General features: G+C 41.6%; 3 protein-coding genes, 2 long non-coding RNA genes and 16 other non-coding genes across 24 annotated transcripts; 11 read left to right on the forward strand and 10 right to left on the reverse strand.

Annotated features, from left to right (window-relative positions):
* Positions 1 to 7,151: 7,151 nt before the first annotated feature.
* On the reverse strand, positions 7,152 to 8,911 carry LOC131703191 (uncharacterized). Its single transcript, XR_009309713.1, has 3 exons — positions 8,370 to 8,911; positions 7,987 to 8,219; positions 7,152 to 7,886 (listed from the first exon to the last, which is right to left on the reverse strand). It is a non-coding gene; the product is annotated as an uncharacterized LOC131703191 (long non-coding RNA).
* A 2,763-nt stretch (positions 8,912 to 11,674) lies between these two features.
* On the reverse strand, positions 11,675 to 11,747 carry trnak-cuu (transfer RNA lysine (anticodon CUU)). Its single transcript has one exon. It is a non-coding gene; the product is annotated as a tRNA-Lys (tRNA).
* Positions 11,748 to 12,161: 414 nt separating this feature from the next.
* On the forward strand, positions 12,162 to 12,235 carry trnan-guu (transfer RNA asparagine (anticodon GUU)). Its single transcript has one exon. It is a non-coding gene; the product is annotated as a tRNA-Asn (tRNA).
* Positions 12,236 to 12,370: 135 nt separating this feature from the next.
* Positions 12,371 to 12,443, reverse strand: trnaf-gaa (transfer RNA phenylalanine (anticodon GAA)). The gene has a single exon. It is a non-coding gene; the product is annotated as a tRNA-Phe (tRNA).
* A 906-nt stretch (positions 12,444 to 13,349) lies between these two features.
* Positions 13,350 to 13,421, reverse strand: trnaw-cca (transfer RNA tryptophan (anticodon CCA)). The gene has a single exon. It is a non-coding gene; the product is annotated as a tRNA-Trp (tRNA).
* A 3,571-nt stretch (positions 13,422 to 16,992) lies between these two features.
* trnan-guu (transfer RNA asparagine (anticodon GUU)) lies at positions 16,993 to 17,066 on the forward strand. The gene has a single exon. It is a non-coding gene; the product is annotated as a tRNA-Asn (tRNA).
* Positions 17,067 to 17,201: 135 nt separating this feature from the next.
* Positions 17,202 to 17,274, reverse strand: trnaf-gaa (transfer RNA phenylalanine (anticodon GAA)). Its single transcript has one exon. It is a non-coding gene; the product is annotated as a tRNA-Phe (tRNA).
* A 9,275-nt stretch (positions 17,275 to 26,549) lies between these two features.
* LOC131703187 (uncharacterized) lies at positions 26,550 to 27,874 on the forward strand. The gene is made up of 4 exons (XR_009309709.1): positions 26,550 to 26,719; positions 26,966 to 27,059; positions 27,151 to 27,255; positions 27,353 to 27,874. It is a non-coding gene; the product is annotated as an uncharacterized LOC131703187 (long non-coding RNA).
* Positions 27,875 to 42,013: 14,139 nt separating this feature from the next.
* On the reverse strand, positions 42,014 to 42,086 carry trnak-cuu (transfer RNA lysine (anticodon CUU)). The gene has a single exon. It is a non-coding gene; the product is annotated as a tRNA-Lys (tRNA).
* Positions 42,087 to 42,488: 402 nt separating this feature from the next.
* trnan-guu (transfer RNA asparagine (anticodon GUU)) lies at positions 42,489 to 42,562 on the forward strand. The gene has a single exon. It is a non-coding gene; the product is annotated as a tRNA-Asn (tRNA).
* A 135-nt stretch (positions 42,563 to 42,697) lies between these two features.
* Positions 42,698 to 42,770, reverse strand: trnaf-gaa (transfer RNA phenylalanine (anticodon GAA)). The gene has a single exon. It is a non-coding gene; the product is annotated as a tRNA-Phe (tRNA).
* A 611-nt stretch (positions 42,771 to 43,381) lies between these two features.
* Positions 43,382 to 43,453, reverse strand: trnaw-cca (transfer RNA tryptophan (anticodon CCA)). Its single transcript has one exon. It is a non-coding gene; the product is annotated as a tRNA-Trp (tRNA).
* Positions 43,454 to 47,976: 4,523 nt separating this feature from the next.
* trnae-uuc (transfer RNA glutamic acid (anticodon UUC)) lies at positions 47,977 to 48,048 on the forward strand. Its single transcript has one exon. It is a non-coding gene; the product is annotated as a tRNA-Glu (tRNA).
* A 3,440-nt stretch (positions 48,049 to 51,488) lies between these two features.
* LOC131703167 (zinc finger protein 23-like) lies at positions 51,489 to 63,138 on the forward strand. 3 transcript variants are annotated; one of them, XM_059006132.1, is made up of 9 exons: positions 51,489 to 52,257; positions 53,148 to 53,722; positions 53,934 to 55,524; positions 56,744 to 56,815; positions 57,457 to 57,522; positions 57,943 to 58,011; positions 58,231 to 58,260; positions 59,032 to 60,723; positions 61,714 to 63,138. In XM_059006132.1, the coding sequence occupies exons 3-8, from the start codon at positions 55,434 to 55,436 to the stop codon at positions 59,175 to 59,177; spliced, it is 474 nt and encodes a 157-aa protein (XP_058862115.1). In that variant the 5' UTR covers positions 51,489 to 52,257; positions 53,148 to 53,722; positions 53,934 to 55,433; the 3' UTR covers positions 59,178 to 60,723; positions 61,714 to 63,138. The 3 variants fall into 3 exon arrangements, with proteins under 3 accessions (XP_058862115.1, XP_058862114.1, XP_058862113.1); XM_059006131.1 differs by lacking the exons at positions 56,744 to 56,815; positions 57,457 to 57,522; positions 57,943 to 58,011; ... (1 more) ...; positions 59,032 to 60,723; positions 61,714 to 63,138 and having other exon boundaries at positions 53,934 to 55,422; XM_059006130.1 differs by lacking the exons at positions 56,744 to 56,815; positions 57,457 to 57,522; positions 57,943 to 58,011; ... (1 more) ...; positions 59,032 to 60,723; positions 61,714 to 63,138 and having other exon boundaries at positions 53,148 to 53,468; positions 53,934 to 55,422.
* Positions 63,139 to 66,783: 3,645 nt separating this feature from the next.
* LOC117969932 (uncharacterized) lies at positions 66,784 to 71,967 on the reverse strand. The gene is made up of 17 exons (XM_059005937.1): positions 71,891 to 71,967; positions 71,052 to 71,222; positions 70,849 to 70,945; positions 70,533 to 70,753; positions 70,307 to 70,457; positions 70,004 to 70,212; positions 69,771 to 69,888; positions 69,487 to 69,686; positions 69,295 to 69,409; positions 69,001 to 69,170; positions 68,225 to 68,277; positions 68,029 to 68,150; positions 67,755 to 67,935; positions 67,525 to 67,666; positions 67,187 to 67,280; positions 67,003 to 67,107; positions 66,784 to 66,910 (listed from the first exon to the last, which is right to left on the reverse strand). The coding sequence occupies exons 2-17, from the start codon at positions 71,154 to 71,156 to the stop codon at positions 66,801 to 66,803; spliced, it is 2,193 nt and encodes a 730-aa protein (XP_058861920.1). The 5' UTR covers positions 71,157 to 71,222; positions 71,891 to 71,967; the 3' UTR covers positions 66,784 to 66,800.
* Positions 71,968 to 80,006: 8,039 nt separating this feature from the next.
* On the forward strand, positions 80,007 to 80,219 carry LOC131703616 (small nucleolar RNA U3). The gene has a single exon (XR_009310050.1). It is a non-coding gene; the product is annotated as a small nucleolar RNA U3 (small nucleolar RNA).
* A 2,851-nt stretch (positions 80,220 to 83,070) lies between these two features.
* On the forward strand, positions 83,071 to 83,143 carry trnaf-gaa (transfer RNA phenylalanine (anticodon GAA)). Its single transcript has one exon. It is a non-coding gene; the product is annotated as a tRNA-Phe (tRNA).
* Positions 83,144 to 83,765: 622 nt separating this feature from the next.
* On the forward strand, positions 83,766 to 83,838 carry trnak-cuu (transfer RNA lysine (anticodon CUU)). The gene has a single exon. It is a non-coding gene; the product is annotated as a tRNA-Lys (tRNA).
* Positions 83,839 to 86,465: 2,627 nt separating this feature from the next.
* Positions 86,466 to 86,537, forward strand: trnaw-cca (transfer RNA tryptophan (anticodon CCA)). Its single transcript has one exon. It is a non-coding gene; the product is annotated as a tRNA-Trp (tRNA).
* Positions 86,538 to 89,127: 2,590 nt separating this feature from the next.
* trnak-cuu (transfer RNA lysine (anticodon CUU)) lies at positions 89,128 to 89,200 on the forward strand. Its single transcript has one exon. It is a non-coding gene; the product is annotated as a tRNA-Lys (tRNA).
* Positions 89,201 to 90,237: 1,037 nt separating this feature from the next.
* LOC131703172 (CMRF35-like molecule 5) lies at positions 90,238 to 113,463 on the reverse strand. Of its 2 annotated transcripts, XR_009309703.1 has the most exons (5): positions 113,397 to 113,463; positions 110,439 to 110,768; positions 106,358 to 106,481; positions 97,630 to 97,704; positions 90,238 to 91,138 (listed from the first exon to the last, which is right to left on the reverse strand). XR_009309703.1 is itself a non-coding variant. In XM_059006152.1 (4 exons), exons 1-4 carry the CDS (start codon positions 113,434 to 113,436, stop codon positions 91,066 to 91,068), a joined length of 567 nt encoding a protein of 188 aa, XP_058862135.1. In that variant the 5' UTR covers positions 113,437 to 113,463; the 3' UTR covers positions 90,238 to 91,065. The 2 variants fall into 2 exon arrangements, 1 of the variants encoding a protein (XP_058862135.1); XM_059006152.1 differs by lacking the exon at positions 97,630 to 97,704.
* Between the last annotated feature and the right edge of the window lie 7,322 nt (positions 113,464 to 120,785).

Below are 120,785 nucleotides of genomic sequence, written 5' to 3' on the forward strand. Positions count from 1 at the left end.
TTCTTGAAGCTCACCGCCTCTTCAAGAATGAATATCCTGATGTAAAAATCAGAACATCAAAAAAAGTCTGCAGCATTGCACCCTGTGCACGTTCAACCTGTCTGTCTGTCATTACCATGACAACACAGAGATGCTACTAGATGGTTTGAAAAAGGTTTGCCAAAATATCCCCAATGGAAATCTCCTGGTCATTGGGTCACTTTGCAACGGGCAGATGAAATGCTGCCTTGGCCAGTGTGACACATGCCAAGACCTTGCTAGTTCTATCAATCAGGTAATACAAGGCAATGATAATGAGGATACAATTGTACACTACTACCAATAGATGGCTAACAATAAAAAGGAACTGCTTGAGTCAACATTACACGATGCCAAGGAGGAGCTCAAACCCAGCACACCATTCTGCGTGAAGCTATACTTCAGGAAAATTTCTCAGAACACTTCCCTATAAGCAGCAAGCTGAAATAATGTGAGCTCCCTGTCTGTGCTGTTAGGCTGTGAAATTACTCTCTCTCCCTCCCTCTTGTGGTCACAGAGTGTAGTGCAGTCTGTGCTGCTGGGCTGTGGAATTGCAACAGAAATCCCTTCCCATGCTTGTGGAATGACATGCTGTAACCTCTATGCTGACACACACTGATGTGAGTCTGCAGGAATAACTGGGGTGTGGGACAGACAGCTTACAGCAACTCTCAGAGAGGAGAGCACGGGGAGAATCATTGTGTTTAAAATACTGGCCTGCTAAAGGGACATTTTAACATTCTTTAATATTCACTGGCAGGGGTGGAAGTTGCAGATGTTGAGATATTAGAGTCAGTGTTTCCCAGCATGCATCACTGTTAGCAGCTGCTTCCTCCAGACACAGACCACACTGTAGTGTTTAGATGACTGGGTGTGAGGAGCCTTGTGTGAACAATGGGAGCACTGGGCTGACTGGGGAGGTAACTGCTGCCTATTTCAATTGTATTATTACTGTACTGGTATTATATTATGGACAGCAGTGGTGCTCTGGCTCCCTCTTGTGGTCAGTGTGAATGATGGCAGTGTATGCAGCTTGGCATGGCACTGATGCCTGTTTCAAGGCTATACAAACACAGAGAGGGATTCAATCAAACACTAAGTTCACAGTTTAATAGAAGAGTGGATTAGTTCTATTTGTATCTGTGTTCTAAGCGCTGCACTTCTCTTTCAATAAGTGTCACAGACAGTTCTATGAGATCTGAACTGTGAACACAGGTGGGACTTGATAGGGTTGGGTGACTCACAGTACAGTTAGATTATCCTTCCTGTAGTTTTATGTTTAGCCTCTCAGTGCTTTCCTGCTCTCTAGGAGGGGCATTAGAAATCTGCCTGTTCAGAATGAACTGGCCCATAAGTGTTGAGACATGTGTGCCAGGGAGCTGCTGCACACATAAGGAATGAAGGAGACCAGGTGGGTAACAAGGATGACACAGGAGACAAGACAATGAAGAATAAACTGCCTTCAGTAACGCTGATGTGCTGCTCCTTAATAAAAAATAAGAATTCACTCAGAAATGTACGAATTCGTCATGTATTTATTTTTATTTAAATTTAGATACATTATTTTTTTATTATAATAAGTTATAATCTGAGGTATATCAATCTAGTATTAACATTTATTTCAGTAATTAAGAATAAAGTGTAAAATTCTATTTCAAAAGAAGACATGGTTTGTTCATTGTAATTAACAGTAATTTGTGTCTTGATTTTCATCTTAACAATATGTTAAAGTTCGATGTTATTCATTTATGTATTAATATTAATTTTCAAAATACATTAAAACACATCAGACTGACACAATGAAAAATATCCAGCTGGACTCCACAGAGTCAGACAGTGTAACTACACATCACTGCAATACTGGGCTTTGCTGTTTGCTGGACTTCTTTTTTAATATGTTGTCCAGTGGATCATAAATAAATCAATCTCAATATGCATACAGTTCAATTGTTTTAAAAAATAAGCATCATTCTGTTTGTATATAGAATGTGTTGCTGATGAAGTGGAATCATTAAAAGAGTAAAATGAAAACAGTAATTAATACAATTTGAAGTTAAATATGCAATTTATATATATATATATATATATATATATATATATATATATATATATATATATATATATATACATTTACTGAAAGAGAAGCAAAATGTTTGGTTTACTTTATTTTCAGCTTGTATTTAAGTATCAGAAAATAAACAATGTTCACCTGCAGTCCTGCTGAGGGAGGTTTTTGTACGGGTGTGTAGCACTGTGTGAACACATATCTACTGCTGGGGTAGTGGAAACTCTGACAGTAGTAATCTCCTCCATCTTCAGCCTGGACTCCACTGATGGTCAAAGTGAAGTCACTCCCAGATCCACTGCCACTGAAACGAGTTGGGATCCCAGACTGAAGGCTACTTGCAGCATAGATCAGTTGTTTGGGAGCTTCTCCAGGTTTCTGTTGGTACCAGGCTAGGTACTTGTTATAGTACACTGCGCTGCTGACTTTACAGCTCAGAGCGACTGTGTCTCCTGGGAGAACAGATTTCACTGCTGGAGTCTGAGTCACAGTATACTGTCCACTGGATTCTGAAAATAATAAATAATAATATAGAAAATTAGAATAAATTAGTGAATTAAATAATGAAAACGCATTACATTTCAGCACATTTTCATTTCATCTTTTTAATTTCCCTGTTTTACTTTGTATGAAGAATTGTCCCAGAAACAGATATTTCTTTAAACATGTTTTTCTAAATGATTCTTACCCTGAGTGCAGATGACAAGTGCCCAGATGAAGATGCTGATAAAAGTCATTGTTGTTGTGGATTCTGTTGCCATGAAGGGCAGCTCTCAATCATGAAGTGTTAAACTCACAGGGATATAAACACTCCCAGAGCACTGAAGCATGTGCTGTCAATGCAAAGTGTCTTTTCTATGCAAATTGTCTTCCTTGGCACAGCAGCCACTTCTAGCCAAGCAGTGCTCTTAAGTTTAAACTCATTTTCAGCTGATGCAGTTTCTTTGCCGTTTAGAAGAAACACTGAAAAAAAAGTTTATCTAGCAAACAAAACGAAAAAAAATAGCTTATAGTTTTCTTTGTGTTGAGTTTGTACAAACACAGCTATTTCTCTCTCTTCTCCCTTCTCTCAAACAATTCATCTTAGCCACAGCTGATAATATGTAGCTTTGTTACACAGTATAAATAATTATTAATTGTAAAATATTAAAATCAGACCTGCAGGTTAACAGATCTATCAAACTTTGTGAAATGAAATTCATTCAGGAAGCAAACATTTTGATTTTGCACATTGCTAATGCTGAGTGAAAAGTTTCCAGTTTTTTCCTGTGGACCCCTGGACTGTCTCTGAGGACCCCAGGTTAAGAACCACTGCTCTGGATTAAAGAGCATCATTTTATTACTCTCTCTCTCCCTCTTGTGGTCACAGAGTGTAGTGCAGTAGAGGCTGAGCTGTCTCAACTTCCTGTGAATATTTAAAAAAGTAAAGGATATGAAAAATTCCTCTAAAAGATGTATTGAATTCAGTGTTTTAATTGGCTGAAACAGCCCTCCTTTTTTCTTTTATCTAGATTAAAGTTGGAAAATGCTTCCAGTACCTGCAGCAGAAAGAATGCGTGCATATCATGCAAGGATGCGAGAAGAGAAAAGAGTAGGGATGAAACAGAGGAACAGAGAGCAGCAGAAAGCATGCAAGTGGAGTATAGGGAGGAAGAAAAGGGAAGCAGAAAAGAGCAAAGAAACAATGAGAAAGTATAGGAGAAATCTTTCAAAATGACATGAACCAGAACCACAACTTAATGAGAATCATTTGACACTCACCGTCAAAAGTTCTCTTTTCAGCTCAGTCACTAGGGAAGGCAGTAAGTGGAGTAAACCGGGCACTTCCAAAGAGCCCCAGGAAGAAAAGTGTCGTGGGAAAGAAACTGGCAACTCAATTTGGTTTGGCTCTGGTAGATAAGCACGCTTCCACACAAAGAGCTGAAGTTAGTGAAACAGAATGCCAGGTTTGTGCATTCTATGAGATTGATTGTGTGTCCCGTCAGCTGCCTGGATGAAAAGACTGCATCACTATCAGAAGAGGGGATGCACAAAAAAAAGAATGCACAAAAAAGTGCTCCTGATGACGGTTCATGAAGCTCACCACCTCTTCAAGAATGAATATCCTGATGCAAAAATCAGAACATCAAAAAAAGTCTGCAGCATTGCGCCCTGTGCACGTTCAACCTGTCTGTCTGTCATTACCATGAGAACACAGAGATGCTACTAGATGGTTTGAAAAAGGTTTGCCAAAATATCCCCAAAGGAAATCTCCTGGTCATTGGGTCACTTTGCAACTGGCAGATGAAATGCTGCCTTGGCCAGTGTGACACATGCCAAAGCCTTGCTAGTTTTATCAATCAGGTAATACAAGGCAATGATAATGAAGATACAATTGTACACTACTACCAATAGATGGCTAACAATAAAAAGGAACTGCTTGAGTCAACATTACATGATGCCAAGGAGGAGCTCAAACCCAGCGGACCATTCTGCGGAGCCACAATTTTATTGCCAAGCTGCAACTTCACCAAATCAAGACACTGAAGATGAACTGAAATCAATGTGAAGCTATACTTCAGGAAGATTTCTCAGAACACTTCCCTATAAAGCAGCAAGCTGAAATAATGTGAGCTCCCTGGATAACAGAAGGCACTTTACAGAGCATTTAAAAGGGACCAAAAACAAAGTACACAGAAAGAGTACTTGGAACTGCAAACACAAGTCAAAAAGGAAGTTAGAAAAGCCAAGAGAGATAGAAATTAATATTGCTAAGGGGGCTAAAACCAATTCCAAAATATTTTTCCAATATTATAACAGCAAGAGAACATTCAAAGAGGAGGTTAACTGTCTAAGAGACATAAATGGCAAAATCATAGATGAAGAAAAAAAAAATAGCAAATATATGAAATGATTACTTTTCACAGGTTTTTACAAAGGAGGACACAAACAACATGCTCCACATGTCAACCTGTTCCTATCCAATTTTAAATAACTTTAGCATAACAGAGGCAGAAGTGTTAAAGGGACTAGGAGCTCTTAAAATAAACAAATCCACTGGGCCAGATGAGATCCTCCCAATAGTACTCAAAGAAATGAAAGAAGTTATTTACAAACCACTAACCAAGATCATGCAACAGTCTCTGGACACAGGGGTTGTACTGGCAGACTGGAGAATTACACATGTAATACCGATCCACAAAAAGGGAGTTAAAACCGAACCAGGTAACTACAGACCAGTAAGCCTGACTTCTATTATATGGAAACTATAATAAGATTCAAAATGGAAAATTACCTATATGGTAACAGTATCCTGGGAGACAGCCAGCATGGTTTTAGGAAAGGGAGACCATGTCTAACTAACCTACTTGACTTTTTTGAGGATGCAACATTGAAAATGGATAACTGCAAAGCATACGACATGGTCTATTTAGATTTCCAGAAAGCTTTTGACAAAGTCCCGCATAAAAGATTAATTCTCAAACTGAACGCAGTAGGGATTCAAGGAACTGCATGCACATGGATTAGGGAGTGGTTAACAGGTAGAAAACAGAAAGTACTGATTAGAGGACAAACCTCAAAATGGAGTGAGGTAACCAGTGGTGTACCACAGGGATCAGTATTAGGTCCTCTGCTATTCCTAATCTACATTAATGGATTTAGATTCTGGTATAGTAAGCAAACTCGTTAAATTTGCAGATGACACAAAAATAGGAGGAGTGGCAAACACTGTTGAAGCAGCAAAGGTCATTCAAAATGATCTAGACAGCATTCAGAACTGGGCAGACACATGGCAAATGACATTTAATAGAGAAGTGTAAAGTATTGCATGCGGGCAATAAAAATGTGCATTATAAATATCATATGGAAGATAGTGAAATTGGAAAAGGGAACTATGAAAGACCTAGGAGTTTATGTTGACTCAGAAATGTCTTAATCTAGACAATGTGGGGAAGCTATAAAAAAGGCTAACAAGATGCTTGGATATATTGTGAGAAGTTTTGAATTTAAATCAAGGGAAGTAATGTTAAAACTCTACAATGCATTAGTAAGACCTCACCTAGAATATGGTGTTCAGTTCTGGTCACCTCGTTACAAAAAGGATATTGCTGCTCTAGAAAGAGTGCAAAGAAGAGCAACCAGAATTATCCCAGGTTTAAAAGGCATGTCGTATGCAGACAGGCTAAAAAGTGAATCTATTCAGTCTTTAACAAAGAAGACTACGCGGCGATCTGATTCAAACATTCAAAATCCTAAGGTATAGACAGTGTTTGACTTGGGGGGGGGGGGAGGGACCAGGGGTCATAAATGGAGATTAGATAAAGGGGCATTCAGAACAGAAAATAGGAGGCATTTTTTTACACAGAGAATTGTGAGGGTCTGGAACCAACTCCCCAGTAATGTTGTTGAAGCTGACACCCTGGAATCCTTCAAGAAGCTGCTTGATGAGATTCTGGGATCAATAAGCTACTAACAACCAAACGAGCAAGATGGGCTGAATGGCCTCCTCTCGTTTGTAAACTTTCTTATGTTCTTATAAGTCAATATAATTATGCTTGAATGACAATAAGAGGACATCTTGTTTGAAGCCGAGTCAATGGGTGCCCCCCCACTCCCAAACATTTTGATTAATGTTATTTAGTATAATTACCTCATATACAGTGATGACCGAAACTGACTTTTTCCTTTATCAAATTTAGTTTTTTCTTCAGTGAGCTGAATTACAGGTAGCATTCTGAGATCTCCCTGAAAAGAAAAATGGGGCGGGGGTAATGACCTTTGTATAAGTAATTGCTTTGTACAGTGGCGGGGTGTGAAGGGGGAGAGGGAGGAGGTTTGTTGTTCTTTTTGTTTGTTACCTTCGTGCGTTTCCAGCTGGCAAAGCCACAAGTCATTCACAAGAATACAATGTGTTTTGTGATCGTTTATTTCCTCACCTCTTTCTTGGATCCAATCAGTAACTCAGAGACCGTCCTAACCTGTTCAGCCCTTTTGCACAATGTTTCAAATCATGTACTTCCAAGGACCATTGCAAATTCACCCATTACCTAATAGAAAAACACATGCACAAGTATGAAGTTGAAAAAAAAAAAAAAAAAAAAAAAATACCTCCAACGCAGGAATGTTGAACTAGAATTTATAAACCCAGGACCTATGCTGTCAGATAACAGTTTTAGAAAATGGTTGACATTACATTAAAAATAAATATTTACTTAAAATGAATAAAAAATAAAGTAAAATAAATGTCACAAAATGAGTTTCTGTATATCATCATCATAATAACTGTACTTGGATTGGATTAAAGCAAATCGCAACCTTTAAACCAACATTCACAACCACAATTTGAATTTTATTTTAGTGATCAGTAATATTGACTGTTTGATGAAACTGTAGAAGGAAAATAATAATGCAGTTAACTGTAAGCAGGTGAATTGTAGTATGCCCTCTATAACTTTACAATAACATGAGTAAATAAACAGATACTTACAAATTTTCCCCATTCAAAACAAGGGTAAACTTCAACAATTGGTTTAATTCTTCCAGCTGGAAGAGTGGTCAGCCACAATCGACGATTGCCAAACGTTTCTTTAAGAAGAATGTCTATGTGATTGTCATCTGGCTTATTTTTGTCAAATTCTTTTCTTAATTCTTCGACATGGCGGTCGTATTCTTCATCGGGCCGTTCTTCACGCCTCTGTATGGTAGGTACCTGGGCTTTCTTTGCCATAATTGGTGCCGAACTGGAGTCAATGGGCAGGTTTTACCTTTTTAAAGACCACCTCATGTGCCTCATCTTCTGACTGAGGCACTTAGAAAATAAGGACTACAAAAGAACAAGAGGTGAAAACAATAATTGTGAATAAATACATCAAGTTTCAGAAAGAAATGGCAAGCTTCAATTCCCAATGTATTGTTTTGCATACTTGAATTCCATCTTGCCCACGGTTCATTCCCTTCATGCTTAATGCATGGGTATTTGCTATACAGCTTTTTTCCAATGGCCTGTCACTTAGGCTGCGATAATTAGCCAGGTAATAATTAGATGCTTCATCAACCATTTTATGCCATATCCCTCTTGAATTGCCAGCCAGAAGACTTCTATGCACCAGGTCAGAAAATGGAGGCAGAGGGGTTCTATCATCCACTGTTGAACATCCTGTTGAGTATAATAACAAATAATAATACAAAACAAAAAATAATTAAGTCTGAGGCTGACATTCATTGATAAAGAGTGCAATCTTAATAATGTGCAACAAAATTAAACTGATGAGCAACAAGAAAAAAATAAACATAAACAGGTACTTACTCCGATTTGCAAAAGATTCCATGTATGCTGCGGAGTCAAGGGATATGATTTCATTTATTTTTTCAGAATCAGACTTCTGCTCAATTGATGTTATGTTCACTTGTTCTTCTATGGGTATCTGTGGGATCCAGCTCTCACCTTCCATCAGTATTATTAAAGATTCTGATTGCATCTCCAATAAGATTTCGTCATCATCAATCTCAGTTCCGTCAGTTTCCAGGACCAGTATATGCCCCTTTTTTGGAAGGCCAAGTTTTTGTGAACCTGAAAAGGTTATCAATAATTGATCATTTAGATTTATACATAACAAAATAAGAAATGGCAAGAACAACAGACAGCCATTCAACCTATTTGACTTTTTCATTCTATTTTGAATCTTTTCAGCTGTTGTTAGATCCGTGCTCCATTTTGTGCCACCAGCCAATTCAACTACAGAATAATGAATCATCCCAACACTGCCTTAAAATTTCTAGAACAGACTGTAAAATATAAGTGGAATGTAGTTAATTACACCACCCGTCCACCCATTGCAACCATACAGAAAGATTATAAAAGATTATTTGGAATTATAGAAAGTTATATCAGTAACATTTTATCTACTTACCTTTTTCAAGAACTTCTTTGAAGGATGTTCCGCTGACCATTTTTTTTTGTTGTTTAGGCTGCCGATCCCACACTTTGAAGACACCCACGGTGGGCTTTGAGGTATAAAAAGAGTGAGGAACTAAGAGACTGGGAGCATGGAACTAGGAGATACCGGAATAGGAAAGAGGGAGAAGCCGAGGGAAGTAAACGAAAATAAAGAGGACGAGATTAGACAGCGAGTGGTTGGGTTTTTTTTTTGTGCACGGACAGTGTCAGTTTCGTTTTGTTATTTTTTTTCGTGGACTCACTCTGGGAGGACTGCGGAACTTGGTGATTGAAGACATTTGAAAAGAGGTACTGACAAGAACCTTTGCGTTCGTGGTTTATGTCAGGATATCAGGATCTCTCCTGAGGCCTTCAGCTGAAGCGCAGCACCCTATGGAGAGGGCTGCCCAAACAGGCATCTAGACAGGAGCCCTAGGAGGAGGTCTGGACCAGAGAGTGGATGACGTATGGTTAAGTGAACAAATACACATTAAAATGCATCTAACGCTCAAAAATAAAACAATAATTCAAATAAACAAACTGTGCAAAAAAAGGAAAACCAATCCAATTAAAATTCAAAAATCATAAGTGATAATACTGAATAAAATAATAATCAACACATTCGTCACCCGTGACATTACCACCACTGCGATCTTGAAAATGTTTGTATGCCACAGAATTTAAGATCTGAAACGGAATTTTTGGCATCTACAAAATGTCTAGCTAGTGGTGGATGAATATGTTTTCTCCTAATTGAACTTTTATGCTCGCTCATTAATGCGCAATTGTAACTGTCTAGTAGTTTTGCCATCATATTGCAAATGGCTAGGACAAGAAATCACATAAATGACATGTGTTGAAGCACAATCACTTGTAAGATACTGTACTCTTTTTTTTCGTTGTATGGCTTGTGCATTTTCTTAGTTTTAAATGTATTATCACAGGCGGTACACTTACGATTTGGAAAAAAATCCAGTAGATTTGTCCAGTACACCTAGATCTCTCGAACATCTAAACGAGTCAGCCCTTAATAAAGACGGTCCGTGTTCATTTCGGCGTTTATGACATTGTCTATACACAACAGCTCTTATGTAATCCTATTGGTATCGAATCGATCGCAATTAATGTGTTCCATGTTTCCAGTCAGTTTGATAGTTTTAATACTGTATTACATTCTGAATATGAATAGAGCTGAATTATTAATTGTTGATAATACTTAGAATACCAGATACATATTTAGCATTAAAAAGCAATACATGTGATTTATTTAACAGTTGTTCATTATTTTGTGTATCAGCCTCCACACAAAGCTGAGCGCAGTGCGGTATACTGTAATGATGTTCCAGTCAGTCTGCCCGGACTGCACCTGAACCATCTTAAAAACACGAGGCCCCTAATAAGCTAATTTGTAAAAGTTAGTAAAGAATTGCGCTAATATAACGAAGCTAAATTTGAACTCCTAGCTGGAGCAACGAGAGAGGACGAGAGGGCGGGGCAGAGAAGGAGGGGGAGACGCTGCTAGGCAACCGGCTCGTGAACATTCCACTCAGCTGAGCAGAGACCGTTAGGATTTAAAAATGCGAACGTTCCGAGGGGCGTTAGGCGCTTCGTTAAATTAACACACCGTTGCTGGCATTTGAATATAACCATATTTTAAATACTCAAATAGGACTGTATTAAAAAATATATGTTTTTCAAAGTAATATGTTATGTGGAATATTAAAACAATCAAATTAAATAACACATGTTTGGACACAAAATATTTTTCTTCCTCATAACGTATTAGAAAATGTAAACAGCAGTTGGAGAATGCCGAAGTCGATCATCCTAGCATGTTAAACGAGGGCATTTCTCCTGTAAGCTGCGTCTAGTAATAGATCGTTTATACTGTTCCCAATGGTCTGCATCCCAGCCTGAGACCACGATCCAGTGGTAGACGGAGATGTTTTTCAAGTAATATGTTATTTGGAATATTAAAACAATCAAGTTAAATAACATGTTTGGACACAAAATATTTTTCAGTGACGTTAACAAGTAGTCTGTTTACAACAAAAATGCAATCTGTGTTAGGAACACTATTTTAGTCTGATTTAAAATGGAAATTAAAATGGTATTGAGTGCTGACAACAGTTTGGTATCAGCTGTTGATTTCCTTAAAACAATCTTTTTCTAGTAAAATAAAGAAATGTATTCTTTTTAAAAATACGTAAAATTGAACTGTCAAAAGTGGGATTTGAACCCACGCCTCCATTCAGAGACCAGAACACAAATTTTTCTGGAAAGACAGAGTTCTTGAGTCTGTCGCTGTAGACCACTCGGCCATTCTGACAAGCTCCATTTGTTATTGTAGAAAACCGCATTATTTATTTCAGCACACACTAGGGTTCTCGTATCAAGGCCCGATTGGGTTTATTACGCACATACCAACTGTTGCTCCATGAATGATGTTATGACAAGTGTAAAAAAAAGAAACGGATTGAAGTCAACCCAAAAAAAGTAAGATTATTTCTTTCAATATCGTTATAGCTATAAACGATGCATGCTTTTTACAATAGCAATTGCTATTTGACAATGACCAATAAGTAATTTTGTTGCAATACTGTATACAATGTGAACATAATCAGACTTTGCTCCGTTGTCTCGAAGAAACATCTTCAATTTGTATTTAAAAAGGACGCCCAACGTGGGGCTCGAACCCACGACCCTGAGATTAAGAGTCTCATGCTCTACCGACTGAACTAGCCGGGCTGACTGGTGCTCGTTTCTTTCACTGTAACCAACTGAGCTATTAATTTGTCATCTTTTTTGAGAATATACTGAATGATAGAACCAAAGATTCTAAATATAATCCACTGAACTGTAGCTTTATTATCATAATGAAAACAGATTACACATGACCACAGTTCTGTATCAAAATTAAGTCGTAAGTATATGGTTTCCATTGTAGCTATTTACACACACTGCTCTGTTGTCTCCCAGGGTGTTATCTAACAAAACGACATATGCTGTGCTGCCATAATTGATTACATAGACTTTCCTGCCCCGTGTTGCTTTCTTCTTAGATGTGATCTCAGGTTCTGATGAGTTCTGCTCCCTCGATCACGTTCTGCAGCATCTCGCCTTGCTCATCACTCCCGTATGCTTTGGCGGCTTAATAGGTTGGTCTCTGTGGCGCAATCGGTTAGCGCGTTCGGCTGTTAACCGAAAGGTTGGTGGTTCAAGCCCACCCAGGGACGATGCTTTTTGCATTTCTTAATCACATTAGAAAATGGCACTCTGATACGCTGTTATTTCATCCAATTACGCTGAAGAATAAATATGCTCTGTTTTTTTAGTTCAAAATAATACAAAACAAATATGGTCTTGTTGTTTGCCGAAACCCGGGATCGAACCAGGGACCTTTAGATCTTCAGTCTAACGCTCTCCCAACTGAGCTATTTCGGCTTGACAAGACTGGTGTTTCGAGATAGCATTCTTTTTGGCAATCCAGTAAACCTGTAATGAGAAACGTTCAACAGCTCGGCAACACCATAATAGAATCCGATGCCTTTACAAATGCGTTTCGAAACTGTTAAGTTTTCTCCCAAATGCGGTTCTCAACAAATGTTTTTTTTTTTTTTGTATTCCTTCCAGAGTAAGTCCAAAAGGCAAACACTGGAACTGGCCGCCTGAAAGTGCAGCGCTTGAACTGCCTCAACAAACGCTGAGCTCTAAAACGTGTACACTGAAAGTCTATTAACATCTTTAACACAATCATCTGTATTCCAATAGCGGTTAATCCACAGGGTGATCAATAAAGTGACTGCTGGCTTTGTTTAAATATTAACAAGATGTTTTCATGATTCACGCGTATTCTGAACAAGCACAATAGAATATGGTAGTGAAAGGACAAGCAAATAACAGGTTTATTGGCTCTGGTCTTGTATCATCACCCTGACTACTGTCCGTAAGAAAGTGGCATTAATAAAAATGTCATTATGCAAAGTTCCCAATGCGCAAATACGCAGCATATTTAAACTTCTTCACAATCTTAAACCTTCCCAAATGAATTTAAAATACTTACTGAAAGGTTACGCACATTTTCACTATCTCATGCAAGGAAGTGTTAATATGACTTTATTACCCAACTGTGTCAATGAAGACTGGTCAACAGTAATTTCGGATTCACTTTAGTTTATTGTGCTGTATCAAATGAAACATAAAAATGAATCGCAATATAATAAATCTCTGTTTGATCGCTATACAATCAATATGTTGTATAGGCTAAATTGTATAAATAAATGTCCGGAAACATTCAAATTCAAACACGTTAAAAAATGAAATAGAGTGGAATAGAAATAAAGGCGGCTTTGACCTCGACGTGATTTGAACACGTAACCTTCTGATCTGGAGTCAGACGCGCTACCGTTGTGCCACGAAGTCCAGGTGTAATGCCACCTTGTTATGCAATGCTAGAGTGCACAGCAAGCATGCCAAACATGGTAATGCCGACGCTGATACTAGGAAAACACTCGGTATCACCAGGGTCATGGGAAACAGCCGACTCAATACTTGTTCGTAGCCAGCAGGGCTATGAAGTTGTCGGAAATGTGTTTGATTCTCAGCTTTAAAAGTAAAGAAAACATAAAACAATGCGATTTGCTTTTAGAAATGTCATTATTTGAAACGTGGGCATAAACACAGTTGTATTGGCTCAGAATCGTCTCTGGTCAATTACTTGGAAAGCAGCTATGCTGACAAATATATCACCAATAGGAGAAAGCTGGCAGTACTGAGTGACACAGAAGACGGATTCTCTCAGCGCGTCTCCTCTGAATGCGCACTGGCACAAAGGGGCTTTGATCATCTAATGACGTGGCAGAATGCAATAATGTATTGGGTTAATTTGCCACCAAAAGAAACATAAATACATGTGTATGTATTTGACACAAATGACCATATGCCTGTGTTTATTTATTTTCTTTCTGCACGTATTAATTAGTATTGTGTGAATATTTTATTTAGATCGTTTTTTTTTTCTTTTTCATAATTTTCTGTTTGCTTTGCACTGTGTTTTTTGCTGTGTTGATTATTATTTGTCTATTTTGTTTGGTGCACGGGTGAAACGGAGTTCGTAATTAAAGTATTTTGTGTTTTGTTTATCACAAGCACTGTGCACACGGACCTCAGGTCCCGCACCAAACAATTGCAGGTACCTGTACACACCTGGAATTAGAAGGGCTTTGAGGAATAAAAAGGGTGAGGAACTAAGAGACTGGGAGCATGGAACGAGGAGATACCGGAATAGGAAAGAGAGAGAAGCCGAGGGAAGTAAACGAAAATAAAGAGGACGAGATTAGACAGCGAGTGGTTGGGGGTTTTTTTGTGCACGGACAGTGTCAGTTTCGTTTTGTTATTTTTTTCGGGGACTCACTCTGGGAGGACTGCGGAACTTGGTGATTGAAGACATTTGAAAAGAGGTACTGACAAGAACCTTTGCGTTCGTGGTTTATGTCAGGATATCAGGATCTCTCCTGAGGACTTCAGCTGAAGCGCACCACCCTATGGAGAGGGCTGCCCAAACAGGCGTCTGGACAGGAGCCCTAAGAGGAGGTCTGGACCAGAGAGTGGATGACGTATGGTTAAGTGAACAAATACACATTAAAATGCATCTAATGCTCAAAAATAAAACAATAATTCAAATAAACAAACTGTGCAAAAAAAGGAAAACCAATCCAATTAAAATTCAAAAATCATACGTGATAATACTGAATAAAACAATATTCAACACATTCGACACCCGTGACATTACCACCACTGCGATCTTGAAAATGTTTGTATGCCACAGAACTTAAGATCTGAAACGGAATGTTTGGCATCTACAAAATGTCTAGCTAGTGGTGGATGAATATATTTTCTCCTAATTGAACTTTTATGCTCGTTCATTAATGCGCAATTGTAACTGTCTAGTAGTTTTACCACCATTTTGCAAATGGCTAGGACAAGAAATCACATAAATGACATGAGTTGAAGCACAATCACTTGTAAGATACTGTACTCTTTTTTTTCGTTGTATGGCTTGTGCATTTTCTTAGTTTTAAATGTATTATCACAGGAGGTACACTTACGATTTGGAAAAAAATCCAGTAGATTTGTCCAGTACACCTAGATCTCTCGAACATCTAAACGAGTCAGCCCTTAATAAAGACCGTCCGTGTTCATTTAGGCGTTTATGACATTGTCTATACACAACAGCTCTTATGTAATCCTATTGGTATCGAATCGATCGCAATTAATGTGTTCCATGTTTCCAGTCAGTTTGATAGTTTTAATACTGTATTACATTCTGAATATGAATAGAGCTGAATTATTAATTGTAGATAATACTTAGAATACCAGATACATATTTAGCATTAAAAAGCAATAGATGTGATTTATTTAATAGTCGTTCATTATTTTGTGTATCAGCCGCCACACAAAGCTGAGCGCAGTGCGGTATACTGTAATGATGCTCCAGTCAGTCTGCCGGACTGCACCTGAACCATCTTAAAAACACGAAGCCTCTAATAAGCTAATTTGTAAAAGTTAGTAAAGAATTGCGCTAATATAACGAAGCTAAATTTGAACTCCTAGCTGGAGCAACGAGAGAGGGCGAGAGGGCGGGGCAGAGAAGGAGGGGGAGACGCTGCTAGGCAACCGGCTCGTGAACATTCCACTCAGCTGAGCAGAGACCGTTAGGATTTAAAAATGCGAACGTTCCGAGCGGCGTCAGGCGCTTCGTTAAATTAACACACCGTTGCTGGCATTTGAATATAACCATATTTTAAATACTCAAATAGGACTGTATTAAAAAAAAATATATTATGTTTTTCAAAGTAATATGTTATGTGGAATATTAAAACAATCAAATTAAATAACACATGTTTGGACACAAAATATTTTTCTTCCTCATAACGTGTTAGAAAATGTAAACAGCAGTTGGAGAATGCCGAAGTCGATCATCCTAGCATGTTAAACGAGGGCATTTCTCCTGTAAGCTGCGTCTAGTAATAGATCGTTTATACTGTTCTCAATGGTCCGCATCCCAGCCTGAGACCACGATCCAGTGGCCGACGGAGATGTTTTTCAAAGTAATATGTTATTTGGAATATTAAAACAATCAAATTAAATAACATGTTTGGACACAAAATATTTTTCAGTGACGTTAACAAGTAGTCTGTTTACAACAAAAATGCAATTTGTGTTAGGAACACTATTTTAGTCGGATTTAAAATGGAAATTAAAATGGTATTGAGTGCTGACAAGAGTTTGGTATCAGCTGTTGATTTTCTTAAAACAATCTTTAATAGTAAATTAAAGAAATTTATTCTTTTTAAAAATAAGTAAAATTGAACTGTTAGAAGTGGGATTTGAACCCACGCCTCTATTCAATAAGTAATTTTGTTGCAATACTGTATACAATGTGAACAGAATCAGACATTGCTCCGTTGTCTCGAAGAAACATCTTCAATTTGTATGTAAAAAGGACGCCCAACGTGGGGGTCGAACCCACGCCCCTGAGATTAAGAGTCTCATCCTCTACCGACTGAGCTAGCCAGGCTGACTGGTGCTCATTTCTTTCACTGTAACCAACTGAGCTATTAATTTGTCATCTTATTTGAGAAAATAGTGAATGACAGAACCAAAGATTCCAAATATAATCCACTGAACTGTAGCTTTATTATCATAATGAAAACAGATTACACATGACCACAGTTCTGTATCAAAATTAAGTCGTAAGTATATGGTTTCCATTGTAGCTATTTACACACACTGCTCTGTTGTCTCCCAGGGTGTTATCTAACAAAACGACATATGCTGTGCTGCCATAATTGATTACATAGACTTTCCTGCCCCGTGTTGCTTTCTTCTTAGATGTGATCTCAGGTTCTGCTGAGTTCTGCTCCCTCGATCTCGTTCTGCAGCAGCTCGCCTTGCTCATCACTCCCGTATGCTTTGGCGGCTTAACAGGTTGGTCTCTGTGGCGCAATCGGTTAGCGCGTTCGGCTGTTAACCGGAAGGTTGGTGGTTCAAGCCCACCCAGGGACGATGCGTTTTGCATTTCTTAAACACATTAGAAAATGGCACTCTGATACGCTGTTATTTCATCCAATTACGCTGAAGAATAAATATGCTCTGTTTTTTTATTTCTAAATAATACAAAACAAATATGGTCTTGTTGTTTGCCGAAACACGGGATCGAACCAGGGACCTTTAGATCTTCAATCTAACGCTCTCCCAACTGAGCTATTTCGGCTTGACAAGACTGATGTTTCGAGATAGCATACTTTTGGCAATCCAGTAAACCTGTAATGAGAAACGTTCAACAGCTCGGCAACACCATAATAGAATCCGATGATTTTACAAATGCGTTTTGAAACTGTTAAATTTTCTCCCAAATGCGGTTCTCAACAAATGTTTTTTTTTTTTTTTTGTATTCCTTCCAGAGTAAGTCCAAAAGACAAACACTGGAACTGGCTGCCTGAAAGTGCAGCGCTTGAACTGCCTCAACAAACGCTGAGCTCTAAAACGTGTACATTGAAAGTCTATTGACATCTTTAATACAATCATCTGTGTTCCAATAGCGGTTAATCCACAGGGTGATCAATAAAGTGACTGCTGTCTTAAGGCGCAGCAGCAGGAGCCAGAAGATTGCAGTAGTGAGGCACAGGCTCGCATTGCCTGTTAAAGCTGCCTGGTCGCCATGGCAACGTACTACTCCCAGGAGTCACTCGATGAGGCGTTGCCGTGGTAACCATGGTCTGTGAGGCGCCGGTGTGAAAGAGTTGCAGTGCAGCGGTGACGTCGGAACAGTCTTTCTGATGAAAACGCAGAGCAAGCTGAGAATGACGCTGCGCTTTGAACGGCGCAGACTGAGCAGGAAGGAAAACAGCAGATACCATCTTGCGAGCGCTGAGCAGAGAAACGACCTCCAGTGAAAGAAACGAACAAAAAACAAACAGACAAGGGAGCGGAAATAGTGCTGGGTTAAAGTAGAAAGAGAGAGAGAGAGCGAGATAGACAGGAGGGGCAGCCAATAACATACGTGGAGCAGCGCTGGCCATGCCCTAATAATTGACGAGGCGAGCGCTGCATTGTGTGATTGGCTGGAAATACTAAATGATGGCTGGAAATACTAAATGAGGCTGAACTGGGATCAGCTTCCACCCAGAAGAGATCGCGGACGCTACCGGGCAGGACGCCACGGAGGGAAGGAAAGACAGGCTAAAGAAAAGGATAAAGGATAAGAAAAAAAGCAGCGCAAAGAGCGAGAGAGTCCTCTACGCCATCCCCCGAATTACACCTAAACGCTAACATTAAAAAGGACCGGCCCTTAGTAGCAGTGTGATAACACGGCAAAACAAAAATCAATATCAAAAGAGGTGCTGAACACAATCCAAACAAACATTCAAGTGAAAAAATAAAGAAAGAAACAAAACGAGTCTCAAATACAACGTGTCCCAACAGGGAAAAAACACAAAACAAAATACATGACGTGCACTTCCAGTAAAGTAATTAACTGCTATCAAGCTCCGATACTTTAAACTATTGACTATCACGACTACCCGTGATCTGTTAATCAAATGCACAATCAAACAATCACCTTCGAATTAGTAGTTTAAAACACACACGTCATTGTGGTTACAACAACCATAACAATAGTTGATAGATAAACAAAAGCACAAACACAATACACCTTCCCTAATACGGAGCGTGGAGGCTAGAGTTGTTAGTATTAATTTGAATTTGGTACTTATCTCTACAGAATGCTATAACTGTAGATCTCAAGATCACCAATAACACAACCGGCAAATACAGAGAGAACGTCTCAATGCAATCACACGTTAGCGAATTTTCAAACACTCACGACAAAACCACCCAATAATCCTAGCGTCTCCTGTTGCCTCCACACTCCGTTCACACAAAAACAACTCCTCTCTAGCATAATGATTGATTTGGTTTAAATATGTTTGGTACAAAGGGGAGACAATTAACACTTAACAAGCTGCCGGTATGTTCTCAATTGGCACTTGTGTTCTTAAAGGCATAGCGTGCATTTACATTAAATAGGTTCTACAATGCAAAAGCAAGTTTTGGCATTTTTGCATTGCCTGCCTCGTCAAACAAGCTCGAGCCACAGCACAGTGTTGATGCACATATATAGACAATCTGAATTGCTCATATCAAGCTGCGATGTAGCCTATGAGAATCAGTGTTCTAATTCAAGGGGAATTAGCTCAAATGGTAGAGTGCTCGCTTAGCATGCGAGAAGTAGCGGGATCGATGCCCGCATTCTCCAAATAGTTTTAACGTATCTGCGTATTTAGTCCCAACGCATTATGGAAATACAAAGTGTGACAATTCTTTGTAACAGAGACGCCCGCCCTACATGTGTATTTTAAAGCACAGTCTCCTAATTTGTAATATTCCCCACACTGAAAAACTGCAGTGCGCCCTCCAGCGTATGTCTTCTGAGAAGCACAACTTAACAGTTGAGTCTAGATGTAACGTATCAGATTACATAAACACACCTTGTGTTCAGATTTTTTTTTTTTTTTAAATGTATGGGTCCGCTATGGGTAGAGGCAGATAAGCTGCGTACCTGCCGTTTCTACACTTTAACATTTACGAAATACACACACTAAACTGAAATGTAATAACACAATGTCTTGCCTTCAGTTAATATTTTAGAAAATCTACTTTGCAAACAGAAGAAAAACAAACTAGCAGAGAATGGTTTCGATGCATCGACCTCTGGGTTATGGGCCCAGCACGCTTCCGCTGCGCCACTCTGCTACAGCAGCCTCATGACTGAATTACCAAACAGAAAAAAAAACTGAAATCGTTTTAGCCACACGGCAGCGGCCGGGCCAAACCATGGAAACGATGCAAATCAGAGATACGGTATGCAAAGTATGCAACTCTCTCCCTCTCTCTCTCTCTCTCTATCTCTCTCTCTCTCTCTATTTCTATAATATAAATGTAATGTTTTGCACTGTAAGTCGCTCTGGATAAGATCGTCTGCTAAATGACTCAAATGTAAATGTAATAAACGGGGTGACGTTATCTAACTTTAACGAACAAGCCTGGATAAAAAGGAACAGCAACACTGATGCTACTAATCATGCTCGTTATTTGGGATATTATTCAATGTAACGTTAGCTAACGTTACCCAGTTGACTACATTAGCTAGGTACCGGTGGTGCTTGCTAGCTGGCTAACACTAGCTAGCTGCTAACATAAGTTAGCTAACGTTACTACTTCAACTTATCTGGGGGGCGGCTAGCGTAGCAAGATATGTACAAGCATTGTTAGGTCAAGTCGTTGTTTTTTTATTTTTTTATCGATACTACTGCTAACTTACCTGTCCTCTCATTCGCAACTCGACTTGCTCTCAAAAGCGCGCTCTCGTTTGGCAATGCGTTGGCTGATGACGTTTCCAACTCATTTTCTATTGGCCAACTGACCACGTCAATCAAACATCGAATTTTCAGGCAATGCGATCCAATCTGATCTCGTGTCCGCGGCTCCGGGCAACTTCATCCTACAGCAGTTGCCATGGAAACGTTTAAAACTCCGCAACAAACTTTAATCAAATGTACAGCTGTACAGAACACACCCCCCTCAGACATGTGCTGTCTATTCAACCAGTTAGTTCAGATGATCGCTGATGATCCTTGTCGGTGACAGTCCAGTTTGATCCGCACGTACTTCTGCCAAACTTAAATTCAAAGTACAATCTTCTAAATGGGTTATTATTATTATTATTATTATTATTATTATTATTATTATTATTATTATTATTATTATTATTATTATTTATTTTAATTAACGTACTGACTGACAATTAGAGGACTAATATGAAAGAGGTGCGTGCATCAATTGCAGCTAATTAGCTCCCATTAGCACCTGAACCTCTTTATAAACCCATTGCGCTCTAAGGAACACCAAACTCAACTACTAGCGGTTTTGTTTTTATTATTGTTTCTTTATAACGGTGAAAGAAGTTCACGGTCGGGGCTGCCTTGGATTTAATGATGCCGTGTTGTCTTAGATTTGGGTAATTGTTGATCTTTTCTCTACTTTAGAAACGTTCATTTTATTGTGTGTTTCTCACTTGCGTCTTTTTTTTTTTCCAATGCAGAATAACATTGCTGTTAGCAGTGTTAGTCACTGAAGTTTGGACGCAGAACCCCCCTCTAGGTACGATAACGGTCGCTTCAGCAGAGCTGTCCTTTCAGCTTCCTGTTTATTTGCTGGTTGTGTGTTTTCAAGTATCGTTGTCTTCTGCAGGCTCGGTGAGGACAGAATGTCAAGGGAGTGTTATGATGATGATGTTGGATAAGTCTTTTGTTGGAAAGTATTTTCGCATCAATGTGATTGGTGAGTGATCATTTTTCTTGAATGGAAAGCTTTTGATGTGCAAAGCCTGTTGACTCATAATGTAATAATTTGAATTAAGTACAGAGCACTCCTGCGCTGTATGGCATCAACCAGGCTTTGTTTTTTTTTTTTCAAATGCAGTATGTGAAACTCTTGCGTTAGTTTCAAAAGCATGTTGCTGATCACACTAAATAGACCTGTGCTGCTACAACCTTACTCTCATTTGTTGACTGCAAGTGCACAGAAATAGAAATCATTTACTCTAAACCTACTGTTCTGAACGAGCGTATAATTCTACTAATATAGTTTTAAAAATTTCAATAAGTAGATGGGACAGGGCGGTGGGGGTGTTCACTTTGTTATATCTCTACCTTGCTTGATCACGTGTACGGTTTCCTAAAAGGCCATCTGAATTTCTTTCTACAGACAATAAGGGGACGCTTGTGTCCCTCTCTCCAAGACTGGCTGCACAGTGTGGATATAGCTTAACCGTTGACTTCTTGGGAAATGCCAAGTTCCTTGCTTCTGTGCTGAGCTGCTTTGCTCAGAACACAGTGAGTCATCATTTTATTTCTTGTAAACTTTTCTAATGGTGACATGCTGTGACTAACTTTAGCCTTTGTTTCCAGAATGATGAGACCTACAAGCTGACAGTACAAATCAGTGTCTTCTCAAACAGTGCTATGACTTCAGCTTCCTCCTATGTTCAGAGCATGACATGCCGCTATTCTCCATGGGCAGAGAGGGAGATTCTGTGTGAAAGAAACTACATGGAGGTAAGGGCTGTCAGGATGTGATAATGCTGTTCAGTATAACTTGTTGGGTTGTGTGGGTATTTAATTGTCACTACAGAAGTGCTTCACTCATGACTAATGTGAATTCTCTTTAGGTTTCTGTGAGAAGAGGTGTGCCACTTATTGAGCCAAACTTTGTTCAAGATGATCCTGATTGGTCCCTTGTGTACCCAGAGGTAGAATCATGTGACTTTGCATTTGCTTCATTCATGTCCCCTTGGTCTTGCTTATTGAAGTCTACTCTACTGTCTCGTCTAGAGGAAGCAAAATCTAACGGCCCCCTTAACTTTAACCTGTCTCCCAATTGGGTGGCCATATATGAATTGTGTGACATTTAAGGCATTGGCTTTGCATACATGTATTCTGTGATTTGCTTTGATAGAAATTGATTGTGGAGAAATTAACCCTTTCTTGTTGGTGTAAGCCTTATTTCAACCACTGAGGTAGTGGCTTCATATGTGCAGGGCTATAAATCCTTCATGATAAATGTATCCTGATTTACTTTTTTGAGGACTGCTGCATAGGAGCAATTTAGGTGTCCTAAAGTTTGGTACACTGATGTATTAAGGTCCAGTACAAATGAATGGCTGTAAACTCTGCCTGTATCGGATCAAGACAACATGCATTCACAGGCTTTCGTACGAAGTTGTATTTGAGGATTTTCTGTTCCCTTAGATGCCTGCTGACCCTAGAACGGTTTCAGTGATGTGTCATTAAACTTTCAACTTTCAGTTTTAGTTCCTGTTTATTAAACATGACATCTGTTATGACAAATTATTTTAGACTGGAGATGCTTTGTGTTCAAACTCCCTAATCTAATGAGATTTTCTTCTGCTAGGCAACTGCTGCTGACAACAGCATCTGGAAAATTGTGTTCCATCTCCCAGCAAATAGAAAGACAACCATGACTGTTGCTCAGGGCATGACAAATGGCTATGGCATAAACACTACACCAACTCGAATTCTGGTTAGAGCTGCATACAACTCCACAGAAAGCCAGCCTCGGGTGGTAAGTAGTCTAGGCTTCATTGTTATCTAGTACAGTATATCCAGACTATGAAGGGAGATTTAGTCTTGCTTTTATTTTAGTAAAAGTTCCCCCTCCCCTCCAACAGATCCAAACTGTACCAATGGCTGTGCTAAGATCAACCACCTTTTATAAGCAAAGATGGATGGTCATGATGGTGGACACTGCAGTTACATGTCCTACTGGTGAGTAAGCTTATGGAGGGCAACGGTGCTCAAGAACTGTTCTAGGTTTAAGTGAGTTTTCTATACCAAGTCTATGGTGTTCCTTTCTGTCAGATGGAACAGCCTTCACAGAACAGATGATTACATGGAATGTTCCCCGTGTTCTACCTCCTCTTGTTCCGACACCACAAATTACTACCCTTGATGTTCAAATGGGAGTTGATGGCCGCAAGCTTGACCCTGCAACGATTCATAATAGAGATTATAAACTGGATGTCGGTCCCCAGCTAATCACTGTAAGAATTCCTGTGGGAGCTGATGGTGGATTTTACAAGGTATGTAGAAGTTCAACATCTTCTAAATCCTTCTCATTTTAAAGCTTTCCTCCTAAGATGCTTCTGTGCTTTCAGAGCCATGTATTGGACAACACCTATGTGATCTCTTACTCTATTGAACCAATGCTGGAGCATACCTGGCAAGATGGGCCTGAGAAGACCAAGTACACAGTACTTCATCCAATAACCACTCCTTTCATGCCTCGGCCACCAGTTGTCACAAACAGTATGTAGAACTTGTCCACATGCAGTAAATCAAAGGGATTTGTTGCAGTGCTCCACTTCATGTCCTTCATTTTAACTGTATGCTTTAATTTCAGACACTGTTCCTAAAGCCAGAGTGTTCAATGTGACCCTGGGGACATTCCTGCCTGATGTGGAGCTGGTCAAAATTATAGTTGGACCAGAGACGTTAACTGTGCCAGAAGCCAACCTAAAAGGTTATAATGTCCAGGAGCATGTCTTTCCCAATGGATCCAAGACCTACACTCTCCAGGTGCCATTTGAGGACCCCAATGTGAAGCAAAAGGTAACATCCCACCTGTTCAACCATCCAATTGCCCTTTGAAAATGCTTGCTTCCTGTGGACGTGTTGCTTGCTGTCTGACTTTTGGTTTAATCCTACAAACCCTTGCTCTTCTTTCAGGTAACTCCTCCAGACACCAGAACCTACATTCTGCCCCTGACCTACTTGCTGAATATAGTGCCAGAGAATACACCCTTTACTCATCCTGCTGTAGTCGAAGCTGTTCTCAAAGACATCAGTAAGTGCCTGACTATTTTTTGGTCTACAACTACCTTTTTCTAACCAATCCAGTCCATTGCCCTGACAACTGCTCTTCTTGCAGTTCCACCTACAGTAACTGGCTACTGTGATGGTGCTGCATTCTATACCATGGTAACATATGGCAACATGGGTCGCAACTGGATTCCTTTTGTGGGCTCAAGAGAACTTGGTGGAAGTCTGCTTGCCCTGTACAAGTATAATGCCAACTCTACCAATTTCTGGATGACTGTGCCATACAATTCAGTTGATGCTACATATGAAGTAAGTGATGGAACTTTAAAATGTGTTTAGCTGTTTTGGGTTCAACACATTTTGACCTGATGTATTGTCTCTGTAGGTGATCAGTTCTTCAGGCATCAGAAGCAGACTTGACTTGACCTTGAAGGATATTGGGACCATGGTTGTGGTGGCTGACTTCTCCCTGTCCTGCAGTTTCCCTACAAAGATGATTGGTAACTCTCCTGCAAACAAAGCATTCTTTAGAATAGCTGCTTTTGAGATTGGCACAAGGCTGCATGAAGTGGTATTGAAGCTATAATCTGTTTCCTTAACCTGGCTCCAAATGCTGTGTTTCAGATTGCTTCACCAATGGAACTATGGCAGCTCTTGCTGTGAAAGTGGAATCTGTCCCCAGCTTGTCTCCAAGTCAACTAACTCTAAGGGATCCAAGTTGCCGGCCTCTTCAGTCTGATGCTATCAATGCAGTTTTCTACTTCAACGTCAACTCCTGTGGCACAACTAGAAGGGTTAGTATTGACCACATTTTAAAACCATATTTTGAGGAGTTTCAACATATTGACAAGGTGGCCCCAACACCCCTGGATCAATCTACGGAGCCATGGTGACCTGTGTTTCTCTCCGCTGAATTACTTGCATGACTTGTGGACATCTGAAGGATGCCACTTTTGTATTGAACTGCTTGTCCTGTTGACAAAGGTGTTGTGACACATGACATGACTCTTGGTTATGGCATTGCATGTGCTGCCAAGAGACCTTTTGGGTCAATTGCAGTGAACTGGAAGGAGCGTACTTGCTGGGGATGATCCCGTGGTGAGGCCGGGACTAAACTAATACATGAGTTGATACCAATTGCAGCTCAAGAGTCACCAGCTGTGTATTCAAACGTATTTGCAACAAATCCAAAATAACTGCTGTTGCCCTCCTAGAGGTTACTAAAACAATACCATATTAGTCTAGCAGTTTCTGTAGACAGGCTTGTGGTATCATATATTAACTGTAACAATCATGAGGTCCCAAAAAAGTTCATTACCAATGTGTTTTTTTTTTTTTTTTTTTTTTTTTTTTTTTTTTTATTTAAATTGTGAAATTTGGTACTACGTTAGTACACAGCTGGGGATGATCCTGAGTACCATATTAGCTAGTCTGCAACTTGGTATGCAGCTCCATACTAAATCTACAAGTTCATTGCAACCTGGGTCTTTGATTTCTCTTCCAGTTTGACAACAACCTCCTGACTTATGAGAATGAAGTGCTGTTCACATCTTACAGGTAAGGATTGCAATCAAATTGAGTATCCTTGTGGTTGAGGCTGAAACTCTGCTAACCCCATCTCCTCTTTCCAGGTTGAGAGTTGCCTGTCACTATCTGGTCAATGACACCAAGGTAGTGCAGTTCTTGTACCAGAATAATCCTGCACCTGTAGTCCAGCCTGGCTTGGGGGACCTTGTGGTCATCATGCGGCTTGCATTTGGTAGGACTTGGCAATTGAAATAATATAGATGCTCTAGTAGCATGTTTCCACCTATAAAATTCTCCCTTGAATCTCTGCAGATTCAACCTACAATGACTTCTATGGAGTTCAGGATTACCCTGTTGTGAAGTACTTGCGAAGACCCTTGTATTTTGAGGTAGAACTCCTGTACAGCAGGGATCCACAGGCTGAATTGTTTTTGGAGAACTGCTGGGCAACCTATTCTGCTGACAGGAATAGCTCTCCAAAGTGGGATGTTGTTGTGGACAGGTAAGATGCTGGAATATGATATTGCTGCTACAAAACCTAGGAATTGGAGTTGTGGCTGATGTGCTCCTGACCTACTTTCTCTTTCTAGCTGTGAGAACTCTGCAGATGAGTACTTGACCATCTTTCACCCAGTCTCCAGCAATGCAAGAGTGCTGTTCCCTTCCCATCTGAAAAGGTTTGAAGTGAAAATGTTTTCCTTCACAAGCGGCCAGGATGCACTGAAAGGACAGGTAAAGTGGAGTGTTGGTTTGGGGCATCTTGTACCACAATGTGTGGTTTGGATTGCTTTGCAAGCAGCAAATGGTCACTGTGCTCAAATCTTTAGTGAGTTGGAATGAAAACATATAACTGCACATTTGCAAGAAACACTTACTATGATGCAATATATTTTTTTCAATTCAGTAATTCTCATTGGATGATGGTCCTGCCTGATCTATTGATGCTTGTTTTTCTTGACAAGGTGTACTGTCTTTCAGATTTACTTCCACTGCAGTGTTGTGATATGTGATTCAAACCGGCCATCAGACAGCCTCTGTAGCAGACGGTGCATTCCAGGAAAACAGAGGCTTGGTAAGAGCTCTGTCTGTTGGGGGGAGGGGGGACATTTTGCATGCTTTTTTGTCCCTTTGTTTTGATGGACTCCTCCTAATTCCTCCTGTAGGTCGCAGTGCTGAAGGGATGGATGGTGGTGCAGTAAAGGCGTTTGTGTCTTCTGGCCCAATTGAGCTGAAGAGAGATGGATCCCTTCACTTTATGCCTAGAAGTGGTAATATGCATGATGTGAACACAATTACAGTTCAAGTAAAATATATAACTATCTCTTTATATTCCATTCCACTAACTATTTCTTTCTTCTCTTGCAGCCCAATTCAATGCGTGGTCCGTTCTGGGAGCTGCAATGGGTGTGTGTTCAGTGGTTGTCATTGTAGCTGGAGTTGTATATATTTGGAAAATGCCCAAAAGTGTGTATTGATAAATAAAAATCTTGCTTGTAAAGGCTGTTTGGATTGTGTGGGGTGTGTGGGTTTTTTTTTTTTTTTGTTTGTTTGGGTGCTTGACTAATTCTACACAGGTTATATATTGGTGTGTGTCAGAATGGCCATGTTAATGGGATTCTCTCCTCTTACTGCTTTGCTTGTTTCCTGATCAGGCCATTCTCAATATGGTGTGTTATTCAAGGACCCTTCATTAATTCATTGTGAACCCGGGCCAAAGACTTTCCTCCTCCATTGAGCTGTAACCCTATTTTTATATTCCTTCTTGCTTTGACATGCTACTTTCAGTATGCAAAGTTTAGGGTGAAATTATCAACACTCTATAATATATAATACCATGTTATAGCATCACAAAGTGTGTAGATTTATATGGGCTGTCTTTTTTTCTGTTATGAATGCAAGTTTTTATTTTGTTCACTGCGGTTTATACGTCTTTTACTGGAAGTGGTCCCTCGTGAGAGCTCCAAGTAAAGTATTAGTTTAGCTTTTCAGTTTTTAATACTGTGTGTACACAAGAGTCTTACTTTACTGAGGAACTAGTTAAACAAACCACTGCTTGGCAACATGTTCTCTTTTGTTTTGACTGGTTTATATAGTCTGTTACTGGATAAACTAGTTTTACAAAACACGTTCCGTAACAAACTGGTACACCCGATGCGGGGAATCTTTAGATCTGCGCACCAGACCGAACCAGAAGTTCCATTCTTTGAGCTGTTTGGTAAAACAGAAGGACTAGATATATATCTATAGAAAGAGAAAGAGAAAGAAAGCATGGTGTTATTGGAACTGAATTCATTACAGCCGCTGGCAACCCCTTGTGTAATGTGTTTATATTATATAAAGGACACTGAGTTTGATGCAAGACTCTCGTGCAGGCACATTCATATTATTAAACCTGCTCGCCGACTCTCCGGCACTGTCACTCTGAGTGCTCTTTGAAACACACTGGGTTTGTATTTCTATACATGTTGGGTTAATCAGTGATGACTATCGGCGGCCCGTCTGTAGTAGTACTACCGGAGATTTTAATTGAAGATTTTAAGTGAACTGCATTCTGCTAAACAAAACATCACAACAGCAGCAGCAGCTCCATCTACTGGACAAAACTCAGACATGCATAAAACCTAAACAAGAAACTATTAGTGAGTCCTGAAAAAGAAAATATTATACAAAACATCTTAAAATCAAATGTTTATTTCTTAATCTAACCATTAGCTACTGTGGAACTACTTCTCTCAGTGGAAGGTGACACAAATACAAAACATTAAAATAAGGTTTAAAGTCTTCTTTATCTACCAACAACACACTCCTAGACCCGTTTAATAATAGCAATAATACACTCCAGGGTCTGTGTGTTATCATGAGATATATCACCACTTCCTGGGCGGTTGAAGAACTCTACTTCGTCTAGTGCCTCCCAACGCACCCAAGGCGTGGTGATATTACCTCATGATAACACACACACCCTGTCGTGTATTACTGCTTCATTAATGTAGTCATTAGGTTTATATGTCACATTCCTTTGTTGTCACTGTATTGATTTAGATATTCGGGTTGGAGCCCTCGGCAGCCAGCGGAAATCCAGCGTTTCTCCGACAACCACTGATAACCCCTCCCGTGATGATCGGCGCTGCCATGACAACCCATGACATCACCCGCACAAGTTACAACACGGCGAGTCATTTTTTGTAGCACAATATTAACGTGTTATTGTTTTCACAAAATAACATCAATAAGATTATCAGATCACCTGCTAGTGTGTACTAAACAAAACCTCAAATATCAGTGAATTGATACAGAGACAAGCCGTGGCACCAGCAAGGGGTTACAATGAAATTAATAAATAAATTACGACATGAAACAAAAATACATGTGGGTGTATTTTAATCAAAAATCCATGCATCCATAATTCTGATTATTTATCTAAATAATCTCACAGCTAATTCTTTACAAATGATCAATTTCTATATTTCTCGGGGTGCTAATGTGGTGTTATAGTTTAACATATTAATTGATTTTAGAAATCATCTATGCTAGTCTGCCCCTCAAACAGTTTTAAATATAATTTAGATTTAAATGGCAGGTAGTATATAAATCAATTTCTAAAACAGGTCGCATTTTGTAATTTAAATAGGCCTACGTATGAGCTACCAAAACGTATTTTTGTTTCATGTCGTTATTAATGTATTTACTTATTTATTTGGTTAAACTTGAATCCAGCCTTACATTTTAACTTCTTGAAGTTACCACAGCGTGTCTATGTATGAATTACTGACGAGTAATATTTGTGATTTGATTACTCTAGCAGATGAACTGATAATGTATGGATGTTATTTTGTGAAAACAATACAATATTAAAAAAGAAATACTACAACATTTAATAAATAAATAAATTATACAACAAACTGTAGCACATTTGTTTAGTCTTAATATCATAACAAATAGACTTCTTATAAATACGCACTTCCTTTTATTTGTTGGAAAACGGTCTGTAACTGAAGTAAAGTATTTTTTTAATACAGTGCTATTTGAGTATTTAAAATATGGTCATCTTCAAAATTAAAATGCCAGCAACGGTGTGTTAATTTAACGAAGCGCCTAACGCCGCTCGGAACGTTCGCATTTTTAAATCCTAACGGTCTCTGCTCAGCTGAGTGGAATGTTCACGAGCCGGTTGCCTAGCAGCGTCTCCCCCCTCCTTCTCTGCCCCGCCCTCTCGCCCTCTCTCGTTGCTCCAGCTAGGAGTTCAAATTTAGCTTCGTTATATTAGCGCAATTCTTTACTAACTTTTACAAATTAGCTTATTAGAAGCTTCGTGTTTTTAAGCTGGTTCAGGTGCAGTCCGGGCAGACTGACTGGAGCATCATTACAGTATACAGCACTGCGCTCAGCTTTGTGTGGCGGCTGATACACAAAATAATGAACGACTTTTTAATGCTAAATATGTATTTGGTATTCTAAGTATTATCTACAATTAATAATCCAGCTATATTCATATTCAGAATATAATACAGTATTAAGACAGGGTCCAGTATTAGAAATAAATAAACACGCTTTAAGAGAAACAGCAGTGATGTTTATTGTCCATTCCCATACATTCTCTATATGTTTCTACATTGTGGTTGCACAGGGACAAGGGACTCAGTGATGTTAAAAAAAAGAAAATAGAGCCCACAATTAACCAATATAGAAAGGAAAGGGGGAGAAATGTATTGCCTGTGTGCAGTACCTTACACTTTTCTTTTATAAATGCCATTTGCCATGTGTCTGCCCAGTTCCCTTTCAAGTCGAAAATAACCATCAACATGAGATATTGCCGTCAGGCAGCACCGGTAGGCTGAGCTTTTATAGCAAAGCTGCCGATAGGCCCCCGCGCCAGCTGCAGTGTAAGCCCGCCCCCCTGGGAGCTTACTTAACTGCGCGCGCGGGGATGCACTTCCTCTTTTGTCTTCAGCCTTGGTACGGTAGGTAATAGATAATAGAGCTTGTTAACTGATTGTACTCGATAAGCTTACGCTTGAGAAGCTGGTTAATTACCCCATCTCTGAGTTTATTTCAGTTATTGTGTTATTTAGGATTATATATATTTTCTTGTTAATATATATATTTTTCCTTTCGCTTTGCTTCGGCATCGCGTCTTTGTGGTCTCCCGTCTTCCTTTTCTTATTGTTATTATTATAATATATAATTTATATTATATTTATTATTTGGGTTTTTGTGTATATATATATTGTTATATATATTTTTTATTGTATATTGTTTGGGACGCGTGTTGCGTTGGCCTTAGGCCACGCGCATTATTGCAGCCTCGGTCTTGCTTAGGCTAGACCGCGTGTGTGTGTGTGTGTGTGCGTGCAGCCTGCATTGCAGTCTTCCCCCCCACCGCGGCGCGTTCTACCGCCACGTGGCTGCTATTGAGTATAGCCCCACTGTCTTACACTATACGTAGTGTCTGCTGCAGCGTCCAAACAAAAAAAAAAAAAAAAAAAAAAAAAAAAGTTTTTTTCCCATACAGTATAAGGAAGACGACCACCAAGTACATTAACTGTTGCCCTTATAAGCAGCACAACACCTTGTCTTTCGAGACTCAGACACAGTACTAGAGCACATAGCGTCTCCGCTTTGCGGGTCAGCTGACGTGGATCGTCTGGTGCAGTACACGCGCTCCGGCGCTTTCGGTGTCAGCGCTTAGGCGCCTGGTGTAGCGCTTCGGCGCCTAGTGCTTGGGCTCAGTGCACGCAACGCACCTGTGCACGCACCTCGACGCTCGGTGCTCGGTGCCTCGCTGCACGCACCTCGACGCTCGGTGCTCGGTGCCTCGGTGCACGCACCTCGACGCTCGGTGCTCGGTGCCTCGGTGCACGCACCTCGACGCTCGGTGCTCGGTGCCTCGGTGCACGCACCTCGACGCTCGGTGCTCGGTGCACGCACCTCGAAGCTCGGCGCTCGGTGCCTCGGTGCACGCGCCTCGACGCTCGGCGCTCGGTGCCTCGGTGCACGCGCCTCGACGCTCGGCGCTCGGTGCCTCGGTGCACGCGCCTCGACGCTCGGTGCTCGGTGCCTCGGTGCAGGTGCAGTCCGGGCAGACTGACTGCAGCATCATTACAGTATACCGCACTGCGCTCAGCTTTGTGTGGCGGCTGATACACAAAATAATGAACGACTTTTTAATGCTAAATATGTATTTGGTATTCTAAGTATTATCTACAATTAATAATCCAGCTATATTCATATTCAGAATATAATACAGTATTAAGACAGGGTCCAGTATTAGAAATAAATAAACACGCTTTAAGAGAAACAGCAGTGATGTTTATTGTCCATTCCCATACATTCTCTATATGTTTCTACATTGTGGTTGCACAGGGACAAGGGACTCAGTGATGTTAAAAAAAAGAAAATAGAGCCCACAATTAACCAATATAGAAAGGAAAGGGGGAGAAATGTATTGCCTGTGTGCAGTACCTTACACTTTTCTTTTATAAATGCCATTTGCCATGTGTCTGCCCAGTTCCCTTTCAAGTCGAAAATAACCATCAACATGAGATATTGCCGTCAGGCAGCACCGGTAGGCTGAGCTTTTATAGCAAAGCTGCCGATAGGCCCCCGCGCCAGCTGCAGTGTAAGCCCGCCCCCCTGGGAGCTTACTTAACTGCGCGCGCGGGGATGCACTTCCTCTTTTGTCTTCAGCCTTGGTACGGTAGGTAATAGATAATAGAGCTTGTTAACTGATTGTACTCGATAAGCTTACGCTTGAGAAGCTGGTTAATTACCCCATCTCTGAGTTTATTTCAGTTATTGTGTTATTTAGGATTATATATATTTTCTTGTTAATATATATATTTTTCCTTTCGCTTTGCTTCGGCATCACGTCTTTGTGGTCTCCCGTCTTCCTTTTCTTATTGTTATTATTATAATATATAATTTATATTATATTTATTATTTGGGTTTTTGTGTATATATATATTGTTATATATATTTTTTATTGTATATTGTTTGGGACGCGTGTTGCGTTGGCCTTAGGCCACGCGCATTATTGCAGCCTCGGTCTTGCTTAGGCTAGACCGCGTGTGTGTGTGTGTGTGTGCGTGCAGCCTGCATTGCAGTCTCCCCCCCCACCGCGGCGCGTTCTACCGCCACGTGGCTGCTATTGAGTATAGCCCCACTGTCTTACACTATACGTAGTGTCTGCTGCAGCGTCCAAACAAAATAAAAAAAAAAAAAAAAAAAAAAAAAAAGTTTTTTTCCCATACAGTATAAGGAAGACGACCACCAAGTGCATTAACTGTTGCCCTTATAAGCAGCACAACACCTTGTCTTTCGAGACTCAGACACAGTACTAGAGCACATAGCGTCTCCGCTTTGCGGGTCAGCTGACGTGGATCGTCTGGTGCAGTACACGCGCTCCGGCGCTTTCGGTGTCAGCGCTTAGGCGCCTGGTGTAGCGCTTCGGCGCCTAGTGCTTGGGCTCAGTGCACGCAACGCACCTGTGCACGCACCTCGACGCTCGGTGCTCAGTGCCTCGCTGCACGCACCTCGACGCTCGGTGCTCGGTGCCTCGGTGCACGCACCTCGACGCTCGGTGCTCGGTGCCTCGGTGCACGCACCTCGACGCTCGGTGCCTCGGTGCACGCACCTCGACGCTCGGTGCTCGGTGCCTCGGTGCACGCACCTCGACGCTCGGTGCTCGGTGCCTCAGTGCACGCACCTCGACGCTCGGTGCTCGGTGCACGCACCTCGACGCTCGGTGCTCGGTGCCTCGGTGCACGCACCTCGACGCTTGGTGCTCGGTGCACGCACCTCGAAGCTCGGCGCTCGGTGCCTCGGTGCACGCGCCTCGACGCTCGGCGCTCGGTGCCTCGGTGCACGCGCCTCGACGCTCGGCGCTCGGTGCCTCGGTGCACGCGCCTCGACGCTCGGTGCTTGGTGCCTCGGTGCACGCACCTCGACGCTCGGTGCACGCACCTTGACGCTCGGTGCTCGGTGCCTCGGTGCACGCACCTCGACGCTCGGTGCTCGGTGCTCGGTGCACGCACCTCGAAGCTCGGCGCTCGGTGCACGCGCCTCGACGCTCGGTGCTCGGTGCCTTGGTGCACGCAACTCGACGCTCGGTGCCTCGGTGCACGTACCTTGACGCTCGGTGCTCGGTGCCTCGGTGCACGCACCTCGACGCTCGGTGCTCGGTGCACGCACCTTTGGTGCACGCACCTCGACGCTTCAGTGCACGCACTTGACGTTTGTCTTTCAGTGCTTGGTGCACGCGCCTCAACGCACCTTAAAGCTGTTCGCTTGGTGCTCAGTGCTTAACGCTCGGCGCTCCTATTACTGGCACGGTACGCTTCGGCATACAACGTGCTGCACCATGTCATTTCACCGCTGTGTCACCTGTGGGACGAAGTTACCGGCTAATGACCCACATGAGGACTGCGTGTCCTGTCTGGGGCCGGAGCATGCGGCATCTGCTTTGGCAGATAAAGCCTTTTGCACGTTATGTGCAAGCTTTCAGACGCGCACTCTGCGTCGTAGGGCGAGGAGAGCAGTCGGGGATCGCTCCCCTTCATCTGGGTCGTCACACACCCTTTCCGCCCCGCAGCCTTCTTTGGCTTCCCCGCCAGCGAAGCTGCCTTTTTCCAGGAGTTCGCCTTCCCAGGTTACCCCTGGTCAACGATCTCCTGACGTTAGGCGTAAGAGAGACCGCTCCCACAGCCGTTCTGTAATGCGAGGCCCTTCTCCTCGTGGCGAACGCCCCCGTCAGATCTCGAGATCCCGCTCTAGATCGCCCCGAAGGAGAGGACGTTCCCGTTCTCCTCGTCGCGACAGGCGAGGTGGTGTAACTGAGCTCACCAATAAGATGTCTCAGTTTATGGACCTTATGATGGGGCAGCAATCGCTGCTCATGTCCCTTGCCACAGCTCGGGCCGCAGAGGAGCCAGTCAGACCGGCTGTCAACCAGCCGATCATCCTACCACAACCCCTGTCCATTCCAGTTGCGCAACAGGACGCATGGGACGTGGATGCTATCTCTCGAGATGCATCAGAGGGTCAGCCTCTCCACGGAGAGGATAGTGTGGAGGCAGAGCTCACGTCCCACCACTCAGAGTCTGAGATGGAGGTAGGCGTAGATGACTCTTTATGGTCCCTAGTAGAGCGGGCGACTCGCCACCTGGGCTTAGAATGGCCTGCCACTGAAGAACCTAGGCGCTCTCTTTTTGAGTCGCCTTTGGCACAGGGCCAGCAGTCTAGGACGCTTCCGGCCTTCCCAGACTTTGTTAAGGAGGTGCAGTCCACTTGGGGGACTCCAGCCTCCGCCCCGGCAACCTCGCGTAAGGCGGCTGCCTTTACCATGCAAGGTGCGAGTGAAGCGGGTCTGGCGTCATTTCCGCCAGTTGGCGCTGCGTTCGCAGCGTTGGTGAAGTCACCAACACTCTCTGGGTTGGTGAAAGACCCCACCTGCCCTAACAAGCAGTGCAGGATCACTGAGGTGCACCTCAAGAGGGGCTATTCGGCGGCTACAGAGGCAGTTAGGCTGTCCAATTTGGCCAGCCTCCTCTCAGTTTATCAGGCTGCGCTAATAAAGGATCTCCCAGACTACCCTTCGGTGTCTCTGAGAGCGGAGTTGGGGCTAGTTGCCCAGCTGCTGGTCAAGCTAGCCCAGCTTAACGCGCGGGCCCAGGGCAGGAGCATCGCGTCTCTGGTGGTGGCCAGACGACAGCTCTGGCTCTCGCAGGTGAGAGTCCAGGAGCATGACAAAGCTCCCTTGTTGGATGCCCCAATTACACCGGGGCACACATTTGGCCCAGCGGTGGAAGAGATGCTGCAAAGCTCAGCTAAGGCTAGAGAGGCATCACAGCAGTTGGCTACGATATGGCCGCGTAGGCCTTTCCAGGTCAAGCGCCCACAAGAACATCAGTGGCGTAGAACACCACCGCAACACCAGCCGCGTCCAGGGGGTACTAAGACCTCCCCGGCGGATACAGCAGCGCGTGGCCAAATCCCAAGGGGACGACCGCAGCGCACAGGGTGGCGACCTAGAGGAGGCGGCAGACCACGCCCTCATGGCTCTGGCCAGGCCCCTCGTGAGCGAGCGAAGCCTAAGCAGCCCTGAGAAAACCAGGCAGCCATTAACCCAACCCTATACTGTTCCACAGCTTCTGTTTTGGCAACAATGCACCAGCGATATCTGGGTGCGCAAAACTATACTCACCGGGTACACCCTTCAGTTCCGGTTAAAACTCCCCCCCCTTCAGGGGGGTGGTAGTAACTGTGGTGAAGGACGTGGTTCAGTCCTCAGCTCTGAATATGGAAATACAGGCATTGCTCAGGAAGCGTGCCATTCAACTAGTAGACCCTGCTCTGACCGACCAGGGGTTCTACTCCAAATACTTCCTTGTGCCAAAGAAGGACGGCGGGCTCCGCCCTATTCTAGACCTGCGTGTACTGAACAAATACCTATGGGTGTTGTCGTTCAGGATGCTCACGCACAGGCACATTGTCCAGTCTGTCCGGCAGGGCGACTGGTTTACCACCATAGATCTGACAGATGCGTACTTTCACGTTCCCATCTGTCCGGGTCACAGGAAGTATCTACGATTCGCATTCCAGAGCAGGGTCTACGAGTTTTGCGTCCTGCCATTCGGCCTGTCTCTAGCTCCTCGAACCTTTTCGAAGTGTATGGACGCCATTTTAGCTCCTTTGCGGGCTCAAGGCGTCCGACTGCTGAACTATCTGGACGACTGGCTCGTCTGCGCGCAGTCAAAGGAGCAGCTGGCACAGCACACAGTGATGGTTACAGACCATCTTCAGCGGCTAGGTCTGAAGGTCAATCCAGACAAGAGCCGCCTCGTGCCCAGCCAACAGACCGAGTTTTTGGGTCTGCATCTGGACTCAGTGTCCATGGAAGCGACCCTATCGACACAAAGAGTTGCCTCATTAGAGCGGTGTCTCTCCCTATTCAGGTTGAGAGAAACAGTCAGCATGGAGCTCTGTCAGCGCATGCTGGGTTTGATGGCTGCCGCCTCGCAAGCCCTTCCTTTGGGCTTACTACACCAGAGACCTCTGCAGGCCTGGTTCAATGCCTTCGCGTTGCACCCGCGGAGAGACAAGCACCGCAGGTTGAGGGTATCCCGAACCTGCTGGGAAACATTACGCTGGTGGAAAGTTCAGTCGAACATCCGCCAGGGCGTGCGCTTGGGTCCCATCTTCCGAAGGGAAGTTATCACAACCGACGCTTCCAACCAAGGTTGGGGAGCAGTCTGGAACGGGACAGGGACCCGTGGAGTGTGGTCAGGACCTTGGAGGTCAGCCCACATCAACGCTCTGGAGCTCAGAGCAGTGGACCTCGCCCTTCGGCACTTCTTGCCAGTGCTTCTAGACAAGCACGTGTTAGTGCGGTCAGACAACACCACAGTAGTGGCGTATATCAATCGCCAGGGCGGATTGCGGTCCCCCGGTCTTCACCGGATGGTAACGCGGCTGTTGCTCTGGGCTCAACCGCGTTTAGCCTCTCTGCGTGCAGTTCATCTGCCGGGCAGAGTCAATTACGCAGCGGATCTCCTGTCCAGAGGAGGTCCTCTTGCGGGCGAATGGCGTCTTCACCCTCGGGTGGTAGAGCGCATCTGGGAATGGTTCGGCACAGCGCAAGTCGATCTCTTCGCTTCGCGAGAGACCACGCACTGTCCCCTATGGTTCTCGGTGAAGGACCTCGACAGCCCCCTGGGGGTGGATGCACTGGCTCACGAATGGCCGCCAGGGCTCCTGTATGCCTTTCCACCGATTCCGATGCTCCCCGCCTTCTTGGAGAAGGTCAGGGTAGAGCGAGCGACAGTGATTCTGATCGCTCCTCGGTGGCCTCGGAGAATATGGTTCCCGAGTCTAGTGCAATTACTGCACGGTCGCCCGAGGGAGCTCCCTCTGCGAGCGGACCTGTTGTCCCAAGCTCAAGGAGAGCTTTGGCATCCGAACCCCAAACTCATGCAGTTATGGGTTTGGCCCCTGAGCGGGAGCGCCTGTCAGCCTTAGGGCTTTCGACTGCAGTTATATCGACCATCCAGAGTGCGAGAGCGCCCTCTACTAGGTCGCAGTATGCGTATAAGTGGCAGTTGTTTCAGAGTTGGTGTCTGGCTGAGAGCCACGACCCAGTCTCCTGTCCCATGGCAGTAATATTGCAGTTTCTACAGAAACTGCTGGATGAAGGGAAATCTCCTTCTACACTTAAAGTGTATTTAGCCGCCATTTCGGCTTGTCATGTACGCATTGACGGTTTATCACCTGGTTGCCATTTTTTGGCATCTCAGTTTCTGAAAGGCGCAAGACGCTTGCGGCCTCCAAGAACGACCAGTTTACCGTCGTGGAGCCTTGATGTGGTGCTAGAAGCCCTTACCAAGGCACCGTTTGAGCCTCTCCACAGCGTGGATATGAAGCTCATATCTATTAAGACTGCATTTTTGCTGGCTGTGGTATCAGCAAAACGCGTGAGCGAGTTACATGCACTTTCAGTGCATCCTTCTTGTACTCGTTTTGCAGGAGACGGTTCTAAGGTCTCCATGCGCCCTAATCCGGCCTTTTTACCAAAGGTTATATCCCCGTTCCACATGAACCAGTCAGTCGAGTTGATGGCGTTCCATCCTCCTCCTTTTTCTTCCCCAGAGGAAGAGCGGTTACACATGCTCTGCCCCGTGAGGGCATTGAGGTGTTATATTGACCGTACAAAGACTGTGAGGCAGACAGAACAGTTGTTCATATGCCATGGTTCTAGATCTTTGGGTCAGCCGCTGTCTAAACAGCGCCTTTCCCACTGGATAGTGGATGCTATTAAATTAGCCTATGAATCTGCAGGCCTTCCACCACCAGGGCAGTTGAAGGCGCATTCTACCAGGGGTATGGCGACATCCTGGGCCCTCTTTCGAGGGGTGCCGGTGTCTGATATTTGCGCGGCAGCCAGTTGGGCTACGCCGCATACTTTCATGAGGTTTTACAGGTTAAATGTACTGGATTCCTCTGCTCCACTGTTTGGAGCATCTGTTTTACACTCTACGACGCCTCAGGATGCGGACGTATAGAGTGGTTGATAGCATGGTGTTGACTGTTCCACCTTTAAGACAGGTGTCATTACGAGCATAGACGCTGAGACGCAGCTCCGCATATGCCTAGATGTACTGCCTACGCAGTTGCGTTATGACGTAAGTCTGTCCTACTGCCGAGAATCCTCCCTCGCGACAGCTAGGGTACACTGTATCCCATGTTGATGGTTATTTTCGACTTGAAAGGGAACGATAGGTTGCGGATGCAACCCCGGTTCCCTGAAAGAGAAAATAACCATCAAGCTGCAAGGTCGCTCCGGTAGCCTTCACGGCCTGAAGAGCAAAAGAGGAAGTGCATCCCCGCGCGCGCAGTTAAGTAAGCTCCCAGGGGGGCGGGCTTACACTGCAGCTGGCGTGGGGGCCTATCGGCAGCTTTGCTATAAAAGCTCAGCCTACCGGTGCTGCCTGACGGCAATATCTCATGTTGATGGTTATTTTCTCTTTCAGGGAACCGGGGTTGCATCCGCAACCTATCGTTTGCTTTGCACTGTGTTTTTTGCTGTGTTGATTATTATTTGTCTATTTTGTTTGGTGCACGGGTGAAACGGAGTTCGTAATTAAAGTATTTTTTGTTTTGTTTATCACAAGCACTGTCCACACGGAACTCGGGTCCCGCCGCAAACAATTGCAGGTACCTGTACACACCTGGAATTAGAAGGGCTTTGAGGAATAAAAAGGGTGAGGAACTAAGAGACTGGGAGCATGGAACTAGGAGATACCGGAATAGGAAAGAGAGAGAAGCCGAGGGAAGTAAACGAAAATAAAGAGGACGAGATTAGACAGTGAGCGGCTGGGGTTTTTTTGTGCACGGACAGTGTCAGTTTCGTTTTGTTATTTTTTTTTCGTGGACTCACTCTGGGAGGACTGCGGAACTTGGTGATTGAAGACATTTGAAAAGAGGTACTGACAAGAACCTTTGCGTTCGTGGTTTATGTCAGGATATCAGGATCTCTCCTGAGGCCTTCAGCTGAAGCGCAGCACCCTATGGAGAGGGCTGCACAAACAGGCGTCTGGACAGGAGCCCTAAGAGGAGGTCTGGACCAGAGAGTGGATGACGTATGGTTAAGTGAACAAATACACTTTAAAATGCATCTCATGGTCAGAAATAAAACAATAATTCAAATAAACAAACTGTGCAAAAAAAGGAAAACCAATCCAATTAAAATTCAAAAATCATAAGTGATAATACTGAATAAAATAATAATCAACACATTCGTCACCCGTGACATTACCACCACTGCGATCTTGAAAATGTTTGTATGCCACAGAATTTAAGATCTGAAACGGAATGTTTGGCATCTACAAAATCTCTAGCGAGTGGTCGATGAATATATTTTCTCCTAATTGAACTTTTATGCTCGCTCATTAATGTGCAATTGTAACTGTCTAATAGTTTTACCACCATATTGCAAATGGCTAGGACAAGAAATCACATAAATGACATGAGTTGAAGCACAATCACTTGTAAGATACTGTACTCTTTTTTTTCGTTGTATGGCTTGTGCATTTTCTTAGTTTTAAATGTATTATCACAGGCGGTACACTTACGATTTGGAAAAAAATCCAGTAAATTTGTCCAGTACACCTAGATCTCTCGAACATCTAAACGAGTCAGCCCTTAATAAAGACCGTCCGTGTTCATTTTGGCGTTTACGACATTGTCTATACACAACAGCTCTTATGTAATCCTATTGGTATCGAATCGATCGCAATTAATGTGTTCCATGTTTCCAGTCAGTTTGATAGTTTTAATACTGTATTACATTCTGAATATGAATAGAGCTGAATTATTAATTGTTGATAATACTTAGAATACCAGATACATATTTAGCATTAAAAAGCAATACATGTGATTTATTTAATAGTCGTTCATTATTTTGTGTATCAGCCGTCACACGAAGCTGAGCGCAGTGCGGTATACTGTAATGATGCTCCAGTCAGTCTGCCCGGAATGCACCTGAACCATCTTAAAAACACGAAGCCCCTAATAAGCTAATTTGTAAAAGTTAGTAAAGAATTGCGCTAATATAACGAAGCTAAATTTGAACTCCTAGCTGGAGCAACGAGAGAGGGCGAGAGGGCGGGGCAGAGAAGGAGGGGGAGACGCTGCTAGGCAACCGGCTCGTGAACATTCCACTCAGCTGAGCAGAGACCGTTAGGATTTAAAAATGCGAACGTTCCGAGCGGCGTTAGGCGCTTCGTTAAATTAACACACCGTTGCTGGCATATGAATATAACCATATTTTAAATACTCCAATAGGACTGCATTAAAAACGATGTGTTTTCAAAGTAATATGTTATTTGGAATTTTAAAACAATCACGTTAAATAACATGTTTGGACACAAAATATTTTTCAGTGAGGTTAACAAGTAGTCTGTTTATAAAAAAAAATGCAATCTGTGTTAGGAACACTATTTTAGTCCGATTTAAAATGGAAATTAAAATGGTATTAAGAGCTGAAATTTATTATTTTAAAAAATAAGTTAAATTGAACTGTCAGTAGTGGGATTTGAACCCACGCCTCCATTCAGAGACCAGAACACACAATTCTTTAGAAAGACAGAGTCCTTGAGTCTGGCGCCGTAGACCACTAGACCATTCTGACAAGCTCCATTTGTTATTGTAGAAAACCGCATTATTTATTTCAGCACACACTAGGGTTCTCGTATCAAGGCCCGATTGGGTTTATTACGCACATACCAACTGTTGCTCCATGAATGATGTTATGACAAGTGTAAAAAAAGAAATGGATTGAAGTCAACCCAAAAAAGTAAGATTATTTATTTCAATATCGTTATAGCTATAAACGATGCATGCTTTTTACAATAGCAATTGCTATTTGACAATGACCAATAAGTAATTTTGTTGCAATACTGTATACACTGTGAACATAATCAGACTTTGCTCCGTTGTCTCGAAGAAACATCTTCAATTTGTATTTAAAAAGGACGCCCAACATGGGGCTCGAACCCACAACCCTGAGATTAAGAGTCTCATGCTCTACCGACTGAGCTAGCCGGGCTGACTGGTGCTCGTTTCTATCACTGTAACCAACTGAGCTATTAATTTGTCATCTTATTTGAGAAAATAGTGAATGACAGAACCAAAGATTCAAAATATAATCCACTGAAATGTAGCTTTATTATCATAATGAAAACAGATTACACATGACCACAGTTCTGTATCAAAATTAAGACGTAAGTATATGGTTTCCATTGTAGCTATTTACACACACTCCCAGGGTGTTATCTAACAAAACGACATATGCTGTGCTGCCATTATTGATTACATAGACTTTCCTGCCCCGTGTTGCTTTCTTCTTAGATGAGATCTCAGGTTCTGCTGAGTTCTGCTCCCTCGATCACGTTCTGCAGCAGCTCGCCTTGCTCATCACTCCCGTATGCTTTGGCGGCATAACAGGTTGGTCTCTGTGGCGCAATCGGTTAGCGCGTTCGGCTGTTACCCGAAAGGTTGGTGGTTCAAGCCCACCCAGGGACGATGTTTTTTGCATTTCTTAATCACATTAGAAAATGGCATTCTGATACTCTGTTATTTCATCCAATTACGCTGAAGAATAAATGTGCTCTGTTTTTTTAGTTCAAAATAATACAAAACAAATACCGTCTTGTTGTTTGCCGAAACCCGGGATCGAACCAGGGACCTTTAGATCTTCAGTCTAACGCTCTCCCAACTGAGCTATTTCGGCTTGACAAGACTGATGTTTCGAGATAGCATTCTTTTTGGCAATCCAGTAAACCTGTAATGAGAAACGTTCAACAGCTCGGCAACAGCATAATAGAATCCGATGCCTTTACAAATGCGTTTCGAAACTCTTAAGTTTTCTCCCAAATGCGGTTCTCAACAAATGGGTTTTTTTGGCTCTGGTCTTGTATCATCACCCTGACTACTGTCCGTCAGAAAGTGGCATTAATAAAAACGTCATTATGCAAAGTTCCCAATGTGCAAATACGCAGCATATTTAAACTTCTTCACAATCTTAAACCATCCCAAATTAATTTAAAATACTGACTGACAGGTTACACACATTTTCACTATCTCATGCAAGGAAGTGTTAATATGACTTTATTACCCAACTGTGTCAATGGAGACTGGTCAACAGTAATTTCGGATTCACTTTAGCTTATTGTGCTGTATCAAATGAAACATAAAAATGAATCGCAATACAATAAATATCTGTTTGATCGCTATATAATCAATATGCTGTATAGGCTAAATTGTATAAATAAATGTCCGGAAAGATTCAAATTCAAACACGTTAACAAATGAAATAGTGTGTAATAAAAACAAAGGCGGCTTTGACCTCGACGTGATTTGAACACGCAACCTTCTGATCTGGAGTCAGACGCGCTACCGTTGCGCCACAAAGTCCAGGTGTTCTGCCAGCTTGTTATGCAATGCTAGAGTGTACAGCAAGCATGCCAAACACATGGCGGTGCCGACGCTGATACTAGGAAAACACTCGGCATCACCAGGGTCATGGGAAACAGCCGACTCAATACGTGTTCGTAGCCAGCAGGGCTATGAAGTTGTCGGAAGTGTGTTTGATTCTCAGCTTTAAAAGTAAAGAAAACATAAAACAATGCGATTTGCTTTTATAAATTTCATTATTTGAAACGTGGGCATAAACACAGTTGTATTGGCTGGGAATCGTCTCTGGTCAATTACTTGGAAAGCAGCTATGCTGACCAATATATCACCAACGGGGGAAAGCTGGCAGTACTGAGTGACACAGAAGACGGATTCTCTCAGCGCATCTCTGAATGCGCACTGGCACAAAGGGGCTTTTCTCATCTAATGACGTGGCAGAATGCAATAATGTATTGGGTTAATTTGCCTCCAAAAGAAACATAAATACATGTGTATGTATTTGACACAAGTGACCCTATGCCTGTGTTTATTTATTTATTTTCTGCACGTATTAATTAGTATTGTGTGAATATTTTATTTAGATCGTTTTTTTTTCTTTCTTTTTCATAATTTTCTGTTTGCTTTGCACTGTGTTTTTTGCTGTGTTGATTATTATTTGTCTATTTTGTTTGGTGCACGGGTGAAACGGAGTTCGTAATTAAAGTATTTTTTTGTTTTGTTTATCACAAGCACTGTCCACACGGACCTCAGGTCCCGCCACAAACAATTGCAGGTACCTGTACACACCTGGAATTAGAAGGGCTTTGAGGTATAAAAAGGGTGATGAACTAAGAGACTGGGTGCATAGAACTAGGAGATACCGGAATAGGAAAGAGAGAGAAGCCGAGGGAAGTAAACGAAAATAAAGAGGACGAGATTAGACAGTGAGCAGCTGGGGGTTTTTTTGTGCACGGACAGTGTCAGTTTTGTTTTGTTATTTTTTTTCGTGGACTCACTCTGGGAGGACTGCGGAACTTGGTGATTGAAGACATTTGAAAAGAGGTACTGACAAGAACCTTTGCGTTCGTGGTTTATGTCAGGATATCAGGATCTCTCCTGAGGCCTTCAGCTGAAGCGCAGCACCCTATGGAGAGGGCTGCCCAAACAGGCGTCTGGACAGGAGCCCTAAGAGGAGGTCTGGACCAGAGAGTGGATGACGTATGGTTAAGTGAACAAATACACTTTAAAATGCATCTAATGGTCAGAAATAAAACAATAATTCAAATAAACAAACTGTGCAAAAAAAGGAAAACCAATCCAATTAAAATTCAAAAATCATAAGTGATAATACTGAATAAAATAATAATCAACACATTCGTCACCCGTGACATTACCACCACTGCGATCTTGAAAATGTTTGTATGCCACAGAATTTAAGATCTGAAACGGAATGTTTGGCATCTACAAAATGTCTAGCGAGTGGTCGATGAATATATTTTCTCCTAATTGAACTTTTATGCTCGCTCATTAATGTGCAATTGTAACTGTCTAATAGTTTTACCACCATATTGCAAATGGCTAGGACAAGAAATCACATAAATGACATGAGTTGAAGCACAATCACTTGTAAGATACTGTACTCTTTTTTTTCGTTGTAGGGCTTGTGCATTTTCTTAGTTTTAAATGTATTATCACAGGCGGTACACTTACGATTTGGAAAAAATCCAGTAGATTTGTCCAGTACACCTAGATCTCTCGAACATCTAAACGAGTCAGCCCTTAATAAAGACCGTCCGTGTTCATTTCGGCGTTTATGACATTGTCTATACACAACAGCTCTTATGTAATCCTATTGGTATCGAATCGATTGCAATTAATGTGTTCCATGTTTCCAGTAAGTTTGATAGTTTTAATACTGTATTACATTCTGAATATGAATAGAGCAGAATTATTAATTGTTGATAATACTTAGAATACCAGATACATATTTAGCATTAAAAAGCAATACATGTGATTTATTTAAACAGTCGTTCATTATTTTGTGTATCAGCCCCCACACAAAGCTGAGCACAGTGCTGTATACTGTAATGATGCTGCAGTTAGTCTGCCCGGACTGCACCTGAACCATCTTAAAAACACGAAGCCTCTAATAAGCTAATTTGTAAATTAGTAAAGAATTGCGCTAATATAACGAAGCTAAATTTGAACTCCTAGCTGGAGCAACGAGAGAGGGCGAGAGGGCGGGGCAGAGAAGGAGGGGGAGACGCTGCTAGGCAACCGGCTCGTGAACATTCCACTCAGCTGAGCAGAGACCGTTAGGATTTAAAAATGCGAACGTTCCGAGCGGCGTTAGGCGCTTCGTTAAATTAACACACCGTTGCTAGCATTTGAATATAACCATATTTTAAATACTCAAATAGAACTTTATTAAAAAAATATATGTTTTTCAAAGTAATATGTTATTTCGAATATTAAAACAATGAAATTAAATAACACGTTTGGACACCAAAATATTTTTCTTCCTCATAACGTGTTAGAAAATGTAAACAGCAGTTGGAGAATGCCGAAGTCGATCATCCTTGCATGTTACACGAGGGCATTTCTCATGTAAGCTACTTCCACTAATATATCGTTTATACTGTTCTCAATGGTCCGCATCCCAGCCTGAGACCACGATCCAGTGGTAGACGGAGATGTTTTTCAAAGTAATATGTTATTTGGAATATTAAAACAATCGAGTTAAATAACATGTTTGGACACAAAATATTTTTCAGTGACGTTAACAAGTACTCTGTTTACAACAAAATGCAATCTGTGTTAGGAACACTATTTTAGTCGGATTTAAAATGGAAATTAAAATGGTATTGAGTGCTGAGAAGAGTGTGGTATCAGCTGTTGATTTCCTTGAAACAATCTTTTATAGTAAAATGAACACATTTATTCCTTTTAAAAATAAGTAAAATTAAACTGTCAGAAGTGGGATTTGAACGCACATCTCCACTCGGAGACCAGAACACACATTTCTTTGGAAAGACAGAGTTCTTGTAGCTGCCTGTAGATGCCAGGCATTCCGGTTCAGATCTCAAATTCTGTGTCATACAAAAAATCATTTCAAGATCGCGGTGGTGGTGATCTCGATCAAAAACTATTACAATGTGAATTAAAAAGGATCTTCTATCTCCATAAATAACTTATAGCGCTTTGAGATTATATATGTTACTAGCGGATTGTTTAGAAATGTACTTAATTATATTAAAGCTGTTTTAAAAAAGAATGTTATCTCGAAAATGGAGTCTTGTCAAGCCGAAATAGCGTTAGACTGAAAATCTAAAGGTCACTGGTTTGATCCCAGGTTTCGGCAAACAGCAAGAATTTTTTTGTTTTGTATTATTTTGAACTAAAAAACAGAGCACATTTTTTTCTTCAGTGTAATTGGAAGAAATAACAACGTATCAGAGTGCCATTTTCTAATGTGATTAAGAAATGCAAAAATCACCGTCCCTGGGTGAACTTGAACCACCAACCTTTCGGTTAACAGCCGAATGCGCTAACCGATTGCGCCACAGAGACCAACCTGTCAAACTCCAAAAACTAACTTGCTGCAGCACTCTAGCACAAGCAAGGACTGTAAAGAATTTTGTGTTTTGGTTTCCAAATGGAGGCGTGGGTTCAAATCCCACTTCTGACAATTGACGTTTACTTATTTTTAAAATGAATAAATGTGTTCATTTTATTATAAAATATTTTCAAGGAAATCAACAGCTGATACCAAATTCTTGTCAGCACTCAATACCATTTTAATTTCTGCCTCGTCAAACGAGCTCGAGCCACAGCACACAGCGCTGCTGCATCGGGACACAGAGGTGGATTTTAAAGCGACTGAATCAACGAGCTAAGACTACTTTTTGAAGAAATTGAAAACATACCTCTAGTCGAAATATTTGCTATTTAGTTAATCCATTTATTTTTTGAATTTGCAAATGGCAGACTACATTGCCAAAAATCTGACAATCTGAATTGCTCATATCAAGCTGCGATGTAGCCTATGAGAATCGCTGGCACAATTCAAGGGGAATTAGCTCAAATGGTAGAGCGCTCGCTTAGCATGCGAGAAGTAGCGGGATCGATGCCCGCATTCTACAAATAGTTTTAATGTATCTGCGTATTTAGTCCCAACGGATTATGGAGATAAATACAAAGTGTGACAATTCTTTGTAACAGAGACGCCCGCCCTACATGTATATTTTAAAGCACAGTCTCCTAATTTGTAATATTCCCCAGACTGAAAAACTGCAGTGCGCCCTCCATCGTATGTCTTCCGAGAAGCACAAAGGGAGATTATTTATTTATTTATTTATTTATTTATTTATTTATTTATTTATTTATTTATTAGCAATTAAAGAGTTTGTGTTAATTGAGAATAAAAATAAATGGCTTGAAGTTTGCTTTAATTTGTAACGTGTTTGTAATGAATTAGTGGTTTTTTACCATCATTGTACTGTATACTAGCTACTGTTGCATGTCCAGGAGTTTGTTAATCAGCTTCCCATATGGTCTAGCGGTTAGGATTCCTGGTTTTCACCCAGGCGGCCCGGGTTCGACTCCCGGTATGGGAACGTCTTTGTTATTGTCATTTTGTTACAGAACTGTGGTCATGTGTAATGTGTTTTCATTATGATGATAAACCTACAGTTACTTGAAATTATATATATATATATATATATATATATATACACAGAATGATGCAATGTATTTGACTCTATTCACATCACCTCACATTTCACTGATTGCCTACGAGGGCTTGAGAGGGGTGACGTAAAAGTGAGAGAGAAAGAGCAAAGTTTAAACACATAACATACAACAATCTGACACTCGCTCCCGACGGGTCAGGCAGCATCCTCTGGCTGCTGGGCATTTAGTGGAACAAGAGACAGGAAGGGGAACAACAGGACAAAAGGACAGATCCTTCGCAACTCAGTGCAGCATCCTCAGGCAGCTAAGCTGTCAGCTGGGCAGCGTGGAGAGCTTAGGAAAAGTGTCTCGGGGCCGTTTAGGAGAGACAAAAACAGAGAACCCCCTCCGTTTAGGACAGACGGAAACAGAGAAACTATGGAATGCTGTCAGTAGTGTGCAGTGGCCTGCTGTAGAGAGCAGAGAGCTGCTGAATGCAGTGGAAATTGGTATTTGAGAGTTAAGGCGTTTAAGATGATGTCGGAGATGGGGCTGCGTTTGGGCAGAGATGAAGAATGCATAGATCTGAGGCCGCTGCAGAACCTGAGAGGATGGGAATGCGTTGCTCGGAGGCTGCTGCAAAACCTATTGATTTGATCAGGAGCAGTCTAAGAGTGTATTGTCTATTGCGGTGTAAATGTTGATAATCGTAGGACATCGTTTCCGTATGTGCCTGGAAGCTCAAATTGAATGAAATGGACTTTGAAAGTTGTATTAAGTGCCTTGATGAAGTTGGGGGCAAATGAGGAAGTGCAAATCCGGGAGCAAGAAGGTTGCAGGAATGGCCTGATGCAAGGAAGCTGGAAAATTAATGTGACGGTGGATTCTTAACATCTCAGAAAGCTGATAAGCATGGCTTCATGACCAGATCCTCGAAGGGAGGGGTTTTGATTTGAAATAATCAAGTTAATATATGAAGCAAAAGAGGTTGAGGCAGGACGGGACTGAGAATCCCTCGGAAAGACAACGAACTGCAGGAATTGTGATACAAAAGCAAGTTTTGGCATTTTTGCATTGCCTGCCTCGTCAAACAAGCTCGAGCCACAGCACACAGCGCTGCTGCATCGGGACACAGAGGTGGATTTTAAAGCGACTGAATCAACGAGCTGAGACTACTTTTTGAAGAAATTGAAAACATACCTGTAGTCGAAATATTTGCTATTTAGTTAATTAATTTATTTTTTTAATTTGCAAATGGCAGACTACATTGCCAATAAAAAATCTATAGGACAATCTGAATTGCTCGTATCAAGCTGCGATGTAGCCTATGAGAATCACTGGCACAATTCAAGGGGAATTAGCTCAAATGGTAGAGCGCTCGCTTAGCATGCGAGAAGTAGCGGGATCGATGCCCGCATTCTCCAAATAGTTTTAACGTATCTGCGTATTTAGTCCCAGCGCATTATGAAGATAAATACAAAGTGTGACAATTCTTTTTAACAGAGTCGCCTGCCCTACATGTGTATTTTAAAGCACAGTCTCCTAATTTGTAATATTCCCCAGACTGAAAACTGCAGTGCGCCCTCCATCGTATGCCTTCCGAGAAGCACAAAGGGAGATTTTTTTATATATTTTTTTAGCAATGGAAGAGTTTATGTTATTTGGGACTAAATATAAATGGTTGAAGTTTGCTTGCATTGGTTTGCATACATGTAATTGTGATTACACCCAGAGACGGTGTTTTTTTCATTTTCTTAATCCCATTAGAAGATGGCACTGTAATATTATTATTTCCTCCAATTACACTGAAGAAAAAATGTGTTCTGTTTTTTAGTTCAAAATAATACAAAACAAAAATATTCTTGCTGTTTGCCGAAACCCAGGATTGAACCAGAGACCTTTAAATCTTCAGTCTAACGCTCTCCCAGCTGAGCTATTTCGGCTTGACAAGCATCCATTTTCGAGATAACATTCTTTTTAAGAACAGTTGTACTATAATTAAGTAGATTTCTAAATCCACTAGTAACATATAATCTCAAAGCGCTATAATTTATTTCAGCTCTTATGAAAGACAAGTATCCTTGCGCATTATATCATCCTTGATTGCGAAATGTAATATTAATTAATTGCCTTCAGTTAATATTTTAAAAAATCTACTTTGCTAACAGAAGAAAAACAAGCTAGCAGAGGATGGTTTCGATGCATCGACCTCTGGGTTATGGGCCCAGCACGCTTCCGCTGCGCCACTCTGCTACAGCTGCCTCATGACTGAATTACCAAACAGCAGAAAAAAAAACTGAACTCATCGTTTTAACCAGACACGGCAGTGGCCGGGCCGAACCATGGAAACGTTACAAATCAGGGATGATCCGTTTTCTTTTCTCCCAAATACGGTATGCAAAGTATGCAACTTTTCTGCCCACTTTGATCACAGGCAGTTTTATCCCCCAGTTTCGGCTGCCAATTCCAATATTCTGTCTCTCTAAAGCATCTTAAATCGTGGAAAGCGCTCTTTGTTTAAAATTACACTGAAGACTTATTTTGTTCGACCAGCCTTACAATTAGATATTTTGTTGTTTTTAAGTAGATTTTGTGAAGCGCATATCGGGCGCTATAGAAAATATATATGATTAACTGATTGATTGATTGAATGTTAGCCTGCGTTCGGTCTGGCAGGTTTAATTCTTCAAAAGACAACGCCGAAGGGTCTGATAAATGACACTGTAATTATTTGAGATGATGCATGTAGACAATAATGTAAAAATGGTTGTTTTCGAATTTGTATCATTTAATTTCATTTTTCTTTTTAAATGTAGAGCTGTTTTATAGTTATTAATGTATTATTATTAGGCTTGTAGTATTAATATTATTCATAATGTTCATTATTAACGTCGGTATTGTCGGTATTAAACACAGACAGATATGAGGTTCAGTCCAAACAGAGCGCCGAACTCAGCGAGGTCCAGCAGGGGACAGTAACTTCACACGGGGCCATTTCATCAACCATCACCTCAGAAACACTAACAAGCAAATCATTATTATTCTCCATTTTTAAAAGTGGCTCAGCGCTCTCCTGTAGCAGAGCGTTAAGTCATTTAAATTCAGCTCCGTGTGCTTTCTGAGCGGCTCACTTACTTAACGCGCCTGAATGCATCGCATTGAACACAGCGCTGAAAGAGCCAACATGGCGAACTCTGGCATCCAGTTTCATAACCGCCTCGACAGGGAGGCCAGCCAATCAGGCTCACATGCTGGGGATAGAGTGTTTCTACAGCCAATCAGGCTCACATGCTGGGGATAGAGTGTTTCTATAGCCAATAATACGCGATGAATCCAACTAGACCCGCCTTCTGCTGGTGACGCTTTCATTTCAGTGCAGGAAATAGAGAGGTTTGTTTTGTTCATGTGTGGAGAGGTGGTTGCAGTCAGTGATGATTTTACAACACGCTGTCTCCTGCTGTTTAAAGGATTTAGGCTGGGATGAAATGTTTTCTAATAATTAGTGATTTTTGTGTTTGTTTATTACCTGCACGGAGTTCCGTGAAAAGGAAAGCATCCATTTTCTGTGTTGAATTTCACACACAGAGCGGAGCGCGTCAGTCGCAGCTACAGACAAGTCGAGCTTTTCAATGAGATGATTTACTGAGAAACAAACGCGTTGAAGCTCCAGCAGAGCTCTGCGCGATTCTGAAAGACCAAAGTAAAGTTACTCCTTGCAAAGCATGTTGTTTGTGTTCTTTCTTTCACACCAGAAGAAGTGATGAATATATTTGAATGGGAAGGCTACAGTAAAAAATAAATATTACTAAATACAAACCGCAGGCGGTGTTTCTGAATGAAAAGAGGATTCCGCTAGACCAGTGTGAAACTCAAACCAGTGAAGATGGACGGCAGTGTCTCCGTGTCGTTGTTTCAAGACGATCTCGCCTCTACCATCGAGCACGCAGTGAAAGCGGCTCTACACACCGTCTTGTGTGCGATTACTAAAGCTGTCGGCAGCAAATTCACTGAATTCAGAGTGGAAATGGAAAAAAAGGAGAAAGAGAATGAAAGTCTGAAGCTGAGATTGGAAATATCAGAGAGCGAGCTGAAAGCTGTGCGAGGGTGTATAAACGCTGCAGATGCAGACATTAAACAACCTTTAATATTTCAAGGTAAGATTGATTTTATTGTGTGGTATTGCTTGGTCAATCCAGCACCTTAAACTACCTACTGTTGGAAAAATCTTGGTTAGAATTTCTCTTCGGACACGTTTTAAAGTGTTTGATTATAATAAGCGCTTTTAATAACACAGCTCTGTCCTGTTATTGGTTATAAAGAGTCAAATCGAGGCATTATATTATTTTATATATTTAAATAGGTATTCTAGAAAGTACTAGATTGGTAAATCTTAACCAGTCTAATTTAAGAGGCTTCAATGGCATCCTTCTGGTAAAGTGATGTCTTGTATAGAGTCCCACTGAGACAGTCACAGACCATATTGCAGAGGGTTAGAATAATGATGTGTGATCTAATATCAACAGACAGGCAGCAGCACATCGGGTTTCAGTGTTTGATTGCGAATCTATTTTTAGATAAATGGTTTCATTGTATTCCGCTCCAGTGCTGTTGAGTTTGTCTTTGGTACAGTCGCGGCTCATTCGCTGCTCGTTCTTTTGCTTTAGTGCTGTTTCCTTCTTGTTCCACACACACACATTTACACGATCTTTCCAGACCTCACTGTGTGAATAAAGGGGCGGCAGCAGCACCCTGCCTGCACCAATCCGCTGTAAGATTTTGGACCGAGTGGTTCCACAAGTTCAATTAAGGGTTGAAGTTGGAGGAAGTAAATACAACACAGTAAGGTGTCAACTGAATTGTATCATTTTATTGAATCTCTAGATTGAGTCTCTAAATAAAGTACTTTGTTCAGCTGATGGTAAGCAGAATTAGAATTATATACGAAATAACTGAGGAACAGTAACTTTAAATCCCTGATCAAAGCAACTAACAAACCTAGCTAGTAAGTAAGAGATCTAATTGTATACAATTTTGTTTCCCACAGATCCCATAGAGAGCCACACTATCCCTGAATCTGAAGCACAGGAGGGGCCAAAGATAGAAGCAGTTTACACACAAGAGGAGTCCTTTGAGCAGGAGTGGTGTGCAAGTCTAATGCAGGTTACAGAGCTGGCATGTGTTAAAGATGAAGAGGTCCCTCAACAGGAATGTGTTCCTATTAAAGAGGAGTTCATAGAGCAGGAATGTGTCCCCATCGCAGAGGAACTTCCCCATGAAAATCATGTCTGTACACTTGAGGAGAACAACAAGCTGGGATCCAACCTGTGTGATGACTCTCCATCTGAATGTGAACTGGGATTTAGAGGTAATCCTACAAAACAAGCAGCATTGAGCTGCCTATTCATCCTGCAGAACCTGGTACTGAACACCAGCAGTGTGCTTGAGATTCATATTTTAACCAAGGGGAGCTGCCCAACCACTATGTCAACAAGGACATCACTGTGCTTGCTCCTGAGGCACCTGCTAGATGTGCAGCCGCTGCCACGCCTCTTTAGAATGCTGTGAGATCAGCGGTGTCCAATCACGCTCCTGGAGGCCATTCCGCTCCACATTGAACAGGTTCAGTTATATAAAGTGATACTCCTGTATCTGGATGGACACCCCTGTGTTAGATCTTTGCCTTTCCCCATTCCTGGTAGACCGTTTGCAGTTGAATCCACCTCATCTCAAGCAACCAATCACTGAACTGCTCATTCACTTGTGTTCAGAACAGTGCATGTGGAAGAATGCTGTACAATAACCTTCGTCTCTCTTCTCTTTCTTTCTTTAGCTTCTAAAGTAGATGAAGGAGAACACGACTCCACTCTATCACCTCAGTGCAAAAACTCTCCTAGAGGCAAACCACAGTGCAAGAAACACAGAGAAACAACACCCCAAGAAGAGTATGTGAAGACATTGAGAACTCACTCAGTTACAATCCCTTCTTTACAAGACAGACACCCACTTACTGTGGAGAGTACAGAGACGGCACATTCTGTATGTTTTAACAATTCTGAAACCCAGGGCAACTTGAAGACCTTGCCTCATTCTATTAAAGGTGGGAAGAGTTCCTGTCAATTAGACGCTCCTGAAACTCACAAGGGAAATCCCACAGGAGGGACTCCGTGTTCCTGGGCTGATTGTGGGAAGAGTTTCAATCATATATCACTGCTTAAAAGACACCAGCACGTTCACACAGGAGAGAAACCTTCCCACATACAGACCAGTGATAAGAGTTTCACACAGTTAGGAAATCTTCATTCACACCAGCACATTCACATAAGAGAGAAACCTTATCACTGTACTGAGTGTGGGAAGAGATTAAGTAATTTAGGAAACCTTAAAATCCACCAGCGCATTCACACAGGAGAGAAACCTTATCACTGTTCTATTTGTGGGAGGAGATTCAATGACTTAGGATCCCTTAAAAGGCATCAGCGCATTCACACAGGAGAGAAACCTTATCACTGTGCTGTTTGTGGGAAGAGATTCAACCAGTTAGGACACCTTAAAAGACACCATAACATTCACATAGGTGTGTAATCCTATCCCTGCACTTAGTGTGAAGAAGCGAAGTCAGTTGCAGACTCTTACAGGACTAGAGAACATTCTCAGAAATGCAGACACTTGGGGACAACTAAACAACAGGAGTGCATTTGACTAAATACAGAAATATTAACTGAAAACAGAAGTCGCTTGATAAATCTGGTCACCCCTAATCACAATTTGTTCAGATCAAAAACTCACCAAAATCTGTGTTCATCATGTTGTTGAGCATTCTGATTGCTTTACATCACATTAGTAATATATTAAATAGATTGTTATTAGGAGTGCAAGTTTCTCTTTTTTCTCCTGCATTGCTCAGCCTCTTGCAGTGTGTTGTGTGGAATCTTCCCTGATACCATGGTGAATCTGCGGTACCTCAAGACGCAGCACAGTATACCACAGTTATCATGCGGGCAGCTTGAAGTGGAAAATCAATACTGTTTCCAGCAGGGTGCGCCAGAGAGCTGTTAGCACTTTAATGGGCTGCATACCATTGCTTCTTAACAAGGTGATTTCTGCTCCCGATGTGCTGAATACTCCCCTCTCTCTCTAGTCATGGTCTCTCTGCTGTGCTTGAAAGAGTGACTACAGTTAACTTCAACTTTTTAAAACCTTTAGTCTCCTCTAGTCTTTTTTTTTGTTCCAGACTGAATAGATTTAGTTCCCTCAACTGTTCTCTCAGCATATTTAGGGTTGGTTGAGTGTACAAGGAAAACAACTGACTCTGGAGAGGAGTTACCAATCAATGCCAGCACACTGGAGATCCAGAATTCAGAACACAGAACCAGGGAGGACATTCGGCCCATCAGTGCAGCAGCTGATTGATCTCAAACCTGGTAAGTCGGGTCTTAAAGGATCCCAGCCCTAGCAACATGACTTGGTAACTCATTCCATCCCCTCACCACACTCTGTGAGAAGGTGTCTCCTACCCTCTGTCCTATGGCTATCCACACTTAATATCCAGCAGTGTCCTCTGGCCCTGGTGTCAGTGCTATGCTTGAGGTATTAGTTTGGGTTAACTTTAAGCCCTGGGATTAGTCTTCACCTTTATGATTGCTTCCCCGTTGCTGGTAGAAATGAGTCTATCACAACACCAAGGTCTTTCTCTCACACCCACTGGGTATTTCAATCCTACTTTTTTCCTTCTAAAAAGAGACTTAGTAATACAATTGTGAAATGTTTCAATAAGAAACATGCACTCCACACCGTACAGCAGCTGACTGATTTGCTAATGAAAGAAGCAGCTCAACCACAACACCTGGTATAATGAACATGTTTGTGAGCTGAGTGTTTGCAGTGCTGTACTGTAGATATGAAATTCCAGAGAATGCTTCATTTTGCATGACTGATAACTAATCATTCTATTGCCTTTAATACTGTATATGGGGCCACCTGTCTGCACCTGCTGATCCCAGCACTGATCCTGCACTGTGTTAAGAGAACAATGGAGATCACTGACACTGTGTCAATAGATTTGGATCATAGGGTATAGAGGAAATCGTTTTCAAGTGAAGTATGGAAATTTGGAAGAGGAGGGCATCACACAATATCACAGTGTAGAGAAAGAAAGGGTCCTTGATGAGGGTTTAGTGGTGAAGGAGTGCATTTGCCTGGGAGAGGGTATAAAACAGAGCAGGGTGGAGGGACCAGAGCAGCTGAAGAGTGGAAAAGCAGCATCAGCACCTTGTCAAGATGAAACCCTGGACTACAAGAGCCATTCTCCTCTCGGTCCTGACAGCATTGCTTCTGTCAGGGGCTGGTAAGACTGCCTTTCTCCTGAGTAACATGGGGAGGGAGGGAGGGATTGCATTGATTGCCTTCAACCTAAAATAAATGGGGGAAGAGATGGCATTGACTGACTTTCATCAGAATAACAGAAGGGTAGGGAGATAGCAGACAGTCTTCCATGAGATAACATAGTGGAGAAGGCAGGCTTTTCCTCAATGCTGCATCATTGAATAATCAACTTACCATAAGAATATCCTTCTTTGTTCTTAATTTGTACATTGCCATTTAAAAGAATGATTTCACCCCCTCCATTTCCTCTGTGTGCAGATGCAAGGAGCCTCCTTGAGGACTCTGAAGAGCTGGGAGATAATGATTACCAGGCCAGCAAGAGAGAACAGGGTAAGATCCATTCTTCCAGAACTCAATCCTATATTCTCAACACAGAGGTTTGCCTACTTGTCTTGGGGTTTGATTTGATGAGCCTGAACTCCACTAGAATAAGACACAGCATTTAGAGAACTTGAAAACTCCCATGTGTTGCATCAACCACCTCCCACCATGGGGACCCCTTATTTACCCCTAAGAAATAAGAGGCTGCTTCAGACCAGAAGGATTCCCTGGTACTGTAAAATGCAGCTGTGGCTTATCCATGTGAATAGCCAAATCAACTCGTCGTTTCTTATCATTTATAAGAACTTATTAGAAATGAAACAGTCATCAACTGTAAATATTTAAATATATTGGGGGGAAAACACAAATCAAGGTTTGCATTTGAAATTTCCCTTCGAGTCGCTCTTGCCTCCTGCTCATCTCTTCAATTAACCATTGCAGGGTGTGTATAAAATACACTGAGATTTTAAAATGTTCATTCAGTTTGATTTACCTTTTTCACAAAATATACATATCCTTGAAACATATAGACCTAAAAATCTTAATCAGTCCGTTTGCATTCTCCATTCCATGCTGTCATTCCTTTCATAGCACTGGATACAACACAGGACTGCTCTCATTAAAAATGTAACCACAGCCTGTGTTTACAGATCTCAGCAACACTTTGGAAGACTCAGAGGAGCAGGAAGGAGCACTGGAGAACAAAAGAGCGCTGGGTAAGGAAAGAAAGAGAGAAAGAAAGAAAGAAAGAGAGAAAGAAAGAAGGAAAGAAAGAAAGAGAATGAAAGAAAGAAAGAAAGAAAGAAAGAAAGAAAGAAAGAAAGAAAGAGAAAGAAAGAAAGAAAGAAAGAAAGAAAGAAAGTAAGTTTCTTATTTGCAGGATTTAAGTTAAGCAATGACAAAAAAGCACAGACCACACAATTTGTTTAGAAACCCAACCTGACTAATCATCACTAATCATGCATAACATCAAGGGCTACTGTATATCCAGAAATCTCCTGGTTAAACCTCACAGCTCTGCACTGCAATGTAATGGGGAATTCTCTGCCTCCCTGTGTTGAGTGTCCTATGAAGCTGTGCACTGCAGTCGAGGGAATCCTTCATTGCTTCATGAAGCTCTCTTCTCCCTGTTCCAGAGGCAGTGGATTCAGGTGACAGTGATGCTGAGCTGGACAGTGATGGACTCAAAGGAGAGCGGGAGTTGGGTGAGTCCTTTGAAAAGCACGTCTGGGTAGTGTGTGGGTACAACGTTAAACCTTCAAGAGGAACACATTGTGAATTACAGATGATAGACTTAAGGCCAAACCCCAGTGAATCTGAGCACATTTAGCTGCTGTTTCTCTACTGGCACTAACACAAAGTGCCCAGATCTGTTTCCTAATGTACTTCTAACTGTATAAACCTATTTCTGTTTTACCTGATAGGAGACAATATGATGGAGAAAAGAGCTGACAGTGAGTACAAACGGCCTATAGCTTCTTCTGTTGAGTGTGTTTCTGTCTGTCTGTCTGTCTGTCTGTCTGTCTGTCTGTCTGTCTGTCACACTGATGCGGAAGAGGAAAACACAAAGCTTGAGGGATATACACTTTGAAAATATTTCACCTGTTTGCATTTAACATGTGCATTTAAATGTGTTGATGCAGCACCTTTAATAAGACTTATTGTATTAATTGATCTCCTTACATGTCAGTAAGAAGGATTGCCCAACTGAGATATAATAACTTGACTAAAAGGTTGTCCTGTTCTCTTACCTTTTTATCAATCAATGTTTATTTTATATAGCGCCTTTCATAGTTGACCACAGTTGTTTTGTGCGATTGTTCTGTGTGATTCTTTTCATATGTAATGCAGACTGAAATATCTTTCTGTTAGTAAGTGCCATCACCATCTAGTGCATAGCAGTGAATTGAAAGCAGAAGGAAGCGTGATCCAGTCACCTGCTCTTCTATAAAGACACTTTGACTGATCCAGTCTACATTATGTACATATATCTAAGACAAGGCAACTAGAACTGAAGAGCAGCTCCTGAACTCAGGTGAAAACATTGTAACACACACTCTAACAAAATGAAATCTGAAGCTCCTTACTGTTCAGCAATCTTCTTTAATGTACATTGAAATCCTAATCCAGATTTGGAGAGTTCCTCAACATGGTCTGTGTTTAAATAGAAGGGATGCAACCTACTGTTTGTTTAATGATCTTCACATGCTTTCTGTCTCCTGAAGTGGATTCTGAAGTGGTCCTGACACAGTCCATGGTAGTGAAGAAGGATGGCCTGTCCAAAAGATACTACAGAAGTAAGTGTGTGTCTCTCTGGAGCTGGCTCCTGGTTTGGTTGAACTGCATGGATTGTAGACTGCAGGTCAATTGATTGAAGACATTGAGAAACACTTCAGTATTACAGCATATTCTACCGTGGAGTGGTTTCATAGTTGTGGACAGACTGGTGGAAACACTTTGAAATGAGCCCCTTGGTATCTTCATTAAGCCTGTAACAGCTATCAGAATCAACTGATATTCTCAGAGGAACAGAAAACATTCCAGTAAATGGAACTCAAACATGAATATAAAGTGAACTATTAAATCCAATAACCACTGTTTCTGTTTTTCTTTTTCTTTCGAACAGCTTACTGTTGTAAGTATTTTATTTAATTATGGAACATTAATATATAGAAATGAATTGTATATATATTTTTAAATTGTATTTAATGGTGTGTGTTTATTTCATTTCCAGATTATAGCATCTGTGCTCGTGGTAAGTGTGAATCTGATATTTTAATAAAAATGTGACTGTACACTACAATACAATACACATGTACTGTGCGCTTCACAAGAAATGAATACATGTTAACAATGGGGCCTCCTGCAGCTGATGTTGAGAATATGGAATGGGGTATTATTGTATAATAGTATGAATTAGCTGCTCTTAATAAGAAATGCCATCTTCATTTAATACATACTCACATAGTGAGGTGTTCTGTATCCTGTGGGAGGGGATATAAAGAAGGAGCCCTGGCTTTGGATTTTGCCAATAATAGAAATGTACAAATAGAGAGACACTCCTTTGAAATATATAGCTCTCTAATACACTACTGAGGCCCCATTCTTGTATGAAGCAGCCACTGCAGTGACTTCAAATGGACTGAACTCAATATATCACTTGTATCTTTCACAGTAAGGTACAGATGCTACTATGGTAAGTAAATGGATTCTACTTTATTTGATGCAGCAATCAGTGGGATTTATTTATTATTTTCAATCAGGGCACGAATTGTTTATCAGTGTAGCTTTGCTGAGAGGCTTCAGTGACACAGTGGCTAGAGTGCAGAGGTGCAGTGTGGAAGGTAGTGGGTTTGAGCAGTTCAATGACTAGAGTGCAGAGCTGCAGTGTGGAAGGTAGTGGGTTTGAGCAGTTCAGTGGTTAGTGCTGGGCTGTAGTATAGGAGTTAATGGGTTTGATAGCTCAGTGGTTTGAGAAAGTGGTGCCCTGCAGAGTGGAAGGCAATGTGCATGCTTGTGGATCTGAGTATTACTTTTTTATTCATTAGTCTTTTAGCAGTCGCTTTTCTCCAAAGTGATTTCGAGACTAGGGGGTGTGCTATGCATCAACAACTGCTGCTGCAGTCACTTGCAATAGGACCCCAGTTTTACGTTTTGACTTGCTCAGGGTCACACACAGTGAGTGAGTGGCTGAGCCGGGATGTGAACCTCCTGGTATCAAGCCCTTTTCTTTAACCACTGGGCCACTGTCCCTGAGTAGCTCAGGGGGTTGAGTTCTGGGCTACAGTGTGGAAGGCAGTGGGTTTAAGCAGCTCTGTGTTAAAAATAGACTGTTCCTAACTATCTTTTCTTTTTTTGTGTAGCTCATCACTATCACTACTATTTCTACTACCGTCATGGGTACCGCTGCACTCGCCGTGAGTATGCCTTATTATTTCTGTATACATTGGTTGAGGGATATATTAGAAAAATTTTGAAATAGAAAAACAAGTGTCAGTCCATATCAGTTTAGAACATGAGGTCGACCAGGTCAAATATGAATGGAACTCCAAGAGAGACACAGAATTGTTGGAATAAGTTTTATAACAGATGCCATCCATCATAATCCTTCAACTGGAAATATCAAGATGAGTTTATGATTCATCTTTCAACTGCATTGTCTCAAACTATTGATCGATTGAGGTCATTCGTAACTTATTGGAAAGAGGAAAGTCTAACCTGTCTCCTGCAATCCTAAAATGTATACTTAAACTTATTACATGTGTATGATCTCATGCCGGAGTAACCAACTCCACAAATAATCCCAGGAGATCTGATGAATGGGATTGCTGCTGTTTTATGGTGTGTGTACAGTAGTTCTCTGTGGGAGGTCATTATGTCAGGGTTGGCTTTGAGTTGAGAAGAAGGGTCCACTGACCTCAATCTCCTGTGGAACTTTTGTCATTTCAGTGAAACAAAATATAAAAGCAGGGGTCAAAACAGATGAGCTTTGATCTAGGATTGCTGTGAATAAAACCTCAGAAACATGTTTGGCATTTGAACTAGTATAGAGGGTTTCCGTGTCTTTTATTGATAGGATTGCATTGTGAGGTTGTGGTGGCTCCACAGTTTAGCAGTTGATTCCATACCCTTTGGGATTGTGAAATTGCATGCTGAATTACACAAAGCTTTACTCAAATTTGTAATTCAAAGGAGTGCAATACAAAGAGTGTGGAGGACGCTATCTACACATGGGAGGGAGTTCAATTCTGCAGCTCAGTGTGACACTGATTATCTATATTATTAGACAATGCTGACCATTACCACCCCACAGTCTCATTACCTAGCTGTGCAATGCTCTGTAGGGTATGGATCAGAACAATAGCTTTTCTGCCCAGGTTGCTGATAATGTCTTCAATTGGTTTCAGACTGGCGTACCTACCGCTGCAGGCGATGCCAGCACTACTGAGAAGCAGCAGCGCCCAGGGATCACAGTGCTGGAGTTTACCTGACAGCAGACCTGCAAGCAAAGCTTAAACACACCAGCAACCTTCTTTTGTAGCATGGCTGTAACCTTTCTGTTGTGGTCCCTCTCCCCACACACAGCTACAGCACCCATACTTATTTCTATCAGGCCATTCCCAGTTTGTTTAAAACAGCTGCTCCCTGTTGTGCATTTGGTCAATCTCTTCAAGGATATATAATAGAGAAAACATTGTTTTTCTATTGGGCGATTCCCTGCCTCTCATGAAGCAGGTCTTTACATTGTATGGAAAGGTGTCCTTATTTAACATGTCGTCTCAGATTCTCAGTGAGATCACATGCTCACACATGTTTGAATAGAAACACAGCTGCACATGGGCACATATACAAAGCATTACTTGGAGAGCGTGCTTGATTGATTTGCCCCAGCTCATAATCACTGCACCGAGTCAGGTTTGACCAGTAGACTCCTTTCTTCTCCCAGCTCCTCACAGCCACCCTGTGATGTCACAAGTGTCCCGTGACAGGCCTTGTTCACAGACTGACAAAAACATTGTGTTTATATAGAGATTTTCTTCATCTTTCACTTATTTTAAAATCTCTTTATTTGCATTCATGACAACAAATGCTCAAACTGTTGACCAGTATAAATGCTGTCCTGCCAAAACAACACAATCTGCTGTTACATGAAACTGGGTAAAAGCCTCTCTCTTTCTGTAAAGCTTTTTCAGCAATAAAACTATTAGCATCAATGTCTCATTTTGGACTGGTTTATTTCACATTAATATAGATTAGGAATAGCAGAGGACCTAATACTGATCCCTGTGGTACACCACTGGTTACCTCGCTCCATTTTGAGGTTTCTCCTCTAATAAGTACTTTCTGTTTTCTACATGTTAACCACTCCCTAATCCATGTGCATGCATTTCCTTGAATCCCTACTGTGTTCAGTTTGAGAATAAATCAACCAGGTTAGTTAGACACAATCTCCCTTTCCTAAAACCATGCTGACTGTCTCCCAGGATATTGTTACCATATAGGTCATTTTCCATTTTGGATCTTATTATAGTTTCCATAAGTTTACATATAATAGAAGTCAGGCTTATTGGTCTGTAGTTACCTGGTTCGGTTTTGTCTCCCTTTTTGTGGATCAGTATTACATTTGCAATTCTCCAGTCTGTCGCTACAACCCCTGTGTCACGAGATTGTTACATGATCTTGGTTAGCGGTTTGTAAATAACTTGTTTCATTTCTTTGAGTACTATTGGGAGGATCTTATCTGGCCCAGGGGATTTGTTTATTTTAAGAGCTCCTAGTCCCTTTAACACTTCTGCCTCTGTTATGCTAAAGTTATTTAAAACTGGATAGGAACAGGTGTGGGGCATGTTGTCCGTATCCTCCTTTGTAAAAACTTGTGAAAAGTGATCATTTCATATATTTGCTATTTTTGTTTTCTTTGTCTATGATTTTGCCATTTGCATCTCTTAGACATTTAACCTCCTCTTTGAATGTTCCCTTGCTGTTATAATATTGGAAAAACATTTTGGAATTGGTTTTAGCCCCCTAAGCAATGTTCATTTGTATCTATCTCTCTTGGCCTTTCTAACTTCCTTTTTGACTTGTGTTTGCAGTTCCAATTAGGAGGAGTGGAAAACACTGTTGCAGCAGCAAATGTCATTCAAAATGATCTAGACAGCATTCAGAACTGGGCAGACACATGGCAAATGACATTTAATAGAGAAAAGTGTAAGGTACTGCACACAGGCAATACATTTCTCCCCCCTTCCTTTCTATATTAGTTAATTGTGGGCTCTATTTTTTTTTTTTTTTTAACATCACTGAGTCCCTTGTCCCTGTGCAACCACAATGTAGAAACATATAGAGAATATATGGGAATGGTCAATAAACATCACTGCTGTTTCTCTTAAAGCATGTTTATTTATTTATAATACTGGACCCTGTCTTAATACTGTTTTACATTCTGAATATGAATGTAACTGAATTATTAATTGTAGATAATACTTAGAATACCAGATACATATTTAGCATTAAAAAGCAATACATGTGATTTATTTAACAGTCGTTCATTATTTTGTGTATCAGCCACCACACAAAGCCGAGCGCAGTGCGGTATACTGTAATGATGCTCCAGTCAGTCTGCCCGGACTGCACTTGAACCATCTTAAAAACACGAAGCCCCTAATAAGCTAATTTGTAAAAGTTAGTAAAGAATTGCGCTAATATAACGAAGCTAAATTTGAACTCCTAGCTGGAGCAACGAGAGAGGGCGAGAGGGCGGGGCAGAGAAGGAGGGGGAGACGCTGCTAGGCAACCGGCTCGCGAACATTCCACTCAGCTGAGCAGAGACCGTTAGGATTTAAAAATGCGAACGTTCCGAGCGGCGTTACGCGCTTCGTTAAATTAACACACCGTTGCTGGCATTTGAATATAACCATATTTTAAATACTCAAATAGGACTGTATTAAAAAAAATACTTCAGTTCCAGACCGTTTTCCAACAAATAAAAGGAAGTGCGTATTTATAAGAAGTATATTTGTTATGATATTAAAACTAAACAAATGTGCTACAGTTTGGTGTATAATTTATTTATTTATTAAATGTTGTAGTATTTCTTTTTTTAACATTGTATTGTTTTCACAAAATAACATCCATACATTATCAGTTCATCTGCTAGAGTAATCAAATCACAAATATTACTAGTCAGTAATTCATACATAGACACGCTGTGGTAACTTCAAGAAGTTAAAATGTAAGGCTGGATTCAAGTTTAACCAAATAAATAAGTAAATACATTAATAACGACATGAAACAAAAATACGTTTTGATAGCTCATACGTAGGCCTATTTAAATTACAAAATGCGACCTGTTTTAGAAATTGATTTATATATTACCTGCCATTTAAATCTAAATTTGAGGGGCAGACTAGCATAGATGATTTCTAAAACCCATTAATATGTTAAACTATAACACCACAGTAGCACTCCGAGAAATATAGAAATTATTCATTTGTAAAGAATTAGCTGTGAGATTATTTAAATAATCAGAATTATGGAAGCATGGATTTTTGATTAAAATACACCCACATGTATTTCTTTCATGTCGTATATAATTTATTTATTAATTTCATTTTAACCCCTTGCTGGTGTCACGGCTTGTCTCTGTATCAATTCACTGATATTTGAGGTTTTGTTTAGTACACACTAGCAGGTGATCTGATAATCTTATTGATGTTATTTTGTGAAAACAATAACACGTTAATACTGTGCTACAAAAAATGACTCGCCGTGTTGTAACTTGTGCGGGTGATGTCATGGGTTGTCATGGCAGCGCCGATCATCACGGGAGGGGTTAACAGTGGTTGTCGGAGAAACGCTGGAGTTCCGCTGGCTTCCGAGGTATCCAACCCGAATATCTAAATCAATACAGTGACAACAAAGGAATGTGACATATAAACCTAATGACTACATTAATGAAGCAGTAATACACGACAGGGTGTGTGTGTTATCATGAGGTAATATCACCACGCCTTGGGTGCGTTGGGAGGCACTAGACGAAGTCGAGTTCTTCAACCGCCCAGGAAGTGGTGATATATCTCATGATAACACACAGACCCTGGAGTGTATTATTGCTATTATTAAATGGGTCTAGGAGTGTGTTGTTGTTGACAAATAAAGACTTTAAACCTTATTTTAATAATTTTTATTTGTGTCACCATCCACTGAGAGAAGTAGTTCCACAGTAACTAAAAATGGTTAGATTAACAATTAAATATTTGATTTTAAACCGTTTTGTAGAATTTTTTCTTTTTGGGGGCTTCGCTAATAGTTTCTTGTTTAAGCTTTGTAGATATTGAAGTGGATCATTGTTTCAACGTGCATGTCTGGGTTTTGTCCAGTAGATGGAGCTGCTGCTGTTGTGATGTTTTGTTTAGCAGAATGCAGTTCACGTACCGTGTTACAAACGGGACGGCGCTGCACAGAGCGGTACAAACTGTGCAATTAAAATCTCCGGTAGTACTACAGACGGGCAGCCGATAGTCATCTCTGATTAACCCAACATGAATATAAATACAAACTCAGTCCGTTTCAAAGAACACTCAGAGTGACGGCGCCGGAGAGTCTGCTAGCAGGTTTAATAATATGAATGTGTCTGATCGAGTCTCGCATCAAACTCAGTGTCCTCTATATAATATAAACACATTACACAAGGGGTTGCCAGCAGCTGTAGTGAATTCAGTTCCAATAACACCACGCTCTCTTTCTCTCTATATAGATATATATCTAATCCTCCTGTTTTACGAAACAGCTCAAAGAATGGAAGTTCTGGTTCAGACTGGTGCACGGATCTAAAGATTCCCCGCATCGGGTGTACCGGTTTGTTATGAAACGTGTTTCCTAAAATGAGTTTATCCAGTAACAGACTATATAAACCACAGTGAAAACAAACATGAAGAGAACATGTTGCCAAGCAGTGGTTTGCTTAACTAGTTCCTCAGTAAAATAAGACTCATGTGTACACACAGTATTAAAAACTGAAAAGCTAAACTAATACCTTACTTGGAGCTCTCACCAGGGACCACTTCCAGTGAAAGACGTATAAACCGCAGTGAACAATAAAAACTTGCATTCATAACAGAAAAAAAACAGCCCATATAAATCTACACACTTTTTGTGATGCTATAACATGGTATTATATATAAGGAGTGTTGATAATTTCACCCTAAACTTTGCATACTGAAAGTAGCATGTCAAAAGCAAAAAGGAACAAAAAAAATAGAGTTGCAGCTCACTGGAATTAATGAAGGGTCCTTGAGTAACACCATATTGAGAATGGCCTGATCAGGAAACAAGCAAAGCATTCAATGCAGTAAGAGGAGAGAAACCCATTAACATGGCCATTCTGACACACACCAATATATAATCTATGTAGAATTAGTCAAGCACCCACCCAAAAAAAAAAAAAAAAAACCTGCACAATCCAAACAGTCTTTACAAGCAAGATTTTTATTTATCAATACACACTTTTGTGCATTTTCCAAAAATATACAACTCCAGCTACAAAGACAACCATTGAACACACACCCATTGCAGCTCCCAGAAGGGACCACACATTGAATTGGCCTGCAAGAGAAGAAAGAAATAGTTAGTGGAATATAAAGAGATAGTTATATATTTTACGTGAACTGCAATTGTGTTCACATCATGCATACTACCGCTTCTAGGCATAAGGTGAAGGGATCCATCTCTCTTCAGCTCAATTGGGCCAGAAGACACAAACGCCTTTACTGCACCACCATCCATCCCTTCAGCACTGCGACCTACAGGAGGAATCCATCAAAACAAATGGACAAATTCATGCAAAAATACCCCCCTCCCCCCAACAGACAGAGCTCTTACCAAGCCTCTGTTTTCCTGGAATGCACCGTCTGCTACAGAGGCTGTCTGACGGCCGGTTTGAATCACATATCACAACACTGCAGTGGAAGTAAATCTGAGAGACAGCACACCTTGTCAAGTGAAAACAAGCATCAATAGATCAGGCAGGATCATCCAATGAGGATTACTGAATTGAAAAACAATATTGCATCATAGTAACTGCTTCTTGCAAAAGTGCAGTTATATATGTTTTGATTCCAACTCACTAAAGATTTGAGCACAGTGACCATTTGCTGCTTGCAAAGCAATCCAAACCATGCATTGTGGTACATGACCCCCATCCCAACACTCCACTTTACCTGTCCTTTCAGTGCATCCCGGCCGCTTGTGAAGGAAAACATTTTCACTTCAAACCTCTTCAGATGGGAAGGGAACAGCACTCTTGCATTGCTGGAGACTGGGTGAAAGATGGTCAAGTACTCATCTGCAGAGTTCTCACAGCTAGAAAGAGAAAGTAGGTCAGGAGGACATCAGCCACAACTCCAATTCCTAGGTTTTGTAGCAGCAATACCATATTCCAGCATCTTACCTGTCCACAACAACATCCCACTTTGGAGAGCTATTCCTGTCAGCAGAATAGGTTGCCCAGCAGTTCTCCAAAAACAATTCAGCCTGCGGATCCCTGCTGTACAGGAGCTCTACCTCAAAATACAAGGGTCTTCGCAAGTACTTCACAACAGGGTAATCCCGAGCTCCATAGAAGTCGTTGTAGGTTGAATCTGCAGAGATGCAAGGGAGAATTTTATAGGTGGAAACACGCTACTAGAGCATCTATTATTTCAATTGCCAAGTCCTACCCAATGCAAGCCGCATGATGACTGCAAGGTCCCCCAAGCCAGGCTGGACTACAGGTGCAGGATTATTCTGGTACAAGAACTGTACTACCTTGGTGTCATTGACCAAATAGTGACAGGCAACTCTCAACCTGGAAAGAGGAGATGGGGTTAGCAGAGTTTCAGCCTCAACGACAAGGATACTCAATTTGATTGCAATCCTTACCGGTAAGATGTGAACAGCACTTCATTCTCATAAGTCAGGAGGTTGTTGTCAAACTGGAAGAGAAATCAAAGACCCAGGTTGCAATGAGCTTGTAGATTTAGTATGGAGCTGCATAGCAAGTTGCAGACTAGCTAATATGGTACTCTGGATCATCCCCAGCTGTGTACTAACTAACTAACCAATTTCACAATTTTAAAAAAAATAGTAAAAAAAATAAACCCCAACCATTGGTAATGAATATTGCAATTTCATAATTGAACACTTTCTTGGGACCTCATGAATGTTACAGTTAGTATGATACCACAAGTCTGTCTACAGAAACTGCTAGACTAATATGGTATTGTTTTAGTAACCTCTAGGAGGGCAACAGCAGTTATTTTGGATTTGTTGCAAATACACATTTGAATACACAGCTGGTGACTCTTGAGCTGCAATTGGTATTAACTCATGTATTAGTTTAGTCCCGGCCTCACCACGGGATTATCCCCAGTAAGTACGCTCCTTCCAGTTCACTGCAATTGACCCAAAAGGTCTCTAGGCAGCACATGCAATGCCATAACCAAGAGTCATGTCAAGTGTCACAACACCTTTGTCAACTGGACAAGCAGTTCAATACAAAGGTGGCATTCTTCAGATGTCCACAATTCATGCAAGTAATTCAGCAGATAGAATCACAGGTCACCATGGCTCCCCAGACTGATTCAGGGGTGTTGTGGCCACCTAGTCAATATGTTGAACCTCCTCTAAACATGGTTTTAAATGTGGTCAATACTAACCCTTCTAGTTGTGCCACAGGAATTGACATTGAAGTAGAAAACAGCATTGATAGCATCAGACTGAAGAGGCCGGCAACTTGGATCCCTTAGAGTTAGTTGACTTGGAGACAAGCTGGGGACAGATTCCACTTTCACAGCAAGAGCTGCCATAGTTCCATTGGTGAAGCAATCTGAAACACAGCATTTGGAGCCAGGTTAAGGAAACAGATTATAGCTTCAATACCACTTCATGCAACCTTTTTCCAATCTCAAAAGCAGCTATTCTAAAGAATGCTTTGTTTGCAGGAGAGTTACCAATCATCTTTGTAGGGAAACTGCAGGACAGGGAGAAGTCAGCCACCACAACCATGGTCCCAATATCCTTCAAGGTCAAGTCAAGTCTGCTTCTGATGCCTGAAGAACTGATCACCTACAGAGACAATACATCAGGTCAGTAATGTGTTGAACCCAAAACAGCTAAACACATTTTAAAGTTCCATCACTTACTTCATATGTGGCATCAACTGAATTGTATGGCACAGTCATCCAGAAATTGGTAGAGTTGGCATTATACTTGTACAGGGCAAGCAGATTTCCACCAAGTTCTCTTGAGCCCACAAAAGGAATCCAGTTGCGACCCATGTTGCCATATGTTACCATGGTATAGAATGCAGCACCATCACAGTAGCCAGTTACTGTAGGAGGAACTGCAAGAGGAAGAGCAGTTGTCAGGGCAATGGACTGGATTGGTTAGAAAAAGGTAGTTGTAGAACAAATAGTAAGGCACTTACTGATGTCTTTGAGAATGGCTTCGACTACAGCAGGATGAGTAAAGGGTGTATTCTCTGGCACTATATTCAGCAAGTAGGTCAGGGGCAGGATGTAGGTTCTGGTGTCTGGAGGAGTTACCTGAAAGAGCAAGGGTTTGTAGGATTAAACCCAAAGTCAGACCGCAAGCAACACATCCACATGGAGCAAGTGTTTTCAAAAGGGCAATAGGATGGTTGAACAGGTGGGATGTTACCTTTTGCTTCACATTGGGGTCCTCAAATGGCACCTGGAGAGTGTAGGTCTTGGATCCATTGGGAAAGACATGCTCCTGGACATTATAACCTTTTAGGTTGGCTTCTGGCACAGTTAACGTCTCTGGTCCAACTATAATTTTGACCAGCTCCACATCAGGCAGGAATGTCCCCAGGGTCACATTGAACACTCTGGCTTTAGGAACAGTGTCTGAAATTAAAGCATGCAGTTAAAATGAAGGCTATAAAGTGGAGCACTGCAACAAATCCCTTTGATTTACTGCATGTGGACAAGTTCTACATACTGTTTGTGACAACTGGTGGCCGAGGCATGAAAGGAGTGGTTATTGGATGAAGTACTGTGTACTTGGTCTTCTCAGGCCCATCTTGCCAGGTATGCTCCAGCATTGGTTCAATAGAGTAAGAGATCACATAGGTGTTGTCCAATACATGGCTCTGAAAGCACAGAAGCATCTTAGGAGGAAAGCTTTAAAATGAGAAGGATTTAGAAGATGTTGAACTTCTACATACCTTGTAATATCCACCATCAGCTCCCACAGGAATTTTTAGAGTGATCAGCTGGGGACCGACATCCAGTTTATAATCTCTATTATGAATCGTTGCAGGGTCAAGCTTGCGGCCATCAACTCCCATTTGAACATCAAGGGTAGTAATTTGTGGTGTTGGAACAAGAGGAGGTAGAACACGGGGAACATTCCATGTAATCATCTGTTCTGTGAAGGCTGTTCCATCTGAAAGAAAGGAACACCATAGACTTGGTATAGAAAATTCATACATAAACCTAGAACAGTTCTTGAGCACCGTTGCCCTCCATAAGCTTACTCACCAGTAGGACATGTAACTGCAGTGTCCACCATCATGACCATCCATCTTTGCTTATAAAAGGTGGTTGATCTTAGCACAGCCATTGGTACAGTTTGGATCTGTTGGAGGGGAGGGGGAACTTTTACTAAAACAAAAGCAAGACTAAATCTACTTTCATAGTCTGGATATACTGTACTAGACAACAATGAAGCCTAGACTACTTACCACCTGAGGCTGGCTTTCTGTGGAGTTGTATGCAGCTCTAACCAGAATCCGAGTTGGTGTAGTGTTTATGCCATAGCCATTTGTCATGGCCTGAGCAACAGTCATAGTGGTCTTTCTATTTGCTGGGAGATGGAACACAATTTTCCAGATGCTGTTGTCAGCAGCAGTTGCCTAGCAAAGAGAAAATCTCATTAGAAGAGGGAGTTTGAACACAAAGCATCCCCAGTCTAAAGGATTTGTCATAACAGATGTCATGTTTAATAAACAGGAACTAAAACTGAAAGTTGAAAATTTAATGACACATCACTGAAACTGTTCTAGGTTCAGCGGGCATCTAAGGGAACAGAGTAAATCCTCAAATACAACTTCGTATGAAAGCCTATGTGAAAGCATGTTGTCTGGATCCGATACAGGCAGAGTTTACAGCCATTCATTTGTACTGGACCTTAATACATCAGTGTACCAAACTTTAGGACAGCTAAATTGCTCCTATGCAGCAGTCCTCAAAAAAGGTAAATCAGGACACATTTATCATGAAGGATTTATAGCTCTGCACATATGAAGCCACTACCTCAGTGGTTGAAATACAAGGCTTACACTGACAAGAAAGGGTTAATTTCTCCATAATCAATTTTTATCAAAGCAAATCACAGAATACATATATCCAAAGCAAATGCCTTAAATGTCACACAATTCCAATATGGCCACCCTCTTGGGAGACAGGTTAAAGTTAAGGGGCTGTTAGATTTTGCTTCCTCTAGACAAGACAGTAGAGTAGACCTCAATAGGCAAGACCAAGGGGACGTGAAAGAAGCAAATGCAAAGTCACATGATTCTACCTCAGGGTATGCAAGGGACCAATCAGGATCATCTTGAACAAAGTTTGGCTCAATAAGTGGCACCCCTCTTCTCACAGAAACCTAAAAGAGAATTCACATTAGTCATGAGTGAAGCACTTCTGCAGTGACAATTAAATACCCACACCACCCAACAAGTTATACTGAACAGCATTATCAAATCCCAACAGCCCTTACCTCCATGTAGTTTCTTTCACACAGAATCTCCCTCTCTGCCCATGGAGAATAGCGGCATGTCATGCTCTGAACATAGGAGGAAGCTGAAGTCATAGCACTGTTTGAGAAGACACTGATTTGTACTGTCAGCTTGTAGGTCTCATCATTCTGGAAACAAAGGCTAAAGTTAGTCCCAGCATGTCACCATTAGAAACAAGTTTACAAGAAATAAAATGATGACTCACTGTGTTCTGAGCAAAGCAGCTCAGCACAGAAGCAAGGAACTTGGCATTTCCCAAGAAGTCAACGGTTAAGCTATATCCACACTGTGCAGCCAGTCTTGGAGAGAGGGACACAAGCACCCCCTTATTGTCTATGGAAAGAAATTCAGTTGGCTTTAAGAAACTGTACACGTGATCAAGCAAGGTAGAGATATAACAAAGTGAACACCCCCACCGCCCCGTCCCATCTACTTATTGGAATTTTTAAAACTATATTAGTAGAATTATACGCTCGTTCAGAACAGTAGGTTTAGAGTAAATTATTTCTATTTCTGCGCACTTGCAGTCAACAAATCTGAGTAAGGTTGTAGCAGCACAGGTCTATTATTTAGTGTGATCAGCAACATGCTTTTGAAGCCAAGGCAAAAGTTTCATACCCTGCATTTGAAAAAAAAAAAACAAAGCCTGGTTGATGCCATACAGCGCAGGAGTGCTCTGTACTTAATTCAGGTTATTACATTACGAGTCAACAGGCTTTGTACATCAAAAGCTTTCCATTCAAGAAAAATGATCACTCACCAATCACATTGATGCGAAAATACTTTCCAACAAAAGACTTATCCAACATCATTATCATAACACTCCCTTGACATTCTGTCCTCACCGAGCCTGCAGAAGACAACGATACTTGAAAACACACAACCGGCAAATAAACAGGAAGCTAAAAGGACAGCTCTGCTGAAGCGACCGTTATCGTACCTAGAGGGGGGTTCTGCGTCCAAACTTCAGTGACTAACACTGCCAACAGCAATGTTATTCTGCATTGGAAAGAAAAGACGCAAGTGAGAAACACACAATAAAATGAACGTTTCTAAAGAAGAGAAAAGATCAACAATTACCCAAATCTAAGACAACACGGCATCATTAAATCCAAGGCAGCCCCGACCGTGAACTTCTTTCTCTGTTCTAAAGAAACAATAATAAAAACAAAACCGTCAGTAGCTGAGTTTGGTGTTCCTTAGTGCGCAATGGGTTTATAAAGAGGTTCAGGTGTTAATGGGAGCTAATCAGCTGCAATTGATGCACGCACCTCTTTCATATTAGTCCTCTGATTGTCAGTACGTTAATTAAAATAAATAATAATAATAATAATAATAATAATAATAATAATAATAATAATAATAATAATAACAATAATAATAATAATAATAACCCATTTAGAAGATTGTACTTTGAATTGAAGTTTGGCAGAAGTACGTGCGGATCAAACTGGACTGTCACCTACAAGGACTGTCTGATTAAAGGCTCCGCTATGGAGGCGTGTAGTAAACAAACCCCAATGAATAATAAAAAGCAGGCCGCGCAAATGAAGAAACACATTTATATCATGCAGGAATCCAGGCAGATGTGTTGCCTGCGCCAGTTTGAGGGGACGAGAATGACAGCTCGAGTTCTGATGTGAACATCCACAAGTCAATTACACATTTTTACAATTTCACCAGACTGATAGGTAGGCTAAGCAGACATTAATGTAGACAATTTATTTGAGGCCACTTGATTTAAGAAACAGTGCAAAGCATCTCTTTAGCATGTCAGATTTGCCATGACAGAGGCAGTCCCGGGGAATAGAATGACCAAGTGGCAAATGGAAAGCACAGCGCTTAACCTGAAATACAACGCGCAGTATTGATTTAGAACAGACTAAACACAAATCGGATGGCGTGCTGGAAATTTGAATTGTAATCAATTTATTTAAGATCTGAAGTTCCCATTTCAGTTATTGAGCTTAATTACATTCATTATTTTATGTATAATTCATTCAATTAGTGTGTTGAGCATTTTCAATTTGGCATATTATCTTCGAGTGTTGAGCTTTGTCTATTTGACAGCTGTTATTTCAATTCAAATGTTGAACTTTGTCGTTGATGTTTGACGCTCTGGCTTTTGCAGTCCACATTTTTGTTACATTCCACCTCTCATAGGTTTGAACACAAACGGGTTTATTTGTGAAATTGTCAGATTGTTTCTTGTGTATCCAGCGCTCATCTGAACTAACTGGTTCAGTGGTGTGTTCCCGTGAATAGACAGCACATGTCTGAGGGGGGGTGTTCTGTTCAGCTGTGCATTTCTGTGCGCCCCCCAGCCCGGCCAGCTCTCCCTCCCACCCGATCTGCAATCCTGGGAATATCTTGGTAGCTTTGACCAATCATAGCCCGTGTCGCTACCAAGAATTGACCAGCAGCGAGCCAATCAGATTTCGCAGAGCTACCAAGAATGAAGTGACGGAATTATCCAATCAGATCTCGTAGAACTCCCAAGAATCCTGCGCGTTCTCAACGGCGGGAGATTATTGAATCGTGAAGACTTTTAGTTTATTTCGAAATACAATCATCTGAAGGGAAGAATTTTATTACACTATTATTTTAATTGTCACTAGTACTGTACGTATAGTAAGTAAAACATTTTAAAATGCCAATAATAATATATGTTCGTATTACAAATGTCAGCTGTAGAAATGCGCGGATAGTAAACTCTATGTTTTGTAATATTATCAATAAAAATACACGATTGACATTTTTACAATAGGTGTCAGTTCTGAGTGTTAAAAAAATGTAATATTTACGACAGCTAGAAACTTGTTTGAGGGACTGTTTTATCCAAAGCACAATTATATTTAATACATTTGTCCGTTATAATGGTACTGTAATACTTGTATCCGGGACAACAGAAATCGTACCATGGTAAAATAAATAGTACCATATAGTACCGTGGTGTAGTGTTGCATTATACTGTAGATACCAGGATACTTCTTAGAAATAAAAAGTACAATCGTATTATCATGGTGGTACTGCATTATAGTACCAGAATAGTGCATTGTACATTGATAGGATAGGATACATTGTGTTTTTCTATCATTTACTTTTAATTATGTATCCATGAACGTTATAGTACTGTATTTAACTTTAGGTTTTTAATTTAGTTTTCATTGAAAAATGATCTTGTTTTGAAAGCAATACTTAAAAAACGTGAACATGGTACTCCATGCTTTTTTAAAAATAATCTCTCTTTTTTCAACAGTAAGTCCCTTTTGTCATTGTATTGTAGTGTTTATTTGTTTTCACCCAGTGAACCCCTTTTTGATTTCTTGTTGTTTTGTGTAGAAACCTTTTATTTGGCCATTGTGACTATTTTGTGTTTAGGCTATTTGTTTAATTGAAGTCTTTTGTTTAACTGCAACCTTGCTATTCTGTCACAAATGCTCATTTTTCAGGTTCAGATGGAACCCTTGTTTAGAAGAAAGGCTGATGGCAGCTCAACCTGACTGATACAAAGTAATCCATAAGCTGGTATCGCCCCAGAAGGTTCAACCATGTAAGTTCGAATTTGAATCAATTCTTATAAAAATAATGATCTTCACATTATATCTACTTTATAGGTCTCCCTTTCAGTGCTAATTTCATTATCTATTACAATGCATTTTTATAACTGATGGTGTGATTTGAACTTGGGTGCTATATAATGAATGTTTTAGTATACACATATCAAATACTGGCATTATTATATTTGGAGGAAAACAGTCAGTTGATATAAATGATATGTGGTCCAGTTACCATACCAGGTACCTATTGCTGTTGTTTTTCAGCTCTGATGACTGGTGCTGAACTGAGCAACCAAGAACTCCAGAAAAATCGTACCTTCTTACACTGGACCATGCAAACACACAGGTACAGTGAACTTGATAAAGGATTGTCAGTATTACCATTAAAAATGTAGGAATAAAGCTTCTAAATTATTAGTGCAATATTCTATGAAATTCCACACAGGAGTTGGTAGCAGTGTTTGATTTTTATAATCTTTCATAAATAATGATAAGGTAGCTGCATTTCTTAATTACAAATACACAATTAATTAATATTACATTTCGCAATCAAGGGATGATGTAATGCGCAAGGATACTTGTCTTTCATAAGAGTTGAAATAAATTATAGCGCTTTGAGATTATATATGTTACTAGCGGATTGTTTAGAAATGTACTTAATTATATTACAACTTTTCTAAAAAAGAATGTTATCTCGAGAAAGGCGGCTTGTCAAGCCGAAATAGCTCAGCTGGGAGAGCGTTAGACTGAAGAGCTAAAGGTCCCTGGTTCGATCCCGGGTTTCAGCAAACAGCAAGAATATTTTTGTTTTGTAGTATTTTGAACTAAAAAACAACACATTTTCTTCTTCAGTGTAATTTGAGGAATTAATAACATAGCAGAGTGCCATTTTCTAATGTGATTAAGAAATGCATAAAGCACCGTCCGTGGGTGGGCTTGAACCACCAACCTTTCGGTTAACAGCCGAACGCGCTAACCGATTGCGCCACAGAGACCAACCTGCTCAGCCGAAACTGAGACCACATCTAAGAAGAAAGCAACACTGGGCAGGAAAGTCTGTAATCACAATTATATGTATTCAAACCAATGCAAGCAAACCAAGCCATTTATATTTATTCCCAAATAAGACAAATTCTTTCATTGCTACAAAAAATATAAAAAATCTCTGCGTCTCGGAAGGCATACGATGGAGGGCGCACTGCAGTTTGTCAGCCTGGGGAATATTACAAATTAGGAGACTTTGCTTTAAAATACACATGAAGGGCAGGCAACTCTGTTAAAAAGAATTGTCACACTTTGTAATTATCTCCATAATGCGTTGGGACTAAATACACAGATACATTAAAACTATTTGGAGAAAGCGGGCATCGATCCCGCTACTTCTCGCATGCTAAGCGAGCGCTCTACCATTTGAGTTAATTCCCCTTGAGTCATGTTCGTGATTCTCATAGGCTACATCGCAGCTTAATATGAGCAATTCAGATTGTCTTATTGGCAATGTAGTCTGCCATTTGCAAATTCAAAAAATAAATTAATTAACTAAATAGCAGATATTTCGACTACAGGTATGTTTTCAATTTCTTCAAAAAGTAGTCTCAGCTCGTTGATTCAGTCGCTTTAAAATCCACCTCTGTGTCCCGATGCAGCAGCGCTGTTTGCTGTGGCTCGAGCTTGTTTGACGAGGCAGGCAATGCAAAAATGCCAAAACTTGCTTTTGTATCACATGACACACTTAAGGTATGCTTTAACGACTTGGCTGCCTCAAGTTAGTTTGTATTGTTAATGGAACACCACGTTGTTGCCCAGTCATTGTATCATATGAAGTAGAGCTTGCCAGTCGGGGGCGACGGTCTGCCAATAAAAGTTAAGTCTATATTTGAAAGGGTCATTTCTAGAGAACATAAGAACATTTTAAATAGGCCGTGACTAATATTTCACTGGTTGCCTACGAGGGCTTGAGAGGCGAAAAATGGGAGTGAGATATTAAGAATGATTTCTCCGGTTGCTTAGAAGGCTTGAGAGGGGCGAGACATTTGAGAGTTTAAGAGTGAGAGGAGTTTGAGAGGGATGGCGAGATTGAGGGCTGGAGTTTGGGAATGGTGCTTAGTAACATTGAGGTTAGATACTGATAGCAGGACAAGATAGGGGGACGAAGAGTTTTCCCTTCTCGTCGGGTCAGGCAGCATGCTCTGGCCGCTAGGTGATGTAGAGAGGGAGACACAAGAAGAGCAAAGGATTAGATATAAACACTTTCTGCTGGGTCAGGCAGCATCCTCCGACTGCTGGGTGGGGAACGGAGGAGGAACTGGTGCTGTATACCTGAGAGATAATTCCTGATGGAGGAAGGGGCCAGGTTAAGGGATAGCCTGAGGTCTGTCATAAAGGCAAGGAGGTGCTGAAGGTTATAGGAAGTGAGAGAGATACGAATCTGGGCACAGAATGTGGTGAAGAAAGACCAGGCAGTAGAATACGAAGAGCAAGTGGAAGGGGCGAAGACAATTCTCCCTGAAGCTGCAGGCCGACTCGGGGAGGCTAAAGAGTGTGGAGTTTAATGGAACACCAGCTGATTGAAAGGAGGAACTTGCCACGGGTTGGGGTCTACTTCTGGGACCGGGCTGTGAAACTTGTGGACCATTTTTTTTTACTTCAAGGTGTAGTATTTTGTAGTAAAATTACTACAGCTGGCCAAAGTCCAGTGTCTGGGTGCACGGAATGGTTCACAAGACCTCATGGTTGAAATGGCTTAACACTCCGAGTCTATTCATTGTATTTCCCTGGATGTCCTGGTAACTGTTGCCTTTTTTTTAATTGGTAAATCACTGATGCTGTCATGGTAAATTCCCAGGGTGCACTCTGTTCCTTCAGGAGTCCTGCAGAGGAAGTGATTCACAAGAGCAGTTAAATATAGTACTTCCATGGTCAGGTCATTGAATAGACAGAGCAGCCTTTTCTGAGGGTAGAGATTAAAGAGTGAAGGATGTCTATTGATATAGGGAGCCAGGAGGGAGCAGCAGGGAGGGGGGGCTCTTGAGGATCTCTCTGAGTGTCAGCAAACTGATGGGATGGATAGGAGTGTTGGAGAAGAGACGGAGATGAGGCGGCAGAAATACTGAATTCCAGAGATGTAGGCTTTAACGGTAGTGGGGGCTAAGTGAAGAGAATCCCTTGCATGGGCGATGGAGGCTACAATCCGCTGTTCATTAAATCGGAATGGGATGTATTTTGTTTTGAGTGCAGAAAGTTGTAAATGTTTTCCATCCAGTGGTAAATGAAGATTTGGTCGCTGTGGCTAAGGGTGTGGCCATGTAGTGATGAGCAGATTGCAGAAGACTGGAGAGTGTTGTGTTTAGTTGAACGGCAGACCTTGGTGTTACAATTATTAGCCTGGTCGAACAAAATAAGTCTTCAGTGTAATTTTAAACAAAGAGCGCTTTCCACGATTTAAGATGCTTTACAGACTGAATATTGGAATTGGCAGCCGAAACTGGAGGATAAAACTGCTTGTGATCAGTGGGCAGGTTGCATACTTCGCATACTGTATTTGGGAGAAAAGAAAACGGATCATCTCAACGGCAGCAGCTGTAGCAGAGTGGCGCAGCGGAAACGTGCTGGACCCATAACCCAGAGGTCGAGGGATCGAAACCATTCTCTGCTAGCTTGTTTTTCTTCTGTTGGCAAAGTATATTTTCTAAAATTTTACATTTCAATTTAGTGTGTGTATTTCGTAAATGTTAATGTGTAGAAACAGCAGGTACGCAGCTTATCTGTCTCTACCCATAGAGGACGCATACATTTAAAAAAAAAAAAAATCTGAACACAAGGTGTGTTTATGTAATCTGATACGTTACATCTAGACTTAACTGTTACGGTTAACACAATTAGAGTAAGTTATCATAACAATAGAGTTAAAAGAACATTCAAATAAGATGCCAGTTAAAAATGCGCCAAAAATGACAAAGTAGCCTCAGATTAGGACAACGGCACTTAAAGGGTAAGAAACACATTTGCAGCAAAACCCTTGAAATGACGAGAGCCTTCCTCCTCCTGAATACTATGCAGGTGGGCGGGGACTGAAACCTCCCCCGGCTAGAGAGATTGGGGATTGGTTGTTTCTTTAAATTATTCATAGAGAGGTGCACCCTGGGTATTACTTATCTTCTCTTTTTTACATTATACTTTAATTGTGTGGTTATTTCATTATGTGAATTCTGTGTTTGAAACGCATTGGCAATTATTAACATTACTATGAACAAGTGATATACTAGAAAGGACCCTGAATCAGACACCATCACTGCAGTGATATATGCCGGGAGTAGGGAAGGTGTTTTCCCCTGTATTTGTTAAGACTATACTTTCAGGGATCATTTCTATAGTTTGTTTCTAGTGAAATGCGTTTCTAAAGTGTCTGGTCTCGCTAACCATGATGAGGAGTTACAGTGTTTTCTTCTGAGCGTGAAGCGGGTCTTGAATGCTGCTTCACTGTAGCTGTTCTTGATCATTGATGACCGTTCTGCTCTCTTTTGAGGGTGGAGGAAGAAAACACAGTCTGAGTGGTTTGTGACATTTTATAAATGGTAAATAAAAAGGAGTTTTAAATTTGTTATCATCGTGGTATATGATATGTATTACAAAAGAAAGTTTCTTTAAGATGGATATATTATCTAGTTTAAGTGTGTAGTGTTTGGAAAGCGGGTTATTAATATTAAATAACAGTGGATTCTTGTGTTTTAAGCGATGCCTAGTGGAAGAGAAGTTCATTACATGCATTTGCAGTCCGAAACTGGAGCAGAATAATCTATGTTACACTCACATTTTGGTGCATGTGTCGGTTTAGCTGGAAACAGTATTTTCTCATTAGAAATGACTGTTAGTATAACAAGGAAACTGCAAGCAAGGACTAAAAACACCAGAATGAGTATGAGCTGGCTGAGGTTGAAGATGAAGGGCGTCCTTTGTTGAGGGTAAAGTGGATAAATGTCATTGTAGAATGTCATCTTTCAATGAGCTGAAAACAAACACGGAACAGTGCAAACAGTTATTCAGTACTTCTCGCTGACCAGAACGCTAACGCTGTCTGCAAACGTCATTGTCTTTGTTAAAAATAAAGACAGGAAAATCAAATCATGGTTTTTAGCTGGTTGTTTTTTTTTTTCACAAGAATGTTTTCATATAGACTAGTCATTAAAATGTGCATCCTTGAACAGCTTCTAATGTGTTCAAACTGTATGCTACTTTATCTTTATGATATTTTTCAAAATATTATATTTAATATTATTCTAGGCAAAATATGATAAACCATAGCGTTGTGGAAATCCCGTGGATTACATTATATATATACAGCTCTGGAAAAAATTAAGAGACCACTGCAAAATTATCAGTTTCTCTGGTTTTACTATTTATAGGTATGTGTTTGGGTAAAATGAACATTTCTGTTTTATTCTATAAACTACTGACAACATTTCTCCTAAATTCCAAATAAAAATATTGTCATTTAGAGCATTTATTTGCAGAAAATGACAACTGGTCAAAATAACAAAAAAGATGCAGTGTTGTAAGACCTCGAATAATGCAAAGAAAATAAGTTTGTATTCATTTTTAAACAACACAATACTAATGTTTTAACTTAGGAAGAGTTCAGAAATCAATATTTGGTGGAATAACCATGATTTTCAAGCACAGCTTTCATGCGTCTTGGCATGCTCTCCACCAGTCTTTCACATTGATATTGTCAGAGCAGAAGGAAGCAAGGCTTGATTCATGAGTCCTTCACAAAGACAAATCTGTCCGATTCCAGCCTTGCTGAAGCACCCCCAGATTAGTCCAATTTTCAGCTTTGCCCAACACCTGGTCGTCTAATGGTTAGACGGAGACCTGGAGAGGCCTACAAGCCACAGTGTCTCGCACCCACTGTGAAATGTGGTGGAGGACCGGTGATGATCTGGGGGTGCTTCAGCAAGGCTGAAATCGGGCAGCTTTGGCATGAATCAAGCCAAGTACATTTTAATATTCCACATAACATATTACTTTGAAAAACATAATATGTCTTTTTTTTTTTTAATACAGTCCTATTTGAGTATTTAAAATATGGTTATATTCAAATGCCAGCAACGGTGTGTTAATTTAACGAAGCGCCTAACGCCGCTCGGAACGTTCGCATTTTTAAATCCTAACGGTCTCTGCTCAGCTGAGTGGAATGTTCACGAGCCGGTTGCCTAGCAGCGTCTCCCCCTCCTTCTCTGCCCCGCCCTCTCGCCCTCTCTCGTTGCTCCAGCTAGGAGTTCAAATGTAGCTTCGTTATATTAGCGCAACTCTTTACTAACTTTTACAAATTAGCTTATTAGGGGCTTCGTGTTTTTAAGATGGTTCAAGTGTAGTCCGGGCAGACTGACTGGAGTAATTGACCAGAGACGATTCCCAGCCAGTACAACTGTGTTTATGCCCACGTTTCAAATAATGAAATTTATAAAAGCAAATCGCATTGTTTTATGTTTTCTTTACTTTTAAAGCTGAGAATCAAACACACTTCCGACAACTTAATAGCCCTGCTGGCTACGAACACGTATTGAGTCGGCTGTTTCCCATGACCCTGGTGATACCGAGTGTTTTCCTAGTATCAGCGTCGGCATTACCATGTGTTTGGCATGCTTGCTGTACACTCTAGCATTGCATAATAAGCTGACATTACTCCAGGACTTCGTGGTGCAACGGTAGCGCGTCTGACTCCAGATCAGAAGGTTGTGTGTTCAAATCACGTCAATGTCAAAGCTGTCTTTGTTTCTATTCCACACTATTTCATTTTTTAACGTATTTGAATGTTTCCGGACATTTATTTATACAATTTAGCCTATACAACATATTGATTGTATAGCGATCAAACAGAGATTTATTGTATTGCGATTCATTTTTATGTTTCATTTGATACAGCACAATAAACTAAAGTGAATCTGAAATTACTGTTGACCAGTCTTCATTGACACAGTTGGGTAATAAAGTCATATTAACACTTCCTTGCATGAGATAGAGAACATAGCTATAGAAATACTAGTTTTGAAGAAATTTAAAGTACAGCAAGTAATGATTGGTACCTTTAAGCTTAACAGACCTTTAAGAATTAACAACGACTTTCAATGTACACGTTTTAGAGCTCAGCGTTTGTTGAGGCAGTTCAAGCGCTGCACTTTCAGGCAGCCAGTTCCAGTGTTTGCCTTTTGGACTTACTCTGGAAGGAATACAAAAAAAAAAAAAACATTTGTTGAGAACCGCATTTGGGAGAAAACAACAGTTTCGAAACGCATTTGTAAATTCATCGGATTCTATTATGGTGTTGCCGAGCTGTTGAACGTTTCTCATTACAGGTTTACTGGATTGCCAAAAAGAATGCTACCTCGAAACACTTGCCTTGTCAAGCCGAAATAGCTCAGTTGGGAGAGCGTTAGACTGAAGATCTAAAGGTCCCTGGTTCGATCCTGGGTTTCGGCCAACAACAAGACAATATTTGTTTTGTATTATTTTGAACTACAAAAAAAGAGCACATTTATCCTTCAGCGTAATTGGATGAAATAACAGCGTATCAGAGTGCCATTTTCTAATGTGATTAAGAAATGCAAAAAGCATCGTCCCTGGGTGGGCTTGAACCACCAACCTTTCGGTTAACAGCGGAACGCGCTAACCGATTGCGCCACAGAGACCAACCTGTTAAGCCGCCAAAGCATACGGGAGTGATTGGCAAGGCGAGATGCTGCAGAACGTGATCGAGGGAGCAGAACACAGCAGAACCTGAGATCACATCTAAGATGAAAGCAAGATGGGCAGGAAAGTCTATGTAATCCTTTATGGCAGCACAGCATATGTCGTTTTGTTACATAACACCCTGGGAGACAACAGAGCAGTGTGTGTAAATAGCTACAATGGAAACCATATACTTACGACTTAATTTTGATACAGAACTGTGGTCATGTGTAATCTGTTTTCATTATGATAATAAAGCTAGAGTTCAGTGGATTATATTTGGAATCTTTGGTTCTGTCATTCAGTATATTCTCAAATAAGATGACAAATTAATAGCTCAGTTGGTTACAGTGAAAGTACCATGCACCAGTCAGCCCGGCTAGCTCAGTCGGTAGAGCATGAGACTCTTAATCTCAGGGTCGTGGGTTCGAGCCCCACGTTGGGCGTCCTTTTTAAATACAAATTGAAGATGTTTCTTCGAGACAACGGAGCAATGTCTGATTCTGTTCACATTGTATACATTATTGAAACAACATTACTTATTGGTCATTGTCAAATAGCAATTGCTATTGTAAAATGCATGCATCGTTTATAGCTATAACGATATTGAAATAAATAATCTAACTTTTTGGGTTGACTTCAATCCGATTCTTTTTTTTACAATTGTCTTAACATCATTCATGGAGCAACAGTTGGTATGTGCGTAAACCCAATCCGGCCTTGATACGAGAACCCTAGTGTGTGCTGAAATAAATAATGCGGTTTTCTACATTAACAAATGCAGCTTATCAGAATGCCAAGTGGTCTACGGCGCCAGATTCAAGGACTCTGTCTTTCCAAAGAATTTTGTGTTCTGGTCTCTGAATGGAGGCGTGGGTTCAAATCCCACTTTTGACAGTTCAATTTTACATATTTTTAAATAGAATACATTTCTTTATTTTACTAGAAAAGATTGTTTTAAGGAAATCAACAGCTGATACCAAACTGTTGTCAGCACTCAATACCATTTTAATTTCCATTTTAAATCCAAATAAAATAGTGTTCCTAAGACAAATTGCATTTTTGTTGTAAACAGACTACTTGTTAACCTCACTGAAAATATTTTGTGTCCAAACATGTTATTTAACTTGATTGTTTTAATATTCCAAATAACATATTACTTGAAAAACATCGTCTACCACTGGATCGTGGTCTCAGGCTGGGATGCGAACCATTGAGAACAGTATAAACAATCTATTACTAGACGCAGCTTACAGGAGAAATGCCCTCGTTTAACATGCTAGGATGATCGACTTCGGCATTCTCCAACTGCTGTTTACATTTTCTAACACGTTATGAGGAAGAACAATATTTTGGTGTCCAAACATGTGTTATTTAATTTGATTGTTTTAATATTCCACATAACATATTACTTTGAAAAACATAATATATTTTTTAATACAGTCCTATTTGAGTATTTAAAATATGGTTATATTCAAATGCCAGCAACGGTGTGTTAATTTAACGAAGCGCCTAACGCCGCTCGGAACGTTCGCATTTTTAAATCCTAACGGTCTCTGCTCAGCTGAGTGGAATGTTCACGAGCCGGTTGCCTAGCAGCGTCTCCCCCTCCTTCTCTGCCCCGCCCTCTCGCCCTCTCTCGTTGCTCCAGCTAGGAGTTCAAATTTAGCTTCGTTATATTAGCGCAACTCTTTACTAACTTTTACAAATTAGCTTATTAGGGGCTTCGTGTTTTTAAGATGGTTCAAGTGCAGTCCGGGCAGACTGACTGGAACATCATTACAGTATACCGCACTGCGCTCAGCTTTGTGTGGCGGCTGATACACAAAATAATGAACGACTGTTCATTATTTTGTGGCATACAAACATTTTCAAGATCGCAGTGGTGGTAATGTCACGGGTGTCGAATGTGTTGATTATTATTTTATTCAGTATTATCACTTATGATTTTTGAATTTTAATTGGATTGGTTTTCCTTTTTTTGCATAGTTTGTTTATTTGAATTATTGTTTAATTTTTGAGCGTTAGATGCATTTTAAAGTGTATTTGTTCACTTAACCATACGTCATCCACTCTCTGGTCCAGACCTCCTCTTAGGGCTCCTGTCCAGACGCCTGTTTGGACAGCCCTCTCCATAGGGTGCTGCGCTTCAGCTGAAGGCCTCAGGAGAGATCCTGATATCCTGACATAAACCACGAACGCAAAGGTTCTTGTCAGTACCTCTTTTCAAATGTCTTCAATCACCAAGTTCCGCAGTCCTCCCAGAGTGAGTCCACGAAAAAAAATAACAAAACGAAACTGACACTGTCCGTGCACAAAAAAAAACCCCAACCACTCGCTGTCTAATCTCGTCCTCTTTATTTTCGTTTACTTCCCTCGGCTTCTCTCTCTTTCCTATTCCGGTATCTCCTAGTTCCATGCTCCCAGTCTCTTAGTTCCTCACCCTTTTAATACCTCAAAGCCCTTTTAATTCCAGGTGTGTACAGGTACCTGCAATTGTTTGGGGCGGGACCTGAGGTCCGTGTGCACCGTGCTTGTGATAAACAAAACAAAAAAATACTTTAATTACGAACTCCGTTTCACCCGTGCACCAAACAAAATAGACAAATAGCAATCAACACAGCAAAAAACACAGTGCAAACATTAGATGAGAAAAGCCCCTTTGTGCCAGTGCGCATTCAGAGGAGACGCGCTGAGAGAATCCGTCTTCTGTGTCACTCAGTACTGCCAGCTTTTCCCTATTGGTGATATATTGGTCAGCATAGCTGCTTTCCAAGTAATTGACCAGAGACGATTCCCAGCCAGTACAACTGTGTTTATGCCCACGTTTCAAATTATGAAATTTATAAAAGCAAATCGCATTGTTTTATGTTTTCTTTACTTTTAAAGCTGAGAATCAAACACACTTCCGACAACTTAATAGCCCTGCTGGCTACGAACACGTATTGAGTCGGCTGTTTCCCATGACCCTGGTGATACCGAGTGTTTTCCTCGTATCAGCGTCGGCATTACCATGTGTTTGGCATGCTTGCTGTACACTCTAGCATTGCATAATAAGCTGGCATTACACCAGGACTTCGTGGCGCAACGGTAGCGCGTCTGACTCCAGATCAGAAGGTTGCGTGTTCAAATCACGTCGAGGTCAAAGACGCCTTTGTTTTTATTCTGCACTATTTCATTTTTTAACGTGTTTGAATTTGACTGTTTCCGGACATTTATTTAAACAATTTAGCCTACACAACATATTGATTGTATAGCGATCAAACAGAGATTTATTGTATTGCGATTCATTTTTGTGTTTCATTTGATACAGCACAATAAACTAAAGTGAATCCGAAATTACTGTTGACCAGTCTTCATTGACACAGTTAGGTAATAAAGTTATATTAACACTTCCTTGCATGAGATAGAGAACATAGCTATAGAAATACTAGTTTTGAAGAAATTTAAAGTACAGCAAGTAATGATTGGTACCTTTAAGCTTAACAGACCTTTAAGAATTAACAACGAAGACATAGAAATGGGGCACATAAATCGGCAGGATGTGAACATGCAGGAAAATACACCAACAGATTTCAAACTCATCACCTTAACCACTTGGCCATGATTACTTTCGTTAAAGTTCTAAGATCTATAAACATATCACAGACAAAGAACACATACACAGTTCATTTAATAATAATGACGAAACCACAATCCCTGGTTTAGGAGGCCAAGGGCTTTATCTTTTGGTCTTTCCTGGCACAATTTTAAAAAAACCTGATTTGATTAAAAACCTAACGTTTTAGAGGTCAATTGTGGATTTGAATGTGTCCAGTAATGAGCACTTGTACTTGATTGTGAAATTTAATATTAATTAATTGCCTTCAGTTAATATTTTAGAAAAACTATTTTGCTAACAGAAGAAAAGCAAGCTAGCAGAGGATGGGTTCGATGCATCGACCTCTGGGTTATGGGTCCAGCACGCTTCCGCTGCGCCACTCTGCTACAGCTGCCTCATGACTGAATTACCAAGCAGCAGAAAAAAAAAAACTGAACTCATCGTTTTAACCAGCCACACGGCAGTGGCCGGGCGAACCATGGAAACGTTTTCTTTTCTCCCAAATACATTATGCAAAGTATGCAACAAATCCAATATTCTTTCTCTAAAGCATCTTAAATCGTGGAAAGCGCTCTTTGTTTAAAATTACACTGAAGACTTATTTTGTTCTTCCAGGCTTACAATTAGATATTTTCTTGTTTTTAAGTAGATTTTGTGAAGCGCATATGGGGCGCGATAGAAAATATATCTGATTAATTGATTGATTGATTGAATGTTAGCCTGCGTTCGGTCTGGCAGGTTTAATTCTTCAAAAGACAACGCCGAAGGGTCTGATAAATGACACTGTAGTTTCTATTCCACTCTATATCATTTTTTTAACTTGTTTGGATTTGAATGTTTCCAGACATTTATTTATTGAGAGGAACGGTAGTTCCTCGTACAAGTTAGGAAAACTTGTTTGAAACTACCGAGAGTCTCTAGTCAGCTCAAAGAGTTTAGCTGTTTTCACCAGCTGTTTGCAGCGGCAAAACTAAATCACTTAGAATTACCATCTGTACCAGTATCAAAAGACTGAAACTTTCTTACCTCAAATGTGAAAAAAACGTACATACCTCTTATACACAATGAGATATAAGTCGTCAAATTCTTCTTCCTCTTCCGTCTACTTTTTAAGGGTGTGTAGCGACTATTCAAACAGAAAAGCTAAATAACTGGACATCTACCAATCCTGTGATTTCACATGTTGGTCAACGTCAAAACATACCAGGGTGTGCAAGCAGTTTGATATCCACACCATTTATATTAAACACATTATTTATGTTTTAAAACAGCACATATCGCAGAAAAAAAAAACATGGTTTGAACTAGAAACATGGCGTTCTTGAAGAGCACACGACCTTAGCTCGCTGCGCCACTGCGCAATTGTTAAAATACATTCATTTTTTAAACTTACATCCAAGCCTGACCAGCTTTCACTGAAAACCTGAAGGTGCTGCTCGATTCTAGAAATTTTTGATTTCCTGTTTGAAAATTTCTAGTTTCCTGTTTGTTTGGTCGATACCATAGAATGGAATTGCACACAAGAGTGGCATGTTGCTTCCTTGTCTACATCCCTGAACTCTGATAAATTGTAGTTCCTCGTTTAATTAAAACTAAATAAATTAATAATTTATTTGGTAGAAATAAATAAATGATTTAAACAAATGCATAGAGGAATACATACATTTAGAAATACATAAATTTAGAAATAAATGTAGCAATAAATAAATGTAGCTATATATAAAGATATATATTTACAGAATGATGCAAATGTATTTGGCTCTATTCACATCCCCTCACATTTAAAATCCTCCACAGGTTGGGTGCCTCTCAACTGAGATTAAGGTTGATACTGTATAAATGTAGAACCAATCTTTCCAGATGAAGGAGACCATTCATTTTTAAATACATGTAATTCGATTTTTGTATTGGTATTATTTGTATTGAGGCAGGGAGGCTGCAGTTGTTTCTAAGCGACAATGAATCTGGAATAACATTCTTAGGGTTCGTGTCATACGACTTTGTGTCATCAAAGCTGTTTTTGGTGACGTTCAGTGGATTATATTTGGAATCTTTGGTTGTGTCGTTCAGTATTTTCTCAGACGACAAATTAATAGCTCAGTTGGTTACAGTGAAAACATACTTCCACCAGTCAGCCCGGCTAGCTCAGTCGGTAGAGCATGAGACTCTTAATCTCAGGGTCGTGGGTTCGAGCCCCACGTTGGGCGTCCTTTTTAAATACAAATTGTAGATATTTCTTCGAGGCAACGGAGCAATGTCTGATTCTGTTCACATTGTATACAGTATTGCAACAAAATTACTTATTGGTCACTGTCATATAGCAATTGCGATTGTAAAATGCGTGCATCGTTTATAGCTATAACGATATTGAAATAAATAATCTAACTTTTTTGGGTTGGCTTCAATCCGTTTCTTTTTTTACACTTGTCATTACATCTTTCATGGAGCAACAGTTGGTATGTGCATAATAAACCCAATCGGGCCTTGATACAAGACAACCCTAGTCTGTGCTAAAATAAATAATGCGGTTTTCTACTGTAACAAACGCAGCTTGTCAGGATTCTATTATGGTGTTGCCGAGCTGTTGAACGTTTCTCATAATACACGGGTTTACTGGATTGACAAAAAGGCGATCGACAAAAAACCACCAACCTTCGGTTAACAGCCGAACGCGCTAACCGATTGCGCCACAGAGACCAACCTGTTAAGCCGTCAAAGCATACGGGAGTGATCAGCAAGGCGAGATGCTGCAGAACGTGATCGAGGGAGCAGAACTCAGCAGAACCTGAGATCACATCTAAGATGAAAGCAAGACGGGGCAGGAAAGTCTATGTAATCAATTATGGCAGCACAACATACGTCGTTTTGTTAGATAACAACCTGAGAGCCCAACAGAGCAGTGTGTGTAAATAGTTACAATGGAAACAAAATACTTACGATTCAAATGGGAATCTTCATCAGATTTTAAGAACACGTTTGATATACTTTACACTGCAAAGGAGGAAGGCAGGTGTAACACCTCCGTGGTCATGGAAGAGTAAAAACACACCACAAACCTGCCTTTAATTACAAAATATCACAAGATGCAGCAAGTGTTGAATGTAAAAGTATTAATGTAGCCTGACTACACCAGTTCAGTGCGATAAGGCACAGAACAGATTACAGAAGATCCTTTAGGTTCTTTTTATTCAGATAACAGATCTAAAAATGTAGGAACAAGGTCACCAAGAAAATCACAGATACATTTTAACAAGCATTTGTTTATTGTAAGCTTACAATAGCAACACCTAGTTTCAAATGGTACTGATAATAAAACAACAATTCCATTCACCTATTAACAGGTAGCAAGATTTCAAGCAGTTAAACAAGGTTCACATGAATGAGGTCATGGATTAAACAGCAAATACAACAACGCTGCTACCCAGCAATACAGTGGAGATACACATTCCAAAACACGGTAAAACTGTCATAATAAAAACAATACCACAGTACAAAAGTCCAAATACCCACACCACACACGCACACAATGTCAGTGCAGGGGAGGGAACACACACAGAGAGAGCGAGAGAGAAACCAGCATCGCAATATAGCCTATTCTGTGCACTTCTTAAACTCCAATCGACTACCAAATAGGCTAAAAAAAACACTCGGGCCGTTTGCTTTCATTACTCCACACCAGCATACCATCAGCCCAATACTTGTTGTCGGGATGCTCCATTTACTGGTCCGTTTCAGTCTCTCTCACTCGCCGTTCCCCGCTCCAAACACTGCGTTCCCACTGCTGCACAGACACACAAACCCCAGGATGGCCATCCCGTTTGTAAAAACATGTGTTATTTATATTCAGGTGGGTAAATTGATCAATAATTCAATTACTAGGTGCTCAACAGGGCAAACATAGGGAAGCTGGTGGAGAAGCCAATTATCAAAAAGTGTCAGACAACACAAAGCGTGCACTAATCAAATCACACAATAATTTTATAAAAATAATAACATACAAGTGTAAAATAAATTTGAACAGGGCATTCTTGACCCTGTTACAGGATGAAAAGGGATGTGTACCAGTAAATAGCTAATGCCAAGTGCTTGTGTGGTCCTGCAGCCTTGAACTCAAGCTGGTCCCTTGGATTCTCTCAAACACCAACCTGGAAATAAAAAGATCCAGAATAAAAATCATCATTTGACATTGACCATCACTGTATTATAGCTTCCATGTGTCTTCTAATTTACTGCAGACATTGTGCTCAAGACAAATGAAAAATGGCCATATACTCATACGTAGTGTCCTCTTGCTGTTTTCACAGACAGCTCAGGAAAATGTGCTTTCCATTCGCAGAGAGCATTTACACAAGATCATCTCATCTGGAAATCCATGCTTGTCAGGTGACATGTTTGAGTGGCACTATTTAAAGCACAGTGTTAAACAAACATACTACAATACAGCTGTGATTTTTAAATGCCTCCTGCTTGGTTGTTTGATCATTTATTCACCACTCTTGCCCACGTTGCAAGTGCAAACTCAATTTGTGGAACATTTCTAAGTGGTTCATGCAGCCCTGTAAACCAGTGCCGTAGCCAGGCACTGATATTTGGGTGGGCCCCAATTTATAGTGGATTGGCAATGGCAGAGGCCACGTTGTTTGTTAACTCAAGATATAGAAGGGTAAAAGGAAGCAAGTTCCTTTGGTAATTAGATTTTGATTAAAGAAGCTCCAAATAGGTTTAAAGGGACATCACAGGGTGATTAAAATAAAAACCGAAAAACCAGAAGCCGTAATCATGAATTGCATTAAAATCCTTGAGCAGTACAGAAATTAGTATACATCATGAATTCCTATATTATCACGCTGAATACTGCACTGCAGTGTACTCTAAAGGGACATCACATGCTCACAAATAAAAACTGAACACCTGAAGCCCTAGTTATGGTGTGTCGGGGAACATCTAGAAGCCACTGCTCTCATTCAGCATGTCCCTGACATAGTAACTGAACGCAATGTACAGTACTTCTAGTTCTGCAATTCTGAGTGGACAGATTATATTCATTACAATGACTATTTTACATTTTGGTTGGTCTTTTAACCAGAAATAGCATCTTTCTCAACCAACTACTGTATACTGGAGATTTAGGCCTGTATTTACAAAGGGTTTAACACAAAAACAGTAAGAGAGAATAAAATACAAACTAGGGCCTGGACCAAATCAAAACTTTGACCCACCCGCTAATTGCAAATTACAAACCTGGTACTGACGGCGTCTTTTTTGTTTGTCAGAAGGTTATTCCTTCTACCCCAGAGGGAACCCGCCATTAATACTGGACTTCTAATTTGCGATTAGCAGGTGGGTCAAGTTCTGCAAATATGTTGGGATGAAACTGGTGTATCTTATGGCTCATGATGAGTAAAACTACAAGATGATAAAGCATACTTCAAAATCACCAGCACAGTTCTTTGTAATAGGGACAGCCCCATCACTGGATTCTTGAATGCATGTGGAGTGCCAAACACCTGCACCCATGGCACACTATCAGTTATTTTTTGTTTCCAGGGAATCATAGTCAAGGATTGATTGGTTCTTGAACTGTCTGGTGGGTGTGCCATTATGACAAGGAGCCATGGACACACCCCCACGGTGAGAGGCAGAACCAAACAGGTCGTTACTACTGTGCGGAAATGACACACTGTGAAAGATTTTTGCAGTAAGCAAACCTAAAACCTTGCATACACAGTACTCCTGCTGGGATTGTTTTCAACCCGGCTCCAGTCTGGAACAGACCTGGTGTTTGAAGTCACCGCTAAAACAACCAAACGAGCCCAATAGCTTTACTTAACTGCCACATCTTAAAAACATTTTTTTTTTAAAATGACCTTAATGAAGATGTCATTTTTGATGAAAACAATTGATTTAGTAGAGGCTGTGTTTCTTCAGTTAATAATATTGTTATCAAGTAACATGATGTACACAGAATAATATATATATATATATATATATATATATATATATATATATATATATATATATATATATGTGAGAGAATGAATTACATGTTTGCATTAAATAACAAACCCGCTAGAGCAATGTTACTATGGAGATCAATAACAAACCCGCTAGAGCAATGTTACTATGGAGATCAATAACAAACCCGCTAGAGCAATGTTACTATGGAGGTCAATAACAAACCCGCTAGAGCAATGTTACTATGGAGATCAATAACAAACCTGCTAGAGCAATGTTACTATGGAGATCAATACTAAACCCGCTAGAGCAATGTTACTATGGAGATCAATACTAAACCCGCTAGAGCAATGTTACTATGGAGATCAATAACAAACCTACTAGAGCAATGTTACTATGGAGATCAATAACAAACCCGCTAGAGCAATGTTACTATGGAGATCAATAACAAACCTGCTAGAGCAATGTTACTATGGAGATCAATAACAAACCCGCTAGAGCAATGTTACTATGGAGATCAATAACAAACCCGCTAGAGCAATGTTACTATGGAGATCAATAACAAACCCGCTAGAGCAATGTTACTATGGAGATCAATACTAAACCCGCTAGAGCAATGTTACTATGGAGATCAATAACAAACCCGCTAGAGCAATGTTACTATGGAGATCAATAACAAACCTGCTAGAGCAATGTTACTATGGAGATCAATAACAAACCCGCTAGAGCAATGTTACTATGGAGATCAATACTAAACCCGCTAGAGCAATGTTACTATGGCAATCAATAACAAACCTGCTAGAGCAATGTTACTATGGAGATCAATAACAAACCCGCTAGAGCAATGTTACTATGGAGATCAATACTAAACCCGCTAGAGCAATGTTACTATGGAGATCAATAACAAACCTGCTAGAGCAATGTTACTATGGAGATCAATAACAAACCTGCTAGAGCAATGTTACTATGGAGATCAAGAACAAACCCGCTAGAGCAATGTTACTATGGAGATCAATAAAAAACCTGCTAGAGCAAGAAAGCCTCATTGCACTGAATGCTGCTGCTATTGCTGCACTTATTATTGCATGAAACTCTGTAAAAGAAACACTGAAATGATTGCCTGAGTTTTCAGAAATCTGTCAGTAAAATGAAGCTAGCAGGAACCATGCCATCTTCCATAGAAGTCATCACTTGCAAAGTCACACAGTCTCTCCTGATTGGCCAAAGTAAATACAATGTAAGCACATAAGTAATTACTCAGTACTTGTAACCAAAATTGTCCACTTAATGTAATGTACAGGGTCGTGCGTTTTACGCAACCTGTTTTTTTTCAATTGTAATTCAACTACTATCCCCTAGATGTCCCTGCAGCCACTCCAGTTATAGTAATCAAATTCACAATTAAGAAATTAACACATTACACTTCGACTAATTAGAAAAAAACAGCTAATTATGATGAGTATAAATGGTAATTGAATAAATGGATGCGTTAAAAGAGAAATCGAGAGTCATTTCATTGAGTGAACGCATGCAACAATATCCACCTGGTGTTCTGTACACTGATGGGTAGAATTTATTTTGCAGAACTTTCCATTTATCTTTGGCCCACACTCGAAAGTCAAAAATAGCTGCCATTTATCATCAGAAAAACACAGAAAACAAAAGGCTGAGACTGACGGCTATGAGACGGCGTCTTCCAGTAAAAAACGAAAATTCTGAACGCAGACGAGATGTTATTTTCGATTTGACAGAGGGATTTGTTTGTGCTAATATTCCCCTGGAAAAAATGGATAAATGTAAAAAATGCAGGAGCAATTCCTACAGCAAGTCAACTGAGAAGGGAATATCTACCCCAAATTGCTGAGTTGCACAAGATGAAAATTGTACAACTGGTAAAGATGTCTGACAGTGTATTTGTAGTTACTGACGAGAATACAAATACAAAAGAAATACAATTGCTCAAAGATGTGCAAAGTTTAAAATCTCAACTCTCCCTAATTGAGATGTATGCCAAGGGACTAGTGGATCTGATTCAGTGGTTTGAAAGCCATGAAGTGAGAGTCCATCAAACAAATAATAAAGTTGCAGAATTAATAAATACATACCGAGCAATGGCACAAGAGGTACACAGCACAGACACCACAATAAACAAACTATGTGTAAAAACCTTCCATGACATTTCTGAAAAACTGACTAATTACTACAACCTGGGTCAATGCAAAAAGAAACCACATTTTATTCAACCAGCTCATAACTTTTTGATGGCAGTAAGGATATTCGACCCACAACAAGTGTGTAGTTTGGATCTGAAAGCCCTCCCATTATATTCTATTCCAGGATTTGATGCTGACTGTAAATCAGAAATGGACAAATATCTACCATATGCAAAAGAAAACTGCAGTAGAATGACTTTGAATGAATTTTGGATTAAAGCTGAATAATTATTTCCCAATTTAACACAAAAGGCTAAAATATATTTGTCAGTTGTTCCCAATTCTGTAGATGCTGAAAGAAGTGTTTCTTCTTCTGGCCAAGTTTTTACAGAACAACGTCAATCTATGAAAGAAGGCAGGTTAACCAACTGATGATACTTCAGTTTAATAGCAACACTTAAATGCATGGGACATTTTCTTTCATGAAACAGTTAGAGACACTAAATGTGCTGCTTGCTAACAACCTTGCATTATTATTATTATTATTATTATTATTATTATTATTATTATTATTATTATTATTATTATTATTATGTTATATGTGTAATATATATGTTACAGCACTGATGTTATGATTTCAGTATTTTATATAAATTGTTCTGGGAATCAGTGCTGTTTTTTTTTAAATATTTTGTTGACAATAATATTTTGTTGTTCCTACTAGTAAACTGAAACATTTAAATTATTTATTTACACATTCTAAGAAATCATATTGAATAAGATGTATTAGTAATAAAGGGATGCATGACTAAATAAATGTCCGTAGCTGCTGCTGCCGCCTAATCAATGCGCGTTAATAGAATGACTAATTGAGATGATTAAAGGAATAGGGAGATTATTAAATCAATAAGTGGTTTAATTAAGCAGACTACATCACCACCTTGTGGTGGGAGGAATGAAGTGCAGCCTAAGAAAGCAGGTTGTGTAAAACGCAGGGCCCTAGTAATGTGAGACCAAAAATAGTTCAAGTTTCAAGTTATGGGTTAGTAGCTCTCAAGTTTTTCAAAGTCAATAACGATAAACTAATAGCCACTGAAGGCAGAAGCTAATCCTACTGCAGGGTCTAGGGTTGCCAAAAAAGTGTTATAATATCGTAATAATAATCATCAAATTGTGGCAACCGACCTGAGCATGCCACACAACACACTGGTGGGTTCTTACAAAAACCAGAAAACACTGCGGCCCACAAGGACTGGACCTGTTACAGACCATTCTTCCTACATTTCCAAGGTGAGGCTGCTTGACATTGTGTCTCACAGCACACCAGTAAGAGTGATTCATGCTTTCCTCAAAACTGGGATTTCTACTGCCAGTTCCGTCAGTGTAAGAGGCTGATGCAAAAGTGGCATAATAAACCAATTTATTATTATTTATTTCTTATCCAGGGTGACTTCTAATTGTTACAAGATATCATGTTATTTTTACATTCAATTACACATTTATACAGTTTTTTGTTTTTTATCTGGAATCAATCTAGGTAAAGTACCTTGCTCAAGGGTACAGCAGCAGTGTGTCCCCTGCCTGGGTTTGAACCCACGACCCTCCAGTCATGAGTCCAGAGTCCTAACCACTACTCCACACTGATGCCCTAATTTAATTGAATACCTGCTTGTTCCATTGCCTTTTCAGTGGTTTTCTTCCCAGTGGCAGAAGAATGTGTTGTTTCTGAGTGCATGTAAGCTAAGAATAAAAAAGACACATTCTGTGTCCCATTTAACACCAAGTTAAATTTCCAGGCTCCCGAGTGGTGCATCCAGTAAAGGCGCTCCACGTGGAGTGCAGGATGTGCCCTATAGTCTGGACGTCGCAAGTTCGAGTCCAGGCTATTCCTTTGCCGACCGAGAACGGGAGCTCCCAGGGGGCGGTGCTCAATTGGCAGCGCGCTGCCCAGGGGGATGGAGGGCGAAGTCGGACAGGGTGTCCTCAGCTCACGTGCACCAGCGACCCCTGTAGTCTGCCCGGACGCCTGTGGACTTTCCTGTAAGCTGCCCGAGAGCTGCGTTGTCCTCCGACGCTGTAGCTCTGGGTGACTCTGCAGTGTGAAAAAAAGCGGTCGGCTGACGGCACACGCTTCGGAGGACAGCGTGTATTTGTCTTCACCCTCCTGAGTCAGCACAGGGGTGGTAGCGGTGAGCTGAGCATAATAAAATAATTGGCCATTTCCAAATTGGGAGAAAGTAATAAAAAATAATTGGCAACGACTAAATTTATAAAAAAATAAAAAATAAAAAAAAATTCTGCAAACATACACTGTGGCCATTAAAAAATCACAAGATAATTTATCTCAGGATCTCAATATTGCCATTCCATTATCTCAGTTTACATAGATTACAATACACAGCAGGGTGTGCAGTAAGACAGTTATTACCTCACACCCTTGGAGTGTTGTGAGGCACCAGGCCACAGGCCAAGTACCTTTAACCACCCAGGAACCACCTCAGTAACTCAAAGTAAATCAAATGAAATACCTCTTTCGACTGGAGCCTTTTCAGTGATTTTCTCCTCAGTTGCAGCCTTGGCTGTTGCTTCTGAGTGTGTGTCAGCTAAGAATAAAACAACATGTCTCAATAACGAAACACACAGCATGAAAGTAGTAGCATATGCCAACAAGACAGAATGTGTATATTTAAGGCCAGTCTCCCAGCCCATATTTAGAAGGTTCTTTGACTCAGGCAAGCAAATTACCTTACTTACCTAACAACCCTAATAAAAATTATTCACCTTCAAAGTATTTAATAAAAAAAATGTAATTTGAAATTCTGTTTATTCTATTTTATGAATAATATATTTCATGGCATATTCATTTGCGGGTTTTTAATAAATGCACAATTAGCAAACATTTCTTGCTGGAAAATGATCTTGTTCTAGAGTTCTAGAGCAGGGGTCGGCAACCTCAACGTAGCCAGGGGCCGCTGTGGCTACACGCAAAATGGCTTGTGGGCCGCCACTACAAAACTGAACATTTTATTTTTTAAAAAATCACCTTTGTCGTTCCGCTGGCTCAGCACTTCGCACTGTGGTTACTGCGTAAGCATTGATGATGTACTTCCACGTGACGTTGGCTGCGTGCTCTCTCACGTGCCTTGGAACTGTTGCCTAGCAACCATTGACAGACTGCGATTACTGTGAGAAATCTCCAGCAGCAACAACTCAGAAGTTGGCTGCACAAGTGTTGCGGTTTTATGACGAGGTGGCTGATCTAAATTAATGTTTTATTAAAATTGAAAACATTGATAAAGAAACTCAGAGGGGCCGCCACCAAACCTCAAATGCACATCCATTTGCCCAGGGGCCGCCAGTTGCCGACCCCTGTTCTAGAGGATGAAAAAATAATTTCATCCACATGCACTAACGACTCTGAAGTCCTCAAACAATCTTCAATGCACTCAGTATAAACCACACTGCATAAGAAGTATAAGAGCAAAGGGGGCTCTCAAAACTAACAACTCCCCTGCGCCAGATCATCCCCCGAGACCAAATCCATGGGCCAGTCCCATCTCATCCCACGATTGCAAACTTTGAGACTGTCAGTGACCTGTCCGGTTTTGACACCTGGCAAAGAGGAAGAATGTGGCTGTGTGACTTTCCACTAAGAGGATCGGGTGTCAATGGTTCCCTTTCAATTCGAAGACGACCACTAATGACATTACATATGGGATATGCCTGCCCATTGGATAGGTATCGCTGAGCTCTCTATACCAGAGCTGCTGACAGGCCCCTTCCTGGGATGATGCACATGGTCCCGCCTACCGAGGGGATAAAACCGTCACTCACAGGAAGATCTTCCTCTTTTTCCTTCTCAAGACTGTACGGTAAGACCTTTGTGTTGAGCTGAGCGTGTTCATAGAAAAGAGCCTCTCGAGTCAAATAGAGTTGATTGTATTTCGCTTGCATTCGTGCTGAAAACTGGCTTGCCGCTTTGCCGGAATTAACGACTTTGAAAAGACCAAGACTTTTTGCCTTTTTGCCTTTTTGCCTTTTTGCCTTTTTGTCTTTCAGCGGCCTCCTCGCTTGCTTGGTAGGCCGCTCTTTGTTATCTGTCTGTCATGTGTGAGTGGATGTCTATTCTTTCTTGAGTACACGGGGCTAGGCCTTGCCATATCCCCGCTGTTGAGTGACTCTTCCAGCCACACTCTCCTCCACGGGGCTGGGCCTTGCTGCATCCCGCTATTGAGCAGTTAGGTTAGGCACATTTGCATAAGGTCCCCTGGACGCCAGCGGCAGACCGACACCGGTCCGTTTTCCGGACACAGGCGATGGCTCCTCGCCCTCAGAATTTGCCGGCCTTCCCAGATTTCATGGAGGAGGTACGCTCCTCCTGGGATCGTCCAGACTCAGGTCCTAGCATGCTGGCTAGCTTGATCATGGCTCATAGACAGCTGTGGCTGTCACAAGCCAGAGTTCCTGATGCTGATAAGGTCGCGCTGCTTGACGCACCTCTGTCCCCAGGACATACCTTTGGGCCAGCTGTGGAGGAGATCTTACAGAGATCCCACCGGTAACGCGAGGCGTCCTGGCAGGTGGTTGCGTTGCTCCCTACCCACGCTCCCCCAGGAGTCCCCTCCCCAACCAGCAGGCAGAGGGAATGCAGGACGTGGCCAGTCCACACACCAGCATCACAGGAGGGGTTTCCAGGGCCAGCACCCTAAACAACCACCCCAAACTGCCCTGTCTCAGCCTCAGGTTGGCGGCCTCAGGTTGGCGGCCTCAGGCCCCCTTTTTGGCACAACAGCTGCAGTACTGGCGTGCTTGCACCTCAGGCTCCTGGGTGCTCGCCACCATGCAAAACGGTTACGTGCTTCAGTTTCGTTTGGGACTTCCTCCCTTTCGAGGCATCACAAATACTTTCGTAACAGACCCTTTCCAGGCCTCGGTACTTCAGAACGAAGTGGCCGCCTTGATGGGCAAGCGAGCCATACATCTCGAAGACCCCACCTCCCATGGAGAGGGATACTTCTCGAGGTATTTTCTAGTACCCAAAAAGTACGGCGGCTTTCACCCCATTTTAGACCTGAGGCTCCTCAAAGGGTTCTAAAAGAAAGGAGGTTCCAAATGCTGACGCACCATCACATTCTCCAGTCCCTCTGGCCGGGTGACTGGTTCACCACTGTGGAATTACAGGACGCGTACTTTCACAATCCCATTCGTCCAGAGCACAGGAATTATCTCTGCTTTTCTTTTCAAGGAAGCATTTACAAGTTTGCTGTGCTGGCACACGGCCTCTCCCTAGCTCCTCGTACGTTTTCAAAGTGCGTGGACGCCATCCTGGCTCCCCTGCGGCTGCAGGGGATCAGAGTAATAAACTATCTCGGCGACTGGTTGATCTGTTCCCAGTCGCGAGAGGGAGCAGTGGCCCACACGGCGGTCGTGACAGAGCATCTGCCGAGGCTGGGCCTCACCATCAACGATGCAAAGAGTCGGCTTACACCGGTGCAGTGCACGACGTACTTGGGGCTCCGGCTGGACTCCAGTACGATGCATGCATACCTGTCAGACAACAGAGATGCAGCTATCTAGGGTTGCCTCTCCCTGTTTCAACAGAGATCACAGTTCACCCTCCTATTGTGCCAGAAACTATTGGGTCTGATGGTCACAGCCATATCGGCCATTCAGCTGGGTCTGCTTCGCATGCGCCCGCTACAAGGGTGGTTCAATGTGTTCCACCTCCATGCCAAACGCGACAGACACCGTCGGCTGACTGTGTCTCATGCGTGCTCAGCAGCCCTACGCTGGTGGCGGATGACCTCTCACCTGCGCGAAGGTGTGTGAATGAGAGTAGTGTTGAGCTGCCAAGTGGTGACAACAGATGCCTCCAACTTGGTATAGCGGTCTGGGAATGCAGAGGAGTACGCGGATCCTAGCCAGACCGCTGGACATCCCTGCACATAAATATGCTGGAGTTGCAAGCGGTCTCCCTTGCTCTCCACCACTTTCTCCCAGTGCTGCATGGTACACATGTGTTGATATGGTTGGACAACACGACAGTATGTCAACCACCAGGGTGCCCTATGATCCCCAGGGTTGCATCACATGCCCTTCATGCTATTGACATGGGCTCAGAGGAACTTGCTGTCCCTATGGACGACACACATTCCCGGAGCAGTTGACTGGACAGCGGACCACCTCTCCAGGAGTGGTCCCCTTCTGTCAGAGTGGCGACTCCACCCTCAGGTAGTGAAGCACATTTGGGAACGGTTCAGGAAGGCGCAGATCGATCTCTTTGCCTCGGCAGAGACGACACATTGCCCCCTATGGTACTCCCTCCACCTTAGGTGGTCCACTCGCCGTAGACGCCCTAGCGCAAGAATGGCCTAGTGTTTTTGTACGCTTTCCCGCCTTTATCGCTGCTCCCGGCCTTTCTTGAAAAGGTCCAGTTAGAGGAAGCATCAGTTCTCCTAGTGGCCCCCAAGTAGCCCAGGAGAATCTGGTTTTCGACCCTGTGCCAGCTGTTGCACAGCCAGCCCTGAGAGATTCAACTGTGCATGGATATCCTCGGTCAGGCGAGAGGCACTCTTTGGCACCCAGAACCGGGCAGGTTCCGGCTATGGGTCTAGCCCCTGACAGGGGCTGCTGGTTAGCACTAGGGCTATCAGATGCGGTTGTGTGTACATTGCAGAGTGCTAGGGCAGACTCCACTAGGTCTTTGTACATGTATAAGTGGAGGTATTTCCAGGCTTGGTGTCTGGCTAGAAGCCATGAGCCTATATCTTGCCCTATGCCAGTCATTTACAGTTTCTGTAAGACCTGCTTGATGCTGGTAGGTCACCTTCCACTTTGAAGGTGTATTTAGCGGCTATCTCTGCTTGCCATGCTCCCATAGATTCAATGTCTCCGGGCACGCATTTTTTGGCTACCCGGTTTCTTAAAGGCGCTCGGTGATTATGCCCTCCCAGGAGGACTGTTCTCCCCGAATGGAGCCTCAATATTGTACTGGAGGCTCTCACGAAAGCCCCGTTTGAGCCCGTACACTCCATAGAGTTGAAGTACCTGTCTATGAAGACATCCTTCCTCGTGGCTATCACCTCTGCTAAGCGGGTCAGTGAGCTGCAGGCACTGTCTGTGCACAGCTCCTGCATGCGTATTTGGGAGGATGGCAGCAGGGTGTCCCTGCTTTCCTCCCCAAGGTGATCACAGCCTTCCACGTTAATTAATCTGTGGAACTGGAGTCCTTCCATCCACCTCTGTTTGCTTCAACGGAGGATGAGAGATTGAATTTCCTCTGCCCAGTGCAGGCATTGAGATGCTACATGCATAGGATAAAGAGCTCTGCGTCAATCTGACCAGCTCTTCATCTGTCACGGACCCTAGGAGAGCCCCTCTCTAAGCAGCGTCTGTCACATTGGATTGTGGATACAGTCTCAACTGCGTATAATGGTGTTGGCTTGCCCCCACCTGGTAGGGTAGCCTCACACTCCACTAGAGGGTTGGCTACATCTTGGGCCCTCTTCAGAGGTGCCTCGATGTCTGATATTTGTATTGCAGCTAGCTGGGCTACGCCGCATACCTTCTCCAGGTTCTACCGTCTTCTTTAGGCACAAGGGTTGTGGAGGGTGTAAGTTCGCACCGCTAACCTCTGGGTTAGACAGTGCTTGTGCATCCCTCATATGCTGCCATTCCTTCTCCCTCGCGACGGCTCTGCTATAAATTATCCCATACGTAATGTCATTGGTGGTCGTCTTCGAATTGAAAGGGAACGTTAGGTTACTTACCGTAACCTTGGTTCCCTGAAAGAGAAGACAACCACCAACTGCGAGGTCGCTTCGGTCGCCCTCACGGGTCAACGGAAAAAGAGAAATGGCTTCCTTTGGATGACAGTTTTATCCCCTCGGTGGGTGGACTGAGTGCATCATCCCAGGAAGGGGCGTATCAGCAGCTCTGGTATAGAGAGCTCAGCAATACCTACCCAATGGGCAACATCTTCTCTTTCAGGGAACCAGGGTTACGGTAAGTAACCTAACGTTTTTGGTTCTGTACAGTTTTAGAAGAGTTGTTTTTATCCAAATATATATATATATATATATATATATATATATATATATATATATATATATATATATATATATATATATATATTGTAACACAGCAGGGAGGGGGTTAATCCTCCCTGCATAGAAGAAAACATGTGCGAATGCACATTGTGTTAATTGTTAATTATCCCCTGCACCTGGTAATTATTGTTAAATTAGGACCAGGTGCAGGGTATTTAAGAGAGGCAGCTAGTCTGCTCATGGCTGCTGTATAGAAGGAGGCAGATAGTGTGCTCTGTCTCCGAGCAGTCATACTGAAGTAAGTGCCGTGTCTAACCTGTGTGGTTTTAGTTTGTTGGGTTTTGTTTGGTGGGGAAACGGCTTAGCCATCCTACTTGTAGTCAGGGTGTTCCTGAAAGTTCATTTAGTGCTCGTAAAGAGCTAGGTGTTTTTGTTTTTGTATTATTGTTTGTATTATTAAAAGTGAGCGGAAGCGCTGAACCCCCAATTTTCTGTGTCTGGGTCAATTTGTAAAGGGGCAACGAACCTAAGTTCATCACAATATATATATATATATATATATATTGCAAAGAGGCCACACTGGTTATGTGTTCACTTTTCTTTTACAACCCTACCTCTAAAATGGCCCGAGCACTAAATACACTGAGGAAAACACAGTGGATTAGACTGTATTTAGTGGCAGGGGCGGATCTAGCCTTGTAACTACATCCCACAAATTATTTTTAGGCAAATTTAAGTAACATTTTGTTCTAGTGTCAGCTACATTAGACTGAGTTTTTGTTTTTACTTTTTATGGTTTAATTTCAGGTTCATAAGTCTTATTAGCTAGATTACCTTAAGGATATAAAGAAGTTTAATATTTCTTGGTGTCTTGTCTGGTGTTTTTGCAGCCATATTTGGCTTGTATTCATGTGCTAATGCTACAATTTAAAAAGTAAATAAATACACGTTCTCATTGCTTGAACTCATTGGTTGTATCAAGCTCAAGTCCAGCTACTTTTAACCAATAAAAGATCGATCTTTTCTACAGCTGCCTAATGAGGTCTAAATCCTCCCCTGAGTGGAGCGTGTAGAATAGAGGTCAGCAGAACGCAGTAAAAGAGCAGAATAGAGTAATACAATGGAAGAAAAATACATCTGAAAAGAATTGCAAGTTGAGACTACACCCTGATGAAGGCTAGTTTTGCTGCTACGCTCTTCTAATTTTTTGTTGTTCTTTTTGTGTATGCCATATTAATAAAGGTTTTTTAACCATCATTCTTCATGTTGAAGGAGTGCCTTGGATTTCAGTGATTTGTGGTTTAAATCCAGACCTTTTGGAGGTCACAGAACAATGGACTTGCAGATACTTTTTTCACCTGTTTCACTTGTAATAAAATGGAGGATTGTGTGTCAGTGGCTTTCTGGCATTAAAACTGAAATATGTTGCTGTCTTTTCACTTACAAACTGAAATGAACAGCTGCTTGTTTTTTTATCAAAAGGAGGAACTTATTTATCACAACTTTACTGCGCTGAACTCAGCCTTTTGTTTCTGCACAGCTTTAGAAGAGCTTTTTTATTATTTTTTTGCAAAGAGTCCACACCAGATGTGTCCACTTTTCTTTTACAACCCTTCCACTAAAATGGCCTGATAGCTTCAGCACTAACTGCAGTCCAAACATCTGATTGCTCGAAGCAGCCAGATCAGCAGTGGGCAATCATGGAGTAAGAGCAGTTTGTAGACTCCCAGACGGAGATGAAAGCACTAAATACACAGAGGATGGATTAGACAGGGAATGGACTGTATTTAGTGGAACCATGTAGAATACAGTTCAGCAGAGGAGAGTCCAGGACCTGCAAACTGGTTTTAGCTTTTGAGTCACAGCATATTACAGAACAGAGTAATATAAGGAGGGGAAATAAATTTGAAAAGAATTGCCAATTGAGAAACTACACCCTGGCTAGTTTTGCTACACGATGGTAGTTTCTTTGTTTTTAAACCTGCTGTTCTCATTTTTAATTTTGTTTTTGGATATGCCATATTAACCTTCCAGCTGCCCTTCATTTTAGAACATAAGAACATAAGAAAGTTTACAAACGAGAGGAGGCCATTTGGCTCATCTTGCTCATTTGGTTGTTAGTAGCTTATTGATCCCAGAATCTCATCAAGCAGCTTCTTGAAGGATCCCAGGGTGTCAGCTTCAACAACATTACCGGGGAGTTGGTTCCAGACCCTCACAATGATCTGTGTAAAAAAGTGCCTCCTATTTTCTGTTCAAAATGCCCCTTTATCTAATCTCCATTTGTGACCCCTGGTCCTTGTTTCTTTTTTCAGGTCGAAAAAGTCCCCTAGAATTTTGAATGCTTGAATCAGATCACCGCGTAATCTTCTTTGTTCAAGACTGAACAGATTCAATTCTTTGAGCCTGTCTGCATATGACATGCCTTTTAAACCCGGGATAATTCTGGTCGCTCTTCTTTGCACTCGTTCTAGTGCAGCAATATCCTTTTTGTAACGAGGTGACCAGAACTGAACACAATATTCTGGGTGAGGTCTTACTAATGCATTATTAAGTTTTAACATTACTTCCCAATTTCCATTACTCAAAAAGGCCATTTTTTTCTTCTTAAGATTTTTCATTCTTAGCGCCCAAGTAAACATTATGGACAGTTTTCAAAACTATTTTTGCTTTACTTTTAACACTACACATGTTTCTGTTGTGGATATGATAGACGCGTATATCTGCTTTCAGTAATGTATTAAATTTAACACAGTCTGCGTGTTTGTTTCTTTCTGGCCTGACGTCACCCCTACAGCCACAGCCTGTCACAGTCGGCCAGGGTGTTCTCGGCTCACCGCCCATTCGAATGATATCGATTCTTTCTTTTGGTTCATTTTGTATTTGCTTAGCTTAAAGTATTTCACAGTTGCAGTTGTTTAGCAATTTCTCACCTGCTCAGTGCATTATTTATTTTTGGTTCATAGAGGTTGAAGAGAAAAAGGGGAAGCAAAAAATGTAACTTGATGTATGACCCTAATCACACTTTATCTAAAGTCTCAGCAACTGGGCTTATTTTAGCTACATCAGAAATAGCAACTGCTCACTTCTGCAAAGTTGCATGCCAACCGCGTGAAGAAAGTTTTCTTGCTTTTCTGCAATGGTGCTCCGATGGGCAGGGATTGGAAGTATAGAGGTCTTACAAAAGGACACTGATTAAATGAATTACCTGCAGGGCTGCTGGATGTACAATCCCTTGTTTGTCCATTGTCTGTGTTCCCCTTCACAGTAGTGGTGGAAGGGGTGGTACTTGAGCGTGTGGCACGAGTTGTGGTTGGGGGGGGGTTTCGGAGCTGAGAAAAGGAAAATAAGTGAAAATTATTACACTGTTTCTACTGCTTAACATTCCTCAAAAGAAATTATACAGATTATACCATTAGTGCAGAACTATGTAAAGTAGTCTGTGGGTTTCAGTAGCGGCTTGTGACAAGTGGGGAGGCTAAACAACCAAACCAAACCCTGAGCAGCCTCTTGCCTTTACTTCATTTGAGGTCTGATTACACTGGGCATGGTAGCGGAAAGTGGAAAAAATGGAATGTATTGTTTTGAATGGGTGCAATTACACTGAGTGCGGAACGGAAAAGCAGCACAGCGGAAAACCGCACGGGATAGAAACCAGAGCGATCTTTTAATAATTTCCATCTAGACCAATCAACTGAAGTTGTGTGACGTTATCTGCACTATATACAGTGAAAGATGGTGAACGAAAGACTGGTTTTCAGGGTGCAAAAGTGCCCTCAACTGTCCCATCCAGATTATAAGGATACGCTAAAGAAGCAAGACACCTGGGACACCATAGCGGCCAAACTAGACATGTCAAGTAAAAATATTTGCATTTGAAGAGCAACAGAAAACATACACTATATAATGTACTGTATGCCATAGACCTCCAAGCAAAACACTTTAAAGCTGAAATAAAGAGGTCTCAATAATGACGGGCTTCTTGCAGTATTTCATGGAGTTTTGTTGTACAGGTTTTTAAATTATATTGTCATAAAACTCTTGGATTAACCTTGCCAGGTAAACAATTCAGTCATGCAATGCACACTATCTTTATGTGGTGTGGAAGCACACATGGCCCTATGGCCACCTTCCTCCTCAGTCTCATAGTCCCGGAAGAGGGGAAAGCAAGATGTTTCTGGGGGCGGCCATGGTGGAATGTCCTCCACCCCCCACTTCTTCGTGGCTAGGAGCTCCCTCTTCCGGGTCACCGGCCACCGTTTTTCCTGCCACAAAAGTGTGGCTGGGGGAGCTGGTCTCCTGACCTCCCCCTCTTCTTCATCGCCGGCAGCTCCGCTTTGTGGGGCTCTGGCCACAGTACTTCCTGCTGCATGGCAGGACTGGCAGCGACCCCAGGCGAAGCGGAGTTGGCAGCGACCCCAGGCGAAGCAGAGCCGGCAGCGACCCCAGGTGAAGCGGAGTTGGCAGCGACCCCAGGCGAAGCAGAGCCGGCAGCGACCCCAGGCGAAGCAGAGCCGGCAGCGACCCCAGGCGAAGCAGAGCCGGCAGCGACCCCAGCGAAGCAGGACCCTCGGTGACCACAGGCGAAGCAGGACAGGCAGCAACACTAGGAGAAGCAAAAGACACAGCAACTCCAGGCGAAGTGGAACCTCCAGGAGCCCCAGGCGATGTGGAGCAGCAGGCAACCCCAGGTGATGCGGAGCAGCAGGCAACCCCAGGCGATGTGGAGCAGCAGGCAACCCCAGGCTATGTGGAGCAGCAGGCAACCCCAGGTGATGCGGAGCAGCAGGCAACCCCAGGTGATGCGGAGCAGCAGGCAACCCCAGGCGATGCGGAGCAGCAGGCAACCCCAGGCGATGTGGAGCAGCAGGCAACCCCAGGTGATGCGGAGCAGCAGGCAACCCCAGGCGATGTGGAGCAGCAGGCAACCCCAGGTGATGCGGAGCAGCAGGCAACCCCAGGCGATGTGGAGCAGCAGGCAACCCCAGGTGATGCGGAGCAGCAGGCAACCCCAGGTGATGCGGAGCAGCAGGCAACCCCAGGTGATGCGGAGCAGCAGGCAACCCCAGGCGATGCGGAGCAGCAGGCAACCCCAGGTGATGCGGAGCAGCAGGCAACCCCAGGCGATGCGGAGCAGCAGGCAACCCCAGGCATCCAAACGTGGCATCCCTGAACGGAGCAGGCGTGGCATCTCTGAACGGTGCAAGGCAGGCATCCTTGGGCGGTGCAAGGCAGGCATCCCCACGCGATGGCGAACTGGCATCCCCAGGCAATGGCGAACTGGCATCCCCAGACGATGTACGACAGGGCAGCGGCGGTCCCTCGGAAGGCGACAGCGGCAGTGGACCCTCGGGAGGCGAGGGTGGCAGCAGACCCTCGGGAGGCGACAGCGGCAGCGGAGCCAGGTCCAGCGGTGGTGCTGGGGTTGGCCCTCTTCTCAGCCGCTGCAACCCGGCGGTTTTCCCCCTTGCTCTGCTCAGCAGCCTATGCAAGGGCTGCTGCGGACCGCCAGCATCTTGTCCCGGTCCGTCCTGTCTTGAAGGGAGAGGCAGCTCCTGCTCCTATTTTTGTTTAAATAAACGGCGCAGGCCGTGACCCTTGCCCTGCAGTACTTGCTTCTTTGTTTTCTTCCTGCATCTGGCCTGACATCACCACACAGCCATCCCTGTCACATCTGCATAGATGCTGTATCTTTGAACAGTAATGAACTGCTGAGGATCTGTCCAAACGCATTACTCATGTCCTGCAGCCATCCTCTTGTGTGTCCTAAAGCTCATTGACAGAGGAAACGCAGCACGACCCAAACTTGTGGTTTATTGATAAATCAACTGAAACACACCTGATACCTGCACAAGCCAAGGTACAGAGAAAGAAGCTCATCTGATAAAGAAAAGCATAGTTAAGAGAGAGAGGGATTGATTGAAACAATATGAAGTTAATAACTAAAGTTCAGGAGGCAGACACCAATCTTCATGTCACCAATTTAAATAATTAAATTTCCACATGAGCAATTCAAACCTGTAGCACTATAAATACTCTGTTCACTTACCCTTCGTCTTCATTTCAATTCATTCGTAATCATAACCCACCACCTTCCCCATCTCCACCTGTTTAAATTTAGGGTTATCTCCTATTGGGAGGTGTCTCTGCCTCGTCCATACGGCCAGCCAGCGAGTCCTCAACCAAGTTAGGTTTGATGCCAAATGAATGTATAACAATGTAATTCTATGTATTGTTACCTCAGTTCATCGCATACTGTATTTGCTTAACTTCCTTACTGTATTTCACAGTTGCAGTTGTTTATCAATTCCTCACCTCCTCAGTGAATTATTTTTTTTTTTGGTTTACACGTATTGAATAGAAAAGGGGGAAGTAAAGTTGTTGCGTGACGGTAATCACACTTTATCTAAAGTCTCAGCAACTGTGCTTGTTTTAACTACATCAGAAATAGCAACTGTGCTCATTTCTGCAAAGCTGCATGCAAAGTGCTTGAAGAAAATGACTGGCTTTTCTGCAATGGTGCTTCTTCAAGTTAAAGTGAATTATAAGAAGCAGTTTAGAGGAGTTGTGAAGTGCAATTTAAAAATGAGGAGAGTGGGGAGAGACAGGAAACGAGAGGAGGGGAGACAAATAATACTGCACATAATAGCAGATAGTTAATGGCAGAACAGTAATTATTAAGCTACTCTACCCTTATATTTAACAAATTTACAGGATTTCTAACAATTAAAAGAAAGCATTATCTGTACATAATGTATATTTAAAGTAAATGACTTATCAATAGTTTACAATATACAGCACAGTAGAGTTCTGACAAACAAAACAAATTAAATGTGTTCCAGAACACTGTAAATAAGAAGTATTGCCATCATGCAGCCAAGATAGCACCTATTCCAAAAGACATGACTGCAAGGTGTGTGGAAGCTTGTAGATTGTTATACTTAAGGTTTGAAATCCTTCAGGGATCGCGTGGGTTAAATCTGTAACCAAGTCTACTCTGTCACTCTAGAGACTGAATACGTGCAGTCATGTACTCGGATGCACCTGCCAACTGAGCATCTCATATCAAAGTGCAGCAGATGAGCTGTCTTGCACATCTGAAACTAACATGTAGTTTTTCATTTTTTTGCTCACTGCTCTCACATGTTTGCTAGATGGGTGATTTTGTGTTCAGCTCCTCTCATTATATTGCTTTCATCTATATTCCAAAAAATGTGTCTCCATCTCTGGATTTTGCTATAACTTAGTCATTAGGGTGAGTTATTATTACAATGATTTTGATTACATACCTTTATTGACAATCACTTCCACTTCAGTGTATTCATCCACATTTATCTTATTATAAATTCCACAGTAATATGTCCCGGCATCTTTTTGTGTCAACTCTGTGATGGTCACAGTGAAGACTCTCGCTGAGCGGTTATCATACAGAGAGAATCTCCCTTTAGTAACGAGGGTCTCAGGCTTGCCACTGCTGATTAGTGCATTATCTGGCATCCAGCGAATACGACACAGGTACTTTTCATTCTTGTTATATTCAGGTTGATATGGGCAATCAATCTTTACATTTCCACCTTCAATCCCATAAAATACTTCAGCTGACTTCACAGAACCTAAAACTGGTATTAAGAGACAACAAATGAGATCCTAATACAAATATTGAAATTCAACAGAATCAGAAACATGTTTAAAATAATATAACAGCCAGACTATAGAAAAGCCCTCAGGTCTTCTAAACCAGTGCTTCTCAACTCCAGTCCTGGAGACCCGCTGTGTCTACTACTTTGTGTTCCAGCCGAGCCCTCAGTTACTTAATTCAACCCTTATTGTAACTATTAATTTGGCTAATTAGAGCTTTTAGAGATTATATATATATATATATATATATATATATATATATATATATATATATATATATATACAGTACTGTGCAAAAGTTTTAGGCAGGTGTGAAAAAATGCTGTAAAGTAAGAATGCTTTCAAAAATAGACATGTTAATAGATTATATTTATCAATTAACTAAATGCAACGTGAGTGAACAGAAGAAAAATCTAAATCAAATCCATATTTGGTGTGACCACCCTTTGCCTTCAAAACAGCATCAATTCTTCTAGGTACACTTGCACAAAGTCAGGGATTTTGTAGGCATATAGTCAGGTGTATGATTAAACAATTATACCAAACAGGTGCTAATGATCATTAATTCAATATGTAAGTTGAAACACAATCATTAACTGAAACAGAAACAGCTGTGTAGGAGGAATAAAACTGGGTGAGGAACAGCCAAACTCAGCTAACAAGGTGAGGTTGCTGAAGACAGTTTACTGTCAAAAGTCATACACCATGGCAAGACTGAGCACAGCAACAAGACACAAGGTAGTTATACTGCATCAGCAAGGTCTCTCCCAGGCAGAAATTTCAAGGCAGACAGGGGTTTCCAGATGTGCTGTCCAAGCTCTTTTGAAGAAGCACAAAGAAACGGGCAACGTTGAGGACCGTAGACGCAGTGGTCGGCCAAGGAAACTTACTGCAGCAGATGAAAGACACATCATGCTTACTTCTCTTCGCAATCGGAAGATGTCCAGCAGTGCCATCAGCTCAGAATTGGCAGAAAACAGTGGGACCCTGGTACACCCATCTACTGTCCAGAGAAGTCTGGTCAGAAGTGGCCTTCATGGAAAACTTGCGGCCAAAAAGCCATACCTCCAACGTGGAAACAAGGCCAAGCGACTCAACTATGCACGAAAACACAGGAACGGGGTGCAGAAAAATGGCAGCAGGTGCTCTGGACTGATGAGTCAAAATTTGAAATATTTGGCTGTAGCAGAAGGCAGTTTGTTCGCCGAAGGGCTGGAGAGCGGTACACGAATGAGTGTCTGCAGGCAACAGTGAAGCATGGTGGAGGTTCCTTGCAAGTTTGGGGCTGCATTTCTGCAAATGGAGTTGGGGATTTGGTCAGAATTAATGGTCTCCTCAATGGTGAAAAGTACAGGCAGATACTTATCCATCATGCAATACCATCAGGGAGGCATCTGATTGGCCCCAAATTTATTCTGCAGCATGACAACGACCCCAAACATACAGCAAAAGTCATTAAGAACTATCTTCAGCGTAAAGAAGAACAAGGAGTCCTGGAAGTGGTGGTATGGCCCCCACAGAGCCCTGATCTCAACATCATCGAGTGTCTGGGATTACATGAAGAGAGAGAAGCAACTGAGGCTGCCTAAATCCACAGAAAAACTGTGGTTAGTTCTCCAAGATGTTTGGGCCAACCTACCTGCCGAGTTCCTTCAAAAACTGTGTGCAACTGTACCTAGAAGAATTGATGCTGTTTTGAAGGCAAAGGGTGGTCACACCAAATATTGATTTGATGTAGATTTTTCTTCTGTTCACTCACTTTGCATTTTGTTAATTGATAAATATAAACTATTAACATGTCTATTTTTGAAAGCATTCTTACTTTACAGCATTTTTTCACACCTGCCTAAAACTTTTGCACTGTACTGTATATATATATATATTTTAACAGTTAAAGATTTTAAATTGGGGGAAAGGCATTGATCAATACACAAAGAAACCCAATCACTGACTATGAATGAGAACAGCATCAAACTGAGCAGGACTCCCTACCTGATACAGGAAATCATCATGAGTGCGGTGTGGAGCATTACAGAAGACATCTATCACAGTAAAGCACTATAAACTCACACTGACACTCACGCGTTCATCTATCACAGTAGAGCACTATAAACTCACACTGACACTCACGCGTTCATCTATCACAGTAAAGCACTATAAACTCACACTGACACACACGCGTTCATCTATCACAGTAGAGCACTATAAACTCACACTGACACTCACGCGTTCATCTATCACAGTAAAGCACTATAAACTAACACTGACACACACGCGTTCATCTATCACAGTAAAGCACTATAAACTCACACTGACACTCACGCGTTCATCTATCACAGTAAAGCACTATAAACTCACACTGACACGCACGCGTTCATAATAGTGAACATATTCTAAATAGTCAGTGTATACAGTTTAGAGAAGATTGCCAGTTCTGTGTTACTGTATACAGAATCATTCAGAACAGATTACATGTATTCCAGGTTAGAGAATCACAGTGCTGTCATCAGTTTCCTGAAACTCAGACCTGTTCAAAATCAACCTTCTTTAATAAGTAGTTGACAACAATTAAACACTCTTTACTGAATCAGCAAATCACAAAAACATACCTGTAATAAGACAGATGGTGACTTCAACAATGGCTTTCATCTTTAGATACTGAGCAGATCTGCTCCCCCTTTGCTTTTACACTGGGCAAAGATACTTCCCTTTTCAGAATACCACAGGAAATGACTTTTCAGAATACCACAGGAAATGACTGACCTTCTGTATTCTATAAATGGGTATGTGTACAACTTCACCACACCAAAGTGTGAAACACATCAAAACACTGCATGCAAAGCAAACATGTCACTAGAGCAGGGCTGCACAACTCTGCTGCATGATCCCTCGGCTGCATGTACTCTCATTTTAACGGGATTCAGGCATTTGAGGTGAGTAGCTGCACAGGGCTTCAATTAAATATTTTGATCCTGGCTGGGAAAACATAGTATTCTATTATTGTATTTATTGTTGGAAATGTTGAAAACCTCCAGTTTAACCGTGTCTGATGGACTATTTTTTCTTCAAAGCAGAAGAATATACAATAAAATTGTTTGTTTTTTTGAAAAATTAAAAAAGAAACTTGTTTTTTCCACGTTTTATCGTGTCAGTTTTATAAGCGGGATAACACACTCCAGGGCCTGTGGGTTGTGTTGCATTAACACACGGCTTTGCTTCGTGCCTCCAACCCAACCACATGTTAATGCAACACAACCCACGCCCTGTCATGTGCTATCCCTTACTTAATAGGTACTTATCTGGAATGAAAACCTGGAGTGGATCTCGAGGGCCGGAGTTGTGCACCCCTGCATTAGAGCCTCCTGTTGATCCAGTTAAGTAATTTAGGCACAGCTGGAATAGACACCAGCAGACCCCAGGTCCAGGATTGAGAGCCACTGATACACAGCAGTGCTTCTCAACTCCAGCCCCTGTGTCTGCTGGTTTCTCTTCAAACTGAGCTCTCAGAAACAAAGGGTGGAAGTAAACTTTATTTCAAATGTATTTCCCCCCATTGTGACAGGTAATGGTCACTAGTGGCCAGTATTGAGTTTGATTTGTTTTATTTTCTTGTTTCCTAGTTATGGGTAGAGGAATTGGTTAAGACTGCTGGTTCAATTTAGTAATGAGGGACCCAGCTGCAGCCTCTATAAGGAGCAAACTGAAAGACAAAGGCTTGCTGTGTGTTTTCTGGGTAAAGGCTGTGTAGGGAGGATGGGAAATCTCACTTTAAAAGACCTGAGTGCCTTTCTATAGTTTGTTATTATTTGTTTTTTTAAATCTTTCTAATTCTGTTGAATTCAATATTTGTATTAGCATCTAATTTGCTGTCTCTTAATACCAGTTTTATTATTTATTTATTAGCAGACGGCCTTATCCAGGGCGATTTACAATTATTACAAGATACCACATTATTTTACATACAATTACCCATTTATACAGTTGGGTTTTTATTGGAGCAACCTAGGTAAACTACCTTGCTCAAGGGTACAGCAGCAGCATCCTCCACTTGGGATTGAACCCACAACCCTCCGGTCAAGAGTCCAGAACCCTAACCACTACTCCACACTGCTGCCCTTAAGAGCCAACACATTTTAGGTTCTGTGAAGTCAACTGAAGGATTTCTAGTAAATGGGATTGAAGGTGAAAATGTAAAGGTTGAATGCCCATATCAACCTGAATATAAAGAGAATGTAAAGTACCTGTGTCGTGATTCCTGGCTATCATGCAGTGATGTAATCAGAAGTGGCGAGCCTGAGACCCTCGTTACTGAGGGGAGATTCTCTCTGTATGATAACCGGTCAGCGAGAGTCTTCACTGTGACCATCACAGAGCTGACACTAGAAGATGCCGGGATATATCACTGTGGAGTTGATATAAATGGTTTGAAAAAGACAAACACACTGAAGTGAAAGTGACTGTCAGTAAAGGTATGCAATCAAATTATTATAATAAAAATTCACCCCATATCATTTTGATTAAATGGAATTATATATATAAAAAAACTGAAATGTTTTATAATCTACTTTCTTAAACATTATATGTTGCTTAAATATATTTAGATATACTATACAATGTATTTTGTATGCATTTGATTTCTCAAATATATTCAAAATATTGTTTTATTTTTAGTATATGACATGAATATATTTTTTATTAAATGTTTTAAATATAAAGTATGAAGAATCTATTATTTTTGAATGTATTAAATACATTTTATGAATTCTTATTATTTTGTGCACTGAAATGATTTATTATGGTGTTTTCTGATTAGTTTTTCTTTTTGTTGCTGCACTTTGGAATCTGCATGTTTAAATCACAATTTATTTTTGTGCGCACACTATTTTACCATCTGCATGAGCACTTTCCCTACGTTATCCAGTCCAGCGAATGAGAGTATCCAGGGTGATATAAAAGAGGAAGGACGGGCAGGAGGAGGGGAGCGGTGTAGGGAAGCAGTCTGGTAGAGTTTGCTGAAGGAAAAGGTGTTGCTGGAATCGTTAAATGGATGAATGGATGGATGGATGGATGAAGGAAGAAGGAAGAAGGAAGAGAGTCTAGGCTCCCCAGAAAGGAGGATTCTGGCTGTAGGATAATTAACGGATTTGTTTTTGTTTTTTTTCTTTGTTTTTCTTGTTTTCTTTGGGGGGGGGGTTGTTGTTTCGGGACTGTGTTTCAGTTTTTCTGTATTTTTTTGATTTTCTCTTTTTTTTGTTTATGTACCGCACCCTTTTTGTGACTGCTTTTTTCTATCCTGTCTCATTGGGCTGTTTTTTTTTTTTTTAAAGCTACCAGACACTGCGAAACTCATTGGGATTTTAGAAAGATGTTTTTTTGTAACTGTATACATATTTTTATTTTTTGCTTTTGCATGCTTGTGTTTGGCTGGGTTACATTGCAGGGGCTGTCCAGGTTTGAGCAGACGATGCCAGGAGTCCTGTGACCGGTGAAGAGAGAGAGAAGGGAAGTAACGTTCATTATTCTCGTGTGTTTTTTTTTTTCAGTCTTTGATATATTACAAACTGTATCTCTAACTTATATTTACCCACCCTGAGTCGGCTCTGTGTTGTGTCAGGGTACGCCTGGAGCACACCAGGGTGATACTTGCTGGTTCCACGTCGGAGATCGAGAGAAGGGGTTGTAGCATTCTGTGGCCCGTGGTCCGGACCACTCAGCGCTGTGACGTCACAGTGGTCCGGACCACTCAGCGCTGTGACATCACAGTGGTCCGGACCACTCAGCGCTGTGACGTCACAGTGGTCCGGACCACTCCAGCTGTCGCTGTTATGTTATTATTTCAGTTTCCTTTTCATTTTCTTTATTGGCAGTTATGTTATTTTCCAAATACGTATCTTTCAGTAATTCATACCAGTGTTTAAGTTTATAATAATGTGCTTGGGACCCGGTACCATTATCATGTGTATTTAGAAAATTGACTTTACACTTCCAGAAACCTTATATTCCCCTGTGCACGCTACTGTGTGTATATATATATTGTGAACTGGTATAGTCCACGTAAGTATGAGATGTGTAAGTAGTGCCTGTTTTTGGTGCAGAAGAACGTGACAGAGACCCAGATCCAAGGAGATTTCGGTTTTAATGATTTTTCTTTTCCTCTTATATTCCACAAATGAACACACAGAAGTTCCAATTATCAAGACAAATAATAACCAAACTCAAATAAACACAGTCCAGGACTTTCTTTGTGGAGAGAGACCCTCAGGTAAGTAATGGCTTGTTGTATCCAAGTTTCTTTGTTGGTGGCTTGGTATTGTGGCTTCTTTCTCTCTTCCAGGTTGTCGCGGACATCCACCAGATGGCGCTGTGGAGTTGTGATAGTCCCCGTCCTACTCACAGGTTTGCACTCCCGACGGCCCCGGAAGCCTGTTTGCGGTAGAGTGCGGCCCCAACACCCGGCCAACCTTTCGTAAAGGTAAGTAATAACACTGCTGTGTAGAATAGAATTAATACAGGTGATAAACAGTGAGCAATGAGCGTTCTCTAACTCTCGCCTCTCTTTTGTTGCAGGTTCCACTGTTCCCCGGACATACAATAAAGTTGTTTTTCATTTAAATCACCCTTCTGTGTCCCTGCGTATTTTTACACCGTTCAACACTTCCAGCCGGACACAGTTCTCCTGGGTTAATCACTTGCCCAGTTCGTGGGCTTTTGATACAGTCTTTAAGCACTCTGTTTGAATACACACAAGTCCCGTACTTCAATAGCTCCCAGCATATCAACAGTACAACACAGCGTACTCACTCTACAGCAATCCGTGTTCTCTGTGTTGCTCCGATGCAGGGAAGCCTGTAGTCCGCCGTGTTGTTTTCAAGGTAAAACCACCGTGCACTGTCCCGCTGTAGAAACAATGGTTGTCTCCGACTGGTGACAATGGTAGTCCGCAAGGTTACTTCAATGTAATGCCCCACTACGCTGTACCATTTTAGAAACAAGTGCCACAATTGTATTCCTCTGGGTTACCACTGGTTAATATCCCAATCTCGCTCCCAATGCAGCTGCCCACTTTCGTCTTGGTTAGGTACTCTCCCGTCCCACGGCTCGTGTGTGCACCTGTTCTCACTCTCCCCTCTAGCTGATTCCCGCAGCTTTTTAAAGCTACCGCTGTTACCCGTCATGCAAGGTGTGTTTGCCCCGTTGTTGGGAATTGTAGTTCCTGGTCGTTCTGTGTCTCTAACCCCTTTTACACTCTTAATCTCACACATCCCTTTCCTCAGCTCTAACCTACTGGTTTGAGCGACTTTATCACCCCAGCAGTGTACCCTCGACAACCCATCGGCATTAGCATTTTGACTACCCCTACGATGTTCAATTTCAAACCTGTAGGGCTGTAATGTTAAAAACCACCTTGTTACCCTGGCATTCCGCTCCTTGTTCTCTTTCATCCACTTAAGGGGGGAATGGTCCGTAACCAACAGAAACTTCCTACCCAATAGGTAATACTTAAGTGATTCTATCGCCCACTTCACTGCCAAGTACTCTTTCTCCACCACTGCATACCCTCTTTCTCTTGGCAGCATTTTCCTGCTCAGATACATCAGGGGGTGTTCCACTCCATCCTTCATTTGTTACAGGACTGCCCCTAATCCAACATCCGATGCGTCTGTCTGAACAATAAACCTTTTTGAAAAATCTGGCACCGCTAACACTGGTTCGTTACACAAGATTTTTATAACTGTCTGAAATGCTGTCTCTGCTGCTGCGCTCCACTTGACTTTCACTGGAGCCGATTTTTTTGTTAAATCCGATAAGGGTGCCGTAATAGTGGAGAACTCCGGCACAAACCTCCTATAATACCCTGCCAAACCTAAAAATGCCCTCACTTGTTTTTTGGTTTGCGGGGTGGGCCAGTTTTTTATTGCGTCTATTTTATTAACCTGTGGTTTAATTTTTCCTCCCCCTACTACATACCCCAGATACTTCGCCTCTTTTAAACCGACAAAGCATTTCTCTGGGTTCGCTGTTAACCCTGCTTCTCTTAAACTATTCAGTACTGCCTCTACCTTCTGTACATGCCCTTCCCACGATTCTGAATATATTACAATGTCGTCTATATAGGCCGAAGCGTATTCTACGTGTGGTCTTAAAACCTTGTCCATTAAGCGCTGAAATGTTGCGGGTGCCCCATGAAGCCCAAAAGGCATCACTTTATACTGAAACAGACCCCACGGAGTAGCAAACGCTGTTTTTTCTCGGGATTCTGGAGTTAACGGGATCTGCCAGTATCCCTTGGTGAGGTCTAGGGTGGTTAAGTATTCTGCCTTTCCGAGTTTCTCTATCAGCTCATCTACCCGGGGCATAGGGTATGCATCGAACTTCGATACATTATTTAGCTGTCGAAAGTCATTGCAAAATCGCCACGTACCGTTTGGCTTTGCAATCATAAATATGGGACTACTCCATGGACTGTAAGATTCTTCGATTACGTCCAGTTCTTGCATCAATGTGATCTCTTTCCTAATGTCTACCTTTTTTGCTTCAGGTATACGGTACGGTCGAAGTGTGACTTTGACACCGGGTGGGGTTATGATATGGTGGTGTATGATACTAGTTCGGCCGGGCATCTTGGACAACACATCTTGGTTACGCCGTACCATCTGATGTATTTCCTCTTTCTGCTCCGGCTCTAACTCGGGGTTGATATTGATAGATTATGTTTGATTCTCTTCCCCTATGTGTACTTCATTTATGGACGGCGTTGAGCTACCGTGAGTTGAGTTGATCTCTACCGTTAATGCTTCTCTGTCTACCCACGGTTTTAACAGGTTAATATGATATATCTGTTCCTTTTTTTCGTTTATCGAATTGGTGCACCTTATAGTTTACCTTGCCTACCTGTTCAATAATTTCATATGGTCCTTGCCAGTGAGTGAACAGTTTGCTCTCGGGTGTGGGCACTAGCACCATAACCCGATCGCCTGGGTTAAACTGTCGCAATTTAGCTGTTTTGTTATATTGTTGTGTTTGTCGTTGTTGTGCTTGCTGAAGGTGACTAGTTACAATGGGTGTGACCCTATCTATCCTGTTCTGCATTTGGATGACGTGATCAATTACATTCTTACCTAGGGTGTTCTGTTCCTCCCACGTCTCCTTGGCAATGTCTAGAATTCCCCAGGGTTGGCGTCCATATAGTAGCTCAAAGGGTGAGAAACCTGTAGAAGACTGGGGCACTTCCCGAACAGCAAACATTAGGTAAGGTAGCAACAAGTCCCAGTCCTTCCCATCTTTGGCGATTACTTTTCGGAGCATAGATTTTAGGGTTTTATTAAAACGCTCAACCAGTCCGTCCGTCTGAGGATGGTAAACTGATGTTCGAATTGGTTTAATTTTCAGCAGAATGCATAATTCTTTCATCAATCTACTCGTAAATGGGGTCCCTTGGTCTGTAAGGACCTCCTTGGGTATTCCCACTCTTGAAAACACTTGAAGTAACTCTTTTGCAATGGTTTTAGAGGCCATATTTCGTAAGGGAATCGCTTCTGGGTACCTGGTAGCGTAATCTACAATCACAAGAACATACTCATGCCCTCGAGCAGACTTATTAGGGGTCCTATCAAATCCATGGCCACCCGCTCGAACGGAACTTCAATGATAGGCATGGATTGGAGGGGAGCTCTAAAATGTGGTCTGGGACTGGCTTTCTGACACTTAGGGCAGGATTTACAAAAGTTTTCCACCATCTTGTTAATACCGACCCAATAAAACCGTTGGCAAATCCTTTGTAACGTTTTCTCACTACCTAAATGTGCTCCAAACAAATGATTGTGGGCTAACCTTAAGACTGTCAGACGATATGCTTGGGGCACCAAGAGCTGCTCCACCTGTGAGCCATTAACCATAGTAATGCGATACAGTAAATCATTCTTAATAATGAAGTGTTCCCTAGGATTCACAACAGCACCCTCTACTGGCACCCCATTCACCGATATAACCCTGTCCCG

The sequence above is a fragment of the Acipenser ruthenus genome, chromosome 32 (genome assembly GCF_902713425.1).
Source record: "Acipenser ruthenus chromosome 32, fAciRut3.2 maternal haplotype, whole genome shotgun sequence".
Taxonomy (NCBI): domain Eukaryota; kingdom Metazoa; phylum Chordata; class Actinopteri; order Acipenseriformes; family Acipenseridae; genus Acipenser; species Acipenser ruthenus.

What these genes read in the sequence shown, in the direction of transcription:
- LOC131703167 (XM_059006130.1), top strand. Translation starts at nt 51,987, where the DNA reads ATGGACGGCAGTGTCTCCGTGTCGTTGTTTCAAGACGATCTCGCCTCT. An exon ending in ACAACCTTTAATATTTCAAG is followed by an intron (nt 52,258 to 53,147) that starts GTAAGATTGATT and finishes TGTTTCCCACAG; the next exon opens with ATCCCATAGAGAGCCACACT. An exon ending in ATGTGAACTGGGATTTAGAG is followed by an intron (nt 53,469 to 53,933) that starts GTAATCCTACAA and finishes TTCTTTCTTTAG; the next exon opens with CTTCTAAAGTAGATGAAGGA.
- LOC117969932 (XM_059005937.1), bottom strand. Translation starts at nt 71,156, where the DNA reads ATGACTGTTGCTCAGGCCATGACAAATGGCTATGGCATAAACACTACA. An exon ending in CAGAAAGCCAGCCTCAGGTG is followed by an intron (nt 70,946 to 71,051) that starts GTAAGTAGTCTA and finishes CCCCTCCAACAG; the next exon opens with ATCCAAACTGTACCAATGGC. An exon ending in CCTGTGGCACAACTAGAAGG is followed by an intron (nt 68,278 to 69,000) that starts GTTAGTATTGAC and finishes TTTCTCTTCCAG; the next exon opens with TTTGACAACAACCTCCTGAC.
- LOC131703172 (XM_059006152.1), bottom strand. Translation starts at nt 113,436, where the DNA reads ATGAAAGCCATTGTTGAAGTCACCATCTGTCTTATTACAG. An exon ending in GGAAGTGATTGTCAATAAAG is followed by an intron (nt 106,482 to 110,438) that starts GTATGTAATCAA and finishes TCCTTTTCTCAG; the next exon opens with CTCCGAAACCCCCCCCCAAC. An exon ending in TACATCCAGCAGCCCTGCAG is followed by an intron (nt 91,139 to 106,357) that starts GTAATTCATTTA and finishes TTTTATTTCCAG; the next exon opens with GTTGGTGTTTGAGAGAATCC.